This window comes from Sardina pilchardus, chromosome 2, assembly GCF_963854185.1.
Source record: "Sardina pilchardus chromosome 2, fSarPil1.1, whole genome shotgun sequence".
NCBI classification, from domain to species: Eukaryota; Metazoa; Chordata; class Actinopteri; order Clupeiformes; family Clupeidae; genus Sardina; species Sardina pilchardus.
The window spans coordinates 37788225-37931746 of NC_084995.1; the positions used below are offsets into that span (position 1 = coordinate 37788225).

A 143522-nucleotide genomic window follows, 5' to 3' on the forward strand; every position below is an offset into this window, starting at 1 on the left:
ATGCACCCTTGCCCTAGCAAGAGGCCTTAAGAGAGTGGCTGATGACTTGGCTGTCTCTGTGGGAGAAAGGGAGTATCACTGGATTCCAGCTTAGTCTCTGAGCAACTCTGTACTGTAGGTGTTAAGAGCAGCTGCAGGCAGTTAGGGAGTGCACAACGGCAATGTAAAGGACAACTTACTCACATCCTAAACAAATTAGCCAGCTCACAAAGCCAGTGCAACTGTGGGACGACTCTTAGTGTCAGTTGTGTTCACTGGAGTAATCAGGGCGTAATTTATGACGCGTGCACAGTGGTGGTAGTAGTAGTATTAGTAGTAGTAGTAGAGTGCGGTGCATTTGCCCCCATGATCGGAGTGAGCGCGCTGGATAGAGTCATGTGCGGCGGGTGCTCACAATGAGGTGCCAAAGCACTCCAGCGCTCGGAAGCTTCACACAAACAAAGGAAGCCCAACGTTTCACACTGAAGGACTCTCGGTCGGAGGAGCGGGGCTCCCCGCGCCGATGGCCGGCGGAGATTAAGGCGGGTGAAGGATCTGTGGGGGCCGACACTTCATTGTTGCCTGTCGGCGGAGACGCACTGCTAAGAAAAAAAAAAAGAGAGGGCTGTGGGGGTGGGGGGGTGGGGGGCTGCTGTGGGCCTGACTATGTTGTGCTCCCGCGAGGAGATTAATGGAACCAGGAAGTGATAAAACAGCCAGGCAGCCCTGGCACATGGGTGGAGTCCCAATAAAAGCCTAAGTGAGCTTGTTAAATGGCCATCTCTTTTTCTGTTAACACTTTAAATGGATCTCAAAAGGTGCTGCTCCATTTTGTAGTAGTGTCGATGAGCCTTAAGCCCAACCCACATGTATTACAAATATTTGTAATATATTTCCAACAATAGACTATCATAGATACTGTACATAAACTCACTGATGCATAAAGATAAACAATATTTAATATGATCATGACCATGATTGTAACATTAAAAATCATTTGGGACAAATGATTTCTCTTTGTGCTAGTCTAGAGGAGGCATCACATGAATATTATCAAAATAAAGCAAATACCTGGTTGATGGCTGGAAAAATATTAATGCTTGTGTTTGTGCGTATGTGTATTGTGTGTGTGTGTGTGTGTGTGTGTGTGTGTGTGTGAGAGAGTGAGTGAGTGAGTGAGTGTGTGTGTGTGTGTGTGTGTGTGCGTAGTTTTTTAAAAGTCCACTTTTGTGTCATTATAATGTCTATCAATAGCTAGGACTCAACAGATGTTAGATTCATGTCAGTGACCTCAGTGCCTTTGACATGTGTCTTTCTGGTGGAGCTGCAACAACAAGATCCCACAAAAGAGCCATCTCACCCACTCCATGCGAAGCCACTCTGTACACTTACGATCGTGTCACATGTACAGGACCAGATGAATTCGCCTGTTTAACTCAAAAACAGTGAAAAGCACATTACAGTTATTTACAGTACAAACAGACTGGAATCAAACTTTGCCACATGTTCCTATCCCAGGCCTTATTGGAAATAAGGTAATGCTCTGAAATAAACATATTTAATTTGTGTTGTCAATTGTTTTTGGTTATGCAAATACACTAGGATTATGTTAAAGTACTGAGAAGACTGATGTGACATGGTAACCTTCAGCACTCATAGCTGTGCTTGCACCAGCTGCAACGCTCCCATTAGAAAGACTACAGCGACATCCAGTGGACAACAGGGGTGTTGCAAACGTAACCTCAGTAATGGATGTGATTCCATACTTCTGACAATACCTGTAAATTATCACTCCTATAAACCTAAACAAATAATGGATAGACATTTAAAATCCTAATTTCTTATATAAAAAACTGCAATAGCCTAATACAGGCTATGTATTTATAAAACCCCAGTGTCTTTCAACACGTATATTTATTGGAGTTACCTTTTCTTTATGCGTGGATGTTTTCGAGACAGTGTCTTGAGATCATTAGGTGAGTCCCTGAGGTTGGGCCACATCTAAAAGGAAAACAAAACTATGGTCAGTTGAGTTTCATTTTGTGTGCTGAAGTCAATCTAGACTGGGACTCAATCCTGCTGGTTTGAACTGATCTATGCAGCTTGATTATTGGTTGTTGATAAAGAAGCAGTGAAGTTACACTGAAATTGGTGCATTAAACTCTTACCAAATGATTTCAGAAGTGTACCAATCTCATAAACCAAGGTTTTAAACACAGCTGCTTAACCAGTTCCAAACAAATACATATCCGTGTTGGATTAGCGATTGTACTGTATTTGCGTGGCCATGTTTTAGGGACATTTGGGGTGTCAATGGCCTCTTGGCTAGACGGACCTGCAGAGCAAGGTATATGGGTATTCCCTGGCAGATATGTAGGCTATTTTTATGAAGACAAAAATGCTTTTGCACTTACACATATGATGTCATTCAGAAGATGCACCAAAATGAAACTGCTGCAACACTTGCTTGTTTGTCTCATACAAGACCTAACTGATGATAGCTTGCATCAAAGTGTGCCCATCCAAACTAACTCCATATTGCATAATCAAGTTTGGCTTTGTTTCTTATAGGCTTTTAAAAAGCTGGTAGCTTCTTGCTTTTACCTGCTGTCAGCACAGATTACATCTTCATAGTCTAAAGCTAGTCTGTATCAACTGACAGAATTGGACAATTTATTCCCTACACTGGACTATTTGAACCTTCTGATACTACAAATGACTTTACTCTACTGTAACTGACCCTAGGCAGATGGGTTGGGCCCTTGAGTCGTGGATCTGTCTAAGGTTTCCTCCTATATTTATCTCCAATTCTAGGGAGTTTTTCCTTGCCCCTGTTACTCATGGGCTCTCTTTTGTTTAACACTCTGTAAAGCGCCATGAGACATGTGTAATGTGTTGGCGCTCTATAAGTGAAATTAAATTGAAATTGAATTAAAATTGAATTGCTGCAACAACTAGGCCTTGGTAAGACTGCTTCGCGGGACACTCATGACTGCATGGCAAAGCTACAATGGGCTGAAACTGTAAGGACAGTAGCCTGGCCCTGCCCACCTAGTAGGCCTATCTCTGCTCATATGTTTGGCTCCTGGTATGTTCCCCTCAGCTACCAGGATGGCAGTTTCAAGAGTGGCAGTTGTAAGTGGTAGTAGCAACACCTGCAAATATCAAAAAGATTGCAGCTGGGGGGAACGTGTATATTTTTAATGCCAGTCCAGTCCAGTGTCCAGTCCAATCCTATAGGAGGTAGTGGTCATGTAGTGGCTAAAGGAGTGGGGCCAGCATACAGCCTGTAAAGTCATGGGTTCAATTCCTAGCTGCCGCCACTGTGGCCAAGAGCAGAACACTTAACCCAGAGTTGCTCTGGGGAGATTGGTCTTTTTAATAATTTACACACAAATTTGGATAAAGCGTAAGTCAAATGAATATAATTTATATAACAAAGGCAAATACATTGTTTCTTGACTACCGATACAGTTACTATCCGTTAGGTGAAGCAGGAATCTATAGGATATGCTAACAATAGGATGTGACAATGTGACTGATTAGGCTAGACAAATGATTTCAAAGTTAAAGCAAAGTCTACGCCCATTACGATGCTAGGGTTGGGAACATTTCACAATGGACCCAGACTGAGTCTGGTGAAACCATAGGGTGAAGGCTATGAGGACAGAACTCTTCTGGTGTCTCATTCCATTTGTAATACTTTGACTTGGCGACAGGTGGCGCTAAGCATTTGAATAATGTTGCATTTTCTGAAAACAGCCAAGCTTACATTCTCTGCTTTGCAGTCATGAATAAAACGTCTTCATGCTGTTGCAGCTCCTGAGCACGGGTAGGGATCCGAACAGTTACATTCCCAGGAGTGATAAGAATCTTTCCAGGAGTAGCCTAGTCTATATGTAATGAACAGAAAATAAATAGTGTAGACTAGCTTCTTGCTAAATGTATTTTCATAGTTAGCCAATTAGCCTACTCTGTGAAATGTTTTGATTGAAAGATTTTTAAATGCAACCGCTGCTGTTCTAGGAAGGTGTGGCGTAATGATGCAAAGCTTACGGGGCTTCTCATACCAACGATATCAAAATAAGAATGCATAAAGTTGCCCCGGCAAAGTTCAGGTAAGGCGTCGTTGCCATTACATTTTATGTAATGTTGGGAATCCTGTGTTCTGAAGGCTGAAGGGGAGGATCAAGAATGAACAGAGGAAAAAAACATTTCATATGCGTCCCTGAACCCTATTGGTCAGACGGCTTTTCCTGCTGCCACAATCCTGCACACACGTGACCTACCTTTTTTGTACACACAGTCAAACGCTTCCACTAAAAAGACAACGCCATGGCATGTGGGACATATAAGTACGAGAATTACACATTATGAAACCACCCTGCTGAAAAGCAAAACACTACTCACCCATTCGAATCTATCGCTGAAGGTGGACCATGGCGGCTGCCACGAGCAGCAATGCAGCCACGCTACAGATGAAGCATTCCAGTCTCGAGCATACACGGAAACGCATAGATCCTCGGCGGAGGCAAGCTGCACTCTCTTTCCTTAGCAACATTTCTTTAGACGGGCGACCAGTACAGGATGATGGAGACTACAACATCGATGAGGACAATTCTGCTGAGGCAAGGACTAGACAGAGCCTGGTTTCTGCAGACCGTGCTCTGTATTCGGCTGGCGCTCCAGTTGCCCCCGCCACGGCGGCCCAAGCACTAGCTGCTGCAAACCAGGCTCAGAACATGAACAACCGAGCTAGTTTTGGAATGGGCTCTTTCGCAGCCTCCTGTGCGGATGCGGAAGGCGATGCGTTCTCAAGTGGGGCCCCGGTGGCACAGTCTGTGTTCAGCTCTCCCTTCTCCGCAGTGCCAGCCGCGACCCGAGGGAGACTTCAGACCTACACTCAGGGAATTATACCTGCCGCCTATGCCAGACAATCCTCGCAGAACTACAGTCTGGAAGGTGGTCAGATAGGTAACTCTGCTCTGGAGCTTCAAAGGTCCAGGTAAACCCTCCTAAATGTTTTCAACATTGTGCATGATAAACAACAATCTGATCGTCACCTTCTATATGCAATGCAATCTGCAGTCTCATTTCTCAGAACAATTGAAAATAAAAGACAACACATTTTGAACCTGTGAAGCTTAGAGAATAATATACATCCCTTTTAATTTTATTTCTGGTATGCTTCAACCATCACTGTACTGTAGGTTTTTGGACTTGAAATGTTGATTGTCCAGCACTGTTTACACGAAAAGGTCACAGGTCCCTTCTAACTTCATGGAAGCCTTAACATATAGCCTATAAGCACTGTCCATGTCATCCTTCTGTGTCCACGCGGAAATGTATTAGGACAGCTTGAATGAATGTTCCTTCTGTCCTACTTGTTATGACAGCAAGGACATTGTATTCTCCAATCCCAAACAGTTAGGTCATATCCCAGTGGGCAGCTGCAGGCTGTGATTTTTGGTAAATGTTGACTTGAAAACTGGTGCAGTGTTTGGCTGAACTATATTGCTGCATTGCTGCATTTTAAATGCTGCAGTTTAGATTTAGTTTTTTATCAGGACTTGTTACGCGATGGTGATTTAATTGACCTCAGAGGAGAAATGAAACTAAGGTTAAACTAAGGACCTCTCTGTTTCACACCCATTGACCTTGGCACTGTCATTTACCGGGCAAAGGCTGTCTGACCTGCTTTGCAGTAGTGGACAGTGTTTGGGTGGACAATATTAGATAACATAACTCAATTCTGAGTCGCAGTTTCATTCTGTTAGTGTTTCATTCTGTCTGGCAAAATCCCCGGTTGGATCTATTCTATGACGAAGCTCTCTAGGGTATTGGCTACAAATGATGTCAGACTTAGCCTAGAGACTTTTTGCTCACCAGTTTGTTTGAGTGAATGGTTTTCTGACATCGGCACAGATTACACACAGCTCTTTTGATGTGTTTCTTTGATAAGCCGTTGGTACTTCAGTCAGGTTATTTGAAACCTCTTCAGTGAAAGAAGGCCATAGTAATGTTTAAGAAGGAGGCTTCATGTGCATAGGCAATACATCTTGTTTGGGTTACATTCACCACTTAGACCTAGTGGCACTTGATTAGTAAAACTTACAGTACTAGTACTCTCTAATCCAGGGCGTGTGCACATTATGCAATTTCTTCAACAGAAACAAGTTGGTCTATTCTGCAAACCTGTGAACTGTGTGTGTGTGTGTGTGTGTGTGTGTGTGTGTGTGTGTGTGTGTGTTTAACCATTAGTCTTATCCCCCATTTGTGTCTCGCCTCATCCGCCTGTCCCTCCTGCTTGCAGAAATAACAGCTCCTGGGCAAGAATAGCACAGGCCATCCCGCCTCTGTCTGCCCCAACATGCCTGGTCGGAGCGCTGGTGCTCTGCATTTTTCTCCTTTCATTGTCAGCACAGACCCCTTCATGCAATGTGTTGACATCTGCTACTGACGTCTGTTGGCAGTTGGGGCCGATACTGTCATGCAGAGCAAAGCACACACCCGCCCAAAATTGTGTGTGTGTGTGTGTGTGCACACGAACGCGTGTGTATGTGTATGTGTAAAAACAGTTGCACAGAAGTGAGAAGTATGGCAGGATCACTGATACAGGGAGTTATTTATTTATTTGTTTTAAAAACCGCCACTGTCTTGGGCTGACCTTCCTGACTGATTCCTCTGTAACAGCGCCAGCTTTCCTGGTCATGCTTGTCAACCTCAGGTACTGCACATCTAGCATAGTGGTGGTCACCTAATAGACTTCAACGAGGGCAGGGGCAGGATGACTATGTGTTGAGAGCCACACATGCACATGTGAAACAGTGGCTGCACTCAGAGGCTTTGCACGGTCCGTTGGTCTTATTGGTCACCGGTTTATCTGATTATGATGAAATCAGTAAACTAGCGCAACCACTGCAGCTAAACAAAGGCCCACATTGCAACAGTAGGCTATTCCACTTTCTTTTCATGGAAGGTCACCCTCTTAGCAGAGAATTTGTTACACTTTTGTGAAGGATGTCTGGAAATCCCCTTGTTGTGCAGTTAAATCGTTTGTTTTTTATGTTCATTGGACATCAGTGTTGGACATTAAAAAATAAACCCCCTTGCAGGGTCCACTTCCTTTAGGCTTTACTGCATGTTTACTGTACATGTGTGTTTACATCGCATGTTTGTTACTGTTGTGTTTTGATGTTTTGTCATGTGAAGACAGATTCATCTTTTAATTTTCCTTTTTACATTTTTTGTATTGTTCCCTCATGCTTTTAATCGTTCTATATGCTGTTCTCAATTCTCGAATGATGTAAAGAACATCGAGTTGCCTTGGGTTTGCATTGTGCTATACAGATAAAGCTGCCTTGCTTTGCTTTACCTTGCCTTGCCTTGCCTAATGAGGGTAAAGGCATATGCCCAAAAGTGATCAATGTAGATCCATTTCTCATTTTTCTCTCTCCCTCTGACTCTCTCTCCCTCTCTAAACCTGTCTGTCTTTCTTTCGCTCAGGCTCCCCACACAGTGTTGTTTATACAGCGCTTTTGTGAGCTTCCTGGACGGCGTTCGTTCTAGTGCAGCTCTGCTGTCCAGTGTGTGGATCTGGTGGTGTGTGAGTGCTGAGCACGTTGCACCTGCTCCACACCTGCTGTCCTCTTGGAGCGCAGGACATAAACACCCTGTAACATTAGAGCCCGCTGTCCCAGTGCGTGCCATGCCTGCCCTTCATTGTTTTTTTCCCCCTTTTGTTACAGTGGCCCAGAGAAATATGAAGCAGGGAGGGGGTGATGAGAGAGAGAGAGAGAGAGAGAGAGAACAAAAATTCTGTTCCTCGCTCTTTCTCTCCTCTCTCTATCCGCTCATTTTTCTTAGACTTGTCTTTGAAATGTGAATTCTTCCTGGGCAAGGTGATTGTTTAGGGTCCACGTTCGTGCCACAGTATTTGACGGACCGTTCTCTGAGGTCCACGTGGCCAGGGGAAGGTCCGCTATCTTCTCCTCCGAGCGCAGACCTGGCCAGCTGCATGCGCTCATTAGCGGTGACGTGCCCCAGCGCTCAGATTTCGAGCTCTCCGTAGGGAACTGGACTAGCGCCTCATGGCTGGCACAGCCTAGTTGATGGGTAGAGTAACGGTCACACAGCCCCTATAAAGGAGACAAAAGTAGAGCGGGATTTGACTCTGAAAGGCTCTTTTTTTTTGTTGGTTAAAGTGTAGGTGGATACGTTTCCCCTGGCAGTGGCGATGGAAGCTCCCAGGCTCGCCTGCACAGAGTCTGGCTTGTTCTCAGGGGGGCAGCTGGTGAAAGGGAACGCAGGTTCCTGCTGGCGGAGAGGAGGCAGGATGCCCAACCCCACCACCACCACCGCCGCCGCCGCCGCCACCTCTCCCTCCTTCCAGTGTCCACTTCCTGTCTCCGAGCAGCCAGACTCCGAGCCCGCCTCTCTCAGCCAGGAACACTTCAGGCCCTTAGATGAGCTGCCAACATGTTCTGGAGAAGAGACGGCGCATAACAAATGTGCTCGCTCTCTTCCTCCTCCCCTTTTATTTCTCTCTGTTTTGGCTTGGTTATGCTGACTCATTGAGCGCAAATGAAGATAGACACACAAATTATCCACCTTGTCAGTGACAACAAATTTAGCTCGTAATTGGAAGCCATTTCCACCTTTCTTTCCACATCTGACAGCCGTGGGAAGGGCGTTTTAACCGGCGGTTGTGGCAGGCCCAAGATATTTAGTGCAATTGGGTCATGTCCATTTCGTTATTGTGTGGTGGGACTGAAGTCACGCTTGCCATTTCTGTGAGATTGCATAAGCCGAGAGAACAGATTGTTCAGGAAAGCAGCATGAACGCGGTCTTCCAGGCTTTCCAAAAAAATCATTTGTTGATGATGTGGGACTAACAGGTTCCCAGAGGAGATGGGGAGATTTAATAAAGAGTCTGGAGTGGAAGATATTTCAACTTTGAGCTGTCAGAGACGAACACAATGTCTTTGCCCACTGCACTCTTATTTTTGGAAAGCAAGAGCTCTGAGCAGCAGATGTTTGATTCTCACAACCTCCTGACTGATTTCATCTCTAGGTAGCTGTTTTTTTTTTTCTTTTCTTTTTTTGAAGTACAGCCCTTCAAAATTGGATTAGCACATGGTTGAACGTGTAATTGGCATACTGCCAAATCATCAGTGCATGTACTGGCTTCAGCTCTTTGAATCAGGCAAGTTTTTTTATCTGGAGAGTGTGCAAATTGAATCTGGAATTGTTCTGAACATTCCGATCAAAGCCTTTTAATAGGTCCAGCCAATACTTTGCTTTAATGTGATTGTTGGAGGTGAATTCCCAGCTGTCTCTAGTGCACCCTCTGTGAAAGAGGAAGTGAGAAAGAATGAGTCAGTCACAGTTCTTTTCTATTGTAGTGTTTTGTTTCTTGGGAAAAAATTACCCCTTGAAGGTCCAGCATGCCACTCTGTGTTCAAGTTGCTCGCCGGTGATCCATTGCTGGTCGGTGTCACGTTGTAATAACAGCTTTTGAAATGATTCATCAGACTCTTCGCAAATGTAAATAAGAGCGGCATGACTATCGTAAATGAGTAATGTGTGGTAGAGGTGATGCCTTTTCCATTGCTGCCGCCGCTTACAGTTGAAAACATTACTAGAGAACCTTTCTGTGGCCAACTCGCAGGGGAAAGATCCCAGGCTTAGTGAGTCCTTTTGAAGGCGAGTCAAATCGTTACGCGATCTTATCAGCTTTATTAACTGGTGAAATAAAGTTGATATTGTTGTTATTGTACATACAGTATGACCGCTAGCACACTGAAATCTGTGTGAAGTGGCCTGTTGTCTGTGTGTCAGTATTAAGACAAGGCAAAGTTCACCAGTCGGTGTCTGCTGCTCTGTCTTTCCCTGCCCTCTGTGTCTGTCTGGTCGCCTGAAGTTCACCGCATGGCTCAGGAATGCAGGAGCAGTGTAGCTGATTTTAGCGTTCATTAGATTAGATACAACTTCATTGTCATTGTGCAGAGTTCAAGTGCAGAGAAAAAGCAGTCTGAACAGTGCACACAGGTAGTGCAGTGTAAACAGTATTATGACCTAAAGTGCAGTGTGGACAGTAGTATACAGGTAACCAAGTGGTGATGGTGTGAGGAGGTTGGAGGAGGTGGGATTAGTTAGTTGGTTGTCACGGAGGTGCAGAGTTGGTGTTCTGTATGGTGACTGCCACAGGAAAGAAGCCTCCTTTGAACCTGCTGGTCTGGGTGCGGAGGGACCTGTAATGCCTCCCTGAGGGGAATAGGGTGAACCGTCTGTGGTTGGGGTGAAAACACTCTTTGATGATGCTCTGCGTCTCACGCAAGCATTGCTTGCCCTTGATGGCCTCGATGGAGGGGACTGAGGAACCAGTGATACCTGCTTCAAGTCTAATTGTTGAATAAAACAATCAAGTATTTACCAGTCAGATTTAACAAACACTAAATCATTCACCTTGTTAGCCTTTCCAAAGCTCAATCCTGGCCCTTGGGCGTATAGATGTAAGTATTCAAGCTCAACCCTTCACAGTTAGGGCTTATGAGTCTGCCATTAAGATACGGTAGTGACGAGCGGAGAGTGTCGGCGCAGACGCGTGTTGGTGATTGGCCCTCTGACCATCAAGGGCGCTCATCAATCACATGTATCCACAGAGGTGACCTTCAGACTGAAGCGTTGACAATTCGCAGGGAATCTGTCACTCCCCTCGGCCGTGTTTGCTCACTGCATCAGTGGCCGCTGCACGCGCCATCACACCCTGACCCACCACGTCCCACCGGTAACAGTCTGTACTGCTCGTCTTGTAACGTTTAACCTTTGTGGCAGTGCTGAGCAAACTTTAACCGGCTGAGAAAGCATGACTCCAGTCTTCTGTTGGAATACAAAAGAGGTGTTTAAACGCCACACCTTTAATGCTTTCTCTGAAAGTACTATTGTCTTTGCAAACTCGCAGCTAATGGCCCGCATTCCGGCGGCAAGGTGTTGTTGAGCGTGACACTGAACTCTGCCTGGCCTCCACGGGCTGATCCCCTTACACATGGCTGGTTGTGGAGTGGGGGCGGCATGCTCTCAGGCTGTAATTCAGCAGTGCAGAATACTATGTTTGGATGCATGCTTGACTGATGTCGAAGGTTTGGATGGATATCAGTGATAAGCTCTAACCTGGACTTTCACAGAATGCCATTCAAAGATTCACTAAACCGTTTTCGCTGGATTACAGTTTAAAGAGATTAAAGTCACTGCAGTTCAAGGGGGAGTTTGTGGGGGTCAGAGTGACTGATGATTTGTGTATTGATTTGTGATTTTTTTTAAAATATGATTTTAGAACGTTTTGCCTTTACTCAGATAGGACAGTGGAGAGTGACAGGAAACAAGTGGGAGAGCAAGATGATGGGATCGGGAAATGACCACGGGTCAGATTCGACCCTTGGTCTCCCCGTGGCTACTTGGGCCCGAATGCTGTACGGATGCCGCGGTGCCTTCCACAACAGAATTCTAAGGGAGTTCCAGTAAAAGCCTGTTTGAGAGATGAGTTGGTACTTCTAGGTCTCACACAAGCCTTTTGAAATGTGACGTCTGTGCTGCTGCCAGGGTCATCATCTGTATTTCCTCAGGATGGTTTGAATCCTTTGTTTCCACATAAAACAGTGTCGTGGTCAATCTAATATTATGTGACACAGCATGTGTTCCACGTCACTCAAAACACGATTTGCAGTGAGCAAATCCCTCTGAAGTGAGGGCTGGTTTATGTCAGGAAAACTTCTAAAAAAGCACATCCCTCTCCCTGTCCCCCCTTTCCTGACTCTGTCGTTGCGTCCATCTGTGCAGGCGGAGACTCATCTCCCAGCGCTCGTCGCTGGAAACGTTGGAGGACATCGAGGAGAACGCTCCTCTCCGCAGGTACAGTATGGCCGCCGCTGAATCTGCTTATAGGATGAGTCAAACCTAACTTAATTAGTGTCTGCAAGCAGAACACCAAGAGCATCACACAGTGACAAAGCAAATCTCAGACACCCCCCCTCCCACACACACACACACACACACACACACACATACACCTACAGAATGACATTGTGATGGTAAGGATGTGTTCACTCTCTTCTCTTGTCTTTTTTTCTTCTCTTGTGCTCAGGTGCCGAACCTTATCGGGTTCCCCACGACCAAAGAGCTTTAAAAAGGTTCATTTCATCAAGAACATGAGGCAGCATGACATGCGCAATGGAAGGTATGCACACCACGCCAAATCCTGTTTGGGTTTCAACACCCCACACACAGAATAGTCCTGGGTGTACAGAATGTGAAGACTGAAATTGCCCATCTGAATATTGTTAAGATCATTTTGAGATGGAAATTTGTAAACAAAATCATCCCTGTCCAAATGCATGCATACTAACTTATTAAGCAAATAGACCTGACGTAATTTAAGTGTTATATCACTTGACACACCCATGTGAACCCAACACAAGAACACTTTGTCCTCTTCACTCCATGCCTGTCTGGGCAATATTCATGAAGATTTACTGTTAAACCTGTTTGAGATAATGTTCTCGTTATCTGACCCCATGATGTCAGTCATTTAAATAACTTCCTGACTGTTATCGTTCATGGAGTTCATTGAGGAGCCAGAGCTCTCTCTAGGATTTATGCTCTGTATCTTTCTAGAAAGAATAAACTTAACTTTTCAGTATGAAGCTGACACTCCACTTCACACAGTACACTGACCACCATAATCTAATATCAGTGATTATATGTAACTCCTGCATAGCTACAGAAAGGCAAGTGTTTATTAAATCATGCATTAAGATGGGTTTTAAAAATCAGGCATCCAAATTTTAAATTGACATGTTTCACAATCAAAATGATTGTGATACAGCCTCAAATCTTTTACGTCCATTGGGATGTGTGATCATGGCTAACTAGCTCTCGTTTTTTAAGAGCTTAGCGAAAGATAAATATTTAAAAAGAGAGTTCAACTAGTGAGATGTCCGTGTCGGTAATTTTCCACTCTCCTGTGGTGAGACGTGTGGATTGTAAGTGAAGTTATAAATGAGTGGTAGGTCTCCGTGGAGCATGGCTTGTCCATCAATGTTTGTTGAGTGTAGTTTTAACCTCTTGACTTTCTAAGTTAGGTTTTAAGACAGACTTCATGACGCAAAGTGGTGTTTTTGTGTGAAATAATTGACACGTTTGCTCTTTGTTATGGCAAAGATGATGATTAGTTAGTCTATGTTCAGGTTCATCTTTAACAACGTTGTCATTACTGTGCCCTGGAGACCAACGACGCAGAGCACTCTGTGTGTACGCTGTGTGCAAAATCCAAAACACATTGCGGTTATAAATGATAGATAGCGTGTGGTGAACAGGGAGAGTGGATGTGGAGTTGTTGCCCTGTTTTTGGAGAATCTAAAAGTTAAGTGGGTAGAAGAAAAGTCGTGATGTTTCCTCTCCTCAGGACATGGGATGGTAAAGTGGTTGCAGCTGGGTGTCTGGAGGCCTTGTTTGTTTGTTTTGTTTGTTTATTGTTTGTTTGTTTCTCAGATTCCTTTTTGCTGAGATAACTGTTGCGTTGCCACAGGCCAGAGTGTGGCACAACAGGACTGGAAAGTGCCATGTTCTGAGAAGGGTGTCAGCAGAAATTCTATGTTTTCTTATTCGTAACATGATATGCCTGATCCAAAAAAAAAACACTCTCCCATACATATTCTTGCCTTGATTTATGGCAAATACATCAGAGGAAACACACCAGAGAAAGAGCAGAATGTGTAATGGCTTTAATGCACCAAGACATTTACTAACCTTCAAAGCAGAGATAGTTACACAACACCCACTGCAGGAGACCCAAATCCATGAAGACAAGGGAGGAAAAATATGTGGAGAGAGAAATGTGTAGCATTGCTGAGGAGCACTCCTTGTTTTATTCCTCTGTTATGTCTTCTTTATTTATTCAAGTGTTCACACAGAGGTGCACGCCTCATTTAAACAGTCCAAATGTTCCACAGACCTGTGATGGCCCAGTGACTCAACACAATAAGGAACACATCACGGACTGTAGAAATGGGGTCCTTTGTCCTTATTTCCTGACTTTGGTCATTTGATATTTCATCTCTGCACACTGTTCCTGTGAGTTCTGCACCCACATATAGGGTCACTTTAATTAGTTCATTTATCATTTTGTCTTGTAGGATAGTCCTTATCAGTGGCAGAAGATCCTTCTATAGTGTTTTTTCTGTCCTGCCCTATCGAGATTGTAGCCAAGCAGGGTATGTATTCTTCAGCATGCAAACCTCCTTTATTTCCAGCCTCCCATCTCCTCTCTCCTCTACCCACCTCCCCAACCCCCCTGTCCCCCTCCGTCCGTGCTCTCATTTTTGTTTTTGTGTATACAGTTCCATGGAGAGTAGCCCTGAAGCAAATAGCACTCACATGTTATGCAAGTCATCTTTTATTAACACCAATTCTGACCGTAATGGGCCAGACCTAAGGCAGATATGGATTCACCTTCAGACAGTGCTAACTACTCTAATCTCTGTAGTCTTGCTATCAAAGTCACAGCTGGGATAACGCTGCTGTCATACTTAAAACATGTGCACATTTTTAGGCCGAGGTGGCTCTTGGCAGTCATCTTCTCTGTTACTGTTCAACCAGCAGGCTAGAGTTCAGATATGTCTACTCCTTGTGGGGGTTAGTGGAGCGTGTAGTGACATTTAATACACAAATATAAACACAATGCTGCGCGAGAGGCTTTCTGTGTCTTCATATTTCAACCGGGGCCCGACCATCGCTCCCCTCTTGCCTGCACACTCTTCTTGGCATGCTTTGGTTTCATCTCTCAGCTCTAACACTGGTGTTCCCTCTCAGCAAACTCTCATTTCTAAACAAACAACAACAACAAAAAAGGAGAGCGTTGGAGCTGAAACCCAGCACTGTGCTTGCCCTGCTCCCTCACTGGCTTCACTGTTGCAGTTTGTAAGATGAAATTAACAATGCTGATATTGATTCCCCCCATCTCACTCACTCACCACCCCCCCCCCCCGCCCCAGTCTACCCCTCTGCAACACAACCACCACTCAAACATACATACACCCATCCACTGGCCTCCAATTGACTGCCTGGGAGTGGTAGTGTGAGTCTATAGGCTGGGCTTGCCTTGGGCTGAAACAATGGTGAATGAGGGGGTTCATTATTTCGCGCAGCGCGGGGGCTGGGAAGCGACCTCGGAGTCGCTGCCTCCCGTGTCCCGTATCTCGCCAGAGCAAAAAACTAGAGGGAGGAAATGAGCTGATAAACACTGGAGGGAGAGAGAGAGAGATGAAAGCCAGTGAATGCACCCTCTATATGAACTATCGAGTGTCTGCTTTAGATCCCACATAATGACCGCCCTGATGCTGCTGCTGCTGCTGCTGCTGGGCCTTGGTGGGAAAGCGCAGCTTCAGATGTTGACCGCACAATCGGAGACCTCCCCACCACTGTCCCTCCGCAGTCTCCTCAGGAAATGGCCTCGGGAAGTACCCCGGCGCATTTGGCAGTGCAGCGCCGAGCCGACCCTCTCGACCCTCTGGCCGACACACGTCCCTCTCTAGACCTCTACTCTGGGCCAGACAGTTACAGCCAGCCTTATCAGGATGTGCCATAAGGTAGCTGTACTGTAGCTGTGCTGTTGACTGACTGAGAACTCCACTGAAAAAAAAATACCCTCTTCAAGATGTAGGACATGCCCCTTTGGAGTACTTCAGTATTCCTGCGTTCCTCTTTCTATCTCTGTGTCAGCGCTGCTGCTGCTGCTGCTGCTGCTGCTGGTGGTGGTGCTGCTGATTTTTTTTTTTTTTTTGGCCTAGTTACAGTGATTGATTTCCGAGAGCGAGCTTGAGCTAGTCTGTTAGTCTGCTAATTGGCCCCGGGTCCCCGGAGGGACACAGTAGTGAGATGAGGAAAGGCGAGCTGATGTGTTGTCCCCCTTTTTTCCCGGCCCGGCCGTTTTTTTTGCTCTCGGACAGGTGAAAGGGGCTGATGGTCCACTGGTGTCCTTCCTCTGGGAGATTCTGTTGCTTTTTTTGTGTGTCTGCTGTTTCTTTGTTGCTGCGCTGCAGGTGCCTCTCTGTCTGACCTCTCCTGCCTGTTCTCCTCCTCCTCCTCCTCCTCCTCGTCCTCCTCCTTGTCCTCCTCACTCTATTGCCCATTGTGCATCTCCCAAGAGTTAATGTGGGTGGTGGTGGGGGGCAAAGGGGGTGTGGGGGGTAGATTGGCTGTTTCATTGCTTTTGTCCGTCTTGTCCTTAATGAATGCTCCCGCCGACACCCCTGAGTGTTTTGGCCAGGTAACCCGATCAGGCTGAAAACAACTGTGTCACGGTCACGGAGCCAGACTCTTCTCCGCTCCTCCTGGGATGCCTCCTCGGCTTCTCGGCTCCTCTCCCACAGGCCCTGGCAGCACAGTGTACACACACATGACAGACTGTTGGCCTCGCATTGGCTAGTCACCCCCCTCTACTCACCTAATCCCAGCCAAGGGAGGAGGCCTGGAACCCAAACTGTCAACACCAGATCCTGATGCTCCGGATTAGCCATTATTGTTTGTAAACAAACAAGCTCTGATGAGATGACGACACAGCGTTATGTCATTACAATCTGGCCATCAAGCTCAAGTCACATGAAGAAGATTATTTCTGAGTTTTAGATTTGCGAGTTTGGCCCACCGTTGCACCCTCCTGGTCACACATGGCGGCGGTCACATGTGTGAGCAAATGTTGACATGAGGAGCAGACAGGGAAGTGTCGCTGTGTGATAGCTTTAGACTTCAGGATTATTTGCTATCTGTCGGAGTCACATGCCCAGTGCATGAAAACAACAATTTTGAAACTTGAGGAAACTGTACTTCCTCTTATCTTGCAACAAAACATTTTCTTAGTCAGCTGCTGGTGAAGAGGGAAAGGCCCAATACCTTCTTTGTTTATTGTCAGTGCATTGTAACCCTACAATCGTTCCCTGAAATGCTTAGAAGATGTGATCTTGCAACAACATAATCATACAGGACAGGACTGAAATTCAGTTCTCTGTCCTAACTACACATTTGGAATCTGCTATAGAAGTATGAAATGTGACACCCTGGTGATGCAACGGCTCCAACTGTAACAGTTTGCATTCCTACACGTTGGCTGCCAACATGAACAATGTCTTATTTCCCTGTTGGCATCGAATGCAAGACTTCAGACTCAATCTCCTCAAAACTTTTGCAATTCAGCCCTTCCCCCAACACGTTAATCTATCCAAAGGAACTGTATTAAACTCTTAAACTGCTTGATATATTTTTCTGGGAAACCTGGAAAAGCTTAGTGTAAGGGCTTTCTGCCTGGGTGTGGGAGTTCTGTGGGCTTTTTTTAGGTGGGTGTGGGGGATGGTATGCGGTGTGGGCACTAAGGAAGGGTGGTGGGGCCGGGTGGTGTGGGCACTAAAGAAAAGCAGAAGGGCATTGGATGGCAGAGACGGCCATTTTGAGCGAGGCGAGTCTATCGTGATGTGTTTTGCCTCGGCAGGGATGTGAAAATGGAGAGTGGGCGTCAGCGGCACCCTTCGGGCGGCGTCAGTGCCAAGGAGATGGTGATCGGGCTGGAGGGCGTGGAGCTGGGCGCAGATGGCAAGGTGAGGAGGGCTTCTGGAACTTTCCTCTCTGCCACCCTAGGACGCGCTGTTCGTTTCGAGTCAGAAAGAGAGTAAATATTTACCGGACGGCTTAAGTCGTGACGGGGAATGCAGCGCCGGCCCTTTTCCTCGGCAGCTAACCTTACCTCTCCGTAGACGGTTGTTGTGCTCTACACCAAGTGAGACTGGTAGACTAATCTAGAGTACTGCTGTGTCTATGCGGATGTTGATGTTTTGTGTGTGTGTGTGTGTCTGTTTTTTTTCGATCCACCTGCAGACGGTGTCCTACACCCAATTCCTCTACCCCACCAACGTGCTCGGGCGGAGGAACACCATCGACTCCACGTCGTCCTTCTCGCAGTCTCGCAACGCCAGCCACAGGAGCCTGAGCCTAGCACGTGCCAACAGCAACCAGAGCAGCCTTGACACAGGTCCGTGAGCCAGGGCACACTCTGCGCCCGCTGGAACGGCTGTGCCGTCTGCCCGCCTTGTTTTCCTCTCCTCAAATGTCTCCTCGCCTCTGTCTGCTGTATTGTGGGGCAGCCGTGGCCTACTGGTTAGGGCTTCGGGCTTGTAACCTGAGGGTTGCCGGTTCGATCCCCGACCAGTCCACGGCTGAAGTGCCCTTGAGCAAGGCACCTAACCCCTCACTGCTCCCCGAGTGCCGCTGGTTGGGCAGGCAGCTCACTGCTCTGGGTTGTGTGATTCACCTCAATGTGTGTTCACTGTGTGCTGTGTGTTCACTAATTCGGTTAAATTGGGTTAAATGCAGAGAACTGAATTTCCCTCACGGGATCAAAAAAGTATATATTCTATTCTATTCTATTCAACTCTTACTCACATAGAGCAAAATGACCGTTCAAGGGAAGTTCAGTCAAAGCAAGTAGAAGAGGGGTAGTCAGGATGGAGAAGGAGGTTGTGTGCGTGCTAGGTGCTAAGTGCTATCATGAGATTGTGATTGAAAAATGACACACACACACACACACACAAACACACATTAGAGTGATGGTTGCATGTGCAGATTATATTTGAATGTTGTGTGTCCAGCTGCTGACCGATTGTTTGCCTCTGTCCTGTGGCCTTCAGGGAATGACGTGGGAGACTTTAGGGAGTACGACCCTAACCTCCTGGACGACCCTCAGTGGCCATGCGGGAAGCACAAGAGGGTGCTCATATTTCCCTCCTACATGGTGAGTTTGGGTTGGACTGGGAACAATAACAACAATATCTCACGCGATCCATCCATGACATCGAGAAACCCGTTTTGTTTTGCAAAATACAGAGGCCCCCATGGTTACTTTACTGAAATCCAGCCCCTTCGCTTGGCTTTTCAGACTGCTGGGGAATACCAATGGCATTGCCTCAGAGGCTGTCTTTCACTCATCCGTGTCCCGCGTGGTAACTGTGCGTAAGCTGTTTGTCCCCACCGTAGAGTACACCGTGTTTTCATTCATTTGTCCAGAGGTGTCCAGCAGTCCCGATTGTTGCCGTTTCATTGAGCACGGAATGCCAGTGTTTTTCCAGCCTTTTGTCAGTCCGAGTGCATCACTTCCACCGGCTCACGGGGAGTCATGAGATTAGCATCTAGCATGTACAGCCCAGATTCCCCACTGCACGGCCATTAGCTTAGTCAAACACGGGGGGGGGGGGGGGCAGAGGCCAGGGCGAGTGATGCTCCTGCCTCCACGGCTGGACGGATTGTCCGTGTACACAATGACGTTGAGGCTTTTCTAAACAGTAGTTTCTATGCTCGCATGTGATGGACTGGGAATATCACCAAAACAAAAACACTGTCAGACAAAGGCCAGCTTGTGTTCTGTTGTGTCGGTTCATGGCATGACTAGGCCGTTTCATCACCCTCAACCATAAGCACTGGAAGCCGGCGATTTGGATCCGTTTCTCCTCTCTCCCCTCTCGGGGTGACCTCACAGTTTTGTAGTCTGTCCTCTCAGTGACCCCAGTGCTTAAGAGCCTGGTCATTTTACCGGAGGAGGAGTTTTTGTTTTCGTGTTCCTCGTTGTCTTTTGGCTGTGTGTGTGTGGACTGAATGGCTTTCTCATGCACCAGCAGAGAGAGTGGGTTTGGATGCTGTTTACATAACTGCTCCCTCCCGCTCCCGGCTCTCTTCCCATGCTGCCCGGCCTCTTTGTTATTGTGCTGGATACTAGACGCACACTTGTATTTGTTAAAAAATAAATAAATAAACTGCAGCCAAGGCCAGACGGGACTTATTTTTCCCCTGCCCTCCCAAGTCCCAAAACAATTTCCATTGTGTTCCGTTCTGGAATGTTACTAGAAAAACCAGAAGTGAAGGCTGTGTTTGGCCTTCAGTAGGTGCCCATTGTGGCGCCTCTCCATTGATGTTTGTGGAGTGGGTTCTCCGAATACATTCCCATGTTCCCTTGCAGAAGTAAAAGGACATTAAGTAACACATACCATTATGTTTTCATCAATAGCTTCTATGTTTTGGAACAGTTATTTTGTCTCTGTATTGCATGGTAACATAAATACCTAGTGGTTAAGTAAAGTAAATTATTGTTTTGGATTTCATTCAGTAGTGTGATACAATTCCACCCAAAATAGTTTCCATCATAAACTATTTTCACCCTTACTTATAGCTAAATGGATATCCACAAGGAAATTGTGATTCATCAATAATATTGAGTCGAATGTCTCACACTTTAATCTAATCTAGACACAGGCACTTGTAACATAAGGACGGGCCACCTTTTTCCCCTGAAAGTGCCCTGTTTTGATGGCATTGTGTGCTGAAATGGGAGCCGAGTGACCTGTGCTCCGACACCCTGCCTGTGACCTCATGGAAAGGACTGGGAGTCCCAGCTGCCCGCTAACCTAACTCTGTCTGCCTTCTCCCATAGACCACAGTCATCGAATACGTCAAGCCCTCTGACCTCAAGAAGGACATGAACGAGACGTTCAAGGAGAAGTTCCCGCACATTCGCCTAACCTTGAGCAAAGTCCGAAGGTACACATTAAGTTATAGACCGGAGAAACAAGGGTCGTTTGTTATTCCTGACTTCACACACAACTTTAAATAATCACATATGTCCAACATGATGATAAGTTACACAGGCCCGAGAATCTTTGGAAGGAGTACATCTCTTTTGGATCTGTGTATAATTTAGCGTCTCTTCTAACTGATCCAAGAGGCTTCTAGTTCAGCTGTGATCTTTTTTTCTCTCTTACGGCATATGACAAGTACGACATTGGTCTCCTTAAATCAAAACTGACATCAGACAAGATGCTTTTCTGTTACGGCAGATATGTAGCCTTGCTGACTGTATTTGTGTGTGTGCGCGCGTGTGTGTGTGTCAGTCTAAAGAGGGAGATCCGTAAGCTGGCTCAGGAGGAGTGTGGCTACGAGGAGCCCACGGTGGCCATGGCCTTCGTCTACTTTGAGAAGCTGGTGCTGCAGGGCAAACTCAACAAGCAGAACCGCAAGCTCTGCGCCGGCGCCTGCGTGCTCCTGGCTGCCAAGATCGGCGGCGACCTCAAGAAGCACGAGGTCAAGCATCTCATCGACGTGAGTGTCTTGTCTGTCAACTTGGCCTTCGGGGAGGGAGCTCAATTATGCCCGTCTCTACAGTGATCCTCACTCATACAGTGATTATTTCATATAGAAAAGCTTCAGAGTTGATATCTTACTTGTGCTTTTTGCTCCTGTTGTACTTCATTGATGTTGATCGTTTTTGTTCTGTAATGTCAAAAATCAGTAGCCGTAAATGTCACACGTGACTGAGATGAAATGTGACCCTGTAAAGCGGAACCAGTCGTTTCGGTAAAATGTATTAAATTAAGTTATTGTGCTCACGTGAAGGGCCATAAACTAAGCTTTCCAACGATATGTATATCGAGGGTATTACACAAACTATCGCTAAGATAACCGCATCCAAAGTTGACATGGTTCTCCTGTCATGAAATGCCAGAAGAGGAGAAATCACCTTTTTAAGCGGCGCGTGCACAATGGGAATGACAGCAAATTTGTTGAATCTTCGCCGGGTTTAACAGTCAAAACGTATGTTTTTCCGTGAAATGCGTTGACGATATGAAACTGTTGACTGTATACAGTCGAATTATGCGAAAACGTGAAATTCAACATTTTAACCCGGAAGTTTGTTATTGTTGATTTTCTCAAAATAACGTTGTGCGCAAAACGACTGATTTCGCTTTGAATGGTCACAAATCCACTGTAGGCCTGTGTGCGTGTGTGTGTGTGTGTGAAGACGCTTGCACAGACTCGTTTGTCACGAGGTGCCCAGCCAAGTCCTCTTGGGTGTCTTGTCTGATCTAAAATGAATGAGCATGCGATGTGTCTGTCCCTGTCGGGCAGAAACTGGAGGAGCGGTTTCGGGTGAACCGCCGCGAGCTGATCGCCTTCGAGTTCCCCGTGCTGGTGGCGCTGGAGTTCAACCTGCACCTGCCCGAGCACGAGGTCATGCCCCACTACAGACGCCTCCTGCAGGCCTCCTAGCGGCAGCTCCCCGTCGGGAGGTGCCCCGGCCCTGGCCCCGCCCCGGCTCTCCCGATCCCTGGCAGCACCGCCTCCGCGTCCGTCCCACTGGACGTCCTGGACTCTGGTCCCCTGCCTGCTATTCAGATGGACTCGCCCGATCCCCACCCTCTACCGCAGACCCCAGGTCAGCCTGAGGGACACGCGTCTACTACAGTTTCTGCAGACTTTTTGGGGAAGGAAGCATTTGTTAAGGGAGCTCCCCCAACCGTCTCCAAAGACGTTACCTCCCCCCCCCCCCCCCCCCAACTCCTTCCCCTTTTTTTTGTCTGTACAGTATCCTTTGTACACATTTGACTTGATTTTCTTAACATTTTCAGTTTCTTCTGGCTCTCTTTGCTGAGGCCCCCCGTCCTTGCGTTTAAGGGGTCAGGGGGTCACGGCCGCTGCAGCTGACTTGTGGTGTTGTGAATGTCTCCCGCGGGAGAGCGAGACGGAGCCCGCTGGTGCTCTGCATGAGCCGCAGCTTGGGGATTGTGCAAGTGGTCGGCCCTTTTTTGTTTTTTTGTTTTGGTTCTTTTTTTTTGACAAGCGCTCAACTCATTCACTGATTCGAGTCCCACAAGTTGAACCACAATCTGATTAGCAAGTGATTGTTCATTTTTCTTCTTTTTCTTTTTTTTTCATCCTAATGGCATGTTGCCTTACTTTCTTAATCAAACGAATCAGAGTCTTCGCTAGAGCTGAAAGTGACATGACTGTTATGTCTTAACAGTGACTTCACAATAGTGAAAACATCCATCTCATTCTGATATCACTAGAAGTGCACTTTTCTGTCTTGGTTTTGCTGGCCAGACCTGTGTGTCAAATATAACATGTGTATATATACAAATATATATATAAAACATGTACTATATCACGAAGACATTCTACAGCTGTGAGGTTTAAAACCATTCTGTGTCGAGAGACAAGGAGATAAGATTTGTCTTTTTTTCTGAATACCGTAATTTTTTTTTTCTTCCCCATTTACTTTTGTATTTCACCTAGGCTTGTTTCAAATATCCTTCAGAGGCTAACACCTGGGCCAAATCACTTGATTTCCTCATCACCAACCAGCTGTTTCTGTTTCACTTAAATGAGAGACTTTTTTTGTTTTCTCTCTGAGGGAGAAGGAGAATAGCAGCCTCTGTGGAATTTTATACTCTTGTAAGCAGTACTTTGATGTACGCGGAGTCCTGTTTTTTTCTACTATTGTGTGCGGACTTTGAACATTTGGTAACTAGGCCCACTGCCACAGTACTCCTGTCTCCTGTGCTCTATGTTAGAGTGAATTACCAGCACGGTTTACAGTGCTACATGGGAGATAGGCGGGAGGCACGGACAGATTGCGTGTGGCAGACGATGACGATACCAGCGACGACCGCTGAAGATGCAGCAGATATGGAAAGAGTGGAGGGATGACGAAAGGTCCCCGGCTTGGGTCTTTAATAAGCTACAGTCGCAAAAATATTTCTGGAAACATCATAGCAATGTTGACTCGTTTTAGTCTTAAATCCTGTTCTGAAAGGAAAGATGTTCACTCTGTTCACTGATTACATTTTTCTTTTTTTTCCACATCTCTATTTTACTCAAGTTAGAGGTCTGTTGGTTTGTCTTGGCTCAATGATGCAAGTTAGTTTTTTGTTTTGTTTTTGTTTTGTAATCAGTGTTTCCTGGCCATTTCTCTTCACTGACAGTGGTATGAGTCACTGTTGAGTGGTTAATTTGAATGGGAAGTGTTTCTTTCACAAACAGTTGTGGTAAAATAAGATAGCCAGCCTTAGATAATATCTTTCAAGGTTGTCCCTGTGGCCACTTCACTTCAATAAAGTTAATAAGTTCAATAAAGTTATGTAAATCAGTATGTTAAATTGCAGTATGATTTGCCAATCAACATTTTGTTAGTGTGCATAATCTACTTTATGCAGATCACATTCAGATTTCACCTTTGTTTTAGATGGGAGAAACCAAAAGTAAGATGTCCATTTTTAGAACACAATTTGGCCTCAGGACATGCACTTTAGATCTTTGTGATAAACAATACTTATATCCACCAAATTTAAGAAGTAAATACATGCATATTCCTAACAATGTGTATGTTTTTGCTATTGTGTAAATATATATGCCCAAGAGTATGTGTGTGTGTGTGTGTGTGTGTGTGTGTGAGTGAGTGAATGTGTGTGTGTGTGTGTTTGTGTGTGTGTGTGTGTGTGTGTGTACATATGCTGCTTTGCTTGTTCAATAAAAAAAGTTAATGCATTTCTCCTGTGTAGTACTCCTTCAAAGCTTGTTACTTGTTCCTCGATATTTAGGCTTGTGTCCTCTGCTCTGGCTACCATGCTGACCTGCTGAACGCGGTCAACTTAAGGCCCGAAGCCCACTGTAACAAACTCCCATCTCAATCTCTTTATGACCATTATCCATACCAGAAGGTTCTGCAGCCCAGACAACGTAGGCCCCAGGATCTCTTTCAAAACAGTGTGTGTTGCTGTTAACTTAGAAATAAAAGTGCAGGGGGCGTGCGTGTGTGTGTGTGTGTGTGTGTGTTTGCCCCGAGGCCCTGACACGGTTCCAGGGTAAACAGGCTCCGCAGTCACGCTGGTCTCGTGCAGCGACCAAAACAAACACAAGGGCCTGACCCAGGACACCCTGCATACGTGGCTTAGCCACCTCCATTGACCAGCTAATTCCCCCCTCGCTGGCGCATGAAAGCCAGCTATTGACGGTCTTTCCTGGGCCCTGGGCACACAGCGGTGACCCTCATTGTGGAAAGGTATGTGTACACCGTCGGGGCAAGCCGTACTCGCTCGGCGTGCTTCCTTTTCAAAACGCCCTGAATTGGCTGAGGTGGCATTTTAAATGCCCTTCCCCCAATTCTGTGACTCAGAGGTTTCTCTCTCTCTCTCTCTCTCTCTCTCTCTCTTTCTCTCTCTCTCTCTCTCTCTCTCTCTCTCTCTCTCTCTCTCTCTCTCTCTCTCTCTCTCTCTCTCTCTCTCTCTTTCTCTCTCTCTATCTGTCTGTCTTTCTTCTTTCTCTTCTCCCCTTTGGCTAAGCAGGCCATCTTGCCATTACTAGCCATTTGTAAACAAGGAAGTGGTCTGTGTGTAGCTCTGAATGGACCTAATTGAATGTTTTGTGCGGCCGGCCACGGTTGCCAGTGAATGAGTGGAGCCTCTTGTTGGTTGTTACTAAAGCTTGTCTCGGAGGTGAAGTGCAGCGCAGTGATGGCCCAGTGTGAATGGGATCCTCCAGCCAGCCAGCTCGCTGAGGTGGCCATCCAACCCCGACCGCTGCTCTTATTGGCCATTTTCCTGTCAAATAGGGCCGGTAACGGAGAACCGGTGACGCACAACAAGACACAAAATGCCTCATTATTATTTCATGAGAGTCTAAGAGAATCAATCGGCCTTACATAAGAGGGACACAGATAGGGGACTGCTTTAGAAGGGTCTCTATTCACACATGTATGCAGGCCTATGTATGCACTGCACCAACACAAAGTGCTGATTCCTGGAATCAATCTGCGCTTCAATGAATTATGCATTAATGGTGTAACTACAATGTATAGAAGTATACAGTATGTAGTACTACATTAACACAGCATTTGCTATGTTTAATCTATTGGGGGATGTAACAACCATGTAATAAGGGTACATTTGATCCTGAAGCCTGATATTATTATTGGCTTGGCCTTCAAACCATTTTCTCAAGCTTATTCGGAGAGAGAGAGAGGGGGGGGGGGGGGGGGGTAGCCTATGTATAGTGTAACTGGATGCATATTGTATGGGTATGGATGTGGATGGACCTTGTGAAAAAAAACTTACAGTACGTCAGGGTCCTACTGATGCTCTTTGATAAAAAAATAAAATAAAAATCATCTACAGTGCACACTATTGGTCGTAGTTTTCTGCTTCAGTGGTTAGAGATGTGCTGTGTCAATTTGGGTTAGTTTGGGTCTGGCTGAAGACAGGCCAAATTGCTTACATAATATTAGGGAACCCTATCTACTCTCCCCACTGCCCAGCCAGGACCCTGGCCAATTAATATTTTATCCCCCACCACCGCTGCTGCTACTGTCACAAGCTGTGAGGGGTAGAACCACATAAATAAAGGATGAGATGGCAGCTTGTCTGACAACAATTCTTAAAAGCAAGCCAAGTCAGGCTACACACAAAAAGAGTGCATGGGGCTGTTTGCCCTCCCTCCAAAATCTCTAAATGGGCTCTGTTTACCCCTTTTGGGAGTTTATGTAAGGTTAGGTTACATTAACAAGAACATGGGTATTTTTACATGACTGTTTTCTTGATTTTCGACAGTTCAGTCTAAATACAATGTAAAGCTGCGTATAGGCACAATACCATCTTTAGGCCTCTCCCGGGCGCGCGGTGATGAAAGCTCGGCAGAAAATGCAGACTGATCATAATACAATGACTTTACAATATGGGTTTTGAATCTTCACACAGAAGTAGGTCAAAGCTGAAGATGACAACAAAACCTGACGTTCACCTTACTGCGGTTGTAGCTGGTGCCACACGGTGGCCTAAACGAGCACTACACACTCAATTCCTATGCAGTAGCCGCAAGGTCGTTTGAGATCATTATGAGGTATAGGGATTATAGTGGATGATTTAACGAGTGATTTAACTGCGAACTCTCTCAAATATAGTAGGCCTGGAGAATCTGGTGACAAGGTTACCATTGAGGAAAGTGTGATGAATAGGCCAGAACTGACGGGCGTTTTTCAACAAATCACATATTTGCCAGCCAATATTCTGTGAACCTAAAAATGTTGTACCCCAAAGGTATTAGAAATGTAAGCATGGGTACCCCAGCATTTAAAACTGCCGGATGCTATTTGCATAATCTGTACAATTAGCACAAATGAGCATAATTGCCTATAGCTACTGACAATATTTCAGAAATTGTTTGTCAAGCAAGAAGTAATTGGTGTGATTTCAAATTTCTTCAAGTCTAACAGTAGCCTATTGGCTATACTTGTTTTAAAACCTGTTCCATGACTCACACTTCTACCTGTCAAACATGTAGGCCTACTCCCCTCTTTTTAGAGGATATTACTAAGCCTTATTCAGATTTTACTTGCTTTTGTTCACCAACTTTTAATAAATATTGTCAGTCTCAGCAGTCACAGTGACAATCTCCCTTGATTCTGTAATATATGTTGGTCAGATCCTCCTCAATAACCCTCAACCATAAAAAAAAAAAGCAGTTGCTGAAATGTAATCTGAAATGTCAGATTATGATAATTTTGCTAATTGTGCTGATAATGCCAGTTAGCATTCGGCTGAGGACCCATGCTATACATTTCTAACATAAACTTTTGGGTACACAACATCACCAGGCTCACCTTGCTAGCAAACAGAATATTATCTTTTCTCTGAAGTTGCACAAGACAGGTTACTGGATTGTATATTAACTCACAAACAAGATAAGGTCTTGTGAAGAGTAGTTTGAACCATAATAAGCATCATGTTACCTCAAATGAATACCTCATCTCCCCTCCATATGGTCAAAAAAAGCAACATGACAAATTAGTAAAAGTTTTATTTCCAAAACCAAAAACAGGCATACAAATCTAAAATAACATTATCCATCTGAAAAGAAAGGATGTTCTGCTGCAACATTCCATTTATTAATTTAAAAAGAGAAGCATTAAACACCTGGCTGTTCACATAATGTTATACTTGGTAATATATCTCAATGCTCAGCATTGTCAGTTACTGTGTATGTTCAACATTTTCTTTACAGATTTCGAAATTAGAGCTGTGCTTTTAAGGGAAGCAACTGCAGAAAGCCATGTGTGGCTTTATGATGCCTCTGTAGAGAGAGGTGCTGCACTGGTTTTAAGCAAGACCTTTTTAACTCAGCGTAACTCACGCAAACATCCCCCTACTCCCATGTACCTTAAGGCATTACGCGCCTTTGGACTTGTAACTGGTGTAGTCAGTAACTAGTGAACTGGTGAACCATCAAGACCACTGGACACTGCAGCTTAAAACAAACATACAAACAAATAAACAAACAAAAAAACACCTCTTTATCGCTCATTTTCATTTCCCTACCCCTCATCTTCGCCTACACTCTGGTTATAGTGGTTGCTAGATCCTCTGAAACATTAGTTCCTGCATTAGTTCCTGCAGACTTCCACTGACTGAGTGAACAGATATGAGGCCACAGACAGAAAATGAAGACAAACTAAGCGGGTCTAACTCATCGCCTTAGTCATCTCTCTCTGTACGCCTACTTTCATTTGTCTCAACTGAGATTTCAAGGAATTAAAAAGATTGGTTTCCTGGAATGTAACCACAGTTTAAATAAACAAAAACACAAACAAACAAACAAACAAACCATAGCCAGGCCCACTGAGTATTTTTGCTTGATCTAAAAAACAACGACCACATAACGCTTCAGCTTAGCCAGTCTGAAATGGTTCAGGAAAATATCTGACATAATGGTTTTAATGGGCTGTTCACTCTCAGGCCCCGACTTAGATTCTTAACCGATAGGACAACAAAGTGTCGACCTTTATAAAAAGGTACTCACTTTAATATCTCCCATTTTGATTGTTCATGATGAATTCAAGATTTTTACATGTTTTGTCTGCATTATTACATGTCTCAAACACAAAGAAAAAGCATTTCTCAGATAAATAGAAAACATATACATTTAGGGATTATAAGTTTATGTCGCATAAACATTTCCCGTTCTTCAAAACAAAAACACTATTAGGTGAAATCTTGGGTTAGTTGATATTTCATCCTCTCCAGGAAACCGTTGAACTTTTCGTCTTCAGTTCAGACCGGGGAGCCTCCCGAGTCCCCCTGCTTTCAGTAAGTCCCCTTTGTTAGGATCCAGAAGGGAGGTGGGAGGGAAAAAAAACTTCACACACCAAAAATGCCCAACTTTACACAGAGTCCCTGTTGACCGTAAATAAGCACGTGTATGTGTGTGTGTACTCCGTGATCAATGCTGCTTTTTCAGTCTGAAGTCATGTTAGTGTCATGACAAAGGAGGTTAGAAGTTAAGTAGTCGTTCTCGTTCTGTGCCCACGACTCGTTTTTGTGCCGCCATGACCTTGGCTTTATTGACCGATGGGCCTGGAGGAGAGGGGGAGAGAGAGAGACAGAGAGAGACAGAGAGAGAGAGAGAGGGGGGAGGGAGAGAGAGAGGGGGAGAGGGAGAGAGAGAGAAGGAGAGAGAGAGAAATGAATACACTGGTTTGACAACACTCCACACTTTCCTCCATATCATGCAACAAAACAAATATTCACTCCATCACTGTACCCCTCTAACTCGATCATTGCAATGGGGGTGGCTACTGGTTGGGGCGACAGGCGTCTGGGGCGTCTCTCACCTGCGTAGCTGAGCAGCACAGGTAGGAAGAGGAGGCCGTGGGTGGCACCCAGCAGCACGATGGCCAGGAACATGCGGAAGTAGAACACCTGGAAGATCTGAGACTTGGACAGGGCCAGGATCAGGATGCCCCCGAACTTGGTCAGCGTGATGCCGCTGAACACCTGCAGACGGCACGAGGACAGGGTTAGTGATGACGGATGCCCCGCACTTCAGTTGCATAATCCACACGGTTCAGTAGGTTTAATCAGTTTAATGAGTAAAATCTGGATTCAGTTGGCCGTGTAAATGAGTGGGGGGGGGGGTAGAGGCGGTCATGCTTACCGAGCTGCCCATGTGCGCCAGCGCCTCCTCTGCCCGCTCCACCCTCGTGCTCTTGGTGCTGATGGAGAACGCCCGCACGATATGGCTGCAGAACTCCACAGAGATGCCACAGCTCTGGAGACACAGGCAGACAAACACACACTCGCTTTAATGCTATAGAACTCCGCCAAAATGGCACAGCTACAGACAGACAGACAGACAGACAGACAGACAGACAGTCGCAAAAAATGCTCTCTGATATTTTTCCATTTTAACCCCTTACAAAAAGTAATTCACAGTTTGATGAACTGCACGGCCATTCACAACAGCAGCTCCACTGGATCCATCTGTAGTCCTCACTGACCGTGGGACACATGACATGACTGGACACATGACTGCAATATAGAACCCCCTCCTATAGATACAATCCTTAAAATAAGAACACCTACTTCCCCATACGCTCTGAAGAGGAAACCAGCAGCAGTTTCTAGTGCAGCGACTGCAGTAGAAGTTGGCTGCAACTCACCATGACCAGGTTGACCAGGGAGACGGCGTTCAGGCTGATGCCCCACAGCCACATGACCCCGAACATGTTGACCAGGATCATGGCGATGGTGAGGGACACCAGGAAGGCCGACCACAGCTCGAAGCCCAGCAGCACGGTGGACACCACAAAGATGGCCGCCAGCGACACACTCAGGTTGAGGGCTGTGTCATAGACGATGGTGAGGTACTGCTCGTAGAAGACGTAGAACACACTGTGAAGGGGAAACAGAGAGTTAGGTGTGTGGACGGGGGCGGCTGATGTGCAGCATAACAAATAGGATACAAACATTTCCACAGAGGCCAGTATGAAACAGGTAAATTATTTACAGTAATGTCCCGCATATAAGCCGCAGGACAGTGTTTTATGCAAGTTAAGAGACAAAACCATATTAACACCATATTAACTGCCCATCTGTATTAACCTCATAGCGGAAGCTAACTGTAAACATCTGCCATAAAAGCCCAAAAACAAACAATACACATGATGCGCAGGAGTGCAAAGGAGCATTGGGATTCGAAAGCTCTCAGGCCTCTCTCATGCTTTCATTGTTAAGTCACCGACACAAGCCCACAGGCACAAATGACAGACATTCAACACTGGCACACAGGAAATCAATCCCATTCCTATTACCGCCATCTCAGCAGAGGTCACGGATTGGCCACAGTGAACGGGGATGAGCACAATCTTTCTCAGAAAGGCAAAAAAAAAAAAAAAAAGAAGTACTGAAGCACAGGGCACTAGAACAAGGGTCACGACCGGGCGCCAAAACCAGCTCACATGCGCAGCATGTGACCAGTCCACACCAGAAGACAAATAAGAGACACAGTTTCCACCGCCACACTGGTGCCAGGACGGCTGAATGCATCTTTATGGTTTATTATGGTCATGCCGATAGGGGGCGGCACACACACTATTCACATGACATCATCCACACAGAGGAGTGAGAACAAGGCACAAAAGAGGAGGATTCTGAGACTGTAGTAGTCAGTATTCATTCACTCAGCTCAGTGGTCTCAAGGAGAGACGTGGGAAATGGAAGGTTCAGACGGTAAATACCGTTCTAACAACCAATAAGTCTCCTCCCACCCTCATAGACCTATATCACATTATTTTAAAGACCTTGGTGCAAATACACACAGACAACAGCAACAGTGCTAGCGGCCTCTATTCCAGTTCATTCAGTCATTTAAACCTGAAACGCAGTGGAAGTGAACTGGACTGTGAACGACCCCCCCCCCCCCCCCCCCATGTTAAAGTCCCTGGTGTTGTTTACCTGTAGGGGAACACTCGGTAGCCCTTGCCCTCCAGGCCCATAGTGCGGGTGATGTTGTCGGCCAGGGCGCGGGCCATCTTCATGGCGCTGATGAAGTCCGGCGAGCTGGTCAGGATGGTGTGGTACGTCATGAAGTAGGTGGCGCCCACCGTCTCGTTTCCAATCAGGTCCACCGCTGTGCCGTAGGCTGCGTGACCGCTGCAAGACACACGCCACACTTGACCAGACGGAAGACACTTGACCAGGCGCAAGACACTTGACCTTCTGCACTGCTGATATGTTGACTATTATAACAATGTTGAGGAACCAAAACCCAAGAATTTGTCTCGCTTGTGCAAGTCTAAAGGGATGTAACAGTAAAGGGCTCTTGAAAACAAAGTGCCTCAAAGCCTAAGGCTTGATTACCTGCTTCCAGTGCAATGAGCACCCTCAATGCTGTAAGAAATAATGTGCAATACCGAATCTGAAGTGAAATGGATCAACACAGTGACTGAAAGGATGTCTGCAGATGTATGTTTATGTTGTTTTTTATGCAATGACTGTGTTCATACTGTTTTTTATGAACAGTTTGCACTGAGGATAGTGAGGATTTTTGCACTTTTTGCACAATGTGAGAAAAAAAGCCTTGAAAAAATCTTTAAAAAAAAAAACATACAAAAAATATATATTTCATAGACTCAATGATGATGCACTGACTGGAGAGCACTTTAAAGTTTGATGTACCTGTGACAGTGACAATAAAGATATATTCTATTATCTGGTAAAAAAGGGCAATGTTACAGTGTGTGTCATGTTGGATAGAGTTGTCTCTGCATGTGTAGTGTGTGTGGCTGTGTGCTAAATGCTTACCCTTTGCCACACTTGATGTTGGGATTGTCAGACAGGAACATGGGCAGGAACCTCATGAAGTCGTCCCCGGTGGGTCTCTGTTTGCCACTTGGCGTCATCGGCCGGCAGGACATACACTGCGGATCCACCACTGAGAAAAAAACACACACACACACACACACACACACGCACACACAATTTAAAACATCACCGCTTCACAAACGCTTCCCATTTCTCACTTCCCCTTTGAAACGTCATTGGATGTTAACTTAGCACCAGCGAGTTACTCCTGCAGATTCCAGTGGTTTGGGGTTAAAGGTCATCAGGCATCTGAGCAAAGTCACATGTTGCCTCCGTGGCCTAATCTAATCTCCATTGTGACACTGACCCAGTTTGCCAGGCAAGCCAGAGCCAAAAAAAGGGATTACTCACAACAATCAACACTTTCCCCAACTAAATGCAGAAGGCCTTTTCACAAAGCCACTAAAGCTGAACCAGGATTACAATGAAAATGGCCTTGACTGATAGAACGTGTGTGTGTGTGTGTGTGTAAACCATTTTCAAAAATACCCTGGCATATGTTAAGACAGACAAACACTTTTTAATTCTTAAGATTTCACCAATCTGAGAGACAGCAAAAAAGAGAGAAAACAGAGAACAGAGAATCCCTCTACAGGCACATTGTGACCTTCACCATCACCATGATACCCAAAAAGTTTCAAAGTTCATCAGCATAACAGCATAAATTACATGTGATTAGAGGCAGATCACCATCATAACACTAGTCTGAAAGGTAGTTTTCGGTTTAATTACATCTCTCCATAAAATGACACCTAACATTAGAAACACAGGGTGCAGTTTCTCCATATACTTTTACACATGCACTACCCTGCCTCGTGATGCAGACGGCAGACATGGGAAAAACAACCGAGGGAGACAAAGAGCTTTGTAGAGCAGAGAGAGCGCTCTGATGAGGAGGGTGGGGAGTGGACGGCTGTTGATCCAGTGGCTAATGGTTTACCTGAGGCGTTGCAAAAGCCCCCCGAGGAGTTGTAGTATCTGCAGCAGCCGGACTGCGGCTTCACCCAATCAAAGTAGTCGTCTAGCCAGGAGGAGGGCGTGAAGCCGATCTTTGTGCTGGGGAGTGGAGAGGGGATAAACAGCGCTCTTTTGACATTTGACATTTGACATTTGACATTTGATTGTTGATGAGAGGATAACCCCTTGAGATGAAACATCTCGTTTTCAAGGGGGTCCTTTGAAAAAGGTCCTACAAAATAATATACAATATACAAATATATACATTTTCATACCCATCTTTAGAGAGAACAGGTAAAACAGGAAATGACTAAATTATATATTTTGCGTCTGGAGGTCAGAGGTCTCCACCGGCCTCAGCCGTGTGGCGGCGGCGGTCACTCACTAGTTGCTGATGAGGGAGGCGGTGTAGACCTGCTGGATCAGGGAGTCGTTGTTGCAGCCCACGCCGCCGCACACGCTGTTCTGGCCCGCCGCGCTGCGGTAGTCGTGGCCCTCCTCCACCACAAAGTACACGGGCGGCCCGGTGTGCAGGTACGCCGTCAGGTTCCCAAAGTAGTTCAGCACGTAGGAGTCCTGGGCCACACACACACACACACACACACGCAAAGTCTACAGGTTGGTTTCTGTACAATACACCACAGAACAAAAGCAAACAATCAACTTCCCTTGTTCAAAGACATCAACTTCCCCTTGTTAAAAGATCCTAATAACAACACAAGAAACACCATGGTAACAGGCGGTGTTTATTTTCCTTCTCACTATGGGGTCCTGCAGTGTGGCCCAATGCATAGAGAGACTTACGTCAGGCATGGACAGGGTTTGGTCCAGTCCGATCTCCACTTTATTAATAGCTGCTATGCTGAAGGAGAAGACGCCCACAAACAGAGCCATCTGAGAGACACAGACAGACAAACAGACAGGCAGGAGGAAGACGGCACTCTTGAAATTAAAAGTCTTATACTCTTGACATTCAGAAAGAGGATGCATGAAACGCTTAGCTGTGTGTGTGTGTGTGTGTGTGTGTGTGTGTGTGTGTGTGTGAGAGAGAGAGAGAGACTCACCACCAGGGCCCGCACCCACTCCTTGAGGACGAATGGGGCATAGACCTTCTTGAAGAAGCTGAAGAGGACGCCGTCGGTTCGGTCCTCCTGCCCCTCTGACAGTGTGGCGCAGCACAGGATGTCCAGTCGGTTACTCTAACACACACACACACACACACACACACACACACACACACACACACACACACACACACACACACACACACACACACACACACACACACACACACACACACACACACACACACACACACACACACACACACACACACACACACACACACACACACACACACACACACACACACACACACACACACACACACACACACACACACACACACACACACACACACACACACACACACACACACACACACACACACACACACACACACACACACACACACACACACACACACACACACACACACACACCAAACACATCAAAAAGCCCAGAGGGCATGATTTGAACCCAGCAGGCGACACAGCAAGACTCACAACCTCTGCAGTCCTAACCCCTTGACCCCTGACCCTTGACCCCTCACCTCCTGCCTCTTGACATCCAGGCCCAGCAGGCTGACGAAGCAGCTGATCTGCAGCAGGAAGTCGATGAGGATGGCCAGGCCGGCGAACATGGAGAACGTGCGCACGGCCGGCATGCTGGACAGGGCCCCTGTGGATGGACGGAGCACACGGTGTTGGGTTACGCAGGTCAGCTGGCAGGAATGCGAGGGGTTAAATCACCACTCTGACAGGGTTAAACCATTCAGACTGTCGCCACGGCAGCCACACCAGAGCTAACTTGAAGGTACGATAGGAGAGAGTATTGTGAAAGGACACGTCATGCTTTATAATAGAGATGACTAATGTAATGGGACAGTTGATACGGCTCCAAATAAATATTCAGCTTCAGAAATATGGGAGTTGGGCACCAGTGGAGCACCAGTGGAGCATGGGGCAGTAGTACAGCCAATCAAGCCAAAAAAGGTCAAACTCTAGAGAGAATCACATTTCTGAACTGGCTGATGGGATCAATACCAGCTCTAGGCAGACAGGGCAAACACAACGCAGCGTAGCGGACTAAAGACTGGAGTGCAAGCAAACAGCTCCGTCATCAGTCCTCATGAGACACAGAGACACACACACACACACACACACACACACACACACACACACACACACACACACACACACACACACACACACACACACACACACACACACACACACACACACACACACACACACACACACACACACACACACACACACACACACACACACACACACACACACACACACACACACACACACACACACACACACACACACACACACACAGGCGGTCTGTGCATGTCCGTAACTTGTCAGAACTCCTTTGAATGAGCTTGTCTGAGGGCTGGCTGCTGAGATGAGACACTGAGGGTTATTGCTGCCCGGTGGAAAGATCAGGAGTTTTATACCTACAGTTAACATCAACAAATGGATCAGTGGGAAAAGAGCTTGAGTTTCAGAAAACAGCAGGCGCTCTCACGTCAATAGCATGGGTGAGGACAGAGTGTTCAAAGTTCAGAAACCAAAACTGCGGTCTTTCAGGGCTGTAAACTTCATCAGCCTGATAGCATGCAAGTTGTGCTTGTGCATTTGGGTTAATAGCTATTTTAAAGATAAGGGTTTTATGCTCTTAGACAGTGAAGAATGAGAGTGGGAGAGAGTGGGAGACAGTGAGAGAATGAGAGAATGAGAGAGTGAGAGAGTAAGAGAGTGAGAGAGTGAGAGAGTGAGAGAGTGAGAGAGTGAGAGAGTGAGAGAGTGAGAGAGTGAGAGAGTGAGAGAATGAGAGAGTGAGAGAGTGAGAGAGTGAGAGAGTGAGAGAGTGAGTTCCAGCAAATGACCCAAGTTGGGTCAATGGGAGTGCTGGGCTGCTCTGCGTGCGTACCCAGGAAGAAGGCCACGGTCTCGGAGAAGGAGGACAGGAGCATGCTGGGGGCCACGTCTCCCAGGATACGGCCGATCTGCTGGTGCCGCTCCTCCTGAGGCATGCGCTCGTCCCTCTGCCAACACAAGCAGCACACACAGGCTCTGGGTGACCACGTCCACGCCACGCACAACCGAGGCATCCGACACCACAGAGGTCTCAACACCGTAGGGTGCCTCTCAAACACTCTCCTCCATCCTCGATGCTCGAGGGGCGTTCCCACTGATCTATAACTAACACTGGATAGACTATCCCATTGTTGCCGGCCCATCATTCTCTATCTAGATCAGTGAGGACGAGGATCGAGGAAGGAAGGGAGGGTGTATAAAACACCAATTGATAGGCACCCATAATGTTGCACAGACAGGTATGATATTGTTCATTAGTGCTTCACTCGAAGAAGGCGAGGGTTACCTGGTAGGTCTGCACGAGGATGAAGATGTTGTCCACTCCGACGGCGAGCACGAGGAAAGGGATGACCTCGATGACGATGAGGGTGAGCGGCACGCCGGCGTAGCTGAAGATGCCCAGCGAGCAGGCCACCGAGCTCAGCACGATCAGGATGCCCGCGATGCCCAGCGAGATCTTGGAGTCCACCTGACACACACACACACACACACACACACACACACACACACACAGAGAACAGCGCTGATTGAGAGAGAGGGAGCAGCTCTGGAGGATTGACAGGGCTGCTGAGCTGCAGCAGCAGATTCTCGGTCACGACTGCAGTCTTACACCCTGACAGATCATTAGCACCGCGGCCCTGGAATCACTCTCAGTGGGCAGGTGGGAAACCATCTGAAACCAGCCTGTGGCAAGAGCCAACCCCCAGGGGGCACCACACCGTCTTGTGGTTTGGTGGTGAGGTTGGTGCGCTGAGTGCCACAGGTGCAGAAAAAGAAACTGGGAGGGTGAACAAATGAAAAGAGGAAGCGAAAGACAGAAAAGAAATACCAGCTCAACTCAGATAATAGCAGGGGAACATTATCTGTGTGAAGGAAGAGTGCTGAGCTGAGAGTGAAAAGAAAGAAAGAAAGAAAGAAAGAAAAAAAAGAAAGAAAGAAACCAGACGAGAGGAAGACCAAACCATAGAAAGTAGGCTTATCTGTATAGGGAGTGTGCTAAGAAAGAGAGAAAGAAAGAAAGAAAGAAAGAAAAGACCAGATGAGAGGAAGACCAGACCATAGAAAGCAGGTTTATCTGTATGAGGGAGTGTGCTGCGAAAGAAAGAAAGAAAGAAAGAAAGAAAGAAAGAAAGACCAGACCATAAAAAGCAGGTGTGAGAAAGAGAGAAAGAAAGAAAGAAAGAGAGAAAGAAAAGCTCAGTGGGACAATAGCAGGAGAGGTGCATCTGTCTGAGGCCGCGTGCCGAGCTGTGTGGCTGGACTCACCAGCAGGCGTCGGCAGCTGTTGATGTGGCCCAGGGCCAGCGAGATGTAGATGAACATGATGGCGTAGCTGAGCACGATGGTGCTGATGTCGCTGTTGCTCTCGCGCTCAATCTCCCGCTCGATGCTGCTCTCCGAGTTGTAGGCGATGGTCAGGTTGGGGTTGGAGTAGCTCTGAACGTAGCGGATGAACCTGGCAGTGCAGAGGGGAGGATGAGGAGGGAGAGAGGGCTCGGTTTATGGCAGGACAACACGTATCCAGCACACAAAAAGGGTTTCATTCCATATCGAGTAAAGGAGGAGAGAAATCACTGACTACACGATACAAGACTCGCCAGTTCATTTTCCCTCAGTCAGGTTGTATACATAAAAAAAAGCTTTGCCACACTTGTACGTTCAGTGCTTTTCCACTGATATTATAGCTGCTCTAAACTTTTAGTGCATGCAATAAGCACATCTACGCAAAAAGCAGAAAGAGGACATTTCGTGTGCGTGACTGGAGTTTTATCATTTCAATGCTGAGTGCATCTGCAACTGTCAATGACACCCATTGCCAAAGATCTATCATATACCAGTCAACATGAGCCTCTGCTCTGCTGTACTATGCAGGGAGACCCTTTGTGTGGCTTCAGCGGTTGTCTCCCGTGCAGGGTCTTGGCTGTTGTGTGTTGCATGTACTCACTCTTGCTCCCAGGCCCAGGCCTTCTGCAGCTTCACAGAGTCGTTGTGGTAGTTGTTCACAGGGAAGGTGATGACCAGGGCTGTGGCGTTGTTGTAGTTGTTGGCTGTGGTTGGAGAGGCAAAGGCAGCGGTTAAAAGGAGCGCGGTCAACACAACGCACAGGGATTACATGGCAAACAGCACTGGAGGATCGTGCACTCATTTGCACCTGGACAACTTATCTTTAAATCTGGAGCAAGAGTGATGTTTAACAGCCCTGACAGCTCCCAATGTCATGTTTGCAATGCATGTTTTGTCCTATGAAAATGACCATGAAATACAACCACACCTAGAAATCCATAATTTCTCCATGTTCAAAGTCTGTGGATACCTCAAATATTGGCACACCATTAATAAAGTTAAATTAAGATTTGCAGAATATAATACTTTATTGATGTGGGTATAAAACATGTAATACCCTCACTACCAGCACCTTGTTCTGAATCTAGGACCTTATATAAAACCAATGGGCATATAGCACAAGTGTTGCATGGTCCAGTCATATTGAGAAAATGTTTGTCTTCCACCCTACACAGTGTGGCAGGATAGGAAAAATACTTTTTAAAATATTAAATGTCCAAATATGGCTCCCGAGAGAAGACATTGGATACGAACACAAATATTGCACAGGTCTTTGTTTTGAGACCTAAACATTCTATATAGACAAACTCTGAGCAAAGATGGTGCAGCAAGTTACCATTTTCCAGGATTCGACAGTGACAGAATTTGACAGTGACACGAAATGACCCAACAGTGCACACAAGGACTTTACTCACCGTCATAGCCTCCCAGGACCAGCCAGGGAAACACAGGCCCCCCATAGGTGCCCAGACAAGGGTCATGGGGCCGATTGGTGTCGTTCAAGGAGGTTGGGGAACTGTGGGCCAACAACAGACGCACTCAGTCAAAGCAAAGCAGCACAGGTTCAAACTAACACATGCAGGAATACAGTAGCTCATGAGGAAGGCTTGAAAACAAATAAGCGCTAATCGAGTGCACGATTTCTGACGCAAGCTACATCAGATCTCACAGGATACAGGGCAGTGTGGACTCCAGTGGTAGGACTGAGAAGAACTAATCTAACTGTGCTGACACACCAACAACAGCTTGACTGTCAAACTGGATCTGGCAGCCCTGCTTGCAAAGCTAAGCGGTATTCCAGATGCCCACTAGAATGTTGCATCATATGTTGTTATATTTTTAAAAGAACTGATGGGATCACATATCCCAAATTACCTTCAACAAATGTGTCGTAGGAACTGAAGTTCAGATATAGGTTTTGGTCTCTCAACTGTGCACACTTAATTTCCACTGATCATACTGTAGGTCATTACCATAACGTTGACCAAGCTCCAACTTTGTGTTTGCTGCTCTCGATGCTGAAAAGGCACACTTTTTCGACAGTCTAGTTGTGTGTACGCAGAGTACAGTATGTGTGCTATCGTGCCTCCGTGCACGCGAGCAGAGCGCTCCTGAAACCGGTCCTCGGCTCACCTGATGCAGTAGAGGAAGTGGCTGTGGTAGTCGGCGTAGATGTAGAACTCGTCCCTGAACTCGTGGTCCAGCACGTCGTGGCTGTTCTGGTAGTAGTTGAGCACGCTCAGGATGGTGCAGTTGCTGTTGTAGGGAGCCAGCGGGGACAGGCAGATGTCCTTCAGGGTCACCGTCTCATTGCCAAAGGGCGCTTCCAGGTTCTCGATGCCTGTCTGGAAGTCAAGCACCTGGGTGTATGTGTGTGTGTGTGTGCGTATATGCGTATGTGTGTGTGTGTGTGTGGGGGGGGGGGGGGGGGGGGGGGGTCAGTGACAGACAGATGTGAAGAGGAAGAGAGAGAAATAGAAAACAAGCAGTCAGCACATCAGGACCGGATAGGAACCCAGTCATGAGTCATTCCCCTTTGAGACTGTAGGTGGAGATCGCACTAGCAAACGCCAGTGACTCAGTGCAGTGTGGTCGCGGACAGACCAGCTCATCAAATGCAGAGCACATTTCCAACAGGGGCGGCTGGTGACAACAAACGTCTCCTAGCCACCAGACTGGGTGTCCTGCCTCTGGCACTGCTTTGATGTCTCTTCCTCATTCATTCATGCAAGTGTCCTCTTAAAATGAACATGTTGAAAACAACACAAGGCGAGTCGTTTTTCTCTCTGTCCAGACAGGGACAACACCGTTTGTGCTGCTTCCAACACATTCGTTTTAAGGGTGCATGTGATAAAAACACTGCACCACTCGCACTAATTATGACGTGACGATCAAAGCATTACAGCATTAGTTCAGGATTGTGCATCTGAATCATTACTCTGAGGCACACTGACATATCTTTGTGTGTATGATTTTCATATACTCCTTTGCAATCAACTTTTTGTCACTTTCTTTTTGATTACTTGTATTGATACGCTTGTTAGTCTGTGTCCCGTTTTCTAATATATCTGTGATAAGAGATAATAGGGATAAGGGAAGCATTGGATGTTCCTGTATGTGTCTGCATACACTGTACTCTTTGTTTTGTTCTTGCTCTTGCTCTTTGTAATTACACCCGGCTATTCAGAGAGAGCACAAGTGGATGCATACAAACAAGATTTTGAAACCAGGCGAGGTGTGTGGCCACCTAGACTACTTTCACTTCCCTATGGTCAGATATCCAGATACTCACACTTCCCTTCCAAACACACACACACACACACACACACACACACACACACCTGGTGGAGCACGTCCTTGCGCAGGGGCGCTCCAAACGGCACGTTGTCTCCCTGCGTGGGCTCCCAGGGCTCGCCGGGCTGCAGCGTCGGCGTGGTGATGATGAGCTGCTCGGTGCGGAAGAAGGGCCCGAAGTGCGTGTCGAAGTAGTCCTTCTCCTGGTGGGCCGCGCTGCCGGGCGACGACCACAGCTCCACGGGGTCGGTGGTGATGCGCATGTAGCACAGGCCGGCCGAGCAGGCCGCCACCAGCACCAGGCTGGACAGGACCACCGGCAGCGGCTTGCGGACGCAGTACGAGCCCCAGCTCGTGAAGGCCCGGCGCAGCGCGTCCTCGAAGCGCTCGCCCAGCGCCTCGCAGCAGGACACCTCCGACGCTGCGCGGAGACCCGCCGGTCGAGGAGGAGAGGGGAGAGACATCAGGCAGAGTGACCGTTAGTGACCAGGAGGAATAAGGACTGGAACTGTAGAGCTGTTACTGACTTCTGTACGGTGAAGGTAGCACCACTGAACCAAAGATGAAAACTGTAGCGAAGCAGCGAAGTTTATGGTTGTCTATAACAGGTAACAAAAGGGACTATGACTACAGGAAAGGGAGCTCATCATACCACATCTGTCCCTCACATTCTTCCAAAACTGCACATCGCAAAACACAAACATACAGGCAAATAAGACCACAAAGCAGGTAAACTACTTCACTTCACCACGGTCATTCCTCAGCCATCCCTCTACTGCTGACCTCCTCTGCCTAATCCACTAGACCCGGTTCTCATCTGCTCTTGACCAGCATAAGGGAGCTTAGCAAACGTGGAACAGACTCAAAACAAGACACCTCCCACTGAGGCGCTGCCCAATGAGTCAAAGTCAAAGGAGTCAGCAGCACACACACACACACACACACACACGTGTTTGTGAGTACATTCCGAGACTTGACCCTTCCCGTCGTCAGCCTGCCCTTCACAGCGTTGATGAAGAGCAGCATTCTGCACTTTAATGCCTTGACTCTTGGTGACCGGAGTAGAAGCACACAGCCATCACTGTGGTCTGCAATGGGCAGGACTGGGAAAGCGTGGACAGGCGCTCTCCCATGGGAGCCATTGCAGGAACCTCTACGAGGTTTGGAATGGAGTGGAATGCTTGGGGAATGTCTTCAGTTGGGAGGTGAGACGGGGAGAGGAAAGGGGAAGGGTCTCTCTAGCTTGGGAAAATTGTGTAATTCAGCACTGCCAGAGTGAGGGAGGGTTTTGGGCACTAGGGAAAGGACTGATCTGTATGGATGATAATGAAGAGCAAACTGCACTAAGGCACCAAACTGCCCTCAAAGGAACACAAACACAGAGGGGTGTGGGCTACTGGACACTTTACAAGCCAAAGCTATGAACAGTATCTCTGCACTAATTTGCATGAATACAAATGTAGTGTGGCTATACCTGCGCTCAGAATCTGTAGAACTCTGTAGAGAACTAACTCTACTGAAGACAAAAGAAAAAGCCAAACACTTTCATGACGTGAGCAAATAGGAAGCATTCTGAAACTGGTGAAATGTTTTGATCTGATGTGCATAACACATAAAAACCCTGCAGTAGGGTGCATTTCTAATTCTGTAAAGGACAGAAGATCAGATGATCACCGCATAGAAAAAAAAAGAAACTAAATGATGATAACTCACCAGAGTCCCCAACATCGCCATTTAGCGAACGAGGATTGTTGCTGTCGAGGATGGGGCCATACTCAGACATGATGGTCCTTTTCCTGTGAAGAGACACCATGTGATGAGGAGAACAGGCCACAGTACGGCCACACCAAACCATCTGGAGGTGTGAAAACTAGGGATGCACCCATCGACCGAACATCAGCATGAGATGACAATTGGCCTTGTTGACCGGTTGACTTCCCGGCAAATAACATGACATTTACCGAAGATAATGGCTTATGTTTATCTGATATGTTGCACCACATTCAGAGGTGGTGATCTGAAAGGAATTACAAGGAATATTTTTGTTTCCCTGACACAAAGCAGTAGAACATCGGAAAAATCGACATTGATTAGCAAGCAGACTTATTTTAAACATCTGTATCGGACCAGAATTTCACAATCTGTGCATCCCTAGTGAAAACCATCTGCATAGAGAGATGTACTGTATGTGTGTGTGTGTGTGTGTGTGTGTGTGTGTGTGTGTGTGTGTGTGTGTGTGTGTGTGTGTGTGTGTGTGTGTGTGTGTGTGTGTGTGTGTGTGTGTAGCCACCCACCTGTAGCACCAGGCTCCCAGCACACCTCCCATGAAGAGCACGATGAAGACGGCGTAGGAGATGCCCATGATGACGTCCATGGCGTCCTTGCCCAGGATGGTCCAGGGCGGGGGCAGCGGCGGGGGCACGGGCGTGGGGCCGCAGGCCGGGCTGCAGTCCTGGCAGGAGCAGGGCCCCGAGCCGTCGTCCAGGCCCTCGGTGCAGGCGAACGTCTGGTTGTTCATGGGGGTCACGCCCTCTGCGCCTGTGGACAGGAGCCAGGCACCGCCAGTCAACTCAGGTGGGAGGACGAGGGGGGCGGACGAGGGGGGGGTGGGTTGGGGTGAACGGAGGTCAACTCCAACAAGCTGGGTAAAAGGTTATCAGCGCGAGGCGGAGCAGGAAAGCCTGCTTTCAGTGATTAACCAGCCTTACAGGACCGACCACATAATGGACAGAAGAGAGGTCTGGTAATATATGTGTAGCACTACAGAGACATTATTTCCTCCCGGTACGTAGGTAGAGTGATGCGCTAACAACACCAAGCCAATGGATGTGATGGAGTGACTAAGTAAAAGCTTGCATAAAGCTTGCATAAAAAAAACAAATCCGTGCAAAATATAACGCAAACAAAGTCTGACAATTAGGAGGGAACCTCTCTGTACCTGCGAAGACCGGGTCGATGGCAAAGGGAGTTTGTCCGTTGTTGATGTCGAACATGTACCCGATCCAGTTGTTTGGGGTGCACTCGCTCGCATCCCTCCCACACAGTATGGACAGGGCCTTCACGTTGCTGGAGGGAGCCTGCACGTCCCGACACGCATTGTACATAGCTGCAGGAACACAGGCAAACAGGACATGAGAAAATGATGGGTAGGCAGGCTAAAAGGTATATAAAACATTTCAAATGTTTTTTGATTTTTTTTTTTCATTCTAAAAATGATCATGTTTCCCCATCCCCTGCCCGGAGTCATGAATGAAACTCATGCTCAATGTCAGGAGGGAATGTTCAAGAATATGTTTGATTTCGGTAGTTCTTGTGAGGCTTTGTATCATGCACATGAAGATAACCGGTGACTGTTCAGCAGACCTGGCTTAAGAGCCCATGCCCTCTGAATGACAACTCACCAGTGGCAAAGGTCTGGTTGATGTAGTAAGTGACCTCAACAACATTGGTCTCATTTTGGAAGGGACTGAAACTGGTGCCTTTGAGGAAGTCACTCTGTCTTGGACTACATGTGAGCTCACAGAACAGGTTCATCAGATTTTGGAAACATGCTGGACACCTAAAGAACAAAAATAAATAAATAAACAAATAAATACCTTGATAGGTAAAACAGCTTACAGTATAATATAAAGGTTAATGCCCTGCTTGTGTGTGATCTTACGTAAAAAGTTAGATATGGTATAATTCACAATGGCAGTCACTAAAAGGTCCATAAAATCTTGATTGTTAAGGTAAGGTCCCATCACCTACATAACAATTAGATCGTATTCAGCATCTACAGCAGTAAACAAACTCAAGCTGAAACAGCAGATTGACAGCTGCCCAATGTGTAAATAAATAACCACGCAGACAGAAATGTCCTCAGTGGAGAGGGTGAACACACATCCTTCCCAGCCTCTGTTCTATGCCCATCAGAGACGGGTGCTAGTACCTGGACAGGAACTGCAGAGGGACCTGCAGGCTGTTCTTTAACGTCCGCAGCTGCTGAACATCACAGCACAGAGACTGGTCCCCGTAGTCAAAACCTGGACACAACTCCTACAGACACACACACACATTTATAATACCTCTCATTTAAAAAACAACTAATCACTCTTTCCTTGTGACAAGCAAATTTAACATCTTTCAGTTTCTTTTCACCTTTTGTTTGCATTTAACCAGTTCACAATTACTCAGTATTTTTTTCTTGCATTTAACCAGTTCACAAGCCCAGTTTAGATTCAGAAACATCAGGAAATGTACAAAAAGGCTATGCAGGAAATGTGCACCATTATACAGACAGGCCTTTCTATGGGCCTCATACTTCCTTTAAAGTTAATGTTAATGCGTCACTGAGTGTGCACCGGCATCCAAGCCCTTACCTTCAGCAGCTGAGATCCCTCGGAGTCATTTAGGGGCTTGGGGGGACCGGTGTAATTACAGTTGTAGTTCTTCTCCGGGTTATTGGGGGACACCCCACACTCTCCATACCACACACAGTGCTGTGCCTGCACCTGAGAGGAAGAAAAATCAGGAAATCGGAAATCACCTTGCGGGAGCAGAACAAAACTACAGGACCAGCGAACAAAAGCACCAACGTTTCCCAAAGGGGAATAGGGGCATAGGGGATTGCATAGACTTCACAGAAAACACAGTCACGAGAAGGAAGCGTTATGACAGTCATAGAAAACCTGGGCATGTACAATATCAGCAATTTCCAGAGACTTCCTGTGTCGCTCGTCAAAAGAGGTGAGAACAGCTAAAAGATCTTCTGTCTCATTTGGCCTTGACCGAATGCCTCAACTTAATCACAGCCTCCATAGTGTGGTGAAACAAGATATGACCAGAATACCTTGCCTTTCTCTCTCTGCAGGGGTGTTCTCTCTACAGATGCGGTGCAACATGTGTCACACTCTGTGTCTGTGTCTGTGTGTGTGTGTGTGTGTGTCTGTGTGTGTGTGTGCGTGTGTGAACTATTATATATTCGTATATCTGCCCTTCCTCTTTCCATTTGTTCTGACTCCTCTGTGGAACATCTCCATTAACAGCTGCGTAACAACACACACAAAACTACCTGTCTATTCAATCTACTCAGCTGACATTTGCTAGATCAGTAAGTGTTAATTATACTTTTGTAAATACTGCCCTACTGCAATATTGACGTTGTGGGAAGTTGGCCAGTGTTTCTTAACTGGTGAGCCAGGGCCCAAAAGTGGGTCACGGAACCGATCTGGGTTGGTCAAGCTTGTGGTTAAAAATAAATTAAAAATCGCCTGATCTAAATTGCTACCTTATCAGATCTAACACTGGACCTTTATTTTGCAAAACTTTATTCAAAGCTTATGTTAGTCATTTAGTCAGTTAGTCACGGAACCCTACAGGGTTTTGCCATTTATCCAGAAAACATGCACTCATTTTACTAAGGTGTGCCCTTGTTTTAATGGTTGCAAATTGAGCACAATATGGTAAAATATGTGCACAATATGGTAAAATCTGTGCACAATTTGAGCCCACAATCTGGGCTCTGTAGTCACTGCCATGAACATAGACGATGTTTATAGAACAGGTCATGTTAGAAGATACAGGAAGCCTGCAACCCTGACTATTTGAAGTAGACTAGATTAGAATATGGATTCATTTGAATTGAGAACAAAATAGGACAGAACCCCCAGGGTGTGGTGTGCAGTGATTGCTGGTACATGAGAGCATAAAGCCTTCAAAACTAAAATGCCACGTGGAAACAAGGCACCCCTGTCAAAGGCAAACCTGTCCGAGTAATTTGAAAGGTAACATCAACATTGAAGGCTTCACAAATGTAATGCCAAACATCTGCGTGTTCCAAACAAGTGGGCCAGCCACTTACAGTACCATGTAGGTTAGCTCACCATATCCGCTGACTTGAACGCTTCAAAAATATATATGGGTTGCGACTTTATGAACTTGGGAAATTGTGGGTTCCAAAGCTAGACCAGATAAGAACCACTGGCAAATGAAACTAACCCTCTCTGAATATAGTTTAATGTCCCCATGAGGGAATTTGTTTTAGCACAGCATAATCCAGTGATAGACAACTTAATCAACTTTGGTATGTTTGCAATGTATTTGCATTTTATCTAAATATAAAGAAATGTAATGTTAGAGTATGGCCGTTGTCCTTCTTATGATGGTGATTGGTGCATGGTTTTCACTAATGCATGCATATGTGCTAATTTAACAACGTGTGCCTGTTTCTGTTTATCTAGATGCCACCCTTGAATTAATCAGTGCTCCACTAGGGCCATCCTTGTAAAAAAATGCCTAGAATCGCCACAGCTCAGTTGGCCTTCACCAATTGCCTATAAACATTGTAAACCTCTCAAGGTTGGTCGGCCACCTGCTCAGACAATCCTAGCCTCAACCTAATCACAGCCCCCATAGCGTGGTGAAACACTCTCTCTCTCATGTTGTGCATGCTTCACGTGTGAGAGAGAGAGAGATGTATTCTTAAATCTGCCCTTCCTCTTTCCAGTTGTTAGGTTACCTCATGTTCTGACTCTTAAGGAACATCTCCATTAACATCTGCGTGACTTGAGGCTTGAGATTGCACTGTGTATTTTATGGCATTTCATGCAGTAGGACCAATTCAAAACAAACAGATTTGCTTCAGCTCTACACAGTGGCATGTGACACCTTCAATACCTTTTGCAAAACATTACGTGAGGCCTAGACTAGCCTTAGTGGATTTGGAGCATGATAGATATTTGATATGTTTGTGTAAGTGCCTGATATCCTGCCCTCACTGATAGGCCCTGAATGACATCCCTGTGCCAGGGTGGACTCCACTTAAAGAGAGGCAATGCTATTCACAAACCGCAGCACGACCGCAAGATAAAGTCATTCTTCTGTGAAAAGGCATTGCAGCCTACACTACAGTATGTCTACCTTAGATAAAACCTTGCTTCATGTGTGACATTCTTACTCGACATCTTGAAATTCCCTATAAGAATAGCCTGTTGTATTCACATTGACTTTGGTAAACAGTCTACACTCCTCAGGCTTGGTTGAACTTTCTGAACCACAGCGTGACTGACGGCACGTTTTTACACACTTGCTATGATGCTCCTCAGTCATAAAAATATAAAAGTGAACTGAAACCAGAATGTTCACGTACAAAAGGGAATCACAAGCCAACACTGAGTGACAACATCGTTGCCAGCCAGGAACATTCCTGACTCATCAACTTTCAGCCACTAGCTGGGCTGACCACAATCTGGCCAAAATGCTGACAGAAACCTACAGCTCAAACATATGCGGCATCCCATGACCAGGAAGCTATACACTGAGCCGGTGAGAAAGTCTTTGCTTTGTCCAACTTGCAAGAGTAGTGCAACTCTGCAGCCATGCAGCCCTGCCACTTCAAGGTACTGTAGACCTACAGAACAATGCAATGACACGTGACAGGATTGACATTCGTAGTAGCCTACTCTCTGATAAAATATGAGCCCACGGGACACTGACAGCTCATCCACTGCTGCCGTTGACTAAAGTTACATCATGTTCTTTTTGCATCAGATCCTGCAAGCTCGTTAGAGGAACCGGTTTGTTATGCTAATCCCCGATAAGGTGCACCAAACAGCACAAAGGCAAATGGTTTATATTTTCAAAGTCGTCAGATGGATGCATACTAACCGTTTGACGAGATTGACAAGAATGAATTAATACCTTCAAAGACTTGATCACAAGTAATTTGACGCAAACTAAGAGGTCAAACCCAACCCACAGGCTATCCAAACGTGGGTTGAAACGCATATTTGGACAGTGACTAACCCTACGATTAGTGTCGCATTTTGGACATTGATTCGCTTTTACCTCATCACACCTTAAAACGCTTCATTCAGAGCAATGTCCATGACAGCTTGGCTGTTGGCTACTGGAACTTTCTTGAAACAACAACACGGTATTGACCGCTCCATGGTTTGATGGGCATAAATAGAACCAAGAGCCAGCTAGGAGCTCACATGATCCTCCAGCTACCGGTATCAACAACACAATATGACTGCGAAACTGACGTTAGAGACAGCGAGGTCGAGATGTTTTCAGACAAAATTATACACAATAAGTTGCAAAGGAGAATTACAATTATTTCCCCCTCTTTTACCAACAAGCCACCATCTTTAGCCTACATTATGAAAACAAAGTCAGCACACAATTTAAGCAGCATAGTGTATTATTATCTAAGTTATCTGGTGTGAATCTGACAATAGTGACAAATGTCAGAGACTAATGTTAGCGTAAACTACTAGCATTATCAAAATTGAATTAAAATAAGAAATAGATAGACTTACCCACTGATGCGTCCCTATAATAACCAGTAATACAAAGAAGAAAATGTGCTTTTCCTCAGAGAGCCCCATGCCTTCTTGAAGAGAACTTCGCCAGAATAGTCGGCTACTTGGGCTGGGCTGAGGGAGAAGTAATCTGTCTGAGGTCTTTACGGTTTCTACGGCGTTTTTCTCATTTCCTGTTATCAAGCGCTCATCTTCTTCTCTTTGCCTCCTACTAGAATGTAACACACCTCGACTGCCCCCAATCGCATTGGAATACAACTACAAGTGGCAGGTGAAAACAGACCTATTCTGCGCATGAATTTAGAAAAACGAATGGCCTAGGATTAGGTTGTGAAACGAGGAATGGACAGTTTTGAGGTAGTTTATTCTATTGGGCTATTTCCAGGGTTAATAACTTAAATGCAACATATACAGTATGTAACCTATATATATATACACATATACAGTATAATAGTCACAACAAAAGGGTCACTATGTTCCCAAATTAAGGACCATACACAGGCAGAGGTACATATAGGGCAAAGCATTTCAGAGACAAATTAAGAATTAATTTTGAAATAGCACGGTCACATGGTCTTTTGTGAGATAAACAGTGGCCTAGTTTGCTGTGTGTAATACTCCACATGAATATTGTTGAATAATATACAAATGACATAAACAAGTTTCACCAGGAGTGTTGCTTGCTGTAGATGTATGGAAAAATAAGTATTCCTCTGGTGCTCCTCAGCATAGAGGTCCAACAAAGTTTCACTACAAAACTTGAAAATATACAAATTAACCTTGTTTTGCTTAACAATTCAAAGATATAACAAATTCAGTTAATATTATTTACTCTTACTTTTCAAAAAACTTTGAAATGTGTGAGCTTGTTTGTCAGCAATGTGTCAACCAATGCCTCTTATTCGACAATATGTAACAGGCATCCAGTCAAAATCCTTTGATAAAAATCCATCTGCCCCTGCTTTGAAAAACTGTTTTGGGAACAGTGGCCTTCTGATCTGATTTAATCCTGATACAATCATACTAATTGTGTTAGGCTCCATGTCAAGGATCAATCCATAACCCGTTAGAGGCTGTCAGATGGACAATATATGCCTGTTTGCTAGTCTGATAGAGTGGATTGTGTCAGAGATATGAAGCTGATTTACCTAACTTGTTTGTCATTGGGCTGTAGCCTATGCAGGATTTTCAAGATTTTAATAAAGGCTGGTATGAAAGGCACTTACTGAGACAACAAAAGTCTAAGGCCCATTATGGGGTTAACTGCCTCCTCCCGTTTTGCAGTAGCCTTCTGAGGATAAGCAAATGTAAACAGAAGGGAAACAGAAAAGAGTCCAATGATGAATCACTGATTGAATAGATGAAGATAACTGGTTGCTGCCTGGAAGGCACAACAGAATGGAGAATTACGCAACAATACGCTGTATGAGATCTGATCTATCTGCGTGTCCTGATCTCCACCTAACTTAATCATCAAGGTTTCACATGATGTTGTGTAGTGCTGGTGATAAGAATACAATTAGTTTGTTGTTGTAGCTTCGTTCCTACAGCACCTGTGAACAGAGCAGTTCCACCACACATCAGACTTGGAGTTGGAGATGAAAATCCAATCCTCTCATTTGAATTGTAGTTTTTATTACAGGTATGGGTGATCCAAGTGTGAGATGATATAGGGTGATGATGGAGCACCACCCTTAAGTTGAAAGCACCAGGCAATGTAATGCAAAGAGGCTCTGTCCTTGTGGTGTGGGTGTTTTGAATCAAGAGAGCAGAACTCTACTGTACCTTCATTAGATGCAAACTATTATGATGCTCTTGCTTTTATCCTGAATTGACAAAACTGCTAAACCCCTCCACTCCAGTGCAAAGTATGTTCTGCAGCATACTGTAGTAGCCGTGAGGATACTGTAGCCTGTAGTTTAATTTGTGTGTGTGTGTGTGTGGGGGGGGATGTTATGGATGAAGACAAGACAGGTTCAATAAAAAATGTTATGCTTTTATTTCACTTCGGAAATGAATAATTACAGCTGAGCTCAGGTGCAACTAAACCGTGGACATTTATGATTTGCATGGATGCAGCTTGGGTAGATGAACTTATATAGAATAAGATGTATCGACAGTCTTTAAATCAGCTTTCGGATGCATAACTCTGCATAACTCAGAATTATGACAATGTGCAACACATATTTTCATATGTCAAATTAAATCTGTCTTGTGCACCTAATTTTAAAAAGTGATAATCTGAAGTGCGCTCAATACTGGCTTTGAATATGAAGAAGGAAGTACACATATTGTAAATAACCCTGTACATTGTTTCACGTTTGAATTAATGATGACATAGAAGAGAAATGTTCTTATCTAGATGCCGAGACTCCAGCATCAGACAAATACTTCCGTTTTATACAAGTACCATTTATGTTGATGTATGGGTATATAACATTCAAAAAGTATCTACAGAGACACAGAAAGTGTCTTTTTACAGCTACATGAAAGTACCAATGAAAAGTGAGAGCCCTCCCTCTGCCAAATAAAATTGACACTTTTTTAGTATCATTCACAGTAAAGAAATATCTGCCATGTTTTACATGAAGGTTCCCTTAACTCAGACATGAATGCATATAATATATAAACGCATTAACTACAGATGTTAATATTTCTCAGAAAAAAAAGTTAATGCTTTTTAAAATGTCCACTGATGCTTTGACTCGTATGAGTTAAGGGAACTATCAGTGATATAATATATAATTATATATAATATAATTATATAATATATAATTACATATATCATTTTCATATAAATCTTTGACAAGTTTTAGGTTAAAGCCTCATCACTAAGTCAAATATACTGGTCACAGGGCAACACAGTGCGCATATAGATATTACAAGTTACTGTATAGAGATATGTGTTTTTTCTTTGTGTGCAGCTACACAAGTTCTTAAAGTTCTTTGGGTGCTGGAGACTGCACTCCTCAACAGACCAAACCACCGGCATCCTGGAACACTCGGTCATGGCCTTTCTGTGGCAACAGTCAGAGTCGTACGGAGAAGTCCACTAGCTCACAGAAGCATTGGTCAGCGTTCAAGGAAAAGCACGGAACCTCCTCCTTCACAAAGTCTGGCGAACCAGTGTCTTGGCGTGCCAGTCCAAGCAGGCTCTGGAGAGCCACCAGCATTATGTCCAGACCAGTCGTCTCCCACAAGATCCGGGAGCTAAGCCACATGCTAGCCCTACCAACCCCCACCCACTCCACCCCCGATTGTCCATCTGCGAGGCCCACGCGGGATGCTAGTGGACCTCCAGGGGGCCAGCTAAACCCAGGTACTCCACGTTCTCAGCCGCCGGGAGGTGTCCGTTCAGCTTGGGCTTGACCGCCACCATCGGGCAGAAATCCTGCTGGTAGTCCGGGTTGTCCATGCTGTTCTGGGGGTTGAACAGCGGCTGGTCCATGAGGCCGATCTCACTGGAGGAGAGAGAGAGGAGGCCGTTCTGGGAGGTGTTGAGATACTCAGGGGCAGCGGCGCTGGGGGCGGCGGCTGCTGCGGAGGGGGCAGTGGAGGCGGCCGCCGCTCCGGCGGTGGAGACCCCTGCCGTGGCCCCCGCGGGCTCCTTGAAGTAGTTGAGATACTCCTCCTCTGTCTCGTCGAGCGCCTCTATGGGGAGCAGGCTGCGTGGGGGGCCGGGATGCTGATAGTTTGGGTTGGCCATGTCTGACGCGCTGCAGCCATTCTGGTTCATGTACTCTGCACAAGAGAAGACACAGCATAAGACATTTGTGAATCTATTTGATTCACAATTCATCAATAATACTGTATGGCTGTGGTATAATAGCAAAGTTCTGAATACATTACAGAAACAATAATGCATTAAATAAAAAATGTGAGAATCTTTGATTTCATGAGAGCTTATAAATCAACATTTTAAAAAACTTTAATGCAAATAGTTAGACACAAGCCTCAATGTCAGAGGCTTGTGCAACTATCAGAGCACACCTATGTCCACTAGAGGTCCCTATTTCACCAAAGACAGGAGAGGGACCATAAGACACAACAATATGCACTTCAGTGATAAACTCTTCCACCCGACAGAATGAGCAGCTTGAGACTGCTCCACTTCTCTTCCCACATTCCCCGGCACTGATGACTTTTTGTGAGGTCAGAGACATCCGTTGTGGGGGTGACCAGAAGAGACACTTGCCTGGGGCTGGCTGAAAGTCTCCGTCCAGGAACCGGTCGGTGGGGTCGGGGATGTAACGCAACACCAGACTGTTCTCCCTGGCCGGCACGGCATTCTGCAGGAAATCAGACTCAGTGACTCAGTCGCTCTGAAACGCCTCATCTGTCAACTCACTTTGACGATTATGTAGACACGCTTGTATGAGAATGCTGCTGCGCGGAAACCATGTTGTGCAAGACGTGCAAACTGTTACAGGAGCCACACTGGATAGCCAGGTGCACCGAATGATTCTAATGCATTCTTTGCACGTGAGTGTGTGTTAAGCTGATACTGTACATATCTCACAGTTATATCATTGTCATTGTCATCGTCATAGTCATTCATATACAGTATCACAGGTCTATGCATCAGTACCACTGTACCATCGGTGACACAAAAGTTTCTGAATGAGCTCGACGTGAGCGCACAACAATGGGGAGGCTCATGTAGAGCAAAAGAGCCGGGCCGTGTTGTCATGGTCCACTTACCCCATTCCTGTTGTGGCACGTCTCAATGCTGCTGTTCAGGCTCTGTGACAAGAGAGACAGGTAGGGTCATGTTCACAGGCTGGCGTTTGGGCTTTTTTTGAGCGTGTCAGTGTGTGTGCTCTGCGTACAACCCTGGCTTAGCGTGAATACGCTTCATGACAGAGGGAGTTAAGAGCACACATAGTTTCGGCTCACGGTCGCCCAAGAGGAATTTTCAAGGGCGGGTTATTTACTGGAGCACGCAGCAAGAGATCATTCGAGACAGTTCCCGAGACAGCATGTGGGATACCATTAAATACACTTCCCAGTTAATTACAGAAATGAATTAGGTAACACAAACAAATGTCTATCACTTTGAGATTGCTCAAGTGCGGTACACAACACCTTGTTGTTTTTAATGGCATGAAATATCATATATCATATTTGTGTGTGTGTGTTTCTACGTTCAAAACGCCATCGGCACCCTACATAACCTCCTTCCTCAAAAGCAGCAACAGCAGCAGCGCCCAACCTTCCCACCAAACAGACAGCACGGCGCTTTCCGAAGTGAGTTAAACAAGCTGAAAAGGCCGCCATCTGTCAGCGCCACTCCAGCCTTAAATGGCCATATCCCAGTGACAGCGTTATATAATTTGGCTCCTTTCTTTTTTTTCTCCCTTCTTCTTCTTCGAGCTGTGCCGCTGTTTCTGCCAAGAACGAGTGCAGGAACGACAGAAAAGAAAGGAAAGGAATAGAAGAAGAAGAAGAAAAAAAAAACCTGGGCCTGCGAAGGCAATCAAAGTTGAAAGGCGGCACAGAGTTCTCCTGCACTCAGCAGTGGGCTGGGGTCCAGCTAGAGCAGAGAAGGGGTGGAGGGGAGAGAGAGAGGAGGGGAGAGGAGAGGAGAGGAGGAGGGGAGAGGAGCGGAGAGGAGAGGAGGGGAGAGGAGGGGAGAGGAGAGGAGAGGAGAGGAGGGGAGAGAGAGGAGAGGAGGAGGAGAGGAGCGGAGAGGAGAGGAGAGGAGAGGAGAGGAGCGGAGAGGAGAGGAGAGGAGAGGAGAGGAGAGGAGAGGAGAGGAGAGGAGCGGAGAGGAGAGGAGAGGAGAGGAGAGAAGCAGGCTCGCGGCCCTCTGAGCCCTTTAGCAGACACGCGCACCACTCTCCCATCAAAACAGCCATTAATCAGGGGCACCTGGGAGGAAGCGGAGGCTTCAGCTGGACCCGGCGCTCAAAGAGGAGTGGAGCCTCGCTCTTGGAACCACATCACATCACAACAGGAAGTGGGCGACGGCCGAGGCCAAGCGCACGGGGAAGCCAGGTAGCGTGATATTCACATTGGCGAAGGTGTGCTCTGCTTGATGCTGCTGAGATGTGACCGTGTTCCTGACTCTGCAAAAGAGCTCTTTGCTTCTCTAGTATGCTTCTCTAGATCTCTCTAGAATCGCCAGGCTGCCTAGATATCTATGGTCTAGATGTCTCTAGAAACGCCAGGCTGCCTAGGTTTCTCTAGTCTAGAAGCCTCTACAAACGACAGGCTGCCTAGGTTTCTCTAGTCTAGAAGCCTCTAGAAATGCCGGGCTGCCTAGGTTTCTCTGGTCTAGATGTCTCTTGAATTGCCAGGCTGCCTAGGTTTCTCTAGTCTAGATGTGTCTAGAAACGCCAGGCTGCCTGGGCGTGTAGCACTGGGCCTGGCTAGGCCCACTCACCACGGAGTGCAGGAGCTGGGTGCGTGAGGTGCAGGGGGTGCTGAAGAAGCTGTGGCTGGGCACCAGGTACTCGTCAGCGTCCACCGCGTCCTCCATGTCCACGCCGCTGATCAAGCTGCGGTAGTACTTGCCATCGCTGGGACTGGGCAGATGCATCCGGTCATCACCCTGGACAATGTCAATGTAAATGTCAATGTCGATGTCAATTTATTTGCATAGCACATTTTGAAAACAACAAGAGTTGACCAAAGTCAAAGTTGACAAAAGAGAAGCACTCATATTACTACGGTCTGCTCTGGTGAGGGGATTATTAGTTGTGTGTGAGGATGGAGAGGAGATGTAGAAATATAGGACAGTTAGGGTCATTCACAGTAAGGGTTGGTTGCCAGGAGTTATGGGCAACGAGAAGTTACTGCAGTTCCAACTCATTCATTACCCTGAAGGCTGACATCAGGAATGTTATGAAATGGTGAAAAGATTGCAGAGACTTAAGAATGCTATGTTGGGGGGGAATGGATGGGTCATCACATTTGTGGATATTTTTGATCGGTGTGATGACCGGAACCATCCCATGAGGCATACAGCCGTGGACCCTCACCTGAATGACCAGGTAGCGCGAGGGGTCCCGGGCCATCTTGGTGAACTCGGCGATGAGCTCCCTGAAGCGCGGCCGGCTGTCGGCGTCAATCATCCAGCCTGCGGAGGAAGAAGAGGAGGGGGGGCAGAGGGGGAGTGATGAACACCACGGGACCAGGGGAGAGGGTCAAGGCCGAGACCGAGACCGCCGTAACTCATACGGAAGCCCACGCAAGGACTCTCTCTCTGCGTCGCTCTCCTTACATTTCACCATGATCATGTAGACGTCGATGGTGCAGATGGGGGGCTGGGGCAAGCGCTCGCCCTTCTCCAGCACGCCCGCGATCTCGCTGGCCGGGATGCCGTCGTACGGCTTGGTTCCGAAGGTCATCAGCTCCCACACGGTCACACCTGCGGGGGCGGGACAGCCGCAGCGTAGCGTAAGCAGCGCTAATCTAACGCCACTTGTATGTTTGAACTGGGATTAAGATGATTGCGAATGGATTTAACGGTTGCTTACCATAGCTCCAAACATCGCTCTGGTGAGTGTATGTTCGATGAAGTATGGACTCAAGAGCCATCCATTTTATGGGAACCTTTAGATAAACAGACCATTTTCAGAAGCGTACGGTATGTGGGGTATGGAAAAAATGTAGGTCAGGATTCCATTTTGCAACACAGGGATGAGGCATGATTGCTGTGATTTTGTGAGATTAAAACCACTGAAATGCTCAAAATAGTGTTTGTTATATGCAAAAAAAAAAAAAAAAACACACTGAAGAAATAGACAGACCTTTCCACCATCTGCATGATACTCTTTCTCGTCTGCGTTGAGGAGCTTGGCCAGGCCAAAGTCGGTGATCTTGACGTGCTGCGGCGTCTTCACCAAGACGTTTCTCGCCGCCAGGTCACGGTGAACCAAGTGACGGTCCTCGAGATAGTTCATTCCCTGCAGATGATGGACAAGCACAGACGTTAACCGCGCGCAACCTCAGGCTAATGCTACAGCCTCCGGGCCGCCATCACCTATCATCAGGAACCCTCAGGCAGGGGAACGGATGACGCTCAGCTGGCAGAAGGATTTGATGACTGATGTAATTTTGACTGAGTGAGCCGCTTGCCTATTTTGTACATGTGCTCGTCTATATTGGAGCCTTTTCTCTACGTGAGCTTGGCAGCACGCTTAGAAACGAATGACTTCCTCTCTGTGTGTCTGTGGAAACACTTGAGTCAAATCAGGCACGCAGTGTCATAGCCGAGTATAATGTGTCACCATGACGGACAGCGCAGACAATAATGACCTGTTCTCGTACTGGTAAGCTGTGGTGTTTGTGTGCGAGAGCCTGTGTTTATCTTTACCTTAGCGATCTGCACACACCAGTTGAGCAGGTACTGGGAGCCGATGTTGTCCTTGTGCTCCTTGACGTAGTCGAGCAGGCAGCCGTACGGCATGAGCTGGGTGATGAGCTGCACCGTGGAGGTCAGGCAGATGCCCAGCAGCCGACACACGTGCGGGTGCTCCACACTGGCCATCACGTATGCCTCCTATGAGCACACACACACACACACACACACACACACACACACACACACACACACACACACACACACACGGGGAGAATAAAGGTTTGAACACATCCTCTTGATGATGCGGTACCTTACTGCAATTGATTATGTCTCACTGATGGCAAGACTGAATTCTTGGCATAGATCTGAACAAATCAGAGGAGGACATAGAGAACATACAGGAGCTAACAACCACCTATGCAGTCACACATACAGTACACATATGACTACCGTGATTTCCCGACTATTAGCCGCGGCCTATACATTGATTTCGCACATTTTTTTCAGCTATGAGGTTAATACAGGGGGGCAGTTAATATGGTGTTAATATGGTTTTGTTTCTTTTAACTAGCATAAAACACTGTCCTGTGGCTTATACACAATGCATGAATTACTGTTCTATTTCGTTTCTACTGAAACGAAACTCATAGAACCGTGGTTATATGCATAACCTTCGTTTATATTTGAATGTATATGTGAATGCATGCCCTTTTTGTATTTTGTATGTCATATTTTTATTTACTCTATGTATAACACATGTCCTGTGCCCAGTGATGTCCTTTTTTTTATTATTATGGCTGTGGCAGCGTACCCTTTATCCAAAACAAATTTCTCCCTTGGGAGGCCTAATAAAGTAACCTTGCACCTTGAACCTCTATATTTACTCATCCGTTTCCTGTAAAATGTTGTTTTGTCAGATGTAACAGGGCTGTTTATATGTCCTTGTTATGTTTTTTTTTTTTTTTTTTTTAAATACAGATGAAACGTCTACAGAAACAGATTTTTATATTTTTTTTCCCTTTTCCCATTTCTGTTTTTAGATAAAGGGGAAACACTCCTCCTCTTCCCAAAGGGACACATTCCACCTTAATGAAGTCAAGATTACAGCATGAACTCAGCCGCTAGTTTCCAAAGCTACGACATTCTCTGGAACAGTAAAACATCTCGGGCGCTTTGGACAGCGGATATTGCGGCGGCTTGTTTTCCGGGCCCCGTTGACCCCGTGTCGACGAGTCCCCAGCTGCCGCCGTCCTGAAGCACCCCCTGACTAAGCAGCGTCCAGACACTGCTGCTCACACCCAGCCTCTTCTCACAGCACAGAGGCACTCCAGCCCACAGTCACCCACTCATTCATATCCACAAGCAGCTCCCAGTCATCATGTGTCTACCCAGGCCTCCCTGAGCACCCTCAGCAACGTGCCTCAGGCCATGCCTCTGTGGTGCTATAGTATACAGGCATGTGTTTCACATTTTACTGCAACTGAAAAAACACGATACAGTAGTGCAATAGAAAAATGATCTCCTGAAATGATTGCTGTTGGATAGCTTAACATAATATATAAAATAAAAAGAACTGCTTTTACTCACATCCAAGATCTCCTTGTTGGCCTTGGGAGACGTAGCCTCTCGTAACACTTTGATGGCAACTGGAATTTTCACGTCCTCCCCCTCAGGAACCCACAGACCCTGCAAAGATAAACGACTCATTGTAACCTGGTAACAATATCCCATAATACAGTTCCAACGCTTTAAAAAAAACAAAAACAAAAACAAACCCATAACAGAATGAGTACAGCAGAAGTACTTTAATGAAGAGAATACTGGGCAGGACAGACAGAAGATGCTCAGACGCAGCTTGCCTGGGAGTCGACTGACCTTATAGACGGTACCAAACGCTCCTGACCCCAGCACTTTGATCTTTTTGAACTCCGTCTCTTTGAGGATTCGCAGCAGGGCCTGGTTGGGCGTCTCTCCACTAGGTGTCAGGGGCTCCACCAACTGAGAAGACAAAGATGAACTTGGTTCTTAACCATGAAAAATGAGTGCTAGTGTGCCTCGTGAGAGACTTCTTAGAACTGTAAGCTCATGTCCACACGGAAAAGTAAAGAATGTTTACTCCTTTTATCGTTAACGGGACCAAACAGTGTCTGGCCGCGCTGCAGAAATATGCAGCCAAAGGAACTTAAGCAGCAACTCAGTGCTATTTAATATGTATTTATATAGCACCGTATATTCATCTTGTATTATTTATGTAGTGCCATTAACAATTTACATTGCCTCGAGGGCGGCCCAACGTGAGTGAGTGCTAAAGTTTCGCACCTCTCTCTCCTGCAGCAGTCGCCGGAGCGTTCTCTTCCTCTTGATGTGGCGTCTCCGTAGCAACACAAACACGCCCAGCGCCAGGATCACGAACGCCAGCAGCCCGCCGACCACTCCTGCGGCCACCATCGACAGGTTGGAGTGGCTGGACACATCAACCAGAGCAGCTTAGTGACCTCTGTCTGTACTCTCATACTACAGACACAATGTCCTATACGCAGTGGCTCTCTCTGGGGTACCACTGTACTTCATCTACGCATATGTTCTAATGTTCTGTCTAATGCATACTGGTGGTTTGTGAACAGTTTAGATAGACTGTATCCAAGGTAATATCTCGCTTTCAAAGTCTCTCTCTTGAATAAAAAGTGTTTTTTTCTTTTTTTTCTTTTCAGGAAACATTGCAAACTGTAAATAAGTATCCCTTACATAGTGTAGCCGCTGCAGTCTTTCAGCTTTGGACCTCGACACCTGAGAAATAAACAAGACACTGAGGTCAATTTAGTTAAAAGGCCCAAAATATTCTTGAAAGATATTTGTGAAGTGAGCAGGTTAAGTCTACCTACCCTAGAGTACAGTTCTTGTGGCATGGCTGGCACTCCCTGTCTTTGTCATCGTACTTCCAGATGCTGGAGCCGTCTTTTGCAGGCACACCATTGGGGCACCGATGGACACAGTGAATGCCGTCTTTAAAGTTGGCGCACTCCGTGCACTGGTCAGGACCCTGAGACGGCATACAATTCAGGTATTGTCACATGCATGTGGCACAGTGGTTACTGTACCTCCACTGTTGACTTCAAGGCAGTGCTGCCTGGAAGGCACAAGGGTTGGGGTTGGGGTTAGGGTATGGCAGTGCTGCCTTGAAGTCGATGGTGACAGCGCTGCTTTGAAGTTGACGGTGGGGGCCCAAAAGACCATCAAGTGGTTATCAGTGAGTAGTTCAGGGCACTCAAACATAGTCCAGTCATAACCCAGCTATCTTGTTATTTTGACTTCTGTTTAATACATTTGACACTACACACAACTGGGCTATGTTGAGCGCACAGATCATTTTTACAGAGATAAGCATATGGCGCATACTACAGTATAGAAGTACTCACAGGTCCACTGCAGGTCAGGGTCCCGTTCAAGGGCTTGCACTCTGAGTCACACTGAAAACAGGTGCCATTTATCTCCGATTCCCGTGATTCTCTACAAAAGATATTATTCGTTAATTAAAATGAATTAATTATAAATAATAAAATGAAAAAAATATAAATAACATAAAATAAAAATAAATAACAATAAAAAGGCAACTATTTTGTTTTTAAGAAGACAGGCCTTCAGTATCCCACTCAGGAATGCACCCCCCACACCCTAGCTCACCCTTCCATCAGGTTGCAGGAGGCGACGCAATGTCCGTCGCGGATCCTGTGCAGGCAGGAGAAGCACAAGTCGGTCCCTGGACCCCAGCAGCCATCGGGCGTGCACATCTCATTGCACGTGCTGTTCTCCGCAGCTGAGGGGACATGAAAAAGGGACGCGTCAGGTTCCGCAAGAGCACTGACCCTCTCGTGTCTCCGGTCAGGGCAAGCCTGTGAGACTGGCCACAACGCTTGGTTTGACATGTCATAAGACTGACATAACAACAACACAAGTCAAGGCCAATGCTAATGCTACATGGTCTGTTTTAAGTCAGTAATATCCAGCTGCAGCCCAAATGCAGTATCATGAACCAAAATACCCAAAATGGTCACACGTCACAAACACATTATTAAGATAGCCTACCTGTAATCTGTATAATAATAATCTGATAACTGTAATCATGGGTAATGTCATATCATGTATCTGTCAAAGCATGTTTATGCTAGTAGTTAAAATGACAGCTAGCTGTCTTGATCTAAATTGAGATGAGATGGAGACATTCTAATGCTAAGTGGAAGCTTTAGGAGACCAGACTGGGCTCATTTCATTACCACATGTCTGCGCGTCTTTGTTTCTCAGGATAACTTTCTGCGTGTTCAGCTCAAACAGGCGACTCCAGTGCGGCGCCTCGGTGTAGCAGAGGTCCTCGTTCTTCCAGATGGCCACATCGCCATCACTGATCCTCTTCAGTGAGCGCATTCCCAGGTAGGCTATCTTAGTGCTGAAAACAGCGAAGCTGAACCTTCCCCTGTTCACACACACACACACACACACACACACACACACACACACACACACACACACACACACACACACACACACACACAAAACAGTGAAAAGATGCAACACGTTTTAGTGTTTGAACTATACTAAAGGCTAGTTACTAAAGAAGTCAGAAGCAATTGGAACTCTGCTCTGTAGCAATTGCACTAGAGTCACTCATTTGTGGATCACTTACTGGTGTTTGGTTCGCCCACGAATCACTTCAAGGTTTTCAAAGGGACTTAGGGAGGTTAGATTTTCAGGCCACGCCTGGATCAGCAAGTATCCTTCAGACACAATCAGTTAGGAGAGAGTTACACAGGCTTGCTTTTAAAAATGTTAACATGTCAACTTGAGTTTTAGCTTCTACAAATCCCATTATATTGATAGCCTAATGGTTAGACGTTCAGGGCCCTTCTGGATCATCAAATATCCTTCAGACACAATCAGTTAAGAGCATTACACAGGCTTGCCTTAAAAATGTCAATATGTCAACCTGAACTGCAAATCACATTATAGCCTATCGATAGCCTAAAATCATATCATTTAGGATAATTAGCTTACCAGTGATTTCTTTAACAGACTCAAATACGCTAAGCTTGGCAGGGTCCAACTTTGGTGTCTTTGTGTGACCATCTCTGAAAATCACAATGAATTATATTTAGGAATACAACATGTTTTATACGATTGAAAAATGTATGGGAGAAATCAAAGGAATTGCATTGTATTGAGGCTTCAAATAGTCCATAACAGGGAAAAGACAGTCAATGTTGAGACCTTGGCCTTGAGCTATGGGCCTCTTTCACTCACCCGAAAATTGATGTGTGGAGTATTGCCACATCGCCATTTATCTTGGTGCAGTTTTGAAAGGAGTCAATGTTGCTGGCGTTAATTGACAAGATGTCTTTCAGCGTTCCCATTCCAAGGCCGTGGCAGACTACAAACACATATGAACAATCTTAGGGAACATCTCCTCTCTGATAAGGAGGACTGCTGCTGGATCCCCACCCTTACAGTCACCTAGGCTCATACTCATAGAGATGAGATGAGATTTGCAAAAAGACACTAGACATACATTAGATGCTTTTATCCAAAGCGACTTCCATATGTCAATGGACCAAATGCATGGAAGGCTCTTAAGATAGCTCATTTATTTCCGGTGGACAATCAGCTGTTTTGCATAATCATAAGGCCAATTTACCTCAGAGCAACTTGGGATTCAGTGACTTGCTGAGGGGCACATCGGTGGAAGCCGGGAATAGAACCCACAACTTCCAGGCTACTGCATGCTAGCCCAGCTGCTGCCACTATGGTACCACCACGGCCCATAAAGACGAGATGAAAATGTGCAAAATTAGGTCACTAGCTTACCTTTGGGACACAGGCCTTCGCAGGGCTTGCACTTCCTGACCCCTCCCTCCTCCGTCTCATAGTGATTGGAGCTGCATGACCGCACACATGCTCCGTGGTCCGTCACCACATAGTTATCTGTGGATGGTATCAAACTGATTAGGCATCAATCATTAACACATTTAAATCGCAACATGAGCATATGGGCGAAGCCTTCACAATCATTTGCACAAGCACCAGTTGCGTAATGAGTCTACGGCACAATGTGGCTCATTGTTATTGTAAGCAATTAATCGCACGCAATTCTGATGAACGATGCATATAGTGACATGTTCTTATCTCCTAACTGTGCCTGCTCATTTCAACTGCATTCACTCATAATAAATTGCCTGTTTCAAGCAGAGGTGGACATTCCTGGTTCCAGAGTAAAAGTCCTACCATATATTCTTTCTACCTGTGCACAGGTGATATCACTAATTATCTGATGTATCTGGCAGCAACTTAGGATGAGCTGGTTTACTAAATGGTTGGATCAAATACTTGGCAGGACTTTTACTGTCTGAACCCGGGATGTCCGCCTCTGGTTTCAAGTGAACTACTTAAGATTCAGCTGAATGTAACTCACAACCATTTGCGTCTGATTGCACAAATCAAGTTACAAGAAGTATTTTTGTGGCAGTGTTCCAAAACATCTGTCACATCAGACAAACGTGTCTATCACTGCTTTGCCATCTATTCAAGAAATTCAAAGTATGACATGTGTCAATCTGTGTGTTTGTGGGACTGACAACTGGTGTCACTGAGCTGTGCACTTGAATTATGTTGCAAACGCACAACTAACGATTCAATCATTCTCCTGGTTTGTTCAGACTGTTTATATTTTAACCAGGATGGCCAGACACACTGATCATAGATCACTGAGCACTGACCAGAGGCGCCGGACTTGACCCAGTATGCAATGATTTGAACCCCGAGCGGAAGCACTTGACTGAATAGCCTACTAAAGATGAAAGTCGAGTGAAATTTGGGGAGAAGAATATTTGGAGAATATTTGAAGAATATTGCATGATAGCATGAGATGCCATGAATAGGGATCAAATGAACAGAGATATAGAAAAGAGACTATTCCTTACGTGGACATTTTTTCACACAGGTGGCTCCGAAGCTGTACTTCCCGTACGGATTGGGGACCAGCTGGTGCAGGGTGCTGTCGTAGATCATGAGGGGGGGGCAGGACTCCTTACACGTCCCGTCTTCTGAGAAATTTCTGCACGCCTGCAGGGGAGACAACCAACTAGCTTAGTCACACAGCCAGCCCAACACCTCCCTCCCTCCCTCCCTCCCTCCCTCCCTGCCTGACTGAGCTGCAGCCGTCTGTTAGCCCGAGGCTCTCACTTCCAGCGGCGCACCCACCAAAGACCAATCATCAGCGATCGCCTCTGAGGAAAGTCTGGTCTGTGACGACAAGTCACTGGCATCACACGTTCAATTTGGTTCCGCATATAAGTTTGACATACACACACACACACACACGCACGCACACACACAGTCAGGCCCACTCTATCACACAGACTACTAATTTGTAGGATGGTCGAGGATGTGCAAAGTTTGCAAGGAAGTGCAAAGTCATAAAACTAAAGCTAATAAATAGCTTTAATAACTTTAATAACTAGGCAAAAAGAATTTGCTAAATTAACACTGTTGGCAAGACCTTATAGCCACAAACATTGATGAGTCAATTCTTAATGCTCCAACATGCCAAACAATAGCTGAGAATGCATGAGAACTTTGATTGTTGTAAATGATGGCCCTAAATGTCTGCTAAATTGTTAAATATCAGTGAATAATGGAGCTATTTCAAAGACTTGCTATTCGCGTGAGATTGACACAACTGAGTCCTCTGACTTCCCATTACAATACAGATGTGTATGCAATGCCGCCTCTTTATATAACTATGGATACTGGTAACACAATGTACAGCTATTTTACATGTTGCACTTCACAGAAAAGTACAAATGTACTTAATGTAATTAGGAAAATACAAAATGCATTAAATTGAACATTCCATAAGCCTCAGTGCAACACTGGAGACAATTATAAATCTTAGAAATATAAGCTCACTTAAGACATCCCAAGTCAGCACATGAGACTACAAGCTAAAACTGCACTAATTAAAGAGCCGGCTGCATGAGGACATCTGTTTCGTATTATGGCTCGGAGACTTGCGGCTGACGCAGCTCTGGGGCTGGTCAGTCGGCCGGCTGGAAGGCTCACCAGGCAGTCGGTGGGCCGGGGTCCGGTGCAGCCCGCCGCGCAGTACTCGTTACAGCAGTCGCTGGGAAAGGGCCCCTTGCAGCGGCTCGAGCACTGCCCCGCACAGATCGTCTTGGTTACTGCGTGAGCGACACAAAGCCGGAGAGACGACATGAGATGAAGATGAGGTGAAGTCAGCTGGCTAAGGCATGTGGTGAGCCATTATTAATCAGATAACAGATAGAAACAGCGAGGTATCATTTCACAGAATCTTCTTCTGAAGATCTAAGTAATATTAAAACAACTTACACTGCTGGCAATTGTTGAAACCTGGAGCCCAACAAGATCCATTATTGCATCGCCCATCACATTTTTCACCTACAGTACAGGAGGAGGGGGGGGGGGGGGGGGGGTATGTATCTTACAGTCAATAGGTGCCTATTTCTTGATTGTAAGTATAGTTTATGGTGAAGGTATCCACTAATGTCTTTATAAAATTAAATGAACGTAAGATCATAATCAATCAAATACATTTTCTCTTAAACTTCACATATAGGCGGCAATAAACTATATTTTTAGCACCAATCATTAGACAAGGCATATGAATACTCACAGTATATGTCACTCCTTGGAGTAGGGCGTTCCATGCTGGGATTTTTCTTCATGTTCACAATGTCCTCCCACTGTATTGTGTCCACATTGCAGAGACAGTTGTGGGAGAACTTCACACCTCCATTGATAATTTCTGTGAACGTGAAAGCAAACACCAAAAGTCTTGAGTGCTAATCCCTCGATTCCTCCTCTCCACAGACACATCCGTGTGGATCAGCCTGAGCAAGCAAAGCATGCCAAAAAGCAGGCCACTGTAACCTGACACAAAGACGGACATTTTTGCCACATTGCTCACACCAACAGACCAGATGTTATGGTATGCGTCTGATGGCTAACACTGACTGACTGCCTGCACAAGTCAGTGATGTATAACTATGCTAATGACTTATTCGCCTCCATTGAATCAATCTATCTGACAGATGCTGTATCTTAATTATTTCACTGCATTCATTTGACAGATGTACATGAAGGGGGGGGGGGGGGGGGGGGGGCGTTGATGCATCAGTTCCCATCATCAGCATATTAAACACCAAATTTGTGAAGTTCTGCGTAACCTATATATATTTAGAACTAGGCCTACTAACTGACATCGAGCAATATGCCGTTTCACCTTGTAGTGGCGCTCGACCTTAATACATACCAATACAATACCCTCAGAAGTGATGAGCTGGAAAAGTGCTTAAGTCAGTGGCAGAATGAGCATGAGAGTTGAAAACATACGAAACGCCCAGATTTTGGAGAAGCTCCTCCCAAAGTGTGTAACTTTCTTCATGTTGCATAAATGACAGACTTAAGTGAAGGGCACAATGCATGCAGGCTAAAAAGCGCTTAGTTTCTTACGCTTTTATTTATTTTTTTACTTAAACGCACCCTTAGGCACGTGGGAGCGCTTGCCGTTTGTCATTTAGGGATTGTAGAGTATTGTAAGTCAGTTATAACTAGGGCATTCCGGCTAGTGAGGTGTAGGTATATCGGAGAGGTGGAGCGTACCTATGTTCCCCACGTCCTATGTTCCCCACTTTGTATGGGATCGGGGAACATAGAACCCTTTTTTTGGTACATTTTAAAAAGGGTCCTATGTTCCCCACTTTCACCAAAAAGGGTCCTATGTTCCCCAGTCGCAATACATACCGGGGAACATAGGACCCTTTTGGCGAAAACCGGGGAACATAGGACCTGGGGAACATAGGGATGACCCCTCGGAGAGGCTGTGGAGGTCTCACCTCTGAGGTTTCTGAGCTTCAGCTCCCTGGTCCCTAAGGTTTTGTTCTCCTTGTTACGGTTGGACAGCACTGCCAGAGCGTACTTGTCATTGTAGAGGGTATGGCCACGGATGATGTGCAGGTTGTCCAGTGGTATCTTGGTAGCCGTGTTCATGGCAATCAAAACGTAGCCTCCAACATCCTGAATGTTCTGTGAAAAAGGATGTTCACACTCAGAGAAATAACATCACAAAACACATCACTTGCATTTAACATTGACATCTTTCAAACACACACAAGTTTATATATTCACTGGCACTCCATGTAGGACGTATAACAGATAAACACTGTGGTCCAGAGCTTCAACACATTTGTATGATTATTTGAAAATAGCCCTTGTTGCTTGAGTGACATCTCACCTTTAGGAAGGACAGGTCATGCTGGTCCAAGGTGTAGGTGATCTCCAGGTTCTCTAGGACTACAGTGCAGTTACTGTACATTTTCACCAGGTTATGGTAGTGGTCTTCAGGTGAGACCAAGAGCGACAGTTTGTTGTTGGAACCTTGACATACTGCATGGGGGAGAAATGGGAAATATCATGTCAGTGTGAGCAGCACTCTCAATGCTTTCATACAAAACAAGTTCAACAAGGATTTACAATATATGTCTGTATACTGCAGGAAATGAGAAAACTGTATTGCTTCTTATAGGTTTGGGACTTCACTGCACGTCTGTGACTACAGACATCATAATTCGACAACTAGCTGCTGGCAACTTACAAATCTGCTACTGTTCAAACATGGAAAGAAGTTTCACAAAAAACACATAACATCCAGTCCACATAAAAACCATGACAGCGAATGTGAACCTGGATTTAGATTCACTCAAGCTCACTAAAATGGTAGGCGTTTGTTTGAACTAAACTTCGGCGCAGTGGAAAGAGTCTCTTTTGGGCCAAGATAAATAGAGTGCGTTCAGCTACACTCCACGACCCAGAATGTGGCACATGCTGACAGGAAAAACTCGGTTCAGTTCAGGGACTACAGATAACGGCACTGTCATAAGATACTGACTAGAATCCTGTTAAGATGAAACAAGATTGGGTTGGAGTTGCCTTGTTCCAATTGTGTTACATCACTCAGTGTCCTGTGACCATGATGGGGTTTTAAGTGTGTACATATCTTCTGAAAACTCTCAAGATTCTCTGTTCAGTGACGTTGGTGGGAACTACTTTTGTTAGTTCTAATATGGTTTGACCATCTACCGGTATATCAACCAGTATATTTTGGGCTAACCCTGACTAATGGCAAAATATAATGCAACCAAAAGAGGCAGACAAAGAGACTGATATTAGTAGGGTGGCATGCTAGACATCAAATAAAACTGCAGCTTTGAGGAAACCCACAGCACTTTTCTGAATTCAAGCCCACTTTTCTGAATAACAGGGAAACTTTGTTCATGAAATATCTTTTGATGACAGAGAATACTAAAGATCATTGAGCCCTAATTAAGTCAATTTAGAGAAAATTGCGTCTGTCTGCTGTCGGCAAACAAATCTAAACCCTCTCAACAGGAGCGCCATTGTTCCCAAGGTCTCTTTGTCACTTTTGTGAAACAATGAAGTTACTCAAGAAATACACATGCAGTAAATTACCGGGGTCATCAAATCTCTACATATTTTCAGTGAGTAATACTGTGTTTTAAGAGATGCAGCATTATGAAGACACAGACAGAAACACAGTGTGTTTATGACATAATCACAACATGAGCAAAACAACAAAACAGCTGGCCTAGCCAATTCAGATCCACAGAAACGGTCAAGTCTTGTTGTGGCATGCTAATTCTGAGTCACCACCTGATACAGTGTATTGCATCCCTTTTACTGTAAAATCACCTGTCTGAGATTAAGTTGCGAAATGAATTGAATGAGTTGCGAAATGAAGACATGTTTTAGTCATACAGGCTGCTCTGGTGTTTCAGAAACATGATGGATTCAAGCGTTGTTACGGGCCATGATCATACTGTAACACAAACAACGATTTTGTTTGTCTTCTCTTCGGCTTGTCAAGGTCGGTAAGCATTCTTCAAGGAAACGTCGGCTCTTGACGAAAGAGACTAAACTGCACCAGATTCACAGAGTGACTCACTGAAAACCCGTGTTTGTAACTTAAACCACATTCTCAGGCATATGCAAAACCTACATGCTGGTTTCTCCTTATCAACCCAGTAAAACAACTGCATGTCAAAACTATTGAAAATGGGAAGTGCAGTGGTCTTGGGATTCAAATGGTTTTGTTCAGCTGAAATGGCAGCCTGCATTTTTCATTTGCTGGTGACAGGGAACCAGTCCACATCCTGCCTCCCACCTGTAATTCTGGATTTCCATTTCACTTCATTACCTTGGACAAGACCAAAGAGGTTAGAGGTAGGAGGATAGAACATCTGCCAATCGCTCTCTCTCTCTCTCTCTCTCTCTCTCTCTCTCTCTCCACTTCTCATTAATCTCAGCCTGTTGTGACTAGCAAGTAAATGCACCTTGTCCAGAAGCCAGGTACTGGAGACAAGCTACAGCCCTGAGCTGCCCATTTTAATTAGTGCTCAGGCCGAGATTTAATTAACTCTGATCAGTTCCAGCGCCATCACACAGGTGACGCAAAACAAACAATTCACAAAAGAAGCCATGCGACAAACCAGGCCTTCAAAAACTAGCGTGAGCAATAAAGCAGAGGTTCTTTTTTTACTGATGATGTAGTATCAGTGGGGGAAATCATAAATGTGTTACCACCTCGAGTCAACCCTGTGCATGTTTACGACATGGCTGTCACTGTAACAAAGCCATATCTATTGTGCAGGCAACCACTCGTGCTCCAATAAGGAGGATGAATTCATAAACAGTGGAGCTCTAATGAGCGCTAGTTACTCATTTCCTGTTTCCCCACGCCACGGGAACAAAGGCTTGGCCTGAGTAAAGTCCCTCCAGCGGCTATCTAGGGTTGGTCCATAACCAGTTCAGGCTTGGACGAGAAGGAAAAGCAATTGTCAGTGGCAGCGTGCGCTGTAACTATGAATCACAGAAGAAGTATGCTCGTGCTGTTTAATTAAATGCAGATATTCATAATGGTATCAAGTGCCTGGGGATCCGTGTCTGTGCATAAATACACGCAGGAATGTGTCATAATCGCTCGAATATCAGTAGATGTATGTAGTAGATAACCGTCTAGACGAATATGATAACGGTGTGGATGTGCCGTGAATGAGGTGCTGATGTAGAAGAAGGTACAGTATCCCAGACGTAAGGAATTTGAAATCGTTCTGTTTGCTGTACAAAACTGGAGAAGTTAAGTACAGTTCCACACACCACAGTTTTGTTTTAACAATGTCTAACCCCTCAAAAGAAATTGACCATGAAATGCATGTGTACACACACACACACACACACACACACATAGAAGCAGACAGATACACATATCTGCATGTGCTTATCCAGTTGGCATGTCATTTGAGAGATGAGGTCAGCATGATTGGATTGCCAGACGCACCTCATATAAACTCTACCTGCGTAGGGCCATAAAAGCCTGCCTGAATGCTACACTTCCTCCAGATGTCCTGGCAACTCGCTGGGCAGGTTGCCAGGGTGACACAGGTATGGGCTGGACCGGGTTGCCCTCTTAGAGTGCCTGCACTGCACTGCCCTCACACTCTTTCTCTCTCTCTCTTTCTCTTTCTCTCTCTCGCTCTCCTTCTGTGATGTAATAGCAAGTGTGAGACAATAGCAGGTATCTGCCCCGGGGCTACAGGTGTACAGAACATTCCCTCCCATGTGCGTGGAGCAATGTGTGTGTGAGTTTGTGTGAACGCGTGGCGCCTCAAGAGGCTTCTGAAGAAAGGGCGTGGGAAGGTTTATCTACACCGGCGTTCAGCATTATCACACCACAAAAGCACTGGCTGGCTGCAGGAGGGGAAAAAAAAGGGGAGCGCACAATGAATGGTTTTGCTCTGCGGTCAAATTTGGAACTCCTCCGTGGTTTTTGCTCATCGACACCACCGTGGAGGAGGTGGTTCTGAAAATGGGGCGCGCGAGCGTCTCAATTTCACGTCTCAAGACATACTTGTACTCCGACACCACATCACAAAAAGGGAGCGGAGGTGTTGCTCTTGGCTGGGTGATAATGATCAAAAACATTGGAACGGCCAGCAAGCAGGCATGAAGTATGTAGCCTGGAGCCTATGGTCTGTAGCCTATGGCCTGGAGCTTATAGTCTGAAACCCTATGGCCTGAAGCCTATAGTCTGTAGCCTATGGCCTGAAGTCTATGGTCTTGTAGCCTATGGCCTGGAGCTTATAGTCTGAAACCCTATGGCCTGAAACCTATGGTCTGTAGCCTATGGCCTGGAGCTTATAGTCCGAAACCCTATGGCCTGAAGCCTATATATAGTCTGTAGCCTATGGCCTGAAGCCTATGGTCTGTAGCCTATGGCCTGAAGTCTATGGTCTGTAGCCTTTGGCCTGAAGCCTGTCCACTGGACTCCTGAGATGGGATGTGATGGTGGCCCTGAGATGGTGCTGCTGCTGCTGGTGGGTGGGTGAGTGATGGCCCACAGGACTCACATGGCCATGTCTGGCCTCTTCCCCTCTTTTACGGCCCGCAATAGCATTAGCCTCAAGCCAGAGTGGATAAATCTGGTTAGTGGAAAATGTATCCATGATTACAAGGAAGTGGTGTCTATAACTGATTTTTTTGTATTTATTTTCCCTTCTCTCTCTCGCAACAATAAAAGGGAATTACATTGCATAAGCAAGCCATTTCCTTTGCAACGAAAAGCAAAAAAAAAAAAATCGATGTCATATGAATGTCCATATTAAGGCTTCCGTTGGAGAGGTGAACAATTGCCCAGTTCTGTTTGCCATGACTACACAGAAACAAAGAGAAGGCGTCCCAGCTGGTGAGTGCCCAGCTTTCAGCTTTAAGTGATGCAGCACACAGCTCTAACAAATAGTGTGTTGCAGTGCACAAGTAGACAAAACAGATGGGGGATTTTTTCTTCTTATTCTTCTTTATTTTGTCTTGTTATTTTTGGGAAGGACTTGCAGCTCGGCCTGGCTCTTCCATTTTGGATCCAGAACAAAGTCTGTGATGCTTCTTAGTGTCCTTTAATTCTCTTTTCCAGAGCATCGCAGCAAATCTCAAAGGCCCGCTATCGGCTAGCAAGGAAAATAAAGAACTTCCTCAGTGCTTCCTGTGCATTCAGCCCACGCTTCCCTCTCCTGCTAAATCCAAACAGTCCAAGGTGGGACAGGCGGGCACACACAGCATCCTTCAGCATTGTTTCAAGTGCGGCACACAAGGCCCGCTTGACACACACACACACACACACACACACACAGTAATGGGATTCTTCAGAGCTTCAAGGCAACGAGATGAGCGAGATTGAATTCAAGCCGGCCTCGCTCATGTCATGCTGAATTTTAGATCGCTTCCTCCTCTGTGTGGGAGAGGCTATGGGACCGCTGGGAGAAGGGGTCTCAGGGTACATCAAATGAAGGGGGGATAGGGGGTGAAGGAGAGGAGGAGAGGAGGATGTCCTCTCTCTCTCTCTCACACACTCTCTTTCTCTCCCTCCCCAGCATGGCCCCCTCTGACATTGCAGGAAGTTCCTCGTATGGGGCCCCGGTCAAAGAGCCACGGTACAAAGCCAGATGCGGCCGGGCTCTGGGGAGGCCGACGGGGGCGAGGGGTGCTGGCGCAGGGAGGACGGGCCACGTGCGGTCCTGGGGCCAGATGTGGAGGAGATCCAGTGGCCCTCCTCAAGGCTAATTTCATCTCCAACTGAGGGGAAGCACTTGAGGAAGCCCGTCGTCAAACAAAAAAAGAAAAGCAAAGAAAAGAAACACTCCAACGGCAAAGTGGTTCCTTTCAAATCTCGCCGCTTCCTGGTTAAGTTTTAACACCCAAATTCATAAACAACACAATGAATCAAGCGTGCTGCGGCTGACTAATGTGGGAAGGTGAAAGTGTGGAGAAATCTTGTTACATGAATCTAACACTAGTCACTCGTCTCCCATAATAGTTGCGATAAGAGAATTGACCAAGAGAGCAGTGATAACCCATTTCACAATTGTGTGAATGTTGCTCATCTGTGATACAGACCATGGGAGTCTTTGACACACCTTATGACACAGCTGCGTAATTCCCGTCTTGCTGAGACGGCCCGGAGGAGCACGCAATCACCAGCCCACTGCTGCTGCCTCCGCACACGATAATGTATGGCCAACAGGAGAATAGGGAGTGGCTTTTTCTAAAGAGCTTCAAACTTCAATGAGCAACATATGAAGCGATCCAAGCCAGACTTGACACAGCAGTAGGTCTTCTATTTTTAACTTTCCATACATTTTGATATTTTGCATTGAAGATTCAGCTTTAGTTTCCCCCCGCCTCTATTTCATTGGGTACTAACCTCAGTTTCATCATCTAGCCTAGGTTCTTTCCTTTACATGTGTATCTCATATTCACAAGTAGTGTCTTGTTTTAACAGTGGACAGACAGTGAATGTAGACGAGCTCCTTTTGCCTTCTAAGTTATTTCCCTGCGAGGAGAGGACAGAGTGAGGGGTAAAAATGGTCATGTTTGCTCCTTGTGGAAAACCCTGGGTCTTTCCATCAGCAGGTCGCTGCAGACACTCAATGTTGCAGTTTGGCTTTGTTTATTCAGAGCCTTAAGAGGAATGTTGGTCAAAAGGGCCGCGCAAACACTGCCCGTAAGGCTAAAGTTAGCCGCAGTGGCCTGCTACTGCTAACATTTCCTGGAGGCTTTGTCTCTGTCTTCTGGCAGTGGTAGCAAGTTGATTTCATGATATATTCAGCATTCGGAGTCAACCAGACGCACACAGACTCGCTATTCTACCAGCAATGGTGCCATATACAAGTGAATGTATAGGCCTCTCAGCATGAGCGGCATCAATTACACTTTCACATGAAAATGTTCCTCCTGGCTCCAGAGAGACTAATCCTTTCTTCATTATAGAAAGAGAGTATAATTAGCGCATTCATTCATAGTGCATGAATGGTGTTGTGCACCATAAGGAACAGCGCTACAGTGGTTCAACAATTCAGCTATCAATGGCTATCTAGATATACACAACAGATAATTGATGCTAGCTAGGGTTATTATTAAGACGCATTGTGCAGCCAAAAATAAACTAGACGTTCTGATAAGAAAATGGAGACGAACGTCTTGGTAAAATCCTGACAGAATTTATGGTGGCAAATTACTTCTTAGTCCATATATAATAACATAGCATGATATTCACTTGGGCAACAAAGTGGACTATGGCATATGAAGGTCAACATGCTAGAAGTGTATTTCTTGGCCGTAAAAAGGTCATCTTTCACACACTGACAGCAAGTGTGAGGTTCTGTTTTATCAGGTGCTACCTTGTTTTTCTTCCATAGGTGTATGCCTACATCATGACGCAGCTGTCGCGTGAAAGGTTATTCTCCGACCCCTGCAGAAATACCTCTGCCACATCCCTCTTGGCTGCGTAAAGGGATGCAAGAGGATTATGATGGCGAGCCTCAGAAGCACAATGAAACTAGAAAAGCACTCCAAGAGTGCGGACCTCCACCAAGCGAGAACATAACTCCTGGGCCTCCTGGATCCAGATGGTGATACGGATCACTCCCAAAATGTAATGGCTTCTTCCTTGGGTCATTTTAGACCTTTCCTGAACATTTCATTGAAATCCATCCATAACTTTTTGAGTTATCTTGCTAACAGACAAACAAACAAACAAACAAACACACAAACCCCGATGAAACATAACCTCCTTGGCGGAGGTAATAAACAATCCTCGCTCTTCATAAAAATACCCCATGCCACTATATATGTCACTGGGGACGTTGTTAGGAGACATGCTAGTGGGGTCCAGGGGATCTGTGGGTGAGAGACACAGAAACAGACTGACTGAGAGAGAGAGCGAGAGAGAGAGAGAGAGAGAGAGATGGGGGGCAGAAAGAGAGCCTACTCTGCACTCTTCCCATCGGATGTGTACACGTAAGGATGCTTCAAAGTGAAGTCATGGCTGTGAGTGGTCCAGTGTTTGGCACCTCCTGACACTGTTTAGCAGGATCCCACGGACGCTTTCCTCTCTGCACGCGGTGAGCAGCCGCTTGTTCATCGGGAGGTGTCGGGTGGGTAGGAGCTAGAGGCAGACATTCACAGAATAACAGCCCCTCAAACCCGCACGACCCCCAACCCCCCGCACACACACACACACACACACACACACTCACCTAACTACACGCACACACACCTGACTACACGCTATCTTTGCTCATGCCAGGAAATCTGTCATTGCATTTACATTCCTGAAAAAAATAACACAGAGGCTCTTCAAAAAATGCTTTGACATGCGCATATAAGTGAAGTGGGGGGAGAAACAACACACATATTTTTCCTTCAAGCAGCAACGTCTCATGCTTCAAAGGCGAAGCCCTCAGTCCCACTGCCAGCGGTCCTGCATGCAACACCACTTCATCATTCACACAGGAAAGAGAGGAGCCTGCCTGGGGAGAGAGCGAGCTCGTGAATGAAAGAATGAGTGAGTGAGTGAGAAAGAGAGAGAGAGAGAGAGAGAGAGAGAGAAAGAGTGAGTGGGTAGGGATTCTAGGGAAGGCAAACTGCTGTGTCCTTTTCCCGTTCGAGACATCCTCTTTACTATGCAATAAAAGGCTGGTGGGGGGAAGAAAAAATTAAACGGGTGCACCGCAGTCTGAAAAACCCACACATTTCACACATGATTCCAGGCGGGAATACAAAGCAGCTGGATTTGGGAATCCCCTACTGACCCACGCTTTCCCAACCCTTACCCTGCTTCAGACCCTCAGAGGATAAACAGAGGAACGACATTTCCTCCCTATACCCATCCAGCCATATTTGTACGGCCGCTCACTTTATATCAGACTCTTGGCCGTAGACTCAGTTCTCAATCTGTGTCTTTGTGCGCAAGGTTTTCTCGGCGAAGGCAGGGGTTAAATAGCTCTGGTTTTTGTGGCATCTGAGTGGTCTAAAATAGTAAAAACAGGATCCAGATGACGGGGGCGCCAGCCTCTTAAACGAGCTCAGGGAAGGTAAGGCTCAGCGGAGGGCTGGGGTTTCAGTCCGTAGGCTGCAGCAGTTAGTCATCTCTTACTCACCGTTACACTCTGTTTTACGCATTACTACGCAGCCAGCAGGACCCGTTCTGGGCCCGGTGATGAATAGTTTCCTCCTCTAGGATACACTGGCACACATGAATGCATGCATGCATGCACACTGACACGTACACACACACCCACCCACACACACACACACACAGAGGCACACACATACAAGGGTGCACTCACAAAGTTGAATACAAACAGACACAGACCTAGACAAACGCATACCAACATACTCCCACGTCCACACACACACACACACCCACACCCAAACGCAGAATGAATTATGGCGGGGCCTGACCCTCTGATCTTCATTCTACACGACACTACGGAAAAAAAAAAAGGAAAAAAAACCCAAGGAGGATGGCAAGGAATTTGTTTTCTTCAGCCTCGTATTTGCTAACGCTGCGACCAATCACAGTCTCCACAGCGTGAGGCCCAACCGACGGCCTGCCGAGACTCGTGCATGACACATCAAATCGCGATGCCTAAAATGCGACTGCGGGGCCAAGCGCTCGGGACTGGGGCTGAGCGGCAGCGAAGGCGCTGCGTGGTCACGCTGTGAAAAATTCCAAGTGGGGAATAAGAAAAACTAATGCAAACCATCCCGCTTCTCTCGTTGAGATTTCGCAACACTCGCCTGACTTGACAGGCTCACTCCGGAGTGGGAAGGGACGGGACGTTTTTTCAGTTGCCGGGATGAAAATGGAAGTGAAAGGAAGTAAGAGCCGACGATGTTTGTGTAGGTTGTTGTGCTCGAGGGAGGAGAGTCATCCTTTCCACGGACGAGAGGACCCAGAGCGCGGCAGCCAGCGCACCCCGAAACAATGGCTGCTCTTGTTTGAAGTTATCATCACATCCGAAGCCAGTTGTTTTAATGACGCCCCCTCAGCAGACACACACAAAAAGCCCTTCTTGCCGTCTGTCTCACGTCTCTCATCTGGGTCTGACAGAGACGGGAATGGGAGGGTGTGTGTGTGTGTGTGTGTGTGTGTGTGTGTTGGGGGGCACTCTACATTTCCAGTGTATGGGTGTAGCTCCACAAAAAATGTCTTGGCACCAAATCAAGCTCTGAATGAAATATGAGCAGCTTTACTGAGACATGGAGATATTCCCAGAGGGTGTCTGTTTGCAGCCCAAAATTCCATTAACATGCATATTAGAGATGGAAAAAAACATTAACATAGCAGGACATTTTTTTCCAGTAAAAAAAAGTGTCCAACACTGAATATATGAGTAGCAGACAGTCCCTGCTAATGGGCTGCCATGGCCCAGTGTGCTGCTGTGGTGCCGGTGGCAGTGCTCCTTTGGGCACTCAGCATTGCCGGCTGCTTGAAATGTGATCTATTTCTGACCTTACACATAGGAGAAATGGACTTAACATCGGGACTGCTATGAGTTTTTCCAGCCTCTGGACCAGGAGATGTACAGTACATATACATGTGTAGGAGTTAATACAGTACTGTACATGGTCAGTTAATGCCTCAGTAGCGGCTGTAGGATTTAGCAGCAGTCTCTAGGACCTCCTTTTGTCAGAGTCAATTGGTGTGTTATCCACTATTGCCTTTTTTACAAGAGAAAGACTCTTTTTTTTCCGTAAGGGGAGTTTTGCAACACCCCACAGGGGGACTGCGTCATGCAATGCATTTGAGTTTCCTTTCAGCTGCACTCCCGGCATTTTAAACACGCTGTCGGCGTTGTTTTTAAAGCAGCGCACCTCTGCTCTCCGCGCCGCGCATAGCGTCACGTCTGAGTCAAACACAGCAGGCGGCCCCCCGGCATCAACACTTCAACAGGTCCGCTCGCTGGCCCCCTTCAACCCAAACAACACGACCAAACAGTTTTCGCATGCCGTCCGCCGGTGACATCAACATTGTTCCCGCGGAACAGATGTTGCGCTCCCCGCGCGCAAAGCTGCCGGGCCATTTCCTGTGACGAGGACGACGAGCCTCTCTCTCCGCATCTCCGCCGTCCCCGGCCAGCGGAGATTAAATAGCGACCGAGCCAATGGCAGCAGCCCGAGGCCCTCCGGTCCAAAATCAAGAGCAGAAGAGAGAGGTAGATAGAGAGAGAGAGAGAGAGAGAGAGAGAGAGAGAGAGAGGGAGAGAGAGGGAGGTAGAGAGACGAGTGAGAGAGAGCGGATGGGGTGGGGTGTGGTGGGGGGTGGGGGGGGTAGAGCAGGTCATGTGTGCTTTTTTTCGGCGAGCCACACAGCTGCACAGCATGGTGGATGCTACATGAAGAGATCGTTTGCTGCGAGCAGGTGCGAACGCCGTAACGTGCGAGAGCTGTGCGTTCTCACTGCAGTCCAGCCCCTGGCCATCTGATGTCAGCGAAAGAGAGAGAGAGGAAGAGAGAGGGAGAGAAAGAAAGAGAGAGAGAGCGCGCATCAGAGATCAGCTGGAGGTGAGACATAAAGCAGCCAGGTGACTCACGGGCCGAGCTCTGACCGCACGCCGCACGCTAAGTGCAGCTCCTCTAGCCTGTCATTATCCCCCGCGTCGTCCTTGTGAATGGACAAAAACGCAGTGGGCCGACTCTGTCCTCTCGCTGCTGGAGGAAGGGCACTCTCTATCAGTTAATCTGCAGGGACACGTTTCGGTCAATTGGTGAGGAGATAATAACGGTGAGCCCCCCACCCCTCCCCACCCCTCTCCACCCCTCACCCCTCAGGGATTCTCCCAGCAGTGTCAGGCACAGCCGTCTGTGTAGACAACCGCGGCGCATTCCGAGCATAGCTCTGGCCCGTCACTATGAAAACCACCTAACTTGCGCAGTTGACCTCTGACCCCCATTTAAGCTTGGCCCAATCACCCACTGATACACAGAAGGGGGGGGGGGGGGGGGTGATTACTCGCCAAAGGATAATCACGTCTCAATGCTGAAACAAGAGCTCCAATATTAAAATCTCAGAAGCTCTGGATTGCAGTTGTCTATACGTGCGGCTTTGCTTCAGTGGGTAAAATATCTGGTTCTGTGTGGGAGTTAATCTGGCCGGCTGGCTTCTCTCCAGATTCATACACAGGGGATATTTTCAACATTTTTACAAAAGCTTTTCTCAAATCTGCACGCACTCATGGAAAACATTCTGCAATGGAATAGCTATTATTCCTTAAAGTCCTCCAACAGTGGTATCAGTTTGGACCAAGTCTATATTTTTATACAAATACTGTACCATTATACAGTAAAAAGAAAACAACAAAAAAGAAAACAACAACCCTCTTGTAGTTTTAGAAGAGTTCATACAAGAGGCAAAATCTACATTAAAGCTACAGTAAGACACGGCCAGTGTAACTCAAGCAAGTCTGTCTATCGTTCCTAAGCTCGAGAGAGACTAATGTCCGGTTTGGACAAGAGGGGACAACCTTACAGTGTGCAGCTCGGGACTCCAACTGATTGTATTTCAGAACTGACTCCAAGTGAAAACTTCTCTTTCCAAGAGAAAGGTGCCGTAAAAATGAAGGATCGTATTTTGCATGTGTCACATTTTAAACGAGTGATATCTAATGTGCGTGTTATTCAGTGCAGAGAGCAGTAGGAGCAGAGGGGTTGCGCTTTGTGCTGTGAGATCAACTTCACTTTTACAATCACAGCCCCATTACTCTTGTGTAATAATAACAAATCACAAGTCTGAATTATTTTAAGGAATAATTAATAAAAGGACTTGGGTACATATACGTAGGTGCAGAATAGATGTGATTCCACTCACCAATCAGTGGGGAACACCAATACTTAGTGCGGGTTCTTGTTAACGCTTAATTATAGAGCATCAAAATGTGCTGTAATGGAGAGTGTTTCCACATGTTTTAGGAAAACATTTGGGATATGCTTTTTAATTATATCACATGTGCACATGCGATTAGTGCATTTGGACCACAGAGAGAAAGTAGAGAAAGTAGACATGGTAGGCTGTTTTCCCTCTCTCGGTCCTCCAGGCTCGTTCCCACTGATCTATAACTAACACTGGATAGACTATTGTTGCTGCTGCCCCATCATTCTTAATCAATATCAGTGGGAACGAGGGCCGAGGAAGGAAGGGAGGATATATTAAAAGACAAATTAGAGGCGCCCTATGCCTTCTTGGGAGGGCAGCGCTGTTCAATTGTTAACTTGCTATCCATGGCACACGCTTTAGTCTGTTCCACTTAAATGACCTCCTTAATCCCTACAGATCACCTGACATGACTCAGGTTCACAAACGCACTTTAGTAAAGATTTATACACCAACTACATATACAACCTACACAGCTCACATTGGCAAAAGTGAAGACAGAAAGACAATTCTGCTAACAGGGCTATGTAACTGAAGGGTCAATTTGCTTAGAGAGTGATGATCAGATCCAGAGAGAAGCTGCTCCGTGACTCAAGGAGGATGTTATGAGTTTGTCTATTAGGAGCTGTAATCGAGTGAGCTTCATTAGTCAGTCATAATTAATAACCGAGTCGACACACTAAGCCCTCTTCATTATCTAGCGGAAGTCGCTCGCCTAATCCACACTGCTGGTTCACATTATCTTCCAGGGAGAGGGGGAGCCGTGATTCAACTTCCTGCAGCGAGAGAGAGAGAAATCCAAGCCGCCCACTCCTCAGGACCCTGGACCTGAGCACACAGACGGCCTTTGACGAGAGGCCGTCTGCGAGGGGCAGGATGTGTCACTTTATGCCTCTGAGCCGTTTCTCAGCTGTGCGCCAACCTGCGAATCCACTCCCATTCTGGCTGGTGGCAGCCAGGGGCCTGCCGGCCATAATAAATGTCCCTCGACCACAGGACTGACAATGGGGAAGAACAACAGAGTTAGCGAATGCAAGGGTAAACAGAGCATGGCAAGGGTGCCATTGAAAGTTAATCCTGTTGAAAAGGCAATCCCAAATCCAGGAAGAATGCCCCTTTTGTGCTATCAGGTAATGGTTGCCAGGGAGATGTCAGTGTACATTCAGACTTTTTGCAAGCCTCCGGAGGAGGACACACACACACAGAGAGAGAGAGAGCGAGAGAGAGAGAGAGAGAGAGAGAGTTGGGGGGAGGTAGAGAGAAGAGTGAGAGAGAGACGTACAGACAAACAGAGAGACAGACAGACAGACAGACAGAGAGAGAAATAATGAAAGAGAGAGAGAGAGGAATGCTGCATACAAGGACAATAATAATTTCTCATCTTAACAAAGACCCCTGGTCATGAGTGGGTTCACAGCTGACCACAGCAGGTACAAACCCTCTATGGAAAAGGGGGACTTACTGCAAAGGGCAGTGCCCCATTCAGTGCTTCTGAAACAGACTTTTTCTCAACAGTTGCCGTTCCGTCTCCTCTAAGGAGTGTGCTTTTCCAGTTGTTTTCCTATTACAAATATGTGGTTAGCCTGAGCATATTTGTGCTGAACATTTGCATCAATTTTGTTGGGTTACCTTCTTGCAATAGCCTGAGGGGCAATTCAACGACACTGAGACGTGTGACAGCAGGAACATGAGGAGGAATCTCCACTCGGCACAATTAGTGGATACACACACAGAGCTACACCTCGTCCTTTTCTGTCCTTGGGTATGAGGGGAACCGTGCTGAAACCGATAAGAGTCTAGACCAAACACCGCTGTCTATCAGTCCCAGCCATGTCAGACTGGCCACAATCAGTTGAAGTTAGAAAAACACTGGCTACTTGACTGGACGCCTCAGATCGTGACCCTTAGCTGGGTCCGTCGTAATCATTAAAGGAGACTTCACGCCACATTCCTTCAGGGGAATAAATGGATGGCCACATAAAGCAGTAAAGTATAAACTGAATAAGTAATCAGTGGTGAAATTATTGACTAGGAAAGAGCAATTTGCTTGGTGTACTGTTAGGAAGCTTTGGCTGTCTCACCACGTTCCCAAACCCACACTCTTAAAGGAATAGTTCGGAATTTTGGACATAGGACCTCATTTCCAACTTTACCGAGGTGATATAGGTCGGTGGAGACCGTTTTTATCGCGTTTAGCCCCTTCCTTCAGTTGCAGCGTCCCCCTTTGCTAACGCTGGTTTTGAGCTAACACATTTCTACGGTAACATCAGTCTGACATAAACAACAGTCTTACTCACTCCACCGCACACCCGAGACAAGTCAATTAAATCGTCGGACTATCGATATACATGTCCGTGTTGATAGAATAATTTTAGAAATAAAACTAACCTTGCAACTCAATGATTTATTACATTTTGAGGGACTAGTTTCTCAATATCAATCCGCCACTGCCATACAGGGAACAAAGTAGGCTATTGCAATGCAATGCATGGTTCGTTTTATTTCTAACATGGTTCTATCAACACTAGGCATGTGCATCGATAGTCTGACGTTAAAATGTATTTGTTTCGGGTGTTCTGTGGAGTGTTTTCAGTGGCAGGCTGGATGTTACCATTGACTTGCGTTATCTTGGCACCAGATTAGCACGAGATGAACGCTGCAACTCATAGGAAGGGCAGAAATTCACTGAAAATGGTCTTCACCGACCTATATCACCCAGACTGAGTTGGAAATGAGGTCCTATGTCCAAAATTCCGAACTATTGCTTTAAGATGAATGTGTTGAAAACAACACATCTCTGTGTCCAGACAGGGACAACACAGTTTGTGTTATTTCCAACACATTGCTTAGTTTTTGTTACACAGCTTGTGTTGTTTTTTTTAACACATCTCTGTGTCCAGATATATAGGGACAACACAGTTTGTGTTGTTTCCAACACATTCGTTTTTAAGAGTGCAAGCAAGTTTCCGAGAAAGTCAAAAAAAGTCAAGCAAAAGTGAAAGTGAAGGAAGGTTAAAAGGAGGCATGTGAACATGGTGCCTGTTTTTTGTTTTTCACACATACACACCACAGATTCAGTTCGAAGGTGGAGAGAGAGAGAGCGAGAGAGAGAGAGAGAGAGAGAGAGAGAGAGAGAGAGAGAGATGCCTCCGGCAGGGAAAGCCAGACCGAGGACCAAATATATCCATGATCTTTATCAGCGTGAAGCCAACAGAAGTGGGGAAATACAGTTTACTAAAACTGAGATTTATGCTGGGTCAGTTATATTTTTAGACACTTCAATTACACCTTTGGCAGATTATCTATGAGATCAGCTCTGGCAGAGTCTTTCAGGAGAGGCATTCTCAACAGTAGACTCCTTACAAGGCAAATTAGCCTTTAAACACAAATCAAACAACGCAGAAACAGCCCCGATCTCCCCGCTTTAACTCCCTGTCATGTGTTTTAAGAACACCTTTGATTTTTATTGGGGGTTCTCACGTCATGATTTTCTAAAGCCGTTAGACCTTGTTTGTTGTTTACCCCCCGTTGTTTACACCCTGTACAGATCCGAGGATAAAGAACAATAAACACACCCATCAGTGTACGTTGCGTTTCCCATATGTGAGGGGCATCTTGGGGCATGACCCCTCAGCAGATGTCTTGGAAAATATACATCACCTGACAATCAACCTATACGCATACAGAATGCTGAGGGCACTGTATGTTGGTCGTTGAGACATTATGCTACCGGGCAGGTGCTAGCTAAGAAGAAAACATGGCCTTTTAAAGGAAAGAGAGGAGAAAAGATGAGTCAGAAATCTGTAGAAAGAGAGAGAGAGTGAGAGAAAGAGGGAGAAAGAAAGGGAGGGAGGGAGAGAATGCCCAAATATTGAGTCAGGGGTGGAGCGGTGCAGGAGAGAGCGTCCTGGAAGCCCGTTATTGCTCCATCCACCAATCGGAACCACTTCCATGGAAATGTTGGAACGTTTCAGACAACTGATCGACAGTCTTCATATTAATGTCATATGCCTGTGAGCAATGACACCAACACAATAACACAGATGTAGAAACAGAAAATACCACAGAAATACGTTTCAGCATCCGAAATTCTTGGGAACAAGAACAAACACTGTGAATCACATAGGCAGGAGTAAACACGAAAACCTTATATGAGACTGATGCAGTATATGACAGCGTGTGTGTGTGTGTGTGTGTGTGTCTGAGAAAGAGAGAGAGGAAATGCAGACAGAAACCTCAGGTTACCTACAGAATCTTCAGCCTGTCAAAACTAATTCCATATGGAATATATAGGGTAGGCCTACCCATCAAATTTTAATGCATGTTTTGAGGTGTCAAACCCTGCAGATAAAATGCAGCAACATACGAAGCGGCATGAGGAAACTGTCAGTATGAGGAACATAGGTCACCTCTGTACACACTCTGATATTATGGCAAACATGTACTGTATGCCTCAGCACTATTAGATTCCCAATGCTCACCTATGAAACGAATGCCGTTGTTTGCTTCATTACTGTAGTTAAATATTTGGACAACTATTTACTTGGACATGTTTAAACCTGCTGGATTTGTAAAATGATTGTGCTTTTGGATGGTTGTATCCTAAGCTTGTTTATGAAGTAAACATTAATTAACATTCTCTATATCTACCCCTGGAGAGCATATCAGTTAGCCTAATAATAAACACCATGGCTCAGTTTTTATAGGTCTTAAAATAACAGTGCCTTCGTTAACACCTGTCACTTGTATTGTGGTTGTGGCTATAGCAGTCTTGGCTGTAAGATTATTCATAAGCACACAGATGTGGATGTGAGAATAGAAACAGCCCTTTTCTGTTCAGTGTAACATGTTCATTTAAAAATGCCACTGAGTTATAAGCAGAAAATACACAGGGGGTTGTGCAAAATATGACTGACTCAAATGGCTGTGCACTTAATGAGATGTGACTGACAACTTCTTTTTCCAGTTCCAACGACGCCAACTCTGTTTCCACTGCAAACAACCAAATGGCCCTAAAGGCCCATTCAATCATGGAAAGAGCGAAAGACCATAAACTCCAAAGCTCTCACCCTTTCAACAATGTACTATTTTTGGGAGACAGTCCTAGATTCTCAAAATCTTAAAGCGGTTTCGCTCAAGCAGACATCTTTCTGTGTTCACATGACAACAAGACTCCAAAATGTTGACCAAGAATGATGAATTCAGTTTGTTTCTGTTCTTGGATTATAAGCTTGGAATAATACTGGAAAATTCTCACCGACGAGAAAGCCTTTGAGAGAGTCAAAGGCAGAAGCTAATGTGGCAGCAGGCAAATTAGCTTGGAAGCCGACTTTGTCCTTGCTCTCGTTTAACTTTCCCTCTGTGCCTGGTAAATAGTTCACTGGGGCCTGTGCTGTCTTATATCAGGATATGGCTTACATTTAAGACTCGGGCTCACACCGAGAGTGGTGGCCAGAACTACTGGACCCAACTGAACAACCGCCATTGTTCTCCTCGACGTCCATAGCCCTCCATTTCACAGTGCTGCTTAATAGCTTATCAAAGCAGGAGGTCCAAGCGCTCCCATCAGCTACTCTGGACCTCGGCGGCTCCAACCGCTTCAGCAGATGTTCGTCTGGGAAGGCCATCAGGCCGAGGGAGAGGAGGAGAGAGCGCCCGGAGTGGTCTCAGCTCACCGGCATTCTGATGCCTCCAGGTAACCGAGGATTGCCACCAATTACCCCACTGGGAAGGCTCCGCTACGCCAGAGCGGGCCCTGGAAACACATCATCGCCGAACGCCCTGGAAACGGGCGGAGGGCAAACGGAAGGAGGAGAGTGCAGGAGAGTGTCACGTTGGGGACATAAAACTAGAGAAGGTGCTCAGGCAAAAAAAAAAATGGAACGCGGTTTCTATGCAAACAGTAATCAAATGATGTGTGTGTGTGTGTCTGTCTGTGTGTGTGTGTGTGAGTGGGGGGGGGGGCAGTGGGGGGAGGGCGTGGGTGGTAGGAGACAGAAAACCATCAGGCATTAGTCAAGCGTCAGTTCAACAATACACCTGGTATTAAGATATGCCTTTGAGGGAGAACTTTGATTTGTGCAAGTGTAAACAATTAACTCTTAACCAAACACATGGTTAAAATTGCACCCACCCACACTCTGGAGCTCCACGTCGTCTGCAACACAGACATGCAAAACAAACATTCTGATCCCAACAGCTTTATTCTAGTTCTAAGTTATCTTTTAGCTCAAGGCAAGTGCCTCCTGCCAGTAAAGGCAGTGAAGAAGACGCCACGAACAGTTGAGCAAATGCTGAACTCCTCTCCTGATTACCCGGCTATAGGTGGTGTTCCGGTAATTTCAATTAAATAGGAACGCTGCTATTTCCATTCAGGATGAACGCTGATGAAAATTACACCTGTCACTATAGCCTACAGTGATCTGCAGTGCAAGAGAGAGCACAGCCCTTACTGAGTCCATTTCCTGTGAGCCTGATGTGGGAGCTGATTGCTCAAAAGCATATTAGGCCTATTGCATTATAATGTAAAGTCGTGCTGGAAAGTCAGGGGCACACACACACACAGTGCCTGGCTCTGGATAACAACTTTCTGTGAAATGAATTCACGGATCCACGCAGGATGCCGTGGCGGGGACCCCCAGCTCCTCACACCATTAGGAGAGGAAATAGGGCCCCCAAATGGATGTTCACTTCCTACGTACAGTACGCATGCTACTGAAATCATACCTGATGAGCGCCACCACAGAGTATCTATCAACAGAGTGCACACGAGGAGTTTTGCAACAAATCAGATTTGATCAAATTCTCGGACCCCCTTCTCATAGCACAGTCACAGCTCAATCTCATTATGTACTTTACTCTGCTTTGCAATATAAGAAACGACATGAGGTCTTAAATCTTAAGATTAGCTTCATTAGAAAAAAGCCAGGTGATTAGACCGGGCCCTAACGGCTTGCGTGTTCTGTTTTATGGCATGTATCAGCGCTGCAGTACTTGTGTAGCACGTCATGAGGAGGCCAGCAATAACAAGAACATCTGCTTCAGCCTCTGGCCAAAGGAAGACGAAAAAACAGCAACACAGCAACTAGGTTTCCACTGTCCACAAAAAAAAAAAGAGAATGTGGTGCCAAACATGGAGCTTCAGGAGCAGAGACCTACAGCACAGGCACAGGACAACTCAACCTTCAGCACAAGCCAAAACGCTTCAGAGATGCGTTTGTGTTCGGCCCATACACAGTGCACACACACACACGGTGGATTCCCACTCCATACTCCCGGCCCGGGCCTTCACAGCGCTGTCCGTTTTGTTTAGCCCTCATGAAATATTTGGGAAATCTGTCTCACAAACACAACAGACTTGTTATGATTTTGTAGAATGCAGGCCAAGATGTTTTTGTTGGAGGCCTGATGGACGACTGGGTTAGCTCAGAAAAGGGCTCTTTGGTGAGACTTCAGCTATTTTATTGCCGTTTCTAGCCTCCTTTCACTGAATCCATGGAAGGTTTCCACGAGGAAGGTTTGAGAGAAAATCACACACCGCCTGGTTCCAAGCTGGTTGATCATTGAATAACTTCAGTCTAGTGATCAAAGTGAGTGAGATTACATTTTTAACTTGGCAAAGCAACTCATTGAGGGCACTTCCTGAATCATTAAGTGCAATGACTTTGAATTCAGTTTTTAAGTCTTTGAACAACAGTCTCGGTAATGCATAGCCTATGTGTTGTTTCTTCATTTAGAGTCTGCCAGATGAACAGGGTGTGTCTGGTTTTATTTGGTATGCATGAACGAGAGAGAGATAGAGAGAGAGAGAGAGAGAGAGAGAGAGTGTACTGTTTTGATTTCTACCTGATTACAGTATCTGACAGACAAAATGGCAATAGCATACCACCTACAGTATATCATGTGAGTGTGTCCTAAAAAACGGAAGCATTCTTTCACATGTGTTGCATAAAGGATTGACATGGTCTTTTACCTGAAATTCAACAGGTTTTGCCATTAGATACCAATCATTCCTCTAATCAGGGATAATTGGCTGACTGTTACAACTGAAATAAATGGCCATACATGTATTAAGATAATTCATTTTTACAATGGGGGTACACTACACCACAAATGTGTCTCTAACGTCAAGATGTGCAGACTGCTAGACTTTGAAAACTTGTCACCATCCGAAAAAAGTGTCAAGAAGTGTACACGCAATGTGATGTTCTACTGAAATGAGTAAAGTCAAGATGCAGAGCATCCTTCATCCCGTTTGGAGTGGCTGTCTCATCAGGACCAGAGGGCCTTTCATTCTAATAGCCTGGATACTGGGCACCCCATCTGTCCACCTTGGCAACTGCGTACACATGGGCGGACAATCCTTACTCAGACCAGGCGGAACAAGGCAGTTTATTAACCATCAGCTTAAATAGGTCAACCTCAAGAAATATATAGAAATATATCAAATGAAGGATTGCACTGATCAACTAAAGACTGGCCAAAAGCAACTGTTAAAATACAGTAGGCTATCTGCAAAAAGGGAGACTTGCAATAAAAACAATTTCACGCAGATTATTTCTTTGATTAAGAAATTTAAATGTAGGATTGTATGTAAAGTTCGCAAGGAGATAAGGCCAACACCAACAACTACAGGCTTGCCATCTCAACAACGTTTGTGACAGCTATTCGATTTTGGATAGGCTATGTTAAGTCTTGTGAATTGCGAAACACCCACACATCAAACATACATCATTCGTCTCTTCACTTTTAGTAAAGAAAACCCCCCTCCTTTCTCTATATTCTTTTGTGATTGTTCAGTTGAAATATTCGTTGCTAAACAAGAGCCATTTCTGTATCAATCATTCGACTCGCCTACAACGCCTAAAAGTTAAGTTTGAAAGTGGGACGTGGGAACGGCATGCGATCGCATAACCTACAAATAACAGACTAGGCTGAAAACCCACTGACGACTGACTATAATTGTAATTGTTTCATTCCAGCGCTTATTGAAATAATCCCCGTTTACACTTTCCCACACAACTAATCGCATGAGCGCACATCGGACACTGCGCCAGACAGACACCACTGTGGCAAGCCTGACTTTCCGATCAAATCCCACCTCCCAAAAGGAATCCAACACCCATGTATCGGTCCTTAAAGGCAAGCTTACCTTTCTTTTCCGGCGTAGCACAACAAGCCAAGCAAATCAGTAAGATCACAATGATTCCAATCTGATTTAGTTGTGCCATATTTTTGTCATCAGTTGTTTCGTCCCGAAAAGGAGATTCGTTATTCCATGCTTTCACCGCATTCGATCGGATTACTTTTGTTCGAAACGTGTCATTCAAGGTAGCGACTTCTTACAAAACTTGTGTAGCCCTAAACAGAAAACTTTGACAGCTCCGCCTTCTCTCTTGAAAATCCCTGCAGTGAGAAAACTGTTGGCTGGAGAGGGATAAGGCACTGAGTATCTGACGTCACCCGGAGGAGGATCGTTGTAAAGCGCGCATTGAACGAGTGATCGGTTGTATGTTTGGTTTATCAGCAGTCAATTAAGAATAAATTCCAGATAACAGTATAAAAGTTCGTTCGTCAAAAGTAATTGACTCTGACCATGTCTGTGTGACTGTGTGCTCGATGTCACTTTGTGCAAGATGCTTTGGAGTGGGTGGATGCCTTAAATGGAAAAAGATGCATAAATTCACTTAGTCAAAGTCAGTAGCTAGGAGGATGAAGGTGATGGTCAGATGAAGATTATGGTCAAAGTCATTTCCGTGGTCTGAGTCTGAGATATAGCCAAAATCTTGCATTAACAGGAACACTGAGGGCTGAGGTGGGTCATGAACTTTTAAACAGCTTATAAACAGTCAGTGAATAGGCTATATCGGTCATTCATAATTATTGTCCGTGTGTCAACAAATCTTTAGGCCAGTGGTTCTCAGTATGAGTCTCTTTTCACCAATAAAACGAGCAAGTTGTGTCTATTTGCTCTCACGTTAACATTTAACTCGAAAAAAAAATGTCACTTAGGTCACAAATAACCATTCCTACAGTTTGCTTGGATTATTTACCAGATAGCTGATGAGCATGGAGACATGTTTCAGTCAATCCATGTCCAGTGATGTCAAACCCAAAGTTTACATACTTTCACACCTGCCAGAAAATACAGGATAGAGAACGTGACAGTGCTATACAGTACAATTGATTATGAAATGTTCTCCCCAGGTTCTTGGATCCAAAACATTTTAGAATTCTTGTTTGAGGTATCATTTTTAGGTATTACTAATACATTACATGTCATTACATGTCTTTGTACAAATTCTGTTACATGTTCTGAATACTATCTGCATCTATTATTGATGGCTATGCCAGGTTCAGAACATTGGTGTTTTGTCACATATCACCACCAAAACATTGTCCAAACAACTTTATTTGGGCAACCGACTGAGGGATGCATAGAGAGTATGGTTATAGGAAATGGCAACATATATAACGATTTAAAAATGAATCCCCTCAAGTGAGAAATGTAACTGTATTCTAAATACCTTCCCACTACATGTAACCTGTTTTTTTCTTCCTAATATTGGGTCTAGACATTCATCCTGCATGGTACATTTGCAATGGTGCAAAACTGTACAAATACTGTACCACTGCTATGCTATATTCTTACCAGATTATTAAATTCAAATTATTCTAGGTTAGAGGAACTAAATGAGAATGAATGTATGTATCCTAAGTGCCTGACTTGCCTTTATGCTTGAGAGAAACCCTGCCCCACGTTATTGACATTTATCTGTACTAACTATGGGAATACTAATCACATGCTGCAAATGTAAAGCGATGGAGTATTGTACTGAGTGCCATGTTAAGTACGCAGTGCCATTCAAGTTGCAGCATGTAGAGAATGGTCAGATCTCAAAGTGATGACTGAAACCCTAACCGTCACGCCTGACGTCAGCATGTAGGAGATTGAAAGTAATGCAACCTTGTGATTATGTTTGTCAGGCAGACATTCTGGTGTCTGAGACAAAATAAGTAATCAGTCAACGATATTTCCTACTTGCTATTATTCCATTAAGGGTCACCCAATGCTTGTTCTAATGGGACTTGTAATTTAATTTGTTGTCTCTGTGATCAGTGACCATTTTCAATGTGATTCGGCAATGTACTGTGAGAGACATTCAGACAGCCAAAGAGAGACAGAGAGAGAGAGAGCGAAAGAAAGAGCAATCGAGAGAGAGAGAGAGAGAGAGAGAGAGAGAGAGAGAGAGAGAGAGAGAGAGAGAGAGAGAGAGAGAAAGAAAGAGAGAGGGAAAGAACGAGCAGAGTAGATGAAACAGTAACAAACCACAAACCTCCCAGAAACATTTTCTTCTAAAGAGTCTGACATGGGCTGCTGTGCTTGGCTCAGATTGCCACACACCTGCTGGTCTTGGGAAAGAGGAAATTTCCAGTGGCTCTTACAATCTGAGCAAGTGAGTGGAAAATATGTAAGCAGAGCAAGAAAACAGGAGTCAGGAGCTGAGCTGACTAAGAATACCTGGAGGATGGAAAACTTGACTCGATTCCATCACCTCCCATAAGGTTGAAGAGTGATTGATAGAGGGATTACTCTTTGCAGAGAGGGATTCACAATTCAAATGTCCTTATAATAAAAGTGATGTAATGAGAACATCGGAATTAAATGTGACAGTAGTGAGAAATTAACGTTATAACAATTGTATGCTGCAGACCATCACAATATGCTATGGTTGTGATAGCACAGAAGCACTTTGATGTGTATTTTGCAAGCACAGGACAGCAATAAATCAAAGAGATTGGCGTGGAGGGGGATTAGAGGTTGAGCATAGGGGCATGTTTCAGAAATGAGAAAGATTAAAACACAGCACAGCAACTGCATACCTCGCTCTTCATTTAATCCTTTATTGGTCAGAAATGATTAACCCTGGACCAACTCCTTCTGCTTATTAAGAAATATTTCTCTGTAACACACACACACACACACACACACACACACATTAATCTACAGTGTTTGTGTTTTTGTGTTTGCGCTAAGTGTGTAGGATGTTGAAATATGTCTCCACTCATTTCCACATCTGTCTGTATGCATGCTGCACTAATCACTGAGAAGGCTTGTCCTGTCTGGGGGATTGGCACAGGCCTGTAGAGGCATTGTGTTAATGAAGAAAGTATGACCAAAAGTGTGACACATAATGTATCAATATCAAAACACAAATCATCTAAAAAAAAAAAAAGACTTTAACAGTTATTACTATATCACGACAACGGCACAGTGAAATATGGCTCTAGTCTTCACTGTTTTCTAACAGTAAAGATATCATCAGTGTGCATTAAGATGAATGCTGTACTGTAGCGCCGGTTATTGCCTCAGAGACAAAGTTGATGCAATTAAGTTGTTTACCGATGCAGAAAGGATGATGTGTGGCCATGCTGTGAAGGAGGTGTGTCAGCCATAAGACCCAGCTTCACGCTCTCGCCTGGCAGGCTCCAGCTGGACGGGGTGGGACTTGAGGCTGAGGCCCATATGCATGCACAAGGAGACCAAATTAAACATAAACACACACACTATACAATATGTCTTTATGGCCCCAAAGTGCCCTATAGTCTCCAGCATGATTGACCGTGAAACTCGATGAAGCTAACACTGTAAAGCATTGTATAGAGAGCCTCTAGACAATCCGATAAAGAGAGACTCATCAAGGTTGAGATGTTCCAGGGAATTCTTAACCGCCTGCAAAAGCCTTGGATGGCTTGCATATGTGATAGTATGAAAAGCTCTCCTTGCTTTCGTTTGTTATTGCTGAACCTGAGACCAATCCAAGCCCTGAGCCGGAGACAGACCTATAGGAAAATTTACACCCATTTTTTTTAAAAAAAACAATATTTATAATGAATAATCATTTGATCATGTGTTTTTCCGTACTAGATCACACAGTTCATGTCTCACAGTGTGGTTGCAGAGGTACGTCAGGAGGGGTTGAGTAGGGTGCTGCAGATAGGCTGGCTATGCCTTGGGCTGTACAAACAAAAGGCTGAAGTAATTAGGCTTAATTAGAGAGAGTGGTAGTGAGATAGTGTTATTCCAAACAGATGCATGCCTTGGGGCTGTATTCGTATGCAGAACAGCATAGCTGCACTGCTAAGTAAAGTACACTTTAATTTAATAATGCAATAGTCAGGTCATATTTATGGATATAACACGATACATGCGAATACATGTATTGAAATCCTTGTGGATATTCTGATGCACATGCACTTGTATTTGTTGCTCTCCCCATCTCTCTCTCTCTCTCTCTCTTTCTCTCTCTCTCTCACACACACACACATACACACACACACACACACACACACACACACACACACACACACACACACACACACACACACACACACACACACACACACACACACACACACACACACACACACACACACACACACACACACACACACACACACACACACACACTCACTAGAGAGAGAGGAAGGCGGGGTTAGGGGGGTTGAGACATTATAGGCCTACATAATATTTCCCAACCGTGTCAGGCACTTGTCAAGGCCCACTTGTCAGAGCATGTGGTTGTCATGACTCCACGAGTTAAACATCAGATACACCAAACCTACAGTTACCAAGTGAAACTCTTGTGGTCCAAAAGCCCAAAAACCTGCAATCTCTACCCTTGTAATGCACTGTTGTGTTTTCTTCTTCGTCAAACACTGGCACATTTTAGCATATTGTCCATGTTAGCTTTTGGCAGAGCTCTACATGCATTTCAATGAGCCACCACATGACTACAGAGTACATACATACTTGTGGCCTGCAGGGGGCAATCTCTGTGTTGCTAACCATTCATGTGACTGTAAACACACTAAAGTCTACTGCGCAGAACTACAGTAATTAGTACAGACTTCCTGATTGATTTAGTCTGTGATGATGACAGAGCAATCACACCTCAAACAATGTTCTAAAGGCCTTTACGCCAGCACTGTCATTTCCGGATAGGACAGCACGGTATGCAATGTCTTCTATAAAAACATAAAACAAAGCAGAGAGTGGATTGTCTTTGTGAAAGTGGAAACCTTGAATGGACTCTTAATTAAGCTCCATTTATTATGAAGCAAATACCGCAGTCATTACATGCTGATCTCCCTTATTAAATGAGTGGAGGAGATGATTTAATTTCCCCATGGATCAAAAACCCCAAAGTAGTGTATCCTACTGTGAATAGAATGAATGGCCAGTCGTCACCCATTTGCTCACAGTAATAGCTGGCTTGTGAAGTTCATCAGTGTTCACACCCTGAACTGAGGTTATCATAGATAAAACATACTGTTTACTGCATGGGTAGAGAGATTTATTTTCACACCTACACAGGGTGCACTGAATTACCACAATGTTGTTGACATAATTGCAGTGCTCCTTTGACACACATCCCTAAAGTGAGGCCTATTTAATTTGCCATGGCTGACCGTCCTGAAGTGTTGTTAGGTGTGTCTGTGTGTGTGTGTGTGTGTGTGGGGGGGGGGGGGGGGGGGGGGGGTGTACAGACCACTATAAGAGCAATTTGAATCAGTCTTGGTCATTTGATGAGCCTGTGAGTAAGCAAAAAGGTAAAAAATCACCGCTCATCCGTGTGAGGTGCAGGATTAAAAGTGACTGGATATCTAAGGGAAGAATCCGCACACTACAAGTCTTTGTGAAAATAGCTTTACTGGTCATTTGATGAGCCTGTGAGTAAAAAAGAGTTTGATAGTGGTCATCAGCCATTTGTGACCATGGTCTGAATGGGAAGCTAAAAAGGAGGAGAAATTAAAATTGATGTCTTAATGAATGACAGAATGAAGAGAAACTGCACAAGGAAGTCTACAGCTGGCTGTCTATGAAGTGGCAAACACAGCCTTTAGTACTCGAACAATTCTGACGAAATATCACCACCTAGGGGTTGGATGAATTTCGGCCCTCTCTAGAAAAGAGAGGATCTGCATTAGCAGGTGCTTCAGTAATCAGTCAGTAATGTTGTCTTCTCGCTTATACTTCACTGAAAACAAATTGATAAATGATATAATACTAATTTTTACTGACTAGTTTCACACGTGTCATGATTTGTAATATATGTTTTAATTCAACTGTGCCACAATATTGACCAATTCATCATCAGAAATAACATGCCTGGAACATATGTCTATTTTATATCTAGTTGTCGTATGTCTATTCGATTTAGCAGAAGTTAGCTTTATAAGCTGAATTGAATTCGCGCATATGGACGGCGCTACTCCCTACGAAGGATATGTGGGGAGCGGGGGGAGGTGAACTCCAAGCCGTGCTGCTGAGACAATCAAAGCGCAGGCGCCAACCCGTGGGTATCATCGCATACGCGCATAAATGTTGCTTGCAGGAAGGCAGACTGGGCAACTGGGAAGGTGACTGTCAAGAGCAGCGGAAATGCGTTGCCAAGATAATCGAGCCTGGCATCAAAAATCGGAGATGGAGTGTGGTTAACCATTCCGCAGCACCAGTGCAGTTTCATGGATGCATGTCTTCCATGCCCCAACACTCGTCTGTGTAGGTCGCAGCATCTCTCGGATCCTAATGGCTTTTCTCATCTGACGCGCGAGGATTTCTGGACAACACCTCGACAGATTTTGTATTTACTCTAGCATCACACGTAAGACATAAACATGATTTTTAAATCATTCCATAAGCGGAAAAGACTGGAACATACGTGCGCAGGAGTGCTATGGCTGCACACTTCGCTGTGGATTTTATGTGCCGTGTCCGGAGAAGAGGATCACTTCAGCGTGGAGGTAAGCTTGGCCCAGTTCTGGGGTTGGGTGTTGAGACTGCGAGTCCGCTGGCCCTGCTGGATGACTCCCGTTCTTTACGAATCACATGCAAAGACAGTCCCCCGGAATGAATAGAAACATAATTGCGTTGTGTCGGACTGCAGTAGCTGGGCATCATTATCGTCATGCCAGTATGATCACATTTTGAAACAGTAGCTCACAGAGGAATTGACTGCATGGACATGGAATATGTATGCTTACGCTTAGCTATTGATGTTGGTTTTCTCTAACATGGCCCGAGTGGCATGAATTCTTTTGCATTCTATCCTTTTATCATTGTAGAATTTAGATTAAGTTCATGCCAGCTGTAGGCTACAGAGATGTTGCTGTGTTCACTTCATGTGCTCAGCCACTATAAACGGAAAAGTGAATGTGACACCTCATTCTAACAATTTCTTCAATGGAATGACTGACAAGACATGACACAAGAACACACATGGTATGGGTGTTGACCCCGAGGAAGAAGCCCAAAATCGTATTAATGATGGAGCACCTATAAGCAAACACAGTCTTACATAAATTTGTCTGTGTAATACCATCTAACATCTAAAGATGTTATGAATGGCAAGCTTTTAATGAGGGTTGGTCTCTGTCTATATCACTGCTTCCCTTAGATATGCCCGTCTAGATTAAGATTTTAGCAGGACATGGTGTTATGTAATAAGATTTAGACCCTCTGGCCCATATTATTTAGTGTCAGACCTGCTGAGAGTGGAGCAGATTCAGTGCTAGCGCCACTAGATAAAAACAGAATCTCACATCTGCTCCTGTTTTGGCAGCAGGATTCAAACAGAATGCTGTTTTCCCCCTCATAGGAGCACTGCGATCATGAACCTGTAAAGGACGATGATCAGCCAGGACGCCACAAACTATTTTCAGCACCAAGACATTTTTTAGTCCATCTGTTCAGAACGTACTGAATAGAAGTGTGCAGACTCAGAGGATCAGAGCAAGTATTTAACATAGCAGATAAAAAACATCATCCTCGTCCTGTCAGATTCTTCGGATTAAAAAAAAAAGTGTGCTGACTAAATCAATGGCATGTATTTCTGCGTCCTTGACCACTGTCCACTGTTCTCTCTCTCCCCCCACCCCCCCCTGGCCATTTGTGCTGAAGGGATCAAGGCAGTGACCTGGATACGAGTAACCCCCAGCTTGTTTCTGCTCTGCTGTGGGTAAATGTATGGGGCTACCCATACTGCACTGACCGTCCGCTGTGTGCAGTCGAAGGGCTGTGGACGCTGGCAGTGGCGGCGGTTTGCTGCTGCATACAGCACTCACTGCTCAGGTCACTGGATTCGTATTAGCTTGATTAATAGTGTGGGAGTGCGGCTACGCCTGGGGAGGGCTGCCATCGCAGGCCTGGGATCAGGCTGGGACTTCCAGCACACAGGGCACTCAGGGAACCACTGCACCCCGGCACAGGAGACAGGACAGGGCCGCCAATTAAAGATTGGGATAAGGAGTGGGAGCAGTGAGAATAGGAGACGTCAAAGTCACGTGAAGTGCCCATGGGGCGTACAAGGCTGCATACAGCTTTAGCTGGAGAGCTTTGTGTGTGTGTGTGTGTGTGTACAGTATGTGTGTTTGTGTGTGTGTGTGCATGTGTGCGTGTACTGTATGTGTATGTATGTGTGTGTGTGTGTGTGTGTCTGTCACATGTTGTGTGCACTTTAGGCGACTAATTGGCCAACACACAGCCACACCAGGCTCCATCCCGTCGAAAGGCCACTCATTTTCATCGGAGTGTGACTCCGGGAATGCAATCAGAGATATGCAGTCTGCCGTCTCCAATGCATCTGCACAATGCCATTAGCCAAGGTGCTTTGGCTACTGTGGCCCATGTGCGCTTGTTGTTTGCGGGAGCTGTCACTGATGATGGACATCAGTCTAAACACGGGCCCTGGAGTAAACACACGCCGCCGCGGGGGAAAGTGTCTCGCGGAGCCAGCCCCCTGCATCACCTTAATGAAAGCATGGGGCTGTAAGGTGCGTTAGGCAATCATCAGGAAAACCGACGGAGCATTTGGAAAAAAACGTGGGAAAGGCGTCCCATTTGCAAATGCACATGTAGCCTCACAATATCATTTACTTATGAAGGTCTGGAACCTGTGACTTAGCACAGCAGTGAGGGCCAAGCAAACACACAGCTGATTAAAGGCATATAAAGCGGATAAAGGGGTTGTTTGGCTCAGGAGCAGGAATCAGAGAGAGAGAGAGAGAGAGAGAGAGAGCGTGAGAGATGGAGGGAGAGAGAGAGACAGAGAGAGAGTGTGAGAGAGAGAGAGAGATGGAGAGAGAGAGAGAGATGGAGGGAGGGAGGGGCGGGTGGGGGGCGAGAGAGGATTAGCTGGCGTGGCAGTGATAGCTCTGAGAGCCTGAAGTGAGTCGGTGCACAGGCAGCTGGGTAGCAGGGAGACAGCTGTGGGTTAGTGTAGTGGAGGGAAGTGAAGTGAAGAGGAGCTGCGTGGTTGTTTTCGTTCGCCGGGATTGGCTGAGCCTGACTGTGACCTCGCAGCCAACCTGCACGGGCACGGGCGCACAAACAGGAAGTGCAACGACAGGGGGAACCTGCATTTCAATATGCACTAGCATTAACACCAAATGTTGCTAAGGAAAATATTTGTATTCTGCGAAACTGAAATTGGGTTTGCCCTGAATATCACAGAAGAGTAGTGGTTCTCGCGCTGCTGTATAGGTACTGGTGCACGGATTCTCTCTAGTGAGTCTCTGATATGTTTTTTATTTGCATAAAGACTAAAGAGTCACTTCAAATGATATCAAAATATATATAATAGAACATTTACACCTTCACCAAGTGTAAGTTAAATTTAAACTAGTTTCTGTCTTTCTTGGAAAAAAAGATTGACTGTTCAGCCGATCAGAATGGAGGTGGCTAGTTTACAGTGGTGGAAACCGCCTTCTGTTTTTACAATAAAAAATATGTGTTATTATGCCTTACTACTGTATCTCCAGTCCTTTCCAACCTGATGCATTGTCGGATGTTTCTCCTAGTTTCATTCTGACCATTTCTTGAGAAATGATCTCTACACAGGCCATTTTCATTAGCTGCTGTCGTTTGTCGTTTGTTTTCTGGTCACATCACCCTTTTCCGCTAGCTTCACTTCTCAGTTCTATTCCTCTGAAAGAAAACAGTAAACAACACCACAGTGGGACTCCCTGTGAAAAGTTTTAATGCCCCTGCAGTAGAGAGTACAAATGTAGGCCCAGTAGGCTGAAGTTCACTGGATTCAGTTTGAGCCCTGTTGAGTCTAAAGTGATTTGTTTTCTCGGCCCTGTGGGTTGCATCACTGACAGTGTGTGCTGCTGGGACACCGGACAGTGGTAAACAAGAGCTGTGACGACGAAGGGGTGGGAGTGACTGACAACAACACTCCCGAGTACGGGAACACAACAACGCATCACTCACAGTGGCGCCGGACCAGCAGTGAATCAGACTGTGCCCATGCCGCGGCGTGATGCCCAGCGCGGCGCAGCAGACGCCCTGGCCCTGCCGTCAGCAGAGCCCATTCACCAGCAGCCCCGCACAGCATGGCGCTGCCCACTACTTGGACTCCCGCGGAGGCACAACAGTTCCTATTTATCAATGTAAAATATTTCCATATCTTCCCTATAGCCTTGAGGGTTGTATCTCGCACACTCCCACCGCGCCTCATCTCTGATGCCCATCATTCATTTGCTGGCCCTAACTATTAATGCAGACTTTAATGTCCCGGCCTGATCTGACATATCCATTTATACGGTATCTTGATGTGCTATTTGTGCACGAGGACATGCGGTCTGCGCGGACGCATTATTCATGCAGACCCTCTCAGTGAGCAATATCGCAGTAGCACATGGATGGCCTGCCTCTGAATAATTGAGAGGAAGCGATACCGGGCTAAGACGAATGCGCTGTATCCTGCCGGTGCTTCATTTCCATGGAGAGTCCTGGGCATGTGCCCACCGGGCTGGTGGGAGCCAGCCGGAGGAGCCCACACAGCCTGGCCTGATGAATTATTGACATGTACTGCCCTACACACACACACACACACACACACTCAAACACACACACACTCAAACTCACACACACTCGTGCAGCTGGTGCGTTCCCTGACTTCCTGGCGGCCGCGTTGTGCGGGAGTGGGAGGTCATGTGCCGGGCCACTCTACGAGGGGCTGATGGAGAGGAAGGATAGGACGTGGCGGATCGGCTCCCTGTCGTCAGGGTCCGCGTGAGCGCTCGCGGCTGCCGAGTCGCCATGGAGGCATACCTGTGACGTTGGCCAGCACTGCTCATGTGGCATCCTCCCCGAGCCTCGGAGCCATCTTGCAGTGATGAGTGGGTGCAAACATGAGAGCTAAGGGCTGGTCAATCTGGTGATTCTCACAATCGTTTGCTGTGTTTTAATGTAAAATATAAAAAGAAGACAATCTGTTGGTGTGTTTGTGTGTGGGCATGCATATGCACCAAAACACAAAACGTGTGCATATGTGTTATACCCCACACTCCTGAATGTACAGGAACCAGCAGATAAGTGCATTTACTGTGGACTAGCATTATGACAGGCTACCCACAATGCACTGCTTTTGCGCTGCCATCTGTGGCTTTTAGCTGTGCCCACAGGCCAGCTGTTATTCACTGGAGCAGTCAGGGAAACGTGTTATAAATACTGGCTGTGTTTAGTCCTGACATGGACACTATCAAAACTCTTCAGGGAAGTGACAGGATGGAAGTATTTTGTCCTGTCTTTGTACTATCAGGTGCAATAATAATGTAATCATCAAAATATTCTTCATAAATTCATTCATTACAGTTTTTTTTGATTGCTTAAGCACATTTTTTTGTATCTACTGGCTGTTTTTGCAAAGCTTTACACACAAATAAGAAAACCTTTCACTAAGTCAGGAAAACATTGTAGTTCTGTAAACATGCAGGGATCCAAACTTTGGTGTTTATATACACACATCAAAACAAACACAAGTGTTTTTTTTTCCAAATCAAAACACAAAATTAGCCTGAGTGGTCCCATCCTGCCTTGGGCAGTGATTTAATTCACGATGCTAAGGCAGTCTGGAAACTACCGCCCTAATTTTTGCCTGAGATAGGGGACCAATCACAGAACAGGGGGGAAAGCAAGACGATGATGAGCTATGCACAGACGCATTTGATAGACATCCGTGGTGCCCAATGAACGGATCTGGGCATTTTTTTTCAAATACGAGAAAATGAACGTCTGGTTGCCAGACCACGTCTCATTTGAGAAGTGGTAGGCGCTAGCCAGGCTAACACAAAATAGTAATTTCACAGAGTTTCAAAACCAGTCTACATCGTGTTGTCTCTCTGGGTCTGGCCACAAAATGTTGTGCACATCACATGCAATGTCCTGTAGTCCAAGGCACCGGTGAAAATATCTTCTGGAATTCTGTATCCAGGCCTGGCATGATGCCTGGTCAACATCCCCACATGCCTCCTCCATTGCCTGTAAAAGGGCTATGTGATGGGGATGATGGTCATAAACCTTCCAGCTCCAGGCAGAGAACTCTTCGATTTGATTCAAAAATGGAGAGTATGGGGGGAGATTGAGTACAGTGAAGGGTGGGTGATGTGTAAATCAGTTGCGGACCAAAGCAGCCCCATGGACACTAACATTGTCCCATATGATGACGACGTATCTGGTCTGCTCTGGTCTCTGAACATTAGTGAGCATGTCATGTTCATGTAAGGCGTCAAGGAATGTAATAATGTGTGCAGTGTTATATTGGGCCTAGGGTTGCATGATGGTGAACAACACCATTTTGAATTATAATAACTGCACACATGGTTATGTTACCACCACATTGTCCTGGGACATTGATTATGGCATGGTGTCCAATAATGTTCCTGCCACATCTCCTTGTTTTAGTGAGGTTAAAACCTGCCTCATCCACAAAAAAGCAGCTCATGACCCTCGAGCTCCATCACTCTCTGTACAAGACAGAACAAATGCAGCACAGCAGGGCCATGCACAGCACTACAGTATGAACTTCCAGATTCAGCACCGATGATACTATAGCTTACCTGCACATAGCCATATCGCAGTTGATTTACACGGTCACTGTTTCTTTCAAAAGGGACTCTGTAGATTTGTTTTCATTCGGATTCTGTTGCGGGCAAGTACACGGCATAACACAAACATGCTCAATGTGTGTGTGTGTGTGTGTGTTTTGGAAGGTGGTGTCGTCCTCAATAATGCGCTGCTGTATTTCTCATAGCCTTATGGAGTGATTTGCAATTTGCTTATTTATAGTGCATAAGGCTGGTTGCAAATTGATCTAGTTATCTAAAAACAGTTTTCACGTGTGACAGTGTGCCAGACAGTTGGCAAAATAGTCTACATAATGGCCATACTGTACATGTGTATAGTTTTGCTTGGAGTGTGTTGATCATTTGGAAATTGAGTGTAAAGCAGTGAGTTCACAGTTCCGCAAAAGGAGTGCTGTTCAGTGGATTGTGCTTACAATTTTGCAAAGTGTGTGTTACAAAATTGCAAACTGAGTGCAAAACTGTGTTTGTGCTTTTAGTTTTGCAAACTCAGTGAGTGGCGTTGCTATAAGTATTAATCATTTTAGAAACTGTGCTATAAGAATCACGGTTAGGGTTTAAGCATTCGGTACAAAAATGTAATTCATATGAGAAGAAGTAATCATACTGTACGTCTGTAGCATTGTGTGTGTGTGGTTAGGGAAAAGCATTATGAGGGCACGGTTGTTAAAATGTAGGACTGTCTATGTGTGGCTAAGACGAAGTCTAAGCAAAAAGCAGCTCATGATACAATCTCCCTCTCTTTCTCTCCTGCTGTCTGTCTCTTCTTTTTTCCATCCCTCTTTCTTTCTCACTTGTTTCTCTCTATCTCTCTCTCTCTTCTCTAGGCTTGGCTGCAGCAGTATGGCTATCTCCCCCACACAGATTCTGGCATGGCTGCGTTGCGCTCAGCGCAGACCATGCATTCAGCCATTGCTGCCATGCAACGCCTTTATGGCCTTAATGTCACTGGGACACTGAACAGAAACACCATAAGGTGAGCTTCATTTCAGATGCAATACACAGAAAAAGAAAAGAAGTCGCACACAAAAGCTGAATTATAAAAAAAAATGGGAGACAAACATTTCGGGTCTAGCCCATCATCAGCGATCCCAATTGAAAACGATGCAATGCAATGCAATACACACACACACACATACAGAGAGAGAGAGAGAGAGAGAGAGAGAGAGAGAGAGTCTGTTTCTCAAACATGCACAGTATTTTAGATAATTGCATTCGCTCAGAAAAAAAATTTGTTAACAGGATAGTCTGCCCACAAACATCATGTAGGCCTACTGAGATTCAGTATGTAAAATTGTAAGTTCAGGATGAAAAGAATGGTTGAGCAACCCAACGTATAACTTCATACTGACACATACATTCACAACTCACACAGACACAAAAACACACACTCACACACAACACAGAGACTGATTATACATTATATAACATAAGGTGCTGAAAGTGCATACCATGTGTGTGTGAGTGTGTGTGTGCATAATTATTACCGAACTGCTAATATTTTTTAATTAGGATGTATTGTTAGAGCAGAACAGCGAAGATGATTTCTCAGTGGCTCAAAACACGGCACTTGTCAATGCTGAATGGTGGCTGTTGTTGGTGGTGACGGGAGCTTTGTGGAGTAGGCTACCTTTCAGCCATGATCTATCTGCTGCACAGGCATTAATGAAAAGTGGCAGCCATTACAAACAACATGTGGTGATAGTGAATCTTGTGCAGCGGGATACAAACACTCCTAGTAGCCCACGCTAAAAATAGACGTCAGTAGTCAACCAACAGCAACTCAGAGAGCAGGATTTGTGGTCAGCCACACAGGGCCCTTAGGGGGCCTGAGACAGAGAGCATTAACCTGCTCAGCCACCGCCAGGAAAAGAATGCTGATGAAGACGTAGTGTCCAGATGTGCTCACGTCTATGCTCTGTCCCCGCAGCTGGATGAGAAGGCCTCGGTGCGGAGTCCCGGACCAGCTCAGGGACGTGTCCAGCTCCGGCTCCCGGTCCCGCAAGCGGCGCTACGCCCTGACGGGCCAGAAGTGGCAGCATGCGCACATCACATACAGGTGGGCGTGAGTGAGTGTGGATGGACGATGACTTGACCGGCGCGGGGCGATGAGACGGGGGCTCGGCGGGAACTTCAGTGACCTTTAACAAGCTGTTTTCGAGTTAGTCACCGCGTCACTCGCAGTGACGTAAAAAAAAAAGAAAACGTCCAGCATGTTCCATGAAGTCGCATAGGCTAAAACCGCCATGAATACATTTTCTCTCCGATTTCTGCCACTGCAACTGAGACCTGGCACACGTAATTTAGAAACCTCCTCACTGCCTTGCGCTTATCTCTAACCTTTCAGGAACGTAATTCTAAAGCTCGTAAGTTTACATTTAGTGAAGGCAGGGAGGAAATATAAGGTAGCCTACTCTCACCCCAATTTAGACTAGACCGACTAGAGCATGTGATAACAAAAATGATGTATTCAAATCCTTGCTCCTGTGATTATGTTTTAATTGCTGAGGCACCTATGCAAATGGGATGTAAATCAGTGGAGGAAGGGGACAGGCTGCTGACTGCTCCTCTTGCTGGGGGAAAAAAAATCAGAGGAAGAGAGGAGAGGAGATTTTCCATTTCTCTGTGTCTGTCAGCGAGAGATAAAGGCTTGAATGTGAAAGTTCAGCAAAGCTACTGCGGCTGGAACAGTTTAAAAGTAAACTCTCAAGCTTCTAGGATTCGAGGGACTATGGGTTTTTTTGGGGGGAGGAAAAACTGCTTTCTCACCATTTCCAGGTTTTGTGAGTTTTGGTTTGTATGTGTGTGTGTGTGTGTGTTTGTGTGGATGTGGATGTTGCAGTCCCACATCAGTAGATGATTGTTTCAGCGCTGCCTGGAAGTGTTGGTTTCCTTCATCATAGCGCTCCTTCATTCTTTATCTATGTGACCTAGACTGCAGGAGAATTCATTGATCGCCTAATTTGTTGTTCAGACACAGCCATGGCGCGCGAATTACATTCAGTGCCAAGATATTTGTCTTTATTCAGTGCTTGTCACATATTACTCCATGCAGCAAAAACAGCTCAAATTAATCATCAAACATCAAATTCATCTCCATTTTTAAAATATAAAACATAAAAACAGTCCATCTAGGGCAACACAATGAGCCTTCAAATGGATTGAGGCCAGAAGACAAACTTGAAAAGCCAGCATATTTTTTATAGTTTCTGTCCTCCTTCTTTTCCAGCCTAAAGAATTTCACACCCAAGGTGGGAAACGAGGAGACCCACGCCGCCATCCGCCGGGCGTTCGACGTGTGGCAGGGCGTGACGCCGCTGCGCTTCGAGGCCGTGCCGTACAGCGCTCTGGAGAGCGGCAGGCGAGAGGTGGACATCACCATCATCTTCGCCTCAGGTTTCCATGGCGACAGCTCCCCCTTCGACGGCGAGGGGGGCTTCCTGGCTCACGCCTACTTCCCAGGCCCTGGCATCGGCGGGGACACCCACTTTGACTCGGACGAGCCCTGGACCCTTGGCAACCCTAACCACGATGGTGAGATAGTGAGCTCCGCAAACAATATCAGCCACCCCCCCTGTCTTGGGGCATTTGTGCGTGGGCATGCGTGGGCCTATACGTGCCTATGGAGTACGGATGGCACGGATGGATGGGGTGGGAGGGTGGAGAACGGGGCGGACGGGGGGGAGGGGGGGGGGTGGGGATTGTAGTGGTTGCGGTGAATATTATTGGGTGGCTGAAGCCACTCTCTGATGGGGTAATCAGATCCGCCACTGTGTTGCATCCAGAGGCACTTAACCTTAATTACCTAGACTGCTAGACCTGAGTGCTTTTAAGACAAGCGCTCCAGCATGGCGATAATGGATAGCAGCGCACGCGGGCATTAGCCAGCCGCACTCACACGGCTGTCTGGCAGGCTGATAGCACCCGCTTTTGGCTTCCGCGCTGGCGCTGTGCTCTGAATCCTAATTGCGGCCTTTCATTTAACCCATTAACGGCGCCGGGTCACGGCTCTTCTCTGGAGGTCGCGGGATTATTTCGAATGTTGACCAGAGTGTTATCTGATCTGCGATACGCCACACTGCTTAGCCTGGAATGGGGAGAGTTTATGGAGTAATACAAATCTGTCGGTGACAGTGAAATGGCTTTAAGGTTGTCTTCCATCTTGTTCTCCTATAATTAAATTAGAATCGCAGAGGACTCTCTGTTCCTTGATGATGCTACCACAGAGCGTCCGTGTCAGGAAGCAGAGCCTCCGCTGAAAGTCCCGTAGTTACGCTAGCCTATGAAGTAGCCTGACGAAAGTCAAGGTCAGGAGAGGTGATAGTGGGCGCAGTATGGCTCAGGAATTAATGGACATGCCCACGTTTTATACACTGTATCACGCTGGATTCCTGAAGCCAACATTTGTCATGCACACGTATAGTGCTTAGTGAGACAAGCCCTGGGGTGTTTACTGTCAGTGGAGCCCCTGTGTGTTTGTTTTGTTTTTTTGTTTGTTTCACTCTTGTGCAATGTGCATGTGTGTATTTTTACTTGCCTGTGTTTCGGGGCAACATAGGTTCACTCATGGCATGTTGTGTAAGACAGTACCCTTCCTCTGCCCCCGTGGCAAGGACGTGATTTTCTCCTGTGTTTTTGCTGAACTAGTGCACGTGTTCAGATCACCATGCAGTCCCTACTAGCCTCTCACTGTCAGTTAGCTTATCTGAGAATGTGATGCACCGAAATGCCATGACCCCAGATTACAGACAAGAATATAATCTGAAACACGCTACTTAACTAAAAATCCATGCCAGCTGTTGTTACATTGCACAACAATCCACATTATTGTGAAAGCACAATAAACAAACAAAGCACACCTGAAACATCCACTGCCTGGGCCTAGTACTCTCCCATAGAAAGGAGTGTTGGAGGCTCTGGGACTGCTTTGGTGGTGATTTTAAACATACACAGGAGAGATGTTAAATTCCGAGTACTATAAGTAGGGCATTTCAAACAACAGCCAATAAAGAACCAAGCCTATTTACTGGCAAAAACAAGATCACAAACAAATCAACCTTTGTGGACAAAAAAAACATCATCAACAGTTATCAAGCCGGCCCCTTCCTTCACGGGTGTTTTATTGAATTAGACCCAGGACACCTCCAGAAGGCTCAACAGTGGTATCTGGCATCCCAGACTCACCCCCCTCCGCACTCATGATGGGTTCTCTGCCAACAAACAGTAAGCCCTTGATGCAGGCACCGACAAATACCAACAAACTCTTCAGTCAGTCCTCTTCGTTGCTGTGGCCAGTCATGATCCAATCAGCAACATATACAAACAAAATGCAAACCCTTGATGAAGGCACCAACAAGTATCAGCAAATTCTCTGGTCATTTCTCTCCGTTGCTGTGGCTGTTTATGATCCTTTAGCAGCAACATAACCAGACAGACCACAAGCCCTTGATGTAGGCATCCACAAATACCAACAAATACCTACAAATTCTTCAGTCATTCCTCTTCCTTGCTGTGGCGGTTTATGATCCAATCAGCAACATGCCAAGCAATATTAAAAAAATCTTCAGTAACTTCAGTAGCTTCTTTCAGTGACTTTCCTCGAAAACCAAAATCTACAAGAAGTTTTGTAGCTGCTACAAAGCCTCTAGCACCTATCTCCACTGGCCCTGTGTGTTCTTACCAGCCACATTCTCTTACCTCTGCAAGTCAAAGTATGCAGAGCTGGTAGCAAAGGTAACGACTTATATATTAAATATATATATATATTTCTGGAACTCTGTCTTTTTTACAGGCAATGACCTCTTCCTGGTGGCAGTGCATGAGTTGGGCCATGCTCTTGGACTGGAACACTCCAACGACCCCACTGCCATCATGGCTCCTTTCTATCAGTACATGGACACAGAGAGCTTCAAGCTACCGCATGATGATCTACAAGGCATTCAGAAGATCTATGGTGAGTTATCTGGAGGGCGTGTGGCAGTCCAATCCTTCATCTATAGAATGAATGAGACCTCTTGTTGAGGCATACCAATTGAAGACACTGCTGGCAAACCAAATTGTTTTCTTTTAAAGGAACATGCCAACTGTTTGGGAAATGAGTTTATTTGCCATGTACCCCAGAGCTAGATAAGAGGACTCCCACTCCCTCTACCCAGCTGCGAGCTGTTCGTGTGTCAGCCCCCACTCTCTGGAACACTCTCCCGGATGGGATCTGCTCTGCCAAATCTCTGGACACTTTCAAAACAAATTCCTCAAAATCCACCTACCACACCCAGACTACCCGAGCTTAGGCTATTACCCTCCTTCTGTGATTTTCTATGTTATTATTTTGCAAAGCAACCTTAGATACCTTGAAAAGCACTATGTAAGTCTAGTTGGTATCAGCTGGTACCAGTACTTGTACCACTTCCTGTCATTCACTCAGCGCACCTCAATGGATCATCGTCAGACCAGTCGCCTGCATTTGTAAGACCTCTCGGATCTCTCTTGCCTTACCAGGTCCTCCGGACAAGAACCCCCAGCCCACCAGGCTGCTGACCACAGCAGCACCTCCACGCCAGCTGCCGCCCTCGGACCCTCGCAAGCCCGACCGCCAGAGCCGACCCCACCGGCCCCCGCAGAAGACGAAGACCACGAACCAAAACTCCAAGCCAAATATCTGCGATGGTGGATTCAACACCCTAGCCATCCTGAGAAAGGAACTGTTCGTTTTTAAGGTACTTTTGGTCTATTTGGTTTTCTTTTTGTCATTAAAATTCATTGAAAAAAGGTCATTACATTCTTAAGGATGTGTGTATTGATGTCGTTAATGCAGTTTTCACCTAAAACATTTCAAAGAGTTACTGTGCTAAGTTCTTGTTTTGTGTTCTTTTCTCTCTCTAGGACCAGTGGTTCTGGAGGGTGCGAGATAACTCTGTGGTGCCGGGCTATCCAATGCAGATCAATTACTTCTGGAGAGGACTGCCTCCCAAGATTGATGCAGTCTATGAGAACAGCGAAGGGAAGTTTGTTTTCTTCAAAGGTGAGAATGACTGAACTGATCATTATAGCTTGCTTCTCCTGCCTGCTTTCGTACAATAAAACGTTATTTGCTCTCAATGTAGAGATGACTCACGCGACACACGCGTCTGTATTTTTGTCTCTCTGTTTATTCACCGACATTCTCGAAGGGAACCGCTTCTGGGTATTTAAAGACACCACCCTGCAGCCTACGTATCCTAAGGATATCTCCCTGTTTGGCTCTGGCATGCCCACTCAGAGCATCGAGACGGCCGTCTGGTGGGAGGAGCCTGCTAAGACGTACTTCTTCAAAGGAGACAGGTTGGTGTCGCACGCAGGCCCAACCGCCTCTGTCCCTCGGCACGCCGCTGCATTCCTGCGCGAGCGCTGCTACTGCCCCTAATGATTGTGCTTAATTATGTGGAGCTGCCAAGTTGCAATGGCAAAGTCATTAGAGAGTCCAGGGAAAAAAGCAAGCACCCTTAGCCGTGTGTAGTACTGCAGCATTCTTGGCAGGAAATAAATAGTATGACAAAGTTCATAACTGCTGCCTGCTGCTCCCCTATTTGAAAGCGGGACAAAAAAGCGATGAGGGGAGGGGGGTGGGGGCACATTTGTGGTTGTGGAAATGTGAGGAAAAATCGCAAAAAAAAAACAAACACATAGTGCTAAAGCAGGTCCTGCTGTCTAGTGAAGTCTGGCTGATGCATTGTCCTCATTCTGTCTGCTTAATGCCTTGCATCCTGTGCAGATACTGGAGATATAACGAGGAATTGAGGACCATGGATCCTGGTTACCCCAAACCCATTACTGTTTGGAAGGGTATCCCAGAATCCCCACAGGGCGCCTTTGTGGACAAAGCAAGTGGTAAGGACCATGATAATGCGACACATACCGAGATTTGGTTTACACAGCAAGTACAGCAGTGTGTTTGATGTCAGCGTCTCCCATTCTGTCTCTGTCTGCAGGATTCACGTATTTCTATAAGGGGAAGGAGTACTGGAAGTTCAACAACGAGAGGCTGCGAGTAGAGCCGGGCTACCCGCGCTCCGTCCTGCGCGACTTCATGGGCTGCGACCACATCCCCATCGACCCGGACACGGACTGGGCGCCGCCGCCGCCGCACCAGGAGGAGCACCAGTACGACCCCGAGGACATGGACATCATCGTCAAGCTGGAGAGCGCGGCGGGCGGCACGGAGAAGGCGGTGGCCATCGCCATCCCCTGCATCCTGGCGCTGTGCATGATGGTGCTCCTCTACACGGTGTTCCGCTTCAAGAGGAAGGACACCCAGCGCCACATACTGTACTGCAAGCGCTCCATGCAGGAGTGGGTGTGAGAGCGGGACGGCTGCGCCACGCGGAGGAGCAGAGTTGTCCATCAAGTGCCCCCCCCTCCCACTCACACAGTCTCACCCGCCCAATGTCCCCCCTAACCCTACCCCCCCCCCCCCCCCCAATACCCCCACCCCAGATTAAGACCACCTAGATGCTCTTGCTGATTGGGCATTTAGCAGCTGGGAGAGTAGTCTTGCCATAAAATCTTTGGGTTTAGGCTATAGGTCAGGTCATTTGGTGTGAAGACCAGGCCGTGCTGGTCGACTGTGGACAGGAATGGGATTCCTTCTTTTGGGATTGAAGGTGTTGGCTCTTCCTTCCAAACACGAGGACAAGACCTGAGTGTGCAAAGCCATCTTGGACCTACGTCTTTCTTCAAAATGAAATGACTACACTAACAATAAAGAGCTGAAGACAGAGACTTCTTTCTCTTCTGTACACTGTAGGTACGTCACTTTGAGTGTGGGCTTGAGTGGCCCTCTGAAAACCTAACTGTGGATGCAGACTGACAACTGAACCAAATATGACCTTACTTTCCAAAGAGGATTGCTTTTCGTTTTATGTTTCTCTCATTGATGCTTATTATCGTCTCATTTCATTGTATTTTTTTTTTAATCTTTGCTCTTGCCTGAGGTAGTAACTGAGAGCTGGAGATTGTAGACTGTTGAAGGAGTCTGTCAAAAACAGGTCCAAACTCTACCTGCAATATTTTTTGAATGCCTTAAATTCACAAATTACTTTATTCTGTGTATATCTAAGTGTATTTATGTAGATTGACATTTTGTGTGAGAGTGTGCGTACCCATGCACAAGGCAGAGCGTGTATATACAGTATGCAGTGTGTGTGTGTGTGTGTGTATGTGTGTGTGTGTGCGCGCGCGTCCGTGCGTAAGCGGTGAGCTGTTCAGATGGAAGATTTTACTGTAAAGGTTACCTCACCTCTGACTTGCTGGTCCTTGGAGCAGTCCAGTGGTTTAGGATGTTAATTAGCACACTACAAGTGCATAAGGATCAGCCAGGTAATCAGTGATCGGCAGAATCGTAAGCACCAACACCTTTAGCCTTGTTGCCATCCGGAGGAAGGAGATAAGGCTTTCATTCTTTAGTGACTCATGATGTTATTGTTCAGTCTCTTAATGCAGAAATATGATGGAGAGGTTATTCATCATGCATACAATGCACTTGTATTGTGCTATGATACATATACAAACAGACAAATCCCAGTAATTATGCATGAAGTCAAATTTAAATTGTTTCATGCCTCATAATAATTTCATGACGAGTTGATAATTCATAACTTGCTTTGTCTCGAAAGCAGAGCTGACATGATGGGTGTAGTCAAGAATAGTACAGATGACTGTTATAGTAAATACTGGATAGAAAAAAAAACATTCCTCATATGGTTTGTGTTTAAATGTGAATAGGAAGAACTATTATATTATAAAAATCAACTTCTCCAGGTTGAGCATAATTTTTAACGTGGAAGTAGAATGATATGCACTGGTCAATTGCCTTCCTTTAAAAAGTCATTGAGCATTTTATATATTTTAGAATATCAAACTAACCGATTCATATCCGTTTTTTTTGGTAACTCTGCATTATAAGACTAAACAGAAATTGCAATCCTCTAACATGATCATGTGCGGTATACTTAGAATCCAGACGTCTCTTCACACACCCAAATGAATGTGTGAATTTCATTTTGTGTGTGATGTTTACTTATGTTTTTTGAACGTGAGGAACCTACTCCATTTTGCCTTGCAACTCAGTGAGTACTGTACATGTATATTTGAACATGTTGTAAATATCTCATGTAGTGTAGACTTGATATGAATAGGTGTGTGGCAGGCTGTCAGTGGAGTGTGAGAGAAGTCTTCTGCCGTACAGATGATCTATTCAACATCACTGTTGACATGTGGCATTGCAGACATAATCCACAAAACTTGCTGATGCCCTTTATGGATGTTGTCATAATTTGATTCTGATTTTTATTTATTAGACTTAGTGAAGGATGTTTAATGAGCCAAAATAGTTCAATAAATGTCAGATGTTAATATAAAAGAGTGTTTTAATGGTATTTCGCTATTTTTTCATGATTCATTATTCAATGTCTCATATAGCCTATACAAGCGCAAACAATGTTGCCTCTTCTAAGCAACTGGAGACCTACAGTAACATGCTATTGCTGTTGTCCCCGGAAAATCGCAGGTTGCATTTGAAGTATGATTTGCATGATTCAGAAATGGGCTCACGCTGTCAGGGTTGTTACTGGTAATTTCCATGCCATTAAAGATCGAAATGATGGTTCTATTAATACAGCAGTCAACAGGATGGCATGTGGAGTGTCAGCATAGCAAAGAGATGATGTGAAACCCTGACAGGCGCAGGATTGCAGGCGGCCATTACTCCACCAGAGTCATCTCCCCAAACAAAACATCCATGAATTGCCCACAGTATTTCAAATAAACATGGGTCCAGGATGTCTCAAGAAGATCCATGTACACAATATAACAGGGAAGAGGGTAACACAAGGCATACCTTACAACATTTCACAGTAAATATGCCTGTTTTCTAAAGGCCTATTTTGTATTCTTCAACAGGAAAGTTGCATTTTACTTTTATTTGTTTACCAAGAATATATCATAGCCTATAGCTTGCTGCGTAACTCCATAAATTCCACAGCCTCAAATAAATGATCACCTTTTTGCTATCTATCTTTTTAATGGGATGGCAAATGGTAGCCTTTCACAAACAAGCACTCATCAAGATGATTGATAGCATTTTGTCTTCCACAAATTGGCACAGTACCAACTATCAGCCAGGAGCCTATGGATGTGGATCAATGTGAGAGATGTAAGATCGAGGGTTTTCTGGACAACATGGATCCCATTGTGACCCATGAAAAAGCAAACCCAACATGTACATGTATGTAACATCAACAGATCACCTAAGTGTAATGACTTGCCGATCATTTGGTACCGTTGTCCATAATTATTGGAGGCATGGGAGACTGCTCTGTATGACAGTTCAATGAGTGATACATTAATCTCACCAGTGAATGAGTATATTACAAACTGAGATACTTATGTAGGCCTTATCTTCTCATATACTTTTTCTACCATTGTGCCGTTGTCAACAACTAAAGAGCAAGATGTCACCACACAATATAGCCTAGTTAACTATTTTGTGCCTTGGCTTATATCAACCAGTGTTTATCAAAATGTGTTTGAATAAGGAAAAAGAAAATACAAGAAAAAAAAAGAGAAAATACCCTCTCTTGCTTAGCCGAAAGGATAGGCCAAAAACCATTTGGGGGATATTATTGATTAATAGATAGGCTAATGAGCCATTTTTGACTAAATTCAAGAGGCCCCATGTTCTAATTTGTTCCAAGGGGTTCTATGGTGAGGGGTTCTGACAAGGAACCCACAGAGAAAACTTTGACAGGAAAATATAGCTTAATTTGGCAGCTGACTTATCTAAAGAGGACCTATCTGGTCCAAGAGGGCTGAAGGCTGGGGCCTCATGTAGGCTACACAACACAAGTAGGTCTACATTCAAGAAAAAAACCTTATTTTTGCATCTAGGTGTTCAGCACCTCAATAACATTGATCAGCAAACATGAAGCAAAGAAAATGGGTGGAGGTGTGCAAGCAAAGAGATTGTAGTCATCAAGCAATCATGGTTAGCGACGGCAAACCTAGGAATGCAAGCAACGTTTGCAAAATAAAACGTTTCTGTTTCAGACGCACTGTAAGAACAATCTGACTACAACTATGGAGAGGACGGGCGTCATTTTTTTTTTTTATCACATCCCACAATCCAATGCGAAACTACAGACGGAGCAATCGCGGACGGTAGCCCACGGCCACAGCACGGCATGACATACCCGGACCCGGCCCGACATTACAGTCTTTCGCTGCCTGAAGTTAGGAATCGTGCAGACGGGATATGCATGCGGCGATTTTTGTTGCAACTAGCCTACGTGGTAAGAATGTAACGTTAGTTGTAAGTGATTCATTCGAACTACCCTGTGTGTAGACTGGCTCAAACAACTTCGACTAACCTTCTCCAACATATCGTTACCTTAGCATAGCAAGCTGGGCTATCTTGACCGACATGCTAACATTATTGTGAGTTTGTGACTGTCAGTGAAATTATGTTGTAGCCTACTCGTTACTTTTTACACGTTAACCATGATATCTGAAGCCAAAAGCTGTAGGAAACAAGCATATACATGTTACATTCAAGTAAGGCTTCGCCATGAGTCTATTTAGCTAGCCTATGGTTGAGTCAGTTCGTTTGCACGTGGCAAACAAAAAAATGCATTGCATTGAGATTCCTTCAAAAAGGCGATCAAGCTTTACTTTTTCGGGCAATATTAATTATATAAGATATGGGCCCCCAGGGTAATACCATGTCAAATGATTAAATTGACACTTTGCTGTAAATGATCTCACACAGATTGCACAGTGTCCTCATTCATTGTAACTGTATTGTGTTACACATTTTCTACAATGACTGTCCCGCCTGTGATGTTGACGAAAATATCTTTATTTCTCTGTAGCTACATGCATCACTTTACTGGGGAGTGATCTTTACCAGCCGTTCTGATCAGCCCTCTCTCATCTCAAATAACGTGTTTGGTAAGCTTGCCAGTTACATATCTGGTCTTTTTTCATGTTTGACCTGATGGGTGACAATGATGATCATATTCTTGAACTCTCTCCCTGAGCTGTGATGTAAATAAGAATCCTGAGAGCATCCATTTCTTATAAATTGACTTGAATGTTGCACTGTAATGCTTCAGATGCACGTGTGGGATTTTAATACTGACCAGATCATATGGGTTTTTATTCCAGATTTGACATAGTGCAACAAACTGGAGTTTATGCATCATGTTACTGGGGACAGTGGTTTTACGTCTCATCAACCCTCTTCGATCTCAAATATGTGCTTGGGTAAGCTTGCTAGTTACTATCTGGTCTTTTTTCATGTTTGACCTGATGGATGACAATGATGATCATATTCTTGAACTCTCTCCCTGAGCTTGTGATGTAAATAAGAATCCTGAGTGCATCCATTTCTTAAAGTGACTTGAATTGCTCTGTAATGCTTCAGATGCATGCGTGGGATTTTAATACTGACCAGATCGTATGGGTTTTTATTCCAGATTTTGACCAGCATGGAGTTCATGCACCATGATACTGGGGAGTGGTTTTACCTGCTACGTCTCATCAACCCTCTTTGATCTCAAATATGTGCTTGGTAAGCTTGCTAGTTACATTTCTGGGGTGCGTTCCCCGAAAGCATCGTAAGCCTAAGTCCCTCTTACGAACGTCTTAAGGTTTTCCGACTGTTTCCCGAAACCATCGTAACTTAAGAGCATCGTGAAAACACTCGTAGATCTAGAGTTCTTGTTACTGACTAAGAGCGTCTTAACGCGTATGCCTCAGTAGAGTCACTAGCAGGATATGCAGAGGGATTGCAACTAAGAATATAATTATCCAACTTACGTTACCATTTTTTATTGTATTTACTTGCGGTGATTCAGATTTTAGCGTGCAAAATGGCATTCATTCAATGGACATAATAATGTGATTAAAAGCAGACAAACATAGGCTACAATTAAGTTCTGAGATGAGACATTGCCAGAATAGTTTGTCATTATCTTTGTTTAGACTATTTTTATTAGGCCTAGGCCTATGAGGTAAAAATGTTATTTAAGCCTACACGTTTCCTTATTTTCTTACTCGAAAATGCCTGTTTGATTTGCATTGAGCTCAATGAGCATCAAACAGGCTAATTGGCTAACTGTAAAAAGCACCATGCCAATCTCTAGCTATGGTGAAGGGTATGTGATGATGTGGGGCTATTTTAATTCCAAAGACCAAGGGAACTTTATCAGGATGCATAATATCCTGGATCCATGAAATAGCTGGCCTTTAAAAATAAAAACATATAAAATATCCTCCTGCTCCTATGGGAATTTAACATAGGGGTTGAATACTTATGCAACCTGTATTTAAGGAAGAACATTTATCTATTTACGATACATTCTTCAATCACAAAGAAAATTAGTGTCCTTAGCGGTTTGATTTTTACTCATTTTTTGAATTAAGGCATTACAATCAATTCTCAAAAGATGATTTTATATTCCTCTTTTTAGTCAACTTTAGCATGGGTGTGAATACTTACTATACCCACTGTATATAGCCTACTTGGGATGCTTACATGCAGATGTCAAAGGTTTTCTATTTTCATATTGATGTTAATAATGTATAGATCCGAAGTTCACACGTTGGCCTAGCTGTGACATGCAACCTGTGACGCGCAACCTGACATCACCATGAAATAAGGGGATATTTCAGAACTTTAAGCATGGACAGCTCCCCTTAAGAGCATCTTAAGAGCAGTGCACGCGGTTTCACGCTACGAGCATGTTTGGGAAACGGTCGGAAAAAGCAAATGAACGATCTTAAGATGAATCGTAGAAAAACCCTCGTAAGTGCGTGTAACCATCGTTTTCGGGAAACGCACCCCTGGTCTCTTCATGTTTGACCTGATATGATGGATGACAATGATGATCATATTCTTGAACTCTCTCCCTGAGCTTGTGATGTAAATAAGAATCCTGAGTGCATCCATTTCTTATAAAGTGACTTGAATTTGCTCCTTAAAGCTGTAGAAGCACGTGTGGGATTTTAACACTGACCAGATCATATGGGGTTTTTATTCCAGATTTTGACAGTGCAACAAACCAGCATGGAGTTCATGCATCATGTTACTGGGGAGTGGTTTTACCTGCTACGTCTCATCAACCCTCTTTGATATCAAATACTTCTTTGGTAAGCTTGTCAATTACATATCTGTGAGGTTTACTACGAAGCTCGATTAGTAGTTTAGCGTTGTATGTTGTGCTCAAAACCAGGGTATGCTATGCAGTCATACGAAAGTGGCTCTGTTTTAGAGTCGCTGTATCAGCATGGTGCTTATGCTGCCAACCAGACCCGGTCGGGAGCAGGTTATGTGCGAAGTTATTGCTCAAATAGTGTAAAACTACCGCCTACTGACCAATCAATTATCTTGGAAAAACATTCTCACGTGCAATATTCTATCATGTCTTACAGGTGGAGCTCTGCCATTTTGGATCTTGCAGGCGTTTTAACAGTGTTGCACGTGCAAATATGCCACTAATGACGTGCATACCATTCAACATTTGATAACATTAAATAAATCGACGGTTATAGGCCAGACACGACTAGACTAGATTACACTATCACTCATAAATGCAGAATTAATCGGGTTTTTCTTGCGTGTGTCCGCGTTTCACAATTGACCAACATCATCCCAACACCAAGAACACACACAGATCTGAGCCGAAAGCCAAGTTTGACACATTTCACATAACTGCTATGTTAGTGTCACTTAACTTATACCCTGAGTTAAGGCTTTGTGTAGCCTCGATTTGTCTGGATAGCCTAGATGTGCCTAACTTGCTTCGTAGTATAACCCACTGATCTTTTTTCATGTTTGACCTGATGGATGACAATGATGATCATATTCTTGAACTCTCTCCCTGAGCTTGTGATGTAAATAAGAATCCTGAGTGCATCCATTTCTTATAAAGTGACTAGAATTTCGCACTGTAATGCTTTTAAATTACATTTTAGGGATGGGTTTTAAGTACTGACCACTTCATATGGGTTTCTCTTCCAGATTTTGATGTAGTGCAATAAACCAGCATGGACTTCATGCATCATATACTGGGGAGTGGTTTTACCTGCCACATCTCATCAACCCCTCTTTGATTTCAAATGCGTGTTTGGTAAGGTTACCAGTCTGGTCTTTTTTATGTTTGACCTGATGGATGACAATGATGATCATATTCTTGAACTCTCTCCCTGAGCTTGTGATGTAAATAAGAATCCTGAGTGCATCCATTTCTTATAAAAATGACTTGAATTATGCACTGTAATGCTTCAGAAGGAGGTTTGTGGGATTGACCAGATCATTTGGGTTTCTCTTCCAGATGAGTTGCAATAGTGCAATAAGCCAGCATGGAGTTCAAAACCCGATTTACTCATTTGAAGTAACTGGGTGAAATCTCAGCCTGTTTTGGTGAGTCCAAGGCCAATTAAAATGCATTAATATGCTCTTCGATTTATGTGGACATGTTTTCTTACATGAGTGTGATTGCTGTATTGGCAGTTTTTGGATTCCTATCTTAAGACATTTGGGGAAAATAACATGCCATCGTGTCTGTTTTGATTCTCAACATGATGTCCTCTGTCTGTCTTCAGGCTCAGTCGTCAGTGTCCATGCCAAAGAAGTTGTAGAGCACGGTGTGGAAGGACTAAGGTGGTGATCAGACTTGATTGTTCTCCCTACATCGAGGGAAAAGGCTGCCTTGCAGTAAAGAGCAGCTGGTATCTACTAAGTGGGTTATCTCTGGCAGACCAAGAAGTTGAAGGATACATTATCATTAAAATTATAACGTTTATTAATACAAGTGTACCATTTTGAGCTTTCTATATTTTTTCGAACAGCAAAACTAATATGTGGATAAAATATCTTCCATATAAAGACTAAAGATGAAACAATAAAGAACACCTAATTATCTATTCGTCTCATGTGCATACATTTGATTATTCGACAGGGGCACTCACTCAAACAATCCACCAGGTGTCAGTCGTACAACATTTCACTTGGCCGCTAAGTTCACTCTGTCAGCATGCTGTCTCACAAGACTGGCCGGCAACTTTCAGAAAATGTCGCAGCTACTTTGTCTTTTTCGTGAAATTTTACGCCAACTTCTGTTTATTTCATATTAATATTTTACCATTAGGCTATTGGTTGGTAGTGTATGCCTGTATTGTCGTTGGTAAAAATGATTAGAATCGCATAATCTTGACCGGACATTCGATCTCGCTCTTTGGGTGAACCAAGTCACAGGCCTACCTTTAAATCAGTTTAGGAGTTATTAAAGGGAGCCTATACTTAATGAAGTTGGACTATTTGGTATGTTTCCCGAACCATCATCTAATGGTGCATTGATTGGGTCAGGGAATAATGACAACGATTCCAGTGACGACATCTAAAGTGGGGAACAGAACATGTCTCCAAATTTTCCAGATTTTATCACCATGTCTTAGCATGCATGAGCTGAGTATGAGCAGCACAGATGATCATGTTTCTCCATGACTTGAAAAATTCCCTCTGACGCCCATGATTTGTCCATGCACAAATGATAACGTATCTAGCGGTGTCCAAACTACGGCCCGCCACGCACTTTAATGCGGCCCGCCGAGCATGCATTAGTTCATCATAGATCTGGCCCGCCACACCTGGGCTATCATTAATACGGCGAAGCAGTGCCGAGAGAAGCTGAAGAAATTAAAATAAGACTACGACAGAAAAACGAACAAGTGGTATCCTCAGCTCGGTGCTTTTGGGTCATCGTCCGGTGTTCGCGTGTAATGTGGGGACCAAGGACTCGGCAGCGGCAGCCCTCAAGAGCATCGTGCTCCCAAAACACCCTGCTCCAGGCTGACGTTGGACACCCCTGATCTACAGGCTACTTCAACACATTTGACATTCTGTGGCATTTGGTGTGTGTAGGCTATTGATACAATGGCACAATGCTACCTAAATAGGACAGCTGCGCAATATGCCTACTCGTGTATTTAACAAGTTGATATGGAGCGTGTCAACGTGTTGATCTTTTATTCAATTTCATGGATCAAAATGGTGCAAAAAAGGACGTAGGCCTAGTGCGTTATTAATTTATTTTCTGTGCCGCGGACAGTGCAGGCCATAGACCTCTGAAGCTCGCCTATGAAAAAACAAAGCCATCATAGCCCATAATAAAAGAAGGTCCGGATGTTAATTGAAGTTAACTATTATGGCAAGTTGCATAATGCAAGTTCGCTCATGTGTAGGGTAGCAAATGTCAGTGTGCCGTCCTCACCAACCGAAGGTCACAGTAGCCTATAGGCTTTTTACCGGATCTCCTTATTTGGGCAAAGTTAGTAGCTTTTTTGTAGGCGCACTTCAGAGGTCTATTCATGGGTTTCATCAGGTCCCTTTCCACAGGTGTATTAAATCAAGCACCTTGATTATCAATGCAGACTGCATGGTGCTTGATTAATACACCTGTGCAAAGGGACCTGATGAAACCCATGAATTCGCTGCAACTGTAGGCTCACTTATAGGCCTATAGACTACACCTGCGGACTATATATTGCCGTGTCACCTGAAAGCCAATTAGCCCACGTTTGACCGAGTGTTCAAACGTGTTTTTGCATGTTTGACATATGTGACTTGTTTATTTGTTTTTCATGCATGATAGACTAATTATAGGTCATGGACATACACAGCATATTGTTTTTAGTCCTCTGCCATTGTTGGCCACTTTCCTTTGCGGCACGCCACCAGGATGAAAACGATGGCTGGCAAGATTGGAAGAAGAGGAACAATGTTGTAATACCCTTTCAGGCTGTGGATAATTTCCGTAGGAATATATGGGCTCAGAATAAAGCAGCTGTTGAAGCCCACAACTCGCAGGGCAGAAGGCGCTTTGACATGGAGCTGGATGAAATGGCTCCCCTGGTGAGTGACCGGTCTTGTGACTTTCTATAAGCGCTTCCATTTCTTATTCTGAAGGCTCAAACTGAGTACGTCCCTTTGACAATGTTGTACACGTGTAGACCCCTGAAGAGTATGCCGCTTTTCGCCTGGGAGCAATAATACCATCATCTGAAGAAGGGCGACGAGGACGGAAGCCCACGTCACAACGCCGCCTGGACTACAGGACACTGGGCTATGTAACCCGTGTAAAGAATCAGGTACTTAAAGTGACCTCATATGGGTAACGGGAACTTGTGTTGACAAATTTGGTGAGTTTAAGAGTAAGATGAGGCACAAACTGAACTTCCTTTTCATGCTGTGAGCAGACCACCCTGGAGGATGCTTCTCAATGTCCCACTGCGTTCTAAAACCCAGTCCGACTTCTTTCACAGGGGTGGTGTGGGTCTTGTTGGGCTTTTAGCACAACTGGATCAATCGAAGGCCAGTATTTTAAGAAGACGGGACAGCTCATTTCTCTGAGTGAACAGCACCTTGTTGACTGCTCCAGAGCTCGTGGGTTCTCATATGGGTGCTATGGAGGATGGATGGGGAGAGCAATGCAGTTTGTTAAAAATTACGGCATTCATTTGGAGGAAAATTATCCATACGTTTTCTGGGTAAGTACATGTAATTTGAAAACCGTCAATTGATGTTGGGTGGTTATTCTTGCTTTATTGAATTATTAAATGAAGGCTTAATTATAATTGTTTCTGTGTAGACGTTGTGCCCTGGTGTAACAACAACCTAGTCTGGCTCTGCCAGTCTACACACTTCTGAAATTTCGCATAAGTGTAGTCGAGAGTTAGGCTGGGTAAACCCTGCCTGGGTACATGTGGTGGTTGCTATGCAAAATAACATGATTACTATGCTGGTTGCTATAGGGTAATCATGTTTGTTTGATATGCTGGTTACTACGGTGACATTAGAGGTGGTTGCTAGGGTAATGGGGATGGTTGCCATTGATGTTTCCAATGACTTGGAACTACCGGTCACAACTTCTTTTGGGATGCAGAATATGTGTTGTCGTTCTGATCTCTCTCTGTGTTGTGGTTCTGTCTCTCGCTCTCTCTCTGTCTCTCTGGCAGCACCGGCAATGTAAACAGGACAGAGGCCCAGTTGCCACCAAAATCAAGTCCCATGTAAGGGTGCGTAATGACGAAGATGCTTTGGCTGATGCACTGAGAGAAGTTGGCCCAATCAGTGTTGCAGTGAATGCTGGGCGTCCGAGCTTCCGCTTCTACAAATCAGGTAACTATGTCACCAGTCAGTGATTGATCATAAGCTGGGGGGGCTTCACATTGTATGGGCCAGAGATTTGTGTTTGCTTTTTTTGTGTGTGGCCCAGTGCAAAATGCCTGATTTACAGTGACCATGGCAAGCGCAAGAGCAACCATGGCATTGTGCGCGCAAGCCATTTAAAATGTGTTCCATAGCACAGCACTGCTGGTGTGGCCATCACCAGACCAAGCTCAATCTTTTGAGATTCAACATTAGTCTGGGGAGTTGCACTGTATTTTTACTGCACAAGAGGCATGATCAATGGGCATAGTTCAAATGACTGTACGCTTGGATAGTCCTTCAACCAATCAGACCAACGATCTGTGTGCGCCTGGTGGATAAGCCAGTTTGTGATTGGTTTCAACAAAACATGGAAAGGAAGCAGGAGAGATAAATTTGCAAGTTTCCAGCCTGAGCTGCAGGGCAAAATCCAATCACTGGCAGATTGGGCTGGGTTTACCCACTCTACAGGGCTGCCGCTTGCACATATAATTAGAACCCCTTCCTCTAAGTCAGGGGTGTCCAAACTACGGCCCGCGGGCCAACTGCGGCCCGCCACGCACTTTAGTGCGGCCCACGGAGCATGTATTAGTTTATTATAGATATGGCCCGCCACACTTATCATTGGCTGTTCGCTATTTCTTTCCAGCAACGACGTTGTGGTTAACATTACTGCAAACTCCTTTACACTCTTCTTAGAGAATGTTTACAATGTCAATATCAAAACAGCATGTTACATAGAGATGGTTATGGCCCACCGGTCAATTTCCAAGACCCAATGTGGCCCTTGAGCCAAAAAGTTTGGACACCCCTGCTCTAAGTGCATCAGAAGATGGTAATACACTATCCTTTTCTCAGGTATCTATGATGATGACTCCTGCAGCACCACATATCTAAACCATGCAGTTCTATTGGTTGGCTATGGGTTTGAGAAAGGAGATCATTACTGGATCATAAAGAACAGGTTGGATTGAGTAATGGCTGGATTTAAGAGAAGCATTTGTTTGACTAACTAGTTGATGTCTTATTTTCAGGCCCAAATCATGTTTTTAATGTTCCTTTTTTACCCTAGCTGGGGCACTGGCTGGGGAGAGGGTGGCTACATGAGAATGATCAGAGATGGAAGAAACATCTGTGGCATTGCCAACTATGCAATGTATCCAGTTATATAGTCAAAGCGACTTGTCACTACTTGCAATCAGCATTATGTTTGAATAAACATCATTGAAATATGAAAATGCTTTGAAGTTTTTCTTGTGACTAACAAAGGTGAAACCCACCGAATGTGGGCATTTGCACTTGTCCCTTGTCACGTTTGGGTAACGGACCGGGTAACTGTCATGCATGAAACGGTGACCTGCGGCTTCAATGGCTTACTGGGTCCACAAGTGTCAGTGCAGTAGGGCGACGCAGGCAATAACTGCATCATGTAGGCTACACAGGAATTTTGAGGGGCAGTTGCTGACCTGACTGCTCCTCTCCTATTTGGTGATCCTCAGCCGCCGCCTGTTTACCAATAGCCTATAGACCCTTTTCACGCTAACGTCAGACACTTTCCGCTTTGAAGCTTTGCTGGGTATCAGTTCATCCGGCGTAAGCAAAAGCTATGGTGATACGGTTACAGTTCTTGAGGTAAGATTAATATTTCACGTGTATTTATTATCGTCATTTTCCTTGTTATCGTTGGCGATCATTGCCGTCACGTAGCTGCCTTGATTTGAGAGTAAAGTCAGTAGCCTAATCCTTAATATATCAGCAACTTCAGCTAGCTTCAAGTTGGTTTGATAGTGGATATTCGACAGAGATTCAAAATAAGGAACGGCTTTCATTGAGTATCCGAATTTGCTGCTATATAGCACGAAGTTGCTGCTATAGCACGGGTCTCCTAGGACTAACGTTATGTTCAGTTATCGTTAGCAATCATTGCTCTCGTAGCTGCATTGATTTGAGAGTAAAGTTAAATGACGTTACTATGACTGTATATTACTGCTACCGGACGAACTGATACCCAGCTGCTGACATCACGTGAAAAGGGTCTATTGCAGCAACTGACTAACCTAGCCCAACTTTGTGGAGACTGCTATGCCTGGATGCTGTTCGTTTTCTTTGGTCACCGTGAGTTTGATTGCCTAAGGGCCTTGTTGATTGGGGAGTGTCCACACTGTGAATAATCTGAAGAGAATAAATTCGCCCACTGTAGTGTCTGTAATTTTGACCACAGCAAAGTCTCTGGTTGGCTTTTTCGTATCAACCTGCAATGATCTGCTTTGCTGCCTCTCCATTTCCTGCATCCGCCTCTTTTCAATGGGCATTTCGGCTTCAAACAATACCCAAAATAATAATGGCAAAACGAAATGAGAAACTATCAGCAGCAGACATGTAGCTTAGTTTGCCCTACCAAAAAAATAGGTTACCCTTGGCTGTGATAACGGGCTGCTTGTCTGCAAGCTATCTGTCTGATTATTCTATTATGTCTTAACGTGGCAAACTCGGCCTGGCTTTATGAAGATTTTGATTCATTATATAACTTGATTGTTCGTTTGTTATTGTTATCACAAACTCACCTTTCCCGACAACGTCTAGGAGGCAGTCATCTCACCAGATAGCGGCCCTAGACGCGGTTGTCATGCAGGCTCAGCTCAGGTGCCAGTCGCGCGCAGCGCTGGAGAGTTTGCACTCCCCCTACTGACTTTCACTCTCGCTGACCGAATGTCAGTGAATGAGGCTACGTTTACTTTTTTTTATCTAGGCAATGCTGCATCCAATGTAGACTACTCCCCCCCCGGAAGAGCAACGTGAGTCGAGAAGGGCATATGGGCAGTTACCTGAGCCATAATAATAAGTTTAGGCTACTACAACTTTATAATTAGGCCTACCCATTGTCATTTGTTAGTCCTTTATCATTACGCGGCCCCATTCAGAGATTAGGCTATAAATCCTTACTAGTCTAATCAGACGACCTGCGCTGTGGTGATCCAATCTTGAACAGAAGTTATTTTAAAGGTGCTTTTCAATTCTGTGAAGAGTCCTGTAGTTACCCGTTCTTGCCTTGACACTTGATACGCCGAGGGGTGGCTTGATCTGTAGGAGGTGGAGGAGATGCGCGCTCAAAGAGTTGAGAAAAGTATGACACAGGGAGGGACGGGACGTGAAACGGCAACGGTGAACATGTCAACATCTTAGTTACCACACTATGGATTTAGCACAGGACGTCACATCGGATATTTTCTTGAGTGTTTTGTAGCCTACTCCGAAATGAAAACTGCGTAGTTCTCGTAAGTCGTCGTAATGTCAGGAATGGCGAAAACGGGAATTCATTGTTACACCATCGTGGTCCTACTGGGGAGTGTTGTGAGGACACAGGTGTCAATTAACGAAATTTCGGGTTTCAGTTTAAGTCCCAAGTACTTCAATTTAGCAACCCAGGCACGGATCTCAGCCACCGCTACCTGTGGAGAGGACAAATTAGGAAGACCTAGATCGGATCTTTACTGCAAACTTGTCGGTGGTCCGACCACGGAATTGTATAGTCATAATATACAGGTAAGAACCGAAATTATTTTCTTTCCTAGTCTATTAAATGTCAAGGAGATTTAGAAATTGAGGAGTTTGGCGCGTGGCTTTGATAAGAGTGATCTTACAACGCGTGACGTATAATTATGCTGTTTAAAAAGGTATATATTGCCGGCAATTTCTGACAGCATTTTGCCGTTTTCAAAAAAGGGTGTTTTGTATGACATCGCACACAAATGGTAGCCTACCCAAATCGCCAAGTGCGCTTGTGCATGTGGGCTCAATTTCGGCTAACATTAGTTTGCGCTGATCTGAAATCTCAGTTGGCTATGCTTGCCTATTTATTTGTCATTACCAGTGGAACATCACAGGCTATCAAAGATGTCATACATCAGTGAACTAAGTGTGGTTCTTCTGCTCTGCAGGGCCAGTTCTGTGAACACTGCAACTCCAATAGTCCAAATAAGTCACATCCAATTACCAATGCAATTGATGGCACTGAGACCTGGTGGCAGAGTCCGCCTCTCTCGCGTGGACTGGAATACAACGAAGTGAACGTTACCTTGGACTTGGGACAGGTGAGTGTTTGGCTGTAAGTGTTTGTTGTCTCGATGGTGCTTGGGCATTTTTTTATGAGCATGTCATGGCACTTGTTTGCTGTAGGCTACCAGGTTGCTATCAGGACAATATCTCACTGTCCTCTTAGACCCTGATGAGAGTGAGAGGGATTTTGCTGAAGAGGTACATCAATGGGACTGATGTTTGTTGTTGCTAACATGAATGAACATTACATCAGTTGATTATCTGTCCCACCCAGTTGTGGGAAATGTTGGTATATCTGTGTCGTGTGCTTGTATGTACCTCCCGGGACTCCTATTTAAAGATGAAATGTGTGTAGTTGCGAGTAAACTCCTACAGACACACATTGATTCATGCTCTTACACAGGTGAAAATGGAGTTCTTTCATCATTAACTGACCTGGGGTGCGTTTCCCGAAAGCATCGTAAGCCTACGATGATCGTAAAGTCCCTCTTACGACCGTCTTAAGATTTGCCGACTGTTTCCCGAAACCATCGTAGCTTAAGAGCATCGTGAAAACACTCGTAGATCTACGAGTGATCCAGAGTGCTCGTTACTGACTAAGAGCGTCGTAACGCTATGCCTCAGTGGAGTCACCAGCAGGATATGCAGGGGGATTACAACTAAGATTATAATGATCCAACTTACGTTACCATTCTTTATTGTATTTACATGTGATGATTCAGATTTTAGCATGCAGAATAGCATTCATTCAATGGACATAATGATGTTATCAAAACCGGACAAAAATAGCCTACAAACAAGTTAGGAGACGTCGCCAGAAAAGTTTGCCATTATCTTTTTTGTGTAGCCTTTTATTTTTTATGTTTTATTAGGCTTATGAGGTAAAAACAGAGAAAGGAATATGTGGCTATAGTCTGTGCTGCGTCAAAATCTAAGCCTAGGCTATGTTATTTAAGCTTATACATTTCCTCATTTTCTTATCAACCTCTTTATTCAAACGTGACACCTCGAAACATTATTGCACAGGCAGCACACCGTGCTCTCACAAGTAGGTTAGCAAAGAACTGGCATGAACGATGTAGGAATAGGCTAGCCGAAGCCTAATATGTTACATATCCTATCTAACAAACATAAAAACGGGGCAACAATCTAATGTTAAATAATAAAAACTATGTATGCCTGTGTGTGGTATATGGCCTAGGCTACTTGGAATGCTTACATGCAGATGTCAAAGGTTTTCTATTCTCGTATTGATGTGAATTAATGTATAGATCCGAAGTTCAGACGGTAGGCTTAGCTGTGACGTGCAGTCACCTGACATCACCATCACTCAAATTAGGGGATATTTCAGAACTTTTCTCGTGGACAGCTCCCTTAAGAGCATCGTAAGATCAATGCACGCGCGTTCACGCTACGAGCATGTTCGGGAAACAGTCGGCAAATCCTAACGATCGATCTTAAGATGAATCGTAGAAAACCCTCGTAAGAGTGTCTATCCATCGTTATCGGGAAACGCACCCCATGCTCACTGGATGGTTGTTGGCTCTCAGATGGCCCTTGCCCATGGCGAGGTCTCATGCCCCCTCTCTGGTTGGGGAATATGCATCCATTACAGCCTGCATTGGCGCACAAAGTTTGGCCCGCTGCCCGTGAAATCCCACCTCACGCTCAATTATGCACTGCGTGTAGAAAAGGGAGGAATTCCGCCGAGGGATTAAGGATCAGAGGAGGGGATGTTAAGATGGTCAGTGGGGGGTTGGGGGACCCTGACCTGCCGCGAGACACGTTTCCTTTTGGATCTTAGCCTGGCACCAAACTCATTCAACTACAATGCCCCACCCCCCCACACCCCTCAACCCTCAAACAACCACCAAGCCACCCCAACTATACGCTTCACATGTAAGACTTGCCCCCTAGTTTGCCTGTCTCTGTATGAGGACTGTGGGAAGTCCTCGTCCATTCACTTGCAGATGGGAAGTGGAGAGGGCGGCTTTTATGAATAGCAGTGGTTCAGGATGGCTGTAGGTGGGAGGCTGAAGGGACCTCCATACAGAAGACATGACATTGCTCCATTTATTTGAGATGGAGGGGGGGTAATACTGGATTAAGAGGTGTGATGAAGAGCAGGACTGTAGAGCTGAAGTATTCACCCATAATTCTACGCTGCTGGCACAGACTGCACCTATTGTTGAGCATGTTAATCCTAAGGATTCAAGCTTGCCTTACCTGTCTCCTCTATTTCTTTAGTTTGCAATACATTTCTGGTTAGCGGTACAAGGAGTAGTTGATTTTCCAGTCAACTAGTTTAGTAGGAAAAAGTGGTGGTCTTTGTTTGGTGTTTTTTTTTTTTTTTTTTTTTATAAATCATCCATGTTTTACCTTTTAATGTCATCCACATTTCATTTTCAAAAGTAAAAACAAAATCTGTCATTTTGTTGTGAGAACAGTCATGTAAAGTTCAAGACTCCACATCAAGAAAACTGAGCTGTGTTGCCAAAACTGAAACATCTTTGTGTGGTTCACTCAGTCCATTATGTTTTTTTTTATTTGCCATTTGCGTTGCCTGCACGAATTCAAAACCTCTTTGGAGTGAAACGCACTGTTAGCTTACTGTGATAAGGCATTAGTGTTGATGCTTGACTTGCTGCTTGCTGTGCTTTCTGATATCCATGGGGGCATCCAGCTGTCTGATCTTTGTGTTTCCTGTTTGGGAGAATACAGGTGCCTGCTTTGGCCTGTGTTATCTACATCTCCCAGCAGACATATTGGATAGTGGCATGACCAGGGTTCAGATAATGTGCTGTAAGTTCAATGAGCAAGGTGGTTTTTGTCAGCAGACCAAAGGCATCTGAAGCACATGTTTTTGGGATTTCTTTCTCCAATGCATCAGTTAATTAGTCTGGTTTTCGCCATACTAAGTTCAATCTTTTAGGATTGAACATTAGTCTGGGGAGGCTGCGCTTTGTTTCTACTGCACTTCGCGTCGCTTAAGTTTCGTTATCGTCACGTCACCGGCCAATAGCGTGCCAGGACTAGAGTATGCCTTTCTGATTGGAGCCAAAGGTTCTGGCAGTAAAGAGGATATAGATCTGCTGGTGTCCAGCCTGAGCTGCCGGGCGAAATTCAAATTCGCCGGAAATTCAGGCAGGGTTCACCCAGCCTATCAGTTAATCTCTCAAGGACCCAATGTGATCTTGCATGTGATATTTATTTTATTTAATTATTTTAGCATGAATCTCTTATTTGACTTCACATTGGTCAGGGTCAGTGTTCTGGAATGGTCAAAGAGTTCGGTGTCTACAAGACTTGATTCTGTGTCTAATGGAAAAACACTATAACCTTACATTTGCCTTGAGGCAAATACCCTGTCAATCATTTGTAATCTATTCACTTAGCCTAAGCCCATCAACATAACCGCTACTGTTTCCCCTTTTTCTTTTGAACTTTGACCTCTGACCAAAGCTTGTTTTAAGGCAGGAGTACGATGCTGAGCATTCTCAGAAGTGGCTGGCTAGGGAACCTTGGGTTTAGGGGGCCTCCCCAAGACATTAGCTGCAAAGACATTGACTCAGCAGCCGGGGAGCCTAAGCCAGGTTGTGCCAAGAGACGCCATTCAGAAATCCTGAATAAACCGTGCCAGTTGCCGACAAACAACGTTCGAGTTTTGAAAGAGTTAAAAATGGCACTTCTTGGGCTTTTGATGCGGATGATAATGTGTTATAGTAGTATAGATCTATAGTCTTCTACTGGGAGGAGCAACAGGTTCTTTTGTTAGCATTTGTAGAACTACAGCGGGCGTCGGGCGGCTCGTCCTGGAAAGCAGTGGCCAACTGCGCACATGCCATGGCATGTGGCATTGTTCTGGGCAGTGTATTTTAGGAGCTGTGAGATCACGCCGCTTATCTCCACCGTGTGTGAGGGTGTCGCCCTATGCTTTGTGCCTGAGACACTTTTTCGGAGCAGATGGGTGGGCGTGTGAGGGGCGCAGGGTGGACCTGAAAGCCTTTCTGATTTTGTGCTGTCGGGTTTTTTTTTAAAAAGTTGCCTCTTTTGGTCTGGGAACTGTGGCCTCAATGGCCTCCTGGCATGTTTGTGAGGTGGCCTTGAGGTAGCCTTCAGGCGCAGACAAAGTAGATTTAAAACAGTCATTGGACTGGATTCCAGGTTGGATGAAATGCAAGCCTGTTTGAATAGATCCTTTCTAAAGGGGTTTAAACTAGAGTTTGGACTCTAGCATTTAATGCTAAATCTGATGGACTGACAGCAGAGGAGCTAGCTGTTTTTTATGGTCTCTGTATCCACGATATTCCGCAGCCCAACAATGGGGGTCGCCATGACACAGAGACGGTTTTCTATTTCCGGCGAAGCTGCATTGTATCTGTTTTAACGTGACGGTTTACGGTGCTTAACATATCATAACGCATATAAAAGTAAACTTTTCTATTTTATATCGGTTATATATGATGTAGTATATACATGCTAAGGACAGAATTGTCAATATTTCGAAAGAAATCTAAGTTGAGGCATAATCTAGTTAGCTACGGAGAACGCACATGTTAACAGAATGAACGGAAGTTGAAAACAGTATCGTAACCATCGCAACGATACATATTTCCGGGTTAAGGAATGAGGTGGATAGCATACAGTATAGTGCTCCTTTCATTGGGGGTTTACTATGTTGATGGTGATTTCACAACAACTGAAATGGGATTGCCACAGAACAATAAAATGTAGCCTACATGTGTGGACGGATGCAGATGAAATATATGCAGAATGATGCTCAGCAATGATGGTTTTGAGATTGACAAAAGCTATGAGGTAAAGATATTGCTCATGTTGTGGACGTACGTAGAGGTTCAGATATCAGCCAAAGTTGTATATTGTTTTACACACACACACACACACACACACACACACGCACACACAGCTGACCTGTTAAGCACTGGATCATTCAGTCTTTCAACAGGTGGATCTATTGTGTGTGTGTGTGTGTGTGTTTCTGCAGAAATACACCAGCCTAATCTATGATATTTTTAACAAGTAAACATGCCTTTCTGCATAGAGGCATAGAGGATGGACTATGAATGGAGTGGATAGAGTGGAGCGTGAACTCCGCTTTAGTCATTTTAGGTCAAGGAATGACATGATTTATTAGGGTTTATTAGATACTTTTAGGATGATTAGATACTTTAGTTTGTTCATTTGCAAACCTCTTGTTTCTCTTTTTCCTCCCTAAATGTTTTTTTCTATATCTTTTTCCATATCTGCATTTCTATACCTGCCATTTGGTTTACCATTTGGCTGGAAAGCTCACTGTACTTGTTGACTGTTTACAGTCAATATTGTCAACCAAATAGTGGGTATCTGACATGGACCCACTTAATGCTCCTGATTAGGGCTTGAAGGTACAATATACAGTATGAATGATATGAATTTGCCCTAAGATATACATTTTTACTATAGCAGCATAGAGCAGACTTCAACGTCATTGCGTCCACAATTGTCAATGTGAGACTATTAAACTGAATGCCATTTATTGAATTCAGTGTGTAATGGACTAGATTAAAAGCCATGGCAGCACACCTACAAATGTGTGTTAGATATGACGTGCCATTGTGAGATAATGCAAGATGTACTTTTGATTTATGCAGAAACAATCATGTTAATACCTACAATAAACAGAGGTAAAGAGTTACAAACTGAAGATACCTTGGAACAATGTTAAATATGTCCTACTTATGCTTTTAAAATTGAGTAATGTTATGAAATATAAATAATCTAAATGCAGTGGTTTGCTAGCTAGTTTTCAGTGCTAACTGTGCTGTTTTGCAGGGCGAGTCTGTTGGCATTTAAGCCATGCTAGTGCGTGCTCACTCCTTACACCTCACTGTTTGTTTGTACACTCAGTTACCAGTGGTTGGTGTTTGTATGCCACTTTGTGTGTGTGTGTTTGTATGCATGCACGCACAGTCATGTGTTATGATGTATGCTATGAATAACTGTTTCTATGTGAATCTAAGTCTCTGTTTACATGTGTATCCAAGCGTAAGTGCTTGAGGAGAATGGCTGCTAAGGTTTTTACATGTGTGAGGTCTGCTATAGTCGGCCCCTGTCGCCTGGCTCAGCACTGGGCTTACTGCTGCATACTCTGCAGCTTAGTTCCTGGAGAGGTGGAGGTGGCTTTGTTTCAGCTCTCTGCTGGAGAATACAGACAGCCAAATCTTTTCTTTGCACCATGCTCAACCTTGCGTGGTCAAAATTTAGATAAGCCCAGAGGATTTCTCAGTTGTAGGTCTGTGGAAATGTGCTAAAGACAGGGGGAAAGTCAGAATATCTTTTAACTATGAATACGTTTCTCTTTTCACGCTTGTATCTATCTAAAAGGATTCCATGCTGCTTGCTTACATTGTTCCCAGTTTCAGAATTGAGCCGAAAAGTGTGTGTTTTTGCAAAAATGGAAAGAAGTTCTGAAAGTAAAGCCAGCCCAGCAGTCTTGAAGTTCACCATCTATGAGGCACCGAGCCAGGCTTCTGCCTGAGGGCCATATTTACGATTCCAGTAGTCACTGTTTAGTAGCCTAGCCTTCCGAGCGGATCACAGGACCCCATCTGCGTAAGGCACATCTCCTAAAGCAGAACCAGACAACGCTATGGAAATATCGTGGAGGATTTGTTTCTAAGATTTGTCAGACCTTTTTCCAGGCGTTTGGCCATGAATACGTACGAAATGGCAGCTAGAGGTTTGAGTGACACTGGCTGTGACGCACAGCGCTGCGCCACGGTGCTCTGATGGGTGCAGACGGCACAGAGAGGCAGGTAATCCCAATTTGGCACAGCTGGGATCCCCGTTCTTGCACCATGGTGACGTTTATAAATAGTGCGAGGGACAAAGGGGGGAAAGAAAATGCTCTTAAAAAATGCTCACAGCAGGTGGCCCCTGGAGAACGAAAGAGAAGAGCTCTGTGTGTGTGTGTGTGTGTGTGTGTGTGTGTGTGTGTGTGTGTGTGTGTGTGTGTGTGTGTGTGTGTGTGTGTGTCTGTGTGTCTGTGTGTCTGTGTGTCTGTGTGTGTGTGTGTGTGTGTGTGTGTGTGTGTGTGTGTGTGTGTGTGTGTGTGTGTGTCGGGGTTAGGTTCCATCCATGAATTAAAAACTCTGAGGAACGTGCATCGTGTTAATTCACTGAACATGGATTAAACTGGAAAAACAGTCGGTTTAGAAAGGCATGGATGTTTGTGATGCTTTCACAGGATAATATAATCCCCCCCCCTCCAACCTCCAGCACCTGTTCCTGACAGACAGGACCTGTCTCTCATTGTTGGGAGAGGTCTTTGAATTCCAGCGCCTTCTAAATGCTACAGCACCAACTGTCTGGCCACCCTGATCTCCCCGCAGGCGTGAGGTGATTCTTCATCTGCTGGGCATTCCTGTGGCCTGAGCTCGTGGCCAGTTTTGGGGCTTTGTGATGCAGCCACTGTCCGCTCCAGCATGCCTCGCATGGATCATTCGCCTGCAGCGGGCTTCCCTCTCTCACCCTGTCCGAGGCTCACCCAGACACACACCACTTTGTATTCAGTTTAGAAAACAATATATATATATACGCTTTCGTTAAGCTTCTAGTCAGAGACTAGCTTCTAGGTGTTCACATTCAAGATGTTCTTTTCTGAGTGCTGCCATCACTGCTGCTCAGTATCTCCGTCTGATTGACAGCCGTGCGATTTCCCTGCGTGCGTGTAGTAGTAGCAGCACAACAGTGTTACTGTAGCTGCTGCAGTGCAGACAGCCGGGAGCTGTGCGTGCAGTCGGAGCAGATGGAGGCACGAGTCAGCAGAGCGGGGCTGTCGAGAGACGCAGCTCACCCTCTCCGGTCCCACACTCCCACAATCCCACACCACCCCACCCCCCCACCCCCCCCTGAGTCATACGCCAGCAACCGAAATAGGTGCTGTACCCGTGAACTGGACACGGTCCGCCTGCCTGCCCGCTCGCCCTGCTTCTCGCTTGGCAGTGGCCCTAGCGTGACTAGCTGTCGTCAGCGTCTCCCGTCTGATTGAGAGGCGGGGGGGGAGGGGGGGGGGTAAACAGTGCCTGGCGCTGCGCTCTCTGCGCAGGCATGTGTGAAGTCGGAGGAGGAATTCAAAAGGGCGCGGCGCTAACAGCGCTAACATTGACTTTTTGAAAAAAAAAAAAGAAATTTGCCCTGTCTTTCTTACTCAACGCCTCAGGGCGCACATTCAGCACAGCCAGGCCGTGACGGCGGAGAGCCAGGGGGGTCACAGTCACGGCGCTCGTGGGAGCAGAGCAGAGAGCGGTGCTGCTGGCGCTGGTAACGGCGGCGGTTGGAGGGGGGTCGGGGTCGGGGATGGGGTGGGGGGGGGTTGTCCGTCAAGGCTCGCTCAGACACTGCGGCCCCTCCGTGCCCTGTGCCTCGCGCCTCTTCCCCTCCAGTGATAATTACAAAGCATGAGGGGATTCTGCGCGCTCTTGTTTATGGGGGTCAGGTGGAGGAATGTGCTCAAGTTTAGGAGGTGGTGCGTGAAGGGTCCCGATTCTCCCAACCGCCTGACCTCATGCCTGGACGACCTGACCGACCTGACCCATTCCGACACTATAATAGACTGTGTTGAGCAGCAGCACGCACCTGACAGCAGGTAGAGTGTTGCTGATTTTGAAAGAGATATCTGCCCTCACTTGCTGTCCTGGAGAACGCAGGTAACCCCAGGTACAGGCACTGTGTCAGGGCGATAAGGGAGTTTCCCCACAGCGTCTCTTTTTTTAATACTGATTCAATGCAACAAAATCCCATTGTACCACGCGTCTCGTGATGTCATTGGCATATTTCTATGTGGACAAAAGCGGCTTGATTTATTTGCAGGCTCGGTGTTTGGACATGTCTGAGTGAAATCAGGGAAAGGGAGAGCATTGTAATAAGACCTAGTCTGTTCTTTCCCCGCTGGAGGTCCCTGCATGGGGGTACCTGGATGATCCCTATGAAGCTTTGTGCTTCTGCTGATGTACACCTGGTTAATCGGGTCATTCAGTCAGGCTTTCCCAGACACATGGAGTTAGGGATTTAACGATTTTCTCTTGGCCATGAATGTGTTTCATGTTCTTTTTCTCCAAGAGGGAAGTGGTTAATGTTCAACCTACTTTTAGATGTGCCTCAACATGTCCATTTATCCAGATTTGTTGTGTTTGCTCAGGAGTTTAGGGTGAAAAATGGTTGGCCTCCAAATGATGTGCCTGTAAGGAGGCCCTGGTGTTTGATATTTTCCACTCATGTGAATAACATTACTAGGAGTAACGGTACACAAAAATCACAGTTTGCTGTGTACTTCGGTTTTGAAGTCATGGTTCAGTTAATTTAAAGTACATTAAGTTTGTAGGTTCTGCTAGCCTAAAATGAACTGAGAATATTGCTGATGCACAACAGTAAACATGTTTTGAAATGTTTTTTTGACATTTGTGAAGGCCCTGCTGGTCCTTCTTGGTGTTGCACCTTTTTTCTAGTGTCTGTTTTGGGCTCTGCCCCTGTGATCTGTGCTTCACCAATCTGCAGAGCATGGAGTGGGCCCATTGGAGCCTGGAGTAATGGGTGGTGCTATAAGAGGACCTCGTGGTTAATTGACCCTCTCTCTCTCTCTCTTGGCCCTCGACCCTTGCCTCGCTCCTGGGGTGCCTCTCAACATGCCTCCTCGATCCTCGATGCTCGATCCTCGAGGGGCGTTCCCACTGATCTATAACTAACACTGGATAGACTATCCCATTGTTTCCTCCCCATCATTCTTTATGTAGATCAGTGAGGATCGAGGCCCGAGGAGCGAGGGAGGACGTATAAAGGCTGCATGAGAGGCACCTCTGGTCACTTGGTGTCTGCTCCACTGGGGAGAGCATCAGCCCGTCGCCAGCTCCTCACACTGACGACGCGTTTTAAACTCTTTGTTTGATCACCCCTAGACATACTTTGCATCACACTTTCCTTTTGCATACATTACTGGCTATCTTTTTAATGTTAAGATAAAATAAATGTAATAACTGAACCTTTACAGTGTGGTCTCCCATTCAATGTCACAGCTACTTTGAGTCAGGTGGTTGTGACACATTAAATGACTAAACTGACATATGGGCTACCACTTGATATGTTTGTGTGGGAACTCGAATTTGAAACATTGTTCACTCGCAACAAATCTTACTGTTGAAGACTGCATTCAGTACATTCATTCAGATTCAGTACACATCTGTATTGAACCTAAAGCCCTGTATCTAAAGTATAGGTTCAGTACAAATCTGTGTACCTTTACACCCCATCCCTAACTGATGTGAAATGGGTCTTTGAGTCTGGGAATTTTTTAAATCTTTATATACAGTATGTTGACTGAGGACATGCAAGTGATATTCAAATCCTCAGCAGTAGATCTGGTACCATTATGAAAAGTCTGTCCGGTGCAGTTATGAAGTCCGTCTTGAATGCCAAATCAAATCTAACTCATTCACACATGGCTCTTGCTCTACGTTAACAATTGTGTTCGCTTATTGTGTGGTAGTTCAAAAAAGTCCAGACAATGGCTTGGTGTACATTCAACATCTGTAATTGCGCTTTTGAGTAATTTATTTATTGAGTAATTTATCTTTTTGTTTTGTTACTGCTGACCTCTGTGATTCAGCAGTCAAATCCCTGGCGTGCTCCATAACAATCTGTGAGTCAGGTTGTTGGCCATGAGGCCGCGCCTTTAACTGGCCTATCTGTCTGCATGGATATGTGTGTGAGATGTTGACACCATGTCTGGAATCTGAGACTTGAGCATATGTCTGCTTGAAGGTCCCGGTTGTCCCTTATCTCTGACACTGTTAATACTTTGGGGGTTTTAAGTACACACTCTCCTGCATGAACAAAGATAGGCTGCAGTAGTTTGGTAATAATAAGCTTAACTAAAAACAAAAAACATACTAATAAAAGACGCTTAAAAAAACCCATAATGCTCCAGGACATTTGCACACATTTGTCAAATGATGCCCTCCAACTTGACTCTATAACAGGATACTCTGGCCATATCCTTGTTTGACAGCGTACCCAGAAATATTTTAAAGTCTATTGTTAGAATTGGCGGGTCTCTGACAGTCTGGCCTTGATGCTGTTTTTAGGTCAGAAGCCCAGAAATTGTTTATGTGAGGGGGCTATCTGTTTTTTGTTCTCCCTATCCGGTTACTTATGCCTGGAATGGCTCCCTGATTAGTTTGAGCCACTCCCATGTTTCTGCACTCTGAGGCATGGAAGTCGTGCTGGCGTTTGGTGTGCAGACATTCACATATAAAACTGAACAGGTCCTGAAAAATAGTCCCCAGATGGTCAGGTCTTCATAAAAGCACAATGACAGGTTTTTGCTGTGATACTATGTTGAGATTATATGAATGATAATGTTAGTTGTTAGCTCTTTGGAGCTTTTTTTTGTTTTAGATTAAAATTAACTTGTACCTTGTTGTCTACATTGAAGGGGCAATGTTTGTGTTTAAGCAATATTTTACCTCTGACTTATGGAGGGGGATCTTTGAATGTATGCATCGTCCCAATTTGGTCTGTTGAACTGGCCCATTGGCTAGCCTACTACTAGTTCCTGTGAATAAAACAAAGGGGAACAAAATAGTTCAAATGAACACACCATTTGTTTAAAGCACCAGCACGATTTAGTATAACCACAATTGCTGACTCACTGATCCTGTTCCTGAAATCACAGAGAGCCAGGTCCTTTAGAGACGCAGGCCTTGTTCACATGCTGAGCTGCACTGTATACTGTGGTGCCGGGCTTACTGGCTTGTTGGGAGGTTACTAATAAGCAATGTCTGGGCATAGAGGACAATTATATCTTGAATTACATACCACAGTGATAATAAAAGATTGTCTCGCAACTCCTGTACACCGTAATTTTGTAATAGGCACCCACATTTTTGTAATGGGCAACCACATTTACCACATTTTACATACTCCCACATGCACACAATACCACTAAACAGGCACACACACACACACACACACACACACACACGCACACACACACAAGGTAGAGGATACAAAATGGCACATAATCAGATGCTACATAATCCACAAAGAGCAGGAAAACAACATCTCCCTCGTCTGCCTGCCAGCATGTCTGAATTGACAGCTCAACATATTTGATTACCTGCACTGTATGCAGCAGCAGCACTGCCCACATCATTTCCGTCTCAATCAGATTCCTATTGATTCACAGAGCCACTGATTGCACTCGACCACAAAACGTCATCGGTGGACAAAAGGTGAGCTGGCTCACTCAGTGTAGCTATTATAAGGAGCCCACCCGTTTGGCCAGATAAAGGCACCGTTGCTGTTGGCACACAAGGGAGCTCTGCGTTACAGCCGGGCACACCTGGCCTCCAACTGACATCACTGACTGACAGGTAAATAAAACGCATAATAATAATACACAATAGGCGAGTCTCGTGGAGGGACCAATGTGAGGTCTTCAAAGGCTGGCAACCATCGCTGATTAACGTGTCAGGGCACAGTAGCTGGAAGCAAAAAGGAATTTGTCCTGGATGAGGACTAGGGAGTGCAACACCGCTGACTGCATGCGTGTTCAGTAGATCTGGGGTGCTGGTGTGGGGGAGACCCTCTCAGAGTGAGAGGCGTTTAATTAAGTGCACAAGATTGCCTATGTTGGTAAAATGCCATGGTGTCAGCAGTCGTCAAGGGCTTTGTTCCACAGGCTGTCTTTCAACAGTCCCCTGTGAAAGGTTTATGCTAATGGTAGATCATGGAACTAAAGGGACAGTTTTGCACAGACTGTGGCCACACATTTCAGTGATCTTAACATGCATTGCTCTACTGTAAAATGAATTAAACCGCATTTGCCTCTTTGAAAAAAATCATGACATCTCTGTGGCAGCATTACTGCCCTTAACACTAGTGTGCCACCATTGTTACAGATTTGATGGCCCCCTATTTACCTTTGTTTTATTTAGCAGACGTTACTATCCAAAATGATTTACATATGTAAATTATATACGGGCCATTGTCCCCAGGGCAACTCGGTGGGTACCTTGCTCAAGGGCACAACAGTAGAAGCTGGGAATTGAGCCCACAACTCTTCAGGCTACTACATGCTAGCCCAGCTCTTTAACCACTACGCTACCACCACCACCGCCCATGGTGAATTCTAAAGCACGTTTTGGGTGTGAAAAGGCTTTAACTGGCTTACTTGCTGGTCATAGCAGGGTTATTAACTTGCGAATGTGGAGTTTGTACTTAAGCCTGTGTGAGCTGTATTGTCAAAGCCTGCACTGGCTCCCAGGGAGGGTAGACGAGACGAGCGTGATCGAGTCTGAGGCGGACTCCTCCGGCTGGAGCTGGAGCTGGAGAGGAACAGGTCCGCACTAGTTGAGGCTCCTCTTTTGAGGGGAGGGGAAAAAAAGACTGTTGTGCATGTTTCCTTTCAGAAGGCCTGGCTTGCCTCTGCTAATAAAAGCCTTGCAGAAAAATAAAAGTGACCTGTCATGAGGAAAAGGGGGAAAAAATATGACGTGTATGGGCCCATTGTAAATCAGGGAGGCCTATCTTCGCGTGGCCTGGTGATGGATGGGTGGACCTCTGGGGCCATGGACACTGCAAGTCTGGCCTTGCTGCACACTGTTGTGCTGTGCCGTTTATCGGCGTGTTCCTGAGAGTACTGTAACAATCACCCCTCAAGATGTGTGTTTTTGAACTCGAGATTGTACTACAAACAGGGAAAATGGCTTTGCTTAATATTAAGTAAATTATACAGCTTCCACCCAAAAGTACAACACTAAATATTATAATTTAGATATAAGGTGAAAATATTTTTTTAATTAAAGGGAATACAGCTGAAATGGGCTCTCTCTCCTGTTGTAGACTGCTTGTCAGGGGCTGCACAGAGAACCCAGTATTGGGCTATTGGTCTTGGCTTGTGAGGCTTGTGTTTAATGTAGCTTATTGTCTACCATTCTACGTTTGGAAAAGATTGTCATTTGTGTTTTAATAATGTTTGGCTTCTGACTGCTTGATCAAAGGCAACGTCAAATGTGTGGGTAACAGCCACATTTTCCAGCTTTGCTGAACTTGGTCTGTTGTGCTGCCTACTCATTGTTGTTGTGAATAGAATGTTGGAACGGAATAATTATGATTTAAATGATTTTTTGACGTGCTTACTGTATAAATGTACAAAGTTATAAGTGAATTGATTCTGCTACAGATGTGATTTGTCATCAGATTTATTGTGTGTGTTTGTTTTTGTGCTGCTTTTATTTTTAGCTTTTTCACGTGGCCTACGTCCTCATCAAGTTTGCCAACTCGCCCCGCCCAGACCTCTGGGTGCTGGAGCGCTCAGTTGACCACGGCCGGACTTTCACACCCTGGCAGTACTTTGCACGTGAGTGTGTGGACTTGAGGCATTTCTCATGTGTGGACGACATTGCACGGTAATGACAGTACGATCTGATGACCGGGGATGCTGCTCGGGTTTATAACACACAGTATCTCTTTCGGATGTCTCAGCAGAGTTCACTGAATGTTGTGAAGTCTTCACTGTTATTTTTTGTGTGGATGATAAGGTCATCTACCAAACACCATGTTTGAAATGCTATTGTATATTCTGCATTTCTACCAATGTGGCCTGTAATTACTATATCATTTTCCTGTACATGCTTTCTAGAACCCCCTTTAAGAAAGTGTCTAATGACTAATTCTCCCAATCACCTTGGTATATTAGTTCATCATTTGAGTCAAGCCTAGATCTTAAAGTAATTTGACTCTTTGTGATATCTGAACAACATGATCAATCAGTCACACATACATCATCAGTTATCTCTCATGCCTTAGAGCTACACACACACACACACACACACACACACACACACACACACACACACACACACACACACACACACACACACAAACCCTAAGGAAAACACCTGCATAGTTGCCTTCCTGGTACAGGATTGATATATGGACATAGCCCATGGCTTCTGTTCACATTGCAGAAGTGCCTCTTAGTTTGCATTCAGAGCGTGTCCTTGCCTCCTATCTGGCCTCTCTTATCTTTCTTAAGCCACTTTCCCATTTGCGTGTGTGAGGGTGTGTTCATGGAGGGTGACAAATGAGCTTCCCCAGCAGAGTTTGGGATTACTGCAGGATGTGACATCGCTATAGGTGACCTTACTTGACCAAATGCTGGCGTTCTGTAGGTATTCAGTGTTTGGCCATGTAAGACCTCCTTCTGTAAGACTATGTTTAAGTATCACATGTTTCTATCACATTTTTGGATGTTTTTTTTTACTTATTTGTGTGAAATGTATAAGCCGTTCACAATGTCAGCATTAACATATCTGCACTCAGATTCTAAACGGGAATGTATTGAAAAATTTGGGAAGCAGCCCAACAAGTATATCATTGGAGATGACGAGCAGATCTGCACCACTGAGTACTCCCGCATTGTGCCTCTGGAGAACGGGGAGGTAAGAATCATGCCGATGTTTTAATTAGGAAATAAATATGAGCTGCACCTGAATATGGATGAGATGACTAGTCTTGACACTGAGAACTGCGACAAGGTCTATGCACAGAGAAGGCAGACCATAACAGCATCATTCTGACCTTGCAGGTGTCAGGGGAAAAAAGTTTGACGTTAGAAACATTTCTGTTTGAACCTCTTTTTATGTATGAGAGACTGCATTGCATAAGAGTAAGAATAAGGTGCTGTGTCCACCAAACGCGTTTTTTGCGCCGACGGCGACAATTTTCAATGTTAAGTCTATGTAGCTCGGCGCTCACAGCGCTGAGCGCCCTCGGCGGAAAAAAAAGTCGGCGCCGACCGTTTTTTGTCGCAGCGCTCAGAGCGCTCAAAGTTGAAATCTGTTCAACTTTTAGAACAGCGCCGGGCTCGTCAATGGCACTTCTCGTTATAAACCGTCACTGGTTTTGGTAACTTAGCAACAATAAACACTTATCGAAGCGCCGAGAGGAGGAGGTTTTGGGCGCTCTGGCTGTAAAAAACGCATTTGGTGGACACAGCACCTAATGCAGACGAATATGATCCACGGCTTTTCAGCTCTTGCCAATGTGCTGTTGTTTTACGCAGGTTGTCGTGTCGCTGATAAACCGCCGGCCGGGGTCAGTCAATTTCACCCACTCTCCGGTGCTGCAGGACTTCACCAAGGCCACCAACATCCGCCTGCACTTCCTGAGAACCAGCACCCTGCTGGGTCACCTCATCTCCAAGGCCCAGCGGGACCCTACCGTCACGCGCAGGGTAAGAGCCACGAGTCGGGGGCGCACCTACGATCATCTTTCCCCAGACCGCGCTCAGCCTGGGGGACCTCGAGTTTTAGCATTATGAGCAGAGAGTCCTCTGAATAACAGTGTTGTTTGTGTTCCCTCTCTCTGCCAGCTCTGGTCTCTTTGGATTGTTGTGTGTGTGTGTGTCTGTAAGGAGTTCAGGCATCAAGCTGAGCCCCTGGATCTGC

At 45.4% G+C, this 143522-nt stretch overlaps 6 protein-coding genes and 1 long non-coding RNA gene across 10 annotated transcripts in view; 5 read left to right on the forward strand and 2 right to left on the reverse strand.

Annotated features, from left to right (window-relative positions):
* Nucleotides 1-4274: 4274 nt before the first annotated feature.
* On the forward strand, nucleotides 4275-24393 carry cables1 (Cdk5 and Abl enzyme substrate 1). Of its 2 annotated transcripts, XM_062530159.1 has the most exons (10): nucleotides 4275-4984; nucleotides 11818-11889; nucleotides 12122-12214; nucleotides 14172-14249; nucleotides 17519-17624; nucleotides 17902-18055; nucleotides 18711-18814; nucleotides 20504-20610; nucleotides 20961-21168; nucleotides 21976-24393. In XM_062530159.1, exons 1-10 carry the CDS (start codon nucleotides 4419-4421, stop codon nucleotides 22114-22116), a joined length of 1629 nt encoding a protein of 542 aa, XP_062386143.1. In that variant the 5' UTR covers nucleotides 4275-4418; the 3' UTR covers nucleotides 22117-24393. The 2 variants fall into 2 exon arrangements, with proteins under 2 accessions (XP_062386143.1, XP_062386152.1); XM_062530168.1 differs by lacking the exon at nucleotides 14172-14249.
* A 3288-nt stretch (nucleotides 24394-27681) lies between these two features.
* Nucleotides 27682-49765, reverse strand: npc1 (Niemann-Pick disease, type C1). Its single transcript, XM_062530100.1, has 25 exons — nucleotides 49609-49765; nucleotides 45667-45798; nucleotides 45237-45343; nucleotides 44707-44864; nucleotides 44244-44411; nucleotides 43600-43843; nucleotides 43019-43101; nucleotides 41353-41726; nucleotides 40145-40371; nucleotides 39427-39527; nucleotides 38613-38715; nucleotides 37934-38123; nucleotides 36954-37136; nucleotides 36501-36615; nucleotides 35107-35234; nucleotides 34559-34693; nucleotides 34299-34388; nucleotides 33880-34070; nucleotides 33478-33593; nucleotides 32478-32607; nucleotides 31629-31826; nucleotides 30335-30566; nucleotides 29830-29943; nucleotides 29507-29669; nucleotides 27682-29249 (listed from the first exon to the last, which is right to left on the reverse strand). Exons 1-25 carry the CDS (start codon nucleotides 49675-49677, stop codon nucleotides 29167-29169), a joined length of 3834 nt encoding a protein of 1277 aa, XP_062386084.1. The 5' UTR covers nucleotides 49678-49765; the 3' UTR covers nucleotides 27682-29166.
* A 1821-nt stretch (nucleotides 49766-51586) lies between these two features.
* Nucleotides 51587-90186, reverse strand: egfra (epidermal growth factor receptor a (erythroblastic leukemia viral (v-erb-b) oncogene homolog, avian)). Its single transcript, XM_062530111.1, has 28 exons — nucleotides 89938-90186; nucleotides 68238-68389; nucleotides 67840-68029; nucleotides 66618-66749; nucleotides 66314-66382; nucleotides 66026-66144; nucleotides 64885-65026; nucleotides 63773-63889; nucleotides 63212-63338; nucleotides 62966-63039; nucleotides 62598-62688; nucleotides 62191-62387; nucleotides 61601-61733; nucleotides 61336-61426; nucleotides 60802-60959; nucleotides 60665-60706; nucleotides 60239-60383; nucleotides 59795-59917; nucleotides 59507-59605; nucleotides 57932-58117; nucleotides 57366-57521; nucleotides 57093-57168; nucleotides 56837-56983; nucleotides 56595-56692; nucleotides 55997-56164; nucleotides 54313-54354; nucleotides 53807-53900; nucleotides 51587-53352 (listed from the first exon to the last, which is right to left on the reverse strand). Exons 1-28 carry the CDS (start codon nucleotides 90014-90016, stop codon nucleotides 52898-52900), a joined length of 3702 nt encoding a protein of 1233 aa, XP_062386095.1. The 5' UTR covers nucleotides 90017-90186; the 3' UTR covers nucleotides 51587-52897.
* Nucleotides 90187-96212: 6026 nt separating this feature from the next.
* On the forward strand, nucleotides 96213-111101 carry mmp16b (matrix metallopeptidase 16b (membrane-inserted)). Its single transcript, XM_062530138.1, has 10 exons — nucleotides 96213-96593; nucleotides 103544-103692; nucleotides 104647-104775; nucleotides 105946-106250; nucleotides 108508-108669; nucleotides 109215-109432; nucleotides 109599-109737; nucleotides 109886-110036; nucleotides 110467-110582; nucleotides 110684-111101. The coding sequence occupies exons 1-10, from the start codon at nucleotides 96468-96470 to the stop codon at nucleotides 111052-111054; spliced, it is 1866 nt and encodes a 621-aa protein (XP_062386122.1). The 5' UTR covers nucleotides 96213-96467; the 3' UTR covers nucleotides 111055-111101.
* Nucleotides 111102-114906: 3805 nt separating this feature from the next.
* On the forward strand, nucleotides 114907-119673 carry LOC134073080 (uncharacterized). The gene is made up of 8 exons (XR_009937246.1): nucleotides 114907-115039; nucleotides 115619-115697; nucleotides 115914-116012; nucleotides 116225-116319; nucleotides 117793-117899; nucleotides 118771-118879; nucleotides 119084-119172; nucleotides 119355-119673. It is a non-coding gene; the product is annotated as an uncharacterized LOC134073080 (long non-coding RNA).
* Nucleotides 119674-121294: 1621 nt separating this feature from the next.
* On the forward strand, nucleotides 121295-124196 carry LOC134073067 (procathepsin L-like). 2 transcript variants are annotated; one of them, XM_062530025.1, is made up of 6 exons: nucleotides 121299-121662; nucleotides 121761-121898; nucleotides 122073-122297; nucleotides 122766-122928; nucleotides 123817-123922; nucleotides 124031-124196. In XM_062530025.1, exons 1-6 carry the CDS (start codon nucleotides 121417-121419, stop codon nucleotides 124128-124130), a joined length of 978 nt encoding a protein of 325 aa, XP_062386009.1. In that variant the 5' UTR covers nucleotides 121299-121416; the 3' UTR covers nucleotides 124131-124196. The 2 variants fall into 2 exon arrangements, with proteins under 2 accessions (XP_062386017.1, XP_062386009.1); XM_062530033.1 differs by lacking the exon at nucleotides 123817-123922 and having other exon boundaries at nucleotides 121295-121662.
* Nucleotides 124197-126070: 1874 nt separating this feature from the next.
* The window catches only part of LOC134073085 (laminin subunit alpha-3-like), a 76850-nt gene continuing 59398 nt past the window's right edge, over nucleotides 126071-143522 (forward strand). For both annotated transcript variants that reach the window (XM_062530052.1, XM_062530061.1), the window contains exons 1-5: nucleotides 126071-126501; nucleotides 126897-127049; nucleotides 141313-141430; nucleotides 142396-142514; nucleotides 143138-143308. In XM_062530052.1, coding sequence (XP_062386036.1) covers nucleotides 126247-126501; nucleotides 126897-127049; nucleotides 141313-141430; nucleotides 142396-142514; nucleotides 143138-143308 — 816 coding nt within the window. In that variant the 5' untranslated portion in view covers nucleotides 126071-126246. The remainder of the gene's footprint in view (nucleotides 126502-126896; nucleotides 127050-141312; nucleotides 141431-142395; nucleotides 142515-143137; nucleotides 143309-143522) is intronic.

Excerpts from the sequence above, each read along its gene's own strand:
- LOC134073067 (XM_062530025.1), top strand. The coding sequence starts at position 121,417 with ATGGACATACACAGCATATTGTTTTTAGTCCTCTGCCATTGTTGGCCA. Across the intron at positions 121,663-121,760 it reads TGGATGAAATGGCTCCCCTG|ACCCCTGAAGAGTATGCCGC; the intron begins GTGAGTGACCGG and ends GTACACGTGTAG. Across the intron at positions 122,929-123,816 it reads CTTCCGCTTCTACAAATCAG|GTATCTATGATGATGACTCC; the intron begins GTAACTATGTCA and ends TCCTTTTCTCAG.
- cables1 (XM_062530159.1), top strand. The coding sequence starts at position 4,419 with ATGGCGGCTGCCACGAGCAGCAATGCAGCCACGCTACAGATGAAGCAT. Across the intron at positions 11,890-12,121 it reads GAGAACGCTCCTCTCCGCAG|GTGCCGAACCTTATCGGGTT; the intron begins GTACAGTATGGC and ends TCTTGTGCTCAG. Across the intron at positions 12,215-14,171 it reads CATGACATGCGCAATGGAAG|GATAGTCCTTATCAGTGGCA; the intron begins GTATGCACACCA and ends TTTGTCTTGTAG.
- npc1 (XM_062530100.1), bottom strand. The coding sequence starts at position 49,677 with ATGGGGCTCTCTGAGGAAAAGCACATTTTCTTCTTTGTATTACTGGTT. Across the intron at positions 45,799-49,608 it reads TTATAGGGACGCATCAGTGG|GTGCAGGCACAGCACTGTGT; the intron begins GTAAGTCTATCT and ends TCTTCCTCTCAG. Across the intron at positions 44,412-44,706 it reads CAACCAGACCTTTGCCACTG|CTATGTACAATGCGTGTCGG; the intron begins GTGAGTTGTCAT and ends GTGTTCCTGCAG.
- egfra (XM_062530111.1), bottom strand. The coding sequence starts at position 90,016 with ATGGCACAACTAAATCAGATTGGAATCATTGTGATCTTACTGATTTGC. Across the intron at positions 63,339-63,772 it reads CGAAGGCCTGTGTCCCAAAG|TCTGCCACGGCCTTGGAATG; the intron begins GTAAGCTAGTGA and ends ATGTGTTTGTAG. Across the intron at positions 63,040-63,211 it reads CTCCACACATCAATTTTCGG|AGATGGTCACACAAAGACAC; the intron begins GTGAGTGAAAGA and ends TGTGATTTTCAG.
- mmp16b (XM_062530138.1), top strand. The coding sequence starts at position 96,468 with ATGATTTTTAAATCATTCCATAAGCGGAAAAGACTGGAACATACGTGC. Across the intron at positions 104,776-105,945 it reads CATGCGCACATCACATACAG|CCTAAAGAATTTCACACCCA; the intron begins GTGGGCGTGAGT and ends CTTCTTTTCCAG. Across the intron at positions 108,670-109,214 it reads AGGCATTCAGAAGATCTATG|GTCCTCCGGACAAGAACCCC; the intron begins GTGAGTTATCTG and ends TTGCCTTACCAG.